The sequence below is a fragment of the Lytechinus variegatus genome, chromosome 1, assembly GCF_018143015.1.
Source record: "Lytechinus variegatus isolate NC3 chromosome 1, Lvar_3.0, whole genome shotgun sequence".
Taxonomy (NCBI): Eukaryota; Metazoa; Echinodermata; class Echinoidea; order Temnopleuroida; family Toxopneustidae; genus Lytechinus; species Lytechinus variegatus.
The window spans coordinates 60,121,974-60,266,152 of record NC_054740.1 but is presented as its reverse complement, the minus strand read 5'-3'; the positions used below and the strand labels follow the sequence as shown (position 1 = coordinate 60,266,152).

The following is a 144,179-nucleotide window of genomic DNA, read 5'->3' as shown; positions in this document are numbered from 1 at the left end:
AAGCGGGCCCCACGGTTGTACTCCACTCGCTTTGCTCGCTCCGTTGCTGAGGATTCTACTCTAAATCTCAAAGGCAGATGTACGGGTGCGTTACAAAGGTATATACATTTCGTAATGAGAGAAAATTGTTCCAGAGTAAAGATCTAATATCGACACTAGCAACGTTGAAGGAAGAGAGAGAGAGAGAAGGGGGGGGGGGGGGAGAGATGGAGGAGGGGGAGAGAGAGGGGGTAGCGGGGTAGAAAAATATTGGATGATTGTTTGAGGTGGAGAGGATAGGGGAGGCTTGGTAAAAGCATGGTAGTTGGTACATGGTTAGAGGATTTGTTTTCTTTCTGGTGAACTATTGAATACAAGATTAGAAACGAATAACGGAGGAATTTAATGGCATTGTTTTGCGAGTAAGGGGGAGGAGACATGAAGTTTACATTCAGAATTACATATCGTCAATGGCAACACGGAATGCCAGACAATACAAACAATAACACGAAGCGATAAAAGCCCGCGAATTGAAATGCAATGAAGTCGTCATAAATCAAATCGAGTTCTGTTATGTTCCTCCTAAATCTCCGATCAAAGTCGATCTTCTTCTCCTTGTTCGACTACAGACCACTGCAAAATCGTGTTACTGACGCATTTGGTGGACTTGGATCGAATGACAAACTGCATTTTGTAAAGCATTATTCCTTTACGTCATATCAGGCTACATAATTTATTTCATACTCTCCTTGTGTTACGAGGAACGGGGAAATAACGTGGTAACCATGGTTGATAACCAATTCTCTTCCAAAGTCTTAGACGATTGAATCTTGAAGATATCATTCTCTTTCTAATGACATCATTACAATGTATGCGACTCTTTTACGTACGTCAACAGAACATTACTTGATTTTCAAAAGACAAACTACTAACATAATGCGAGGTCATGTGAGAGTGATCACTGCTAGGCGCGCCGGAACACTTTCATTTTTTTTTTTTTTTTTTGGGGGGGGGGGGCAAAATCCCGAAGGGGGCACAATATTTTTGACAGCGTGAGATACCGAAGCGATCGAGCGGGAGAGGGGGTTGGACCCCCCGTAAGGACTTTGTGTAAAAATGGAGTATAAAAGTTGCGTTTCTAAGAGAATTCAAAAATAAATTTCTTGAGAACTAAACATAAAATTCACTACGAAGTCTATACTCAGAATTTTTATGAGAACCTATGAATCTACGCGCAAAACGATCGCTTCGGAATGTGGTTTTCGTGTCTGATCAATTAAATTACGTATACGCTTATATTGACTCAAAATACCAGAAATTACATTTTTCATGCAATATCCTTTCAGAAATATTTATTTATGTACATTTACATACACGGACGACGCGAGAGAGCACAATTATCATAAGTTTCAAGGAGTGTATTAAGCAGAAGAAGCGTAACAACAAAAACAAAATACATTCTAATTAATGTCTTTTCAAATTCAAAATGTCATACTATTCTGACGTGGCAGACGTCGATAAGCACTTAAATCCCCATTCTATGCAAATCATTTCTGACCTCAGCATTGGAGACCCTGATTATCCATGCATAGGCAAAACGTTTCATATTTTGTAACTGGAGGAAAAAGAAATATGACCTGCTTAATTATTGCTCTAACAATTTAAAACTTTTCTGAAAATTTAAGTTACTCGATTTATGTGTTTCCTTTGGCATGTTTTGTATGACTGGGAAGCACTTTTGGATGACCCCTTCAAAATCTTCTTTTTTCTTTACATATTTTCAGGGGAAAATGTGACCATAACTAGGAAATGATGAATATCAAATTCCAGGAAATATTCATTTGTAAATAATCATGAATTAACAAACTACGGCAGTTCATAATGTACATTATGTAACATTGTTTAGAAGAAAACAATTACATTCCAATAGCGAATGTGGTTGACGGTACACCATGTGGAGTTTTCAAAAAAGTGGATAGAGGAAGAAGTGAAATTGATAGATGGAGGAAGTGGACAGTTGATAGTCGAGTATTTTTTTGTTCAAATGAGCGTAGTCCTGATAAAGACAGTAAACCAGAAAAGGTTGAAGAGGCTTGATTAGTTGATAGATGAGTACTCCTGCTCTGCACTCCATTCGCCGACTCAAGCTAGCATCTTCTCATTTATCCAATAAGCAACTACTCAAGCCTCTTTAACTTTTTAAACTTTTCGGTTTACAACCATTTTCAGATTCCATATGTTGCTCGAGTAACTATCGTTCACGCTCGTTGGTGATATCGGGTCCGGTCTGAGCGTTTCTGGGCGACCGCGCGTTTGTTAGCCGACACAGCCAGCATGCATTGGTGAACCACTTTCAATTTGCCATTCGGTTTTAGTCTGAAATGTATTCATTAAAAGGTTAAACGTTATCACACTGTAATAAGATGGAAAAAAGGGCTTATCAAAGGTATGTTTCACAGAGGGACATGTTCGTCAAAAGACGCAAGGCTTACTATAATATGTAATTGCCCCGTCAGGGGCGAAATTTTTTTCATTTTTGACAATGGAAATGACAATTCTTAGGCAGAAAAGTACCTTCATCGTTTACTTTTGTCCTTAAATGATATAATTTTACTACTTTTATGGGGGCACATGGGGGGGGGGGCAAAATCTCGTTTTGCCCCCCCCCTGCCCCCCGCTTCCGGCGCCCTTGATCACTGCAGGTATATTGGTGGTGGTGGTACCAACGGACATAAATGGGGGGGGGGCGGCTGGCGCATGAGAGAATTGGACCCCTCCCCCCAATATATATATTTATACATATCACAACCAAAAAATAAAGAATAACAAATAAAGAAATAAAGAAAGAAAGCGAATGAAAAAGAACAGGGAAAGTGGTAATCAGAGACACAAAACACGAAAGTCGTATGATTAAAAGCAATAGGACCTATACCATTTCGTGATCTATACGAATAACGATCGAACCTTAGTCTTTACTGTCTGAAATTAGGTTATTATTTTCCCATTTTCCTCTTTTATCAAGTTTATGGGCGGTTTAAAATGTAAAGGACCCATATTTTTTCGGAGTATTTCTAGAACAGGTATTTTTGGTTAAAAACAATGTTTTGTTCAACATCATACTATTCATCGAAACACCCGAGTCCAATTGATTAAAGCAAATAATGATTAAGCAATGGACCACTGAGTGGCATATAATTATGTTGACCGAATCATAATCGAACCATAGACTATCTGAAATTAGGTCAAATATTTTCCGATTTTTCCCTGTTTAGAGAAAATTTACGGGTCCAATATTTTTTTTTCTCGAATCCCCACTTTCACTTGTAATATTTGATCAGAATTATATACAATGGTCCGTATTCTGAACTCGACGGGTTTAATTAGACTGTGGCCTAACTCCGTTCTAAAATTATGGGAAGCCAAACATGTCAAAATTTGTTCACATATTTTTTTTAATGTTGAGTGTTCTCTTTCTTAATTCTTTAATGTTGAAGACAATTATCTTATTTGTCCTTCCCAGACAGTTAAGAATGATTTGATAGCCAAATGAGATGATACTGCATGCGAACCTCAGTTGTTTAAGGTTTATGTCACAATTTGTTATCCATAGTTAAACCACAACTTTAGACCAGAGTTTAAACAAGTGGAATGCCTCTGGCCGCCTCACCTGCATCACGCGATTCAACATAGCAGCAGTGCTGACTTTGAAAACTACTATAACTCGCACAAGATGTTCAGTGATACTTGGTTACTCTTATTTCCACGTTTTATGAACTAGACCAATACACTTACAGAGATAGGATGGTAATTCAACAAATACCCCCAATGTGGCCAAAATTCATTGACCTCACATGACCTTTGACCTTGATCAAGTGACCTGAAACTTGCACAGGATATTCAGTTATACTTGATTACTCTTATGTCCAATTTTCAAAAGTCAGATCAATAAATTTGCAAAGTTATGATGGTAATTCAAGAGATACCCCCATTATGGCCAAAGTTCATTGACCTTTGACCTTGGCCATGTGACCTCAAATGTGCACAGGATGTTCAGTGATACTTGATTACTCTTATGTCCAAGTTTTATGAACTAGACCAACATACTTTCAAAGTTATGATGGTAATTCAACAAATACCCCCAATTCGGCCAAAGCTTATTGACCCTAAATGTCCTTTGACCTTGATCATGTGACCTGAAACTTGCACAGGATGTTCAGTGATACTTGATTACTATTATGTCCAAGTTTCATAAAGCAGATCCAAAAACTTTTAAAGTTTTGATTGTAATTCAATAGAAACCCCACAAATCGGCCAAAGTTCATTGACCCCAAATGACCTTTGACCTTGGTCATGTGACATGAAACTCTAATAGCATGTTTAGTAATACTTGATTAACCTTATGGCCAAGTTTCATGAACTAGGTCCATATACTTTCTAAGTTATGATGTCATTTCAAAAACTTAACCTCAGGTTAAGATTTGATGTTGACGCCGCCGCCGCCGTCGGAAAAGCGGAGCCTATAGTCTCACTCTGCTATGCAGGTGAGACAATAAAACCGACTTTAGAATATGGGCCAATATGAAAACGGGTTTGGATACATACAATAAAAATAACAAAATTTGCAAAAACAGATAGGGTTGAAAAATGTTGCTGAAAATGATGCTGATATGGGAAAAGAGGATAAAAGGAAAAGGTGTAATAAACCAAAAAAACATGTCACGTTTCCCATGTGATGGATGATTAAGCCGTCACAATACAAAATCAAATAGGTTATGATTGACAATAAATTGTCTAAATATCTTGGGTAAAATAGCGTGTAAAGTTGTATGACCGGTTTGATAAATATCGTTTCGAAGCGTCCGCATCCTTGACCTTCTAATTCCAACCTTAATTTAGCGTGAAAGGACTAATCGGGGAATAATGAACATCGTTTTCTCTCGATATTTTGTTTTTATTTTTCTTGCTTTTTGTTATTTCTCTTTCTTTTAGTAGTATAGGACACTAAATCGAAGTTACTTCAACCATGTACATTATGGGGCCGTGTACGGTTTTGACGGGGGGGGGGGGGGGGTGGCTGACCATGTAAATGAATACATTCAGATGATCACTTCCTTTTTTTACACCTTTATTAAAAAATGTGTGTATGTGGAGTGTGTGTCATGGGGGGGGGGGGCAAAACCTGTTATACACCCAAGACAGAAAGGTATAGGGGGAAAGGCATAGGCCTATACTTTTTTTGTGTAAATGCATTATCTACACATCTTTGATATAAATAGTGGTATACGTCACAAAAAGTATAGGTGCGGATACAAAAGGGTCGCATTTGCTAGGTCTAGTATTGCAATCCTTTGTTAACTTCGAGTTACGTGAAAATATTAATTTGATTCAATGTTCTTATTATTTTGTATGAATAAATGAAACATATTTTCTAATAAAGAAAAAAGGCAAATGGATAATTTAATAATTATCGAAGTTCTAATTACGTGCAAACCATGGAGTGCTTACAGATTTCGATGTCTGTTGCCCCCTAATTTATATAAATGCCCAGAGCCCACCCACCTTTCCTGAAAGAGGGGGATATTAATTTCAAAATGGCCATAATTATGTAGGAGATCGTTTGAAAATGCTGAGTAGTATCTGGGTATATGTTGAGATGTGATTATTATGAAGAGGGTACCTTTCTTTTAATTTTATGAAATAATTATTACCCCCTTAAAATTTGAACCGTTTTAGTTGCACGCCAATTTGAAGTTCATTGTTCCTTCACGTTCAAATATAGGCCTCGAATTCCCGGCGATTTGAACGTCTGATTCATCACTTTACCTTGATTCATTTACACACACAAAAAAAAAAGATAAGAAGTGAATATAGCAAAATGTTATCCAACAGACGACAAACATTTTCGATGAGATATTTCTGGCCTGTAATCGTTCGGTCGGCCCCGATACACCCATAAAGGTCCATAAAACCCACTCGAAACTATAAAACAACATATTTCAGAATATCGCGACCATAACAAACAAGTCAGAATGTGTCCGTATATCATTTTGATGACGATTTTACGAAGAGCAAACACGTACTTTTAAAACCCATGATCCCAAAGTCCTCCGTAATTATGACGTAATTGGGTGATCGCACGTCACCTATTTTGTAAACATCTTTTTTTTATATCTGCCTTTCTCCTAGGTAGCCTATATTTGTTTTCCAACAATCTTCTACAAATATTGTGATGTCTTAACTTGAACAATAAAGTTCTTCGTTTATTTAGGTATGTGGTACCCCCTTGGTACCCAATACCGTCTTAAAAATAAGAACATTTAACGAAATGAAGGGGAGGTAACAGGCAGCCACATCATTCGACTCTTTTTGGTTCCCAATTTCACTCTCGTTGGGGGGGGGGGGGGAGCTGCACCTTGAAGCTCCAATAAAATAGACTGACTGTTACAAATCCGTCAACCAACTACTGATAATGTATGCCTAGAGTGCAAAGTTTCCAAAATATGAGTTCAAAGTAATACTAATATCAATATTAATAATAAAAAATCAAGAAATCTTTGTGTATCATATATCAGTGTGCAGTGAATAATATCAACCAAAGACATTAAACCCATAACGAGTTCGATAAAAAGAATGGAATGTTTAGTCTGGATATATAGATAAGGGATTACTTTAAATATGAGAAAGCAATCTATATACTATGACTGTAAACAGTCCGGGGGCAGTTGCCCCCCCCAAGGAATTTTGATTTTTTTTTTTTTTTGCTATATGAAATTACCAACCCTAACTGCGTGGGTGGATACATGGTAGTCCGCTAGCACAGATTCAAATTGACACTTTAACAAAAGTATGCACAAAATCCTTCAATTTCACTTTACAAAATGTAAAAGCGCAAAATGGCAAGCTCGGTTGCTTCGCTCCCTCGCTTTTGAGTTTTGCTTCCCCCGCATCAAAAAAATTATGTGTATGGCGAAGATCCATACAACTTGTGTAGATTTGTTCGAATATCGATTAGATTCATCATCATCATTATCATCACTCCATAATAATTATGAGATAATGGTACTCAGTTCCTGTATAGGGCATTTCCAAAAGCACTTGGATATTACCATTGCTTCAGCTAGGCAAGTCTTTAATAGCAGCACACAAACATTTCAAGGAATAAACACTTGTCATGTACCTATTTCCTCACCCAGGCTGGGTGCAGCACAGTGCAAAGTGAAATCATTTTGAACCCATGACCCTCTGTTTCAAAGTCTAAGAGCTAATTAACTGGGCAACACAACACTTCAAATATATTTCAAATTTATTTGATTATAACTTGGTCAGGACGGATACAGGTGTTATTAGAACATGGATGATCTCAAGAAGATATGAACGTACCAACCCTAACAGTGTGGGTGGATACATGGTAGTCTGCACGCACAGACTAAAATTGACAAATTATACAGTGTCTAGAGTGAAAGCTAGACTCTAATCCAGGGGTTCTCAAACTACGGCCCGCGGGCCGGATCCGGCCCCCGGAACTTCTCAATCCGGCCCGCGAGACTCTGCTGGTTTTTTTTTTAACCACTTTTAAGTCACAATATGAAACATAGCTCAATATGACTACACTGTACAGCTCAATATGATTACACTGTGTATCCATGTAGCCCTAACCGTAATAAAAATAATGGCAGTCTAATTACTTTGACTTTTAAACGGCTTTTAAACAAAATTTAGTGGAGTCTTTTCTGTCTGTTCGATCTGCTTTCTTGTTAGATGACCAGCGCTATTCTCACCATTTTTGGATCTACATACAGGTGCCGAAGTGCATTTTCCACAATGAACATTTTAAAGAACTAACTCATGCCGAAGTACCTTGACAGGGGCTGCGGAACGGTTTTCACAGTGGGGGCCGGGGGGGGGGGGGGGGCTGGCCATGCAAAAAATCACAATCATATGATCATTTTTACGTTTTTGACGCGGCCCCTGCTTAACCAATGAACATTTGCAGCAGTGCCTTTGTCTGGCAATTACACCTTTTGTGCCAAAGTTCAAGCAAGTTACTGCTGACAGACTGTCATTTTTCCCATAATGAAAGTGACGAGGAGACTGACATCCTTGTTAGTGTCTACAACAGACATGCTCTATCATTCATTCTACTTTGATTACAAAAAATATTGATACTTCAAGACATTATTATCTCCCCCAAACCAGGTATGTATAGGTACAATCTAGATCCCTTTTAACAAAGTATTTAGTTATTGACTCTAGCTGTATTTTGAAATGTTTTCTTATTTTCCTGCGTTCCATATGAAACTGTTATAAATTTGTTGGATTAAATGCTCCCAAAGTAAGGGCCATATTGCACAAGAGAGCATCTAGGACCCCGACCGCAAGGGTCATTGCGCTTCGCGCACATTTTTTCTAAGTATCCACTTCACCCTGGCCCTTTCAGGTTTACTTGGAGTCTCATCTGGTCCTTCAAAGAAAAAGTTTGAGAACCCCTGCTCTAATCTTTCGCTCTGTGTTAAAGAATACACTAATCCTAACCCTATGGCAGAAGTAGCCACAGTATAAGGGCAAATCTAGTCATAATCCTTCATATTTTTTTTATTTATAAATTTTTTTATTCATCGTTTTTTTATTTATTTGTTTTTCGTATTTAATCTATTTATTCTTTTCTCTATTTATCTTTTTTTATCATTATTATTATTATTATTTTTTTTTTTGGGGGGGGTTGGTTTACCATTCCCTATGATTTTTGCGTTCAAGTGTTATAAGTGATAAGGGAGGTCACAAGAAATACAGCCACAACATTTCTGTCTGGCTCTTCAGCATTGACAATAATTACTAAGTCAAGATGTGTAGCTTCATGTTTCCCCTCAATGATGTGAAGTGTCATCCAGTCAATGAATAATGGAAACACTTAAAATGGATGTCATGCAGAATAGATATGGAAGAGGGTTCACAAGGACGAGTGTTACGTATGTTTGTCTATATCAAAATACTTTCGACCAATTAACCTGATTTTCAACGTTAACTGAAGTACATGATAACTCTAGAAAACACCTTATTCATCTTTTACCCACATAAAAGTCACCATTGCACCTTTGGGGACAGTTAAGAAACTAAAAGCAGGTTATAAGATGAGGCTAAGCAGAAAATAATTTTGATGTTGACAAACATAATCCTCTGTCTTCTGGACTCCTGGGCCCGTCTTACAAAGAGTTGCGATTATGGAAAGCCAGCAACGTCTACATCTGAAATGCATGTCTGTTTAGATTTTTTTGTTATATACGAATGAATTTCAATAAAGTAATTGATTTCTTGACAATTTGGTGTGTTGTCCTTTGTTTACAAAGGACATGTTGCAAATTTCCTGTAGAAAAAAACTATGACACTGATGGATTTCCATAGAGTTACGATTGATTGGATCAACCATATATCTTTGTAAGACGGGGCCCTGGCCTTCGTGGAAAGACCTCCTAAAACTTATCTAAAATGAGCCAATGAGAAAAAAAGAAAGCATTTTCTATGGAATGGAAATATTGTGTAGCCTAAAAACCAAGTGGCACCCCTGATTTAATATCCCTCTGAATTACCACATCACATAATAATGTTTCGCATAATTCTGATATGAATTTGATAAACGAAGTTGGATCATCTTGATCATGGACCATTTAAAATCAAATGAATAAATTCTAAAATCAGACACACAATTCAAAACTTGACTTCATCATTCAAATCTAACAATGCAGTTTGCGAACGCTACAAAGGGAAAATAACAATTCAAATTCTTTTGCACGAGCATTTCATGATTTATTCCACACAAAATACAATCACAGCCACCTTGATAAATGTAGAACAACGTATCATGATTGAAAATAAATTGAATATAACAGTGCATCATAGAAATCATGCAGCAATCTAACTCTAATTAAATATATACACAAGTATTTCAGAAAATAATGGCACAATATATTTACGCATCACAAAGAAAAGGAAATCATTAATAGCTATGATTCTGAGCAGCACATGGTCATGGTAGAGTAGGTCTGTAGTGTGAACAAGGTTCATCAATAGTCAATCACATTTATAGATATGTATATCATTCTTCTTGATCATCATCTTTCCTCGTTAGTCATCAAAATTCCATCTTTCTTTTCCATCACCTTCTTAACATTTTTCCAACATACCAGATTCACTCTTCTATCCCTTTGCTTTTTGTTAAAACTCATGATCACACATACTTCAGTGTAGCTAAGTTATTCTATGACCGGCTCTTGCACAGACTTAGGTTCATTATTCAGTATCAAATATTCATATTCTTTGTTTATTCATATACTTCCTTTATTCTTTGCTGTACAATTATAAATCAGACATGTGAGTATCTTTACATAAGATAAATCTGTGAGGTTTAAAAACATACAGCCCAAGGCAGTTCACCACAGGCAAGCAAGAAGTTATGTTTTTTTTTAAAGTCATGTCTGTGTAAGTCAGAACCACGCCTTTTGCCACTCTGTAATGCCAACAAGTTTGTGTGAGGACATGACCCAGTTCAGTATCACATGTTTTTACAGAGCATTAAGTTATGATGTCACAGTACTTTGTTACATCATAGTGATGGTTCAGAACAGGAAACCCCTGCATGAAGCATGCATCACTGGATTAGAGCAGGTTTTTTTAAGCAACCAAATCAATCTGATCAAAACCTGCATAAAGGGAACATCTGGATGAAATTATATTTGCTTTACCTAGTTTTTCAATTAGTTTGCGTCTATCACCAAGATATGTAATTGAAACATTGGCTCGTATAATTGGTAAAAAAAACCCCATTTTTTTTAAAATTCAGTCCAGGGCCACTGCTTAAACCATTTTACAAAGTAAAGAAACTGGTAAATGGATCAATATATGATACAAAGCTTCATCAATCAATATTAACAAATATACCAGGCTATGAAAAAGTGTAATAAGGAGTTATTCATACAAGGGTAGACTGGCAAATAACCGTAAAAATGCTAATAATGCAGTCCAACTGAGAATTAACAATCCCTGTATACTCTTGAAACATACACCTGCTCCTGCTAAGCAGGCAAGACAAAAATGATGTCAGAATCTTGGTATAGCGGAAGAGGTCATGCAATATTCATTTTCCCTCATGGAAAAATATTTTAATTCACATTATAAGTCCAATCCTATTTAAATCATTTGGACAGTCTGAGAATCTTATGACTTAAATTATTTAATTTTTTTTGTGTGTGTGATGCATTGCCGTAATAGCACATGGAATATGCTCTCTCTCTGAAGACTTGTGTGAGTTGTTATGTAAAAGAATAAAGAAATATAGATGACCCCAGATCAGTGGCGGACCGTGACCCAGAGGAGACAAAGCATTGGAGGGGCACAGCATTGTTAACAAACAATACAGTGCCCCTCCAATGCTTTGTCTCCTCCGGGTCACGGTCCGCCACTGCCCCAGATTGTACAATCACATTTCATTGCAACCCTACACATGAAACCACACCATGGATTGGTACAACCCTGCCATGTCAGCAAATTTAATCACCCCCCCAAAAAAACCCAAAAAAAACCCAAAACACACAGAAAAAAAAACAGTTAACAAAAACTTTGAGACAAAAAGAAATATATATCATATTAACATGTAGAGATAATCTGTTCATCTTTATATATAGCTATGTGTGATATCATTGATATTTCAGAATAATTATTTGGCATATTCATGGTCATCAGCCATGCACATATTTTTGCAATACAGTGCAACGTAAGAGAGATGTATTTCCAAGAAAGAATGGTTTCTCTTGATTTAAATTCATTACAGACTACAATGCTGCCAGAAAAATTATCATTTTTCTAATTTTCAGGAGCTACTTTTCACATCTTTCTGCATAAAGCAGTTTCAACAGTTTATTTGGCCCGAATTCACAAAGGTGGTTTTGAAAACCCACGGTTGAGTCCATGGTTTATGCAGATTTCTTACATAAATCACACCTAATTTAGCGCGTATCGGGCGTGTGTATAAAACATGTCCAATGCTGATGCGCGCATTAGTCACAGTGGGCCAAATTGACGCCTGTTACCATGGTTAGATACGCCATTTTATTCATGAGTCCACCGTTTTTATACATGAGTCCACTCTTCAAACAGTGGACTCGTGAATAAAATAGCCTATCTAACCATGGTAACAGGCTTCGATTTGGCGCACTGTGACTAATGCGCGCATCAGCATTGGACACGTTTTATATACGCGCTAAATTAAGCGTAATTCATACAGGAAATCTGTATAAACCATGGACTCAACCGTGGGTTTTCAAAACCACCTTTGTGAATTCGGGCCTTACAGTTTCAACCGCTTCGCGAGGCAACTGATCAATCTAACTCTGATATTGGATAAGCTTTAACATTTCAATGAATGGGCAATTTTCAGTAATGTTTAAAGCATTTCATGGGCAAAATTACCCTGAGCACATACATGTATGTCATTTTCCATGGCAGTAGATAACTTTGAACCCTGTAGAGTTTCCAGCAAATTACTTTATAGTAAGAAAGGACACTACGATATCCCACACAAAATGGTCAATATACCTCCCATTAAAAAAAAAAAAAATCATAAATGGAGATTTTTTTCTAATGAAGGTTAACATCCTATTCATGAAAAGCATCTAAATACTTGAGAATAAAGACCTTCTCTTGTATGCTCACATGATGATATCAATGACCTGGTTAAGTTATAGGTGTGTCTTATCTTTTATACCATTTATATTTACAGTAAATGTATGTGTACTGTATACTAAGGTCAGCATTAAAGTTGATATCACATAGCAACGTAGGGTGCAAAATGGATATAAATTGCTATTTTGTAGGCATTTCATGTACAACAGCTTCTGAAGTAAAGTAAATCAACAAACTTCGCCATTTTTGGGTCGTTTTTTCAAAGGGCTACAATATGGCTAAAAAAACTGCAGGTTGTTCGGTGTGTAATATGATTGACTAAAAACCAACCAAATAAAGTCAAGATAAATATGTGGTATAAGTTAAACTTTATCCAAGAATCAAACTGAATGCTAGTGCTAAACCCAGTTACCTTTAAAACAGGGATGCAGTCGAGGTTGACCTTGAGGCCAAACTTTGCCGACCTTGGCCAGAGTCACCTGTACAAAGTCTATGGGAAAAGGTTTATTTTCAGTGGCCTCATGACTTGGAAGTATCAGCCTCGACCAGGATCCCGTCTTACAAAGAGTTGTGACTGATCAGATCGATTGCAACCATGGAAAACTTGTTACAATCAACATCTTAAATGCATGTTTGTTCAAAATCTTTTCTAGATATGATATACATATTCATACATGCATCGTTTTCTTGAAAATCAGTGCATCTCTCATTGTTTACCAGAGGACATTGTGCAAATTTCCTGTAGGAAAAATTATGACAGAGATGGATTACCATATAATTGAGGTTCATCGTATCGATCACATCTCTTTGTAAGACGGGAACCAGATCCCAGCTTGAAAATTCCACATTAATGAGGTGTCCTGTTTGATGATGATATAAAGCCCTTTGGGACAAAGGCAGAGAAAGGTTGATAAAAGCTTAGGGTAAATCCATTCATTGGACCAGAAAGTATAAACGCATATAATCAACTACACTTGAATGAATATACTGATCCTTACAATATTACAAATCATAATTAACAAATATACTTCATGGCCGGGATACACCCTGTCTTTTTGCATTAGAGTTCCTGAGCTAATTTCAAACAATTATGAAATGCCTTTGAAATTCCTTTAAAGATACAACTACTCTAAGGTACTTGAATTTGAAATCTAATGTGTACATATGAACCATCCTAAAATCTTAATCCTGAGATGTCAACCTTCTTAAAAAGAAAGAAAGAAAAAAGAGAGCCGTGGCAATTTCTGTCTTGAATCAATATACTTTTTCATGTACTTACAATTGTTTCAAAACGTACTTGATAAAAGAAATATTGATGATTAAAAACTCACTAGCCATCCATTCTCATCCAAACCAAATACAACATACAATGTACAACCTGATTGAACATAAAGTGCAGCTATTTCATTGGAAACTAATATCGCCTTTAACTGAATATATATATATATATATATATATACCTCGATCAAATATATTACTGTACGTTTTACTTTATCTTACCTATGAATACCTCAAGACTTATAGTTATTGTTTGATATATTTTGTAATTTTAGAGATATAAGAAATATTCAATTGTATTGAAATTCTAATATGGGTACGTTATGTAGGCCATATATATTTTCCCTATTTTGTTCATGTTTGAGGGCCAACATGGAAATATACATTACATCTAAAAACACATTGCAAACAACAAACTACTCCTACCCCCTAGTTCATTGCCACAATGTCTTTGTGGACATTTACCATCATCCCTCTAAATGATATTGCTGCAGAGTCTCAAAATCATCACCCATGACCACCCATGCAATGTCTTGCAAATCCCCCAAATAATAGCGATGATGATGATCGTTCATTTTTCAACATGCCTGGCCTTGCATCGGTAAACATCTGTCTGGTCCAAAATTCTGGTAGACTGCTTTCACATAATTGTCGATGACCCAAACTTTTGATAGGTCATTGACCGGGGAGTGTGTTTTTGAAGTAAGCTGCATGGGGCCAATCAAAGTTGAATTTATCAAGAACCTGAATTTAAGAGGAAAAATTGAAAAAGAGAGAAAATAAAAGAATTACCGTATACTTACTTAAAACCTCTTTTATCTCTAGGCGCTCTACAATATATACAGCATAATTTATTACCAAGGCTTTAGCAGAGCTGCTCTTATTTGCTCAGCATTTCAAGGAATAAATTCCTGCCCGGTGCCCATTTATGGTAAATGGATACCTGGCAGGAATTTATTCCTGCAAATTTTACCTTGGGTGAATGCAGCACAATATATGGATGAATTGCTTGCTGAAGGAAGTGGATGCTTAGAGTAGAATTTGAACCCACGAGCCACTCATTAAGAGACAGGAATCGAAACAATAATACGCCATGACATCTTTATACAAAGAAATGGTTGATGCAAGTCGAAAAAGCACATTGAGTGATAATATTGAAAAGGCAGTAATGAGCTGAACAAAAACATAATATTTACTATTTTCGATATTTCATTAAAAATATACAAATATGCTATAATCAATGTAATTTGAATATTTGATTCAATTCTATTGCAGCTCTTTGTAAGATGGGTTGCTGGCCTTTCTTTCTAAGAATATGAAAACCACAGAATGTTATATCAGGAAAGCTTAAGCAACATCTTCACTTGAATGTTGTTATTGCTTTGTGAACAAATATTTGGTATTACTCCTATGTGTATGAAAATCAGAAATCAGAAAAAATTGGAACCAGTGGGATTCGAACCTGTCAACTACTGCTTTCCGGGCAGCGACTTAACCACTAGGCTATTCTGGTTCATGTTTAAGTTACGATGAACTAGAATACAAATACCCTCGATCCTCTTCTATCTGACTCATTAATATGCAAATGCCGTCCGCCATAGTAAATAAAGAGGCTTTAATAGGAGGTAATAATAATTTTTTTTCCAAAGGTAATAACAATTTGTGAACAAATTTTCGGCATTACTCCTTATGTGTTATTGCTTATCCTAACAAGACTAAAAGGTTATTTGAGAAAAACTGCTCATTAGCTTGACCCCGAACTGACACCTTTTAGGTGAAAAAGAAAGATTTTGAGCCTGTAACAAATATATTTTTTTCCAAATGTGTTAGCAATCTTGACACATCCTCTAATTATGGCATTTTCCCCCTGATTTATACATCAATGTTCTCTCTCTGTGGAATGTGAAGTAAACACCTCTGATGTTGACATGGGGCTGGCCTGGTAATCATCCTCAATAATGTAACATCCTAATGCCGCCCAAGCCAATAGGATGTCATACATCCACTTGAATAATAAAGAAGTTCATCACCTAACGAGCCCCAGACATAAAACTGATCAATCCGCTGCTTCATGAATAAGAGAGAAATGTCAGAAATGTTAACTACGTAGCCTGGCTAACAGCTTTTCAGGAGTGACGTGTAATGTGTCAAGAATGGTTGCCGATAGATATTGCCCAGACACTGACAATTGATATCCCAAAATGTTCTCTCCACACATAAGATTCTGAGTCACCGAGTTTCTTCTGGGAGACTTTGTGCTCAGAGGGAGAAAGGCTGTACATTAAAAGAGACACACACTGAAAATGAATTCTGGCTTGGTATAGATTGACAGGAAACGGTCTGTAGAAGCGAATTGCTGTATTAAAGGAGATGAAATACTTTAAAACAAAGTTTAAGTTTCTTGAAATATGGTGTAAAAAGTGAGACCCCAAATCTTCCTTCCCGATTTTGGGAAGAATTGGTTGCAGAGCTACAGTGACATCACAGAAGGTAGATTATTCTTCAATAGTCAATATTAAACAAATCTTGGGATATCTTAGTTCAGTTCAGGGGCGGCTCCAGGACTTTCGAGAAGGGAGGGGCATTTTGTACCAGAAAATTTCGGCAACCCCCACAATAAAAGTTCTCCACTACTAAAACATGAAATATTCCACTAATTTTTTTTTTGCCTCTCAAGGGGGGGGGACACAGGCAAGAGACCCCCCTGATCTGCCACTGCTTGAGATTCTTAAGGTGAGGATACCAATGAGCTGATAAAAGGATCGATCATTTTATTAAGATTACATTCATGTGTTACTAAAATGTACAAATTGTGTGTGAGGGCCTCCTGACAGAGATATGTGATATAAAATGGAACTGGAAAAAAGAAACAAGTTGTGACTGAGCCCATGGACATGCATTTTCTTGATTCTGAATTAGATTTTTTTTTATACAAATTGAATGGGATATGATGTACCTTTGCAGAGTGGGGAAAGTTTTAAAATGCTGATTGTCCAATCACCTCCTTTTAAAATAGATACTAGAAAAAAAATGAAATTCAAACATTGAATACCTGTCCAGTTATGCAAAGAAAGTCATGATATCATTATGGTTCATGACCTCACAAAAAAGTAACCATTTGATATGGTTCATGGCACCATGAGTTTGTTTTCCTCAACTGTGGACATCTTTTTATCAATGCATATAACAAGTATTTGATAGCCACAGAAAGGATTTTAGTCTCACCATATTTCAACAATATAATATCTTGGGTAGCTTTCATGAAACTGACAATTGTTACAAGCTACTATAAGCCCTTTCATCTGATTGACTGAGTGCAACTTTCCATGAAATGTACCCCCCACGAATGAAGCTTATTTCTTCATAAAAGACAGATGATAGACCTGCATGTGTACATTACCTATTTATGATATGCTCTCATTGTCTTTATTTCTTCTTTTTCATGGTTTACCTGTATACAAAATTCCACAATCGACAACATAACAATATGATTTGTTCTCCATGAGAAAAAAAAATGACAGATTGGCTGCACAGTGCACACATAAAATTCTGGGAAATACAATTTCACATAATCATAGCTGTCTCATACGCCGTTTGCACAGAAATCAATAAAATCGTTGGGGAACAGTAAAAATTGAGTTGTTGCTAAGCAGAGAGATAATGAAATTATCGTTATTGAATTAGCTTTTCAATCTCCTCCATCTCGGAGCTGAAATCAATTGTTTGATTTAATTCATAATTCATGGCATTGATCCATGTGGGCTGTACTAGATATTGTCTTGAAAATCAATTAGAGAGAAAAAAAATCAAAATCAGTATTTGTTTATTCCCCAAGGATACGAAAAATCTCAAAGCAGAGTATGACAGATTCTGTTTTTTATAAAATGAAATGAATTATGAAAAACCTCCCAAATGACAATATGAAGAGAAGGAACAAGAGGCCAATTATGCTCTTGAAAAGGAAAAAGGTAGATGGGGAGACACATGAAGAAAAAGAAGATATAGAAAAAGATAGGGAGTGAGAGAGAGGGGGGGGGGGAGACAAACTCTCACACATGTATAGAAAAACACAAAGAAAGTGACAGAGGGCATTTGAGGAGAGAGATCCTAGTACTAGCAGAAAGAAAGCTGAATTATATAAAGAAAGGCAATAACAAAGAACAGATAAATAAAGAGTAGAGAGATAAAAGTGAGAATAGACAGAGAACAATGGGGATTGGTAGAAAAAGATGTGTAGTGAGGTATCATGACATCTTGTTAATAAACCATATCTATGTATCCTACATGTGTATAAGAAAATATACTTTCAATGCTTTCTTGTACCCCATTCAATTGATCTACGGTCAACTTCATAAAACATGTTATAATTTAAAGGTCAAGTCCACCTCAGAAAAATGTTGATTTGAATCAATAGAGAAAAATCAGACAAGCACAATGCTGAAGATTTCATCAAAATCGGATGTAAAATAAGAAAGTTATGACATTTCAAAGTTTCGCTTATTTTTAACAAAATAGTTATATGAACGAGCCAGTTACATCCAAATGAGAGAGTCGATGATGTCACTCACTCACTATTTCTTTTGTTTTTTATTGTTTGAATTATACAATATTTCAATTTTTACGAATTTGATGATAAGGACCTCCTTGCCTGAAGCACAAAATGCTAGAACAATGGAATTCCACATGTTCAGGGAGGAATGAAACTTCATTTCACATGACAATGACGAGAAAATAAAAATATTTCATATTTCAAACAATAAAAAACAAAAGAAATACTGAGTGAGTGACATCATCGACTCTCTCATTTTGGATGTAACTGGCTCGTTCATATAACTGTTTTGTTGAAAATAAGCGAAAATTTAAAATGCCGTAACTTTCTTATTTTACATCCGATTTTGATGAAATTTCCAGTGTTGTGCTTGTTGAATTTTTCTCTTTTTATTCCAATCAAGTTTTTGTTGGGGTGGACTTGTCCTTTAAAAAAGTTAATAAACCATATCTATGTATCCTACATGTGTATAAGAAAATATACTTTCAATGCTTTCTTGTACCCCATTCAATTGATCTACGCTACGGTCAACTTCATAAAACATGTTATAATTTAAAAAAGGCATTGTAAAAACAAAATAAAGCTACTGAAAACATTTAATTTGACAGATTGGCTAACAGTAAACGTGTTTTAGATTACCACCAGTTTATTATGCCTTTCTTTGTTACCCACCTCTCACTAGTTCACTCTTGTTCTCTTGTTATTCATCTCTTCCTCACACCCTCTATCACTGTTTTGTTCCAGATCCTGTTTGATGTTGCCTCATCATCTTAATCCCTCTAGGCTTGAGGTCTTTCTTTGGCCTTACTTACACTAACATCCCTTTGTGTCTGTATACTCCTTTTCTTTCATCCCCTTCATTAACCTGATTGGTCATCTCTTCTCACTAATGCCCCTTTTGTCTCCCTGTTTTCAGTGTTGCTGTTGAATGTCTGTGGTCTATATTATGGTTGTTCCACTTTATATGTTTGTCATTTTGCCTCCGAAGAAGATTCTGCTAGGATCAAAAACTTAGGCCCCTTTTGACTCTCTAATAAGTTTTATGAAACGGGACCACCAAGGTGCTTTCATCCTGATTGGAGTTGTGTACACCATTTGATCATACAATGTGCAGTGAACACTTCATTCAGTACATAAATACTTTGGACATCAAATGACCATGGACTGACCAGACAATGAATGCATTTCAAATCAATATAATCAATGTGAAAGAATGATAAAAGATTATGTTCTGCAGATCCATGACCTTGCTTATAAACACTAATCATTAAACCACAATGTGGTTCTCGATGCTGGCTTGAACAATAACTTGAACAATAATGTGACCTTTGACCTCTGCTGTGACCATCATTTATTGATCAAGTATCTAAAGCTCTCCTATAGATTTCATGATTCAGGATAATCATGGACTTTACAACAAAAGGTTGGAGTGTATCTGTAGCAGTGTGATTTGTGCTGGCCACATTTTTTAGTTTTATTCTTCTTCTTATTTTTCATTGGGGTGGGGGGGGGGTCCCCCATATGAAAAAAGTCTAGCAGTGTATAATAACAATAACAACAACAACAACAACTACAATAATGATACTACTACTAATAATAATAATAATATTAATAATAATAATAATAATGACGATAGTAATAATAATAACAATAATATTGAAACAACATAATACACATTTAGTGAACATGTGAATTTCAAATATAAATACAATACAGAATCAAGGGAAAGTAATAAGGGAAATCTCAAACAATTAGAATTAATACTCAATAAACACATATTGTGGGATTATAACCAGACACTAACTGAAATGATGGGAAATCTTCTAGTATATACATGCATGACTGATGCAGGCATAGGAACTGAATTGTCATTTGATCTACTTTATAGACACACTTTGGCCACTGCTTGGTCTCATCTCATATGATCTTATACCAGATGACCAGCTACCCAAAACCAACAATGATAGCCAGAATATTAATTTGGTCTTCAAAAGGTAAAAAAAAAAGAAAATTAGCTTATCTGAAAGAGTAACTCTTTTTTTCATACTGCCAAATTTGAAGTGGTAAGTAATTAAAAGATGAGATACAGCATTAAAAAAAGTGTTTGTTTTCTGGACAGCTTAGTAGTTTCATAGAGATTGCACAGAGGGTATATCTCATGTATCTTCAAACCTTGTTTTCTCCTTATTCATTAACCCTTTCGCTGAATGTCTTCTACACTCAATCTCGTACTACAATTGAGGGTTATTATTTATTGATTTTGACAAGTTATTCAATTTAAAGCTTAAGAAGTGATTATTCAAGCTCAATAAAATAAATGCAATATCAATTTTGAGCAAATTATTTTTGGATTTAGGGCTGCTGGTCACATGTAATATCATTGTTTTTTTATAAGTTTGACAAAGCAGTATCCACCATACTGTATCCAACAAGAAATGTAATCAATGGCTCCAAGTGCTGAAAGACAAATACCGCCCTCTGTAGTCAGTTTTGATCAATACCTCCAGTGATCTTTGCATTATCTGCAATTCTACATGTCTTTGCATACACATAACAAAAAAGGTGAATTCCTCTTTAGTAAAATAATTTGCCATTGAATTTAAGAGTTATATCGTCACTTAAGACCTTCAAATCTAAACTGAAGTCTTATCTTTTTTAAACAGTATTAGTTATTAGCACTTTGACACTCATCCAAACTCTCTCATTCTTTCTTTTTTTACGTGCACCTCGGAATAGAATATTTTAGATAGATAGAGCTATATAAATGCCTATTATGATTATTATAGCATTTGAACGAAACAGCAGAAAAAACTAGATATAAATCTGCATACCTCTTTAAAAGCCTGGTCACATCGCCCAAACTTTGTTGAAGCGTTTTTTTAACAGTAAATTTCAACAACACTCATCACAGCACATAAAATGGGGAAAAAATCGAAAACTTAGAGGCTTCAGCCCCTACTTTTTTCAGTAACTATACAAAAGGTGAAAATGACCATTGAATTGTAATTTTTTGTATGGTAACTCCCTCCCCCTGTCAAAATTGTTTTGTGGCCCCTGCCCAGCACTTTAACACTCACCAGAAGAATTTGACAACAGAATTCCCAAAATGTTTCTTGTGAAATTTGAAAAGTATGAATTTTGCTGTAAATGTATGACTCATGCATGACTTACATGTAAAGGATCAATTGCAGTTTTACACAGGATTTCATCACCAAGTGTGAAATACTTCTACCATCATATTTTGCCAAAATTCTTTTCACCATCTTTCATTTTTCATTCAGGGAACTTTTTTTTATTAAAGACTTTATTGCTTCAAAATCAAATCACAATATACATAAATAATAGCAGCAATATAATAAATCATATCCATTAGTAGAAAATGTGTTACAATTCAGCAAGAACATCTTAAGACTTGTTCAATTGATTCCATTTATGAAGATGATCTCAAAGTTTGCCTTGTTTTACTGCGATTGCTTGCTCTACTTTTTCTAAAAAAATAATTTCATTTTTAGTGAAGACTAACTTTTGTTTGAAGACTAACATTTTATCATTGTATTTTTGTTTATACATAAAGAATTTTGCATAAAATGTAATGGTATTGATAAGACTATTTTTCTTTTGACTCACAGAAATAGGCAAAGAATGTTTAAATTGACTAACCATTTGTTCACTTAATTCCAAAATATTTCAACAACTGGACAACAAAAAAAAGGTGCATAAGATCTTGGTTTTCGTACTGACAAAAGAATTACATGCAGAACGAAAAATCAATGGTTGCAATTCTTCTGTGAATGAACTTAAATTGAAATGAAATAAAAAAAAACATTATTTACAAATATAGAGTAACATGGTTGGTTTCTTTTGTGATAAAAATAAAGATTGTTTCCTGTCTTCAGAAGAATATGCTGGGTTGCATTGAGCAAACATTTTTTACCAGATTGACCATTCAGGGGAACTTACTTATTTGTGGTAGAGTCATACCAAAGACTTATTAATGGGACCTGTTGCCTCCTTGTGAAGGCAATCAACGTTTCAGAAAGAAGGAAATAATATGTTATACAGAGCCTGCAGGGGGAATAGTTCATGATAGCTGAAGTGGCTATGCTGGGGAAACGAGAATTAGTATAGCCAATTTATTTTCACTATCATCAAAAGGTTAAAATATGGAGATTGTTAAAACTTACAAGATTTACATGTATGCAAGAGTGGAGACCTGGAGTTCATAATTTGCTCTTGAAGTCCTCATAGGAGCCTTTCCTACCCTGTCCGTCAGCAAATCTTCCAGCTCCTTTAACCGATTCCTTAGCGATGACACCAACGCCTGAGCGACATTAGAAGAGGAAGCAGAATGGAAGGTGTAGAAAATTATGATAATTATCATTATCATCATCAACAACACCACCATTATTATTATCATCATAAATATTATTATCATCATTACAGTTCACTTTTACATGTTTGGCACCACCTGTGCTTTGGAAGCCAAAAGCGAACTGAATCTCCTCTCAATATAACTGATAGGGAGTTTGCAGGTGGTCCATTTCCATCAGGATTCCTCCTACTAATGCAAGATTACTGCAGTGGGAACCTATTGTGCAAAGGTGGTGTCTACATTACATGGGGCCTCAATTTAACATCCTATCCATGGGACAGATAGCCAATCGATTTTGGTTTGAACTTTAAACAAGGCAATAGTCACATTGTGTCTTGTCTACCCACGACTATATAACATGAAGTTTTCCTCAAGTACATCCCTAACCAAGTTTGATTACACAAGAAAGGATTTCAGGTAAAATTAAAAGGGGACTTCAAACGACCATAACCTAACAATGTTACCTCTAATGGCAGCATTACAGACAGGTCCCTCAATTTCTTCCACAACCCATGTTTAGTTGCAAAAAGTGAGAGGGTTTCATATTAGAGTCTTGCAGGTAAACATTAATGTTTTACCTGAAATGACACTTTGTTAAAAGTGAAACAGAAACCTGTAAGAATGGGGCCTCCAATGACCTTTGACCTCATCATCCATGTTACCGCTTACAGCAACACAACATGATGGCAACACTATTGCATGTATCACCCAAGTTTGGTTGTAATTGGACCAAAAATTGCCAAGTTATGCATCATAAGACATTTGTAACGGACGGACGGACAATGGACTGATGCCATTTGGATCCCTAAATGCCCTTTGACGGACGGACAATGGACTGATGCCATTTGGATCCCTAAATGCCCTTTACAATTGATCGCTGATCAGTTTGCGACAGTTTTTTTCCTGGTGTTGCACAATCGATCACTACGTGCTTTGCGAGCTCTTGTGATCACCGTAGGCCATTGCATGAACCCAGAGGTTGTGACGGGTTGCATCTTATGCGATTGATTCACTAGCATCAGATTGTACAACTAGCCGTGCGATTGTTGCAGGTCTTGATGCGAGAGTTGGCAAGACTATGTAGTCTCATGTAGTTGGCTGGAGGTCGTGCAACACTGTGCGTTGGCGACCTATAAAGACCAGTCTTGTGTACAACTGGGTACTATGATATTTGGACAATGAGACTATTGCTTGATTGATCGCAACATAGCTTCTCCAGGTACCAAATCTGGAGAAATAGTGAAGTTTTAATATACAGTGCGTATCAAAACAAAGTTTACACTTAGAAAAAATCCTGTAAAATTATATATAAGTAATATCCTGACGATTTTTCCACATTTTAGCATTGGTACAGATCCATTTAAACAAATGACGATATAACTGTCGAAAAACATTTCCGCTTGAGTGAGCACAACTTACTTTTGAAAAGTTGGTGAAAATGATTTGCGCAGAACTTTGAAATAGTTATGCGAATAAAAGTCCCTCGTGAAGAACACGTGGAAATTAGTTAGTAAAATTGATTTGAAGATATCTTTTACCTTTTTAAACCCGTTTCCTTGCCCAAATACTTCGAAGAGTGCATTGCGCCCCACCCCACTCCCCCACACACCGAGTCCATCGTGACGATATTTGCTTTACACTGAGCTGTGATTACATGAAATGGCTTAGGCTTGATTTTCATTTTGTTAATCATTGCCAAGCTTGGGAAAAGTGTGGAGAAACAAGTATTAAATGAAAAATGAAATGTAAACCAACTTTAAATGATAAAAACTTAGTGAAAAATGCTGGAGATGTCTGATATAAACTTTTGTTCAGATTCAGTTATGTCCTCAGATCCAGCTGGCACAAAAAGGGTAAAGGTTGTGCTTACTAAGTGTTGAAATTTCAAATTTGGGCGGCAAAATTGTTAAAAAATGCTTGAATGTATCCGTTTTATGTCAATTGGCTAAAAGTGCTTGGGAAATTTATGAGAAATGCTTCGCAGGGTAAGTTTGATTTCGCCCTTTCCCCTTGACACAGCGTGAAAACAAGCATTTCTGCGCAAACAGATTTCTGCGAGCTTTACAAAAATGGACAGTGCTCACTCAAGTGAAACATTCTGTCAAAATTTTTAATTTCATTGGATAGATGAGACCCAAACCCATAATTATATGTGAAAAAATTACCCACATGTTGTATATTTGTTAATTCCCATGGCTTTTTCAAAGTGTAAACTTTTTTTGATACGCACTGTAGTCAGCCGAATGGTGGGTGGCAATTTGGTAAGCAGAGAGGGAAAGAAAGCCTGAGTGTGTATATTTGAAGCATTACTATGACAATTTTCGCATCATCCAGTGGCACCAAAATATGATATGACTTTAAAGTTATGACTTAAAGTTTGTACTAGAAACTTTGGAAGACCACAAGACAATTATTCAGAAAGTACAGGATTTCTAGAATCCCAGCCTCCTAGGCGCCCGTATCTATCAGTCTTTATTTTCCATTGGACATGGTGGTGTGTGAAGTCCCATATCCGGCTCTCCGTTTTACATTGAAATCAAAATTGATTAATGATTATTCATAAGCCTTTCTTAATAACAATTCTTGTTTTAAGATTTATAATTTGTTTGCAAATTAATACTACACAGGGTCGGATTCAACTTTCGCCAATAGGGGGGTCCGAAAATTTACTCATGTTTTTTCCCGATTGGCCGCTAAAAGTTGATTTTTACTTGTTTCTTTGAAGGGGTAGTCCAAACAGTCACTTGTTCGCTTTGTTCTCACAAAACGTCCTTGCTAAGTTGACCATCATACATATATCTTGGCATCGAGTTAGCATCGGACCTATCCTTGTGTGTTTCATAAAGCTGCTCGTAAGTTAAGAGCGACTTTAAGAACGACTGGTGATCCTTTCTAGTGGTAAATGGTGTAATCATTAGCGATGGCTTTGCGAGTAATAAAGGATCACCAGTTGTTCTTAAAGCCCTCTTAACTTACGAATAGCTTTATGAAACGGCCCCCAGGACTATGTACAAAGCTGTAAACCAAATAACCAACAAAGCCAACTGTCAGCTCTGTCTCCCAAGGAGAAATCTGTATGGCTGTGACACACAAACGAAAGCCATAGCTTACACCACACTCCTCTCCTGGAATATTGTCATGCCGTCTGGGATCCTTGCCAACAGAGCAGACAAGTCATGGAGATAGTCCAAAGACATGCTGCAAGATTTGCATGCAAAGAGCACAGTGCTCAGGACTGCTAGCATTACAAGAATGATGAAACGCCTGGGATGGGCAAGCCTTGAAGAAAGAAGATCCAAAAATCCGCCTATTGATCATCTACAAGAAAACTCAAGGTATAATTCCCAGTAACATTACACATCTCTTGAGAATCAACATGGCTCTGAACAAGCCAACAATAAGGCACTCTTCAACGAAGTTTGTTTACCACCATATAAGAGGAAATAAGAGATGCTACCAGCAATCTCTATACCCAAGAACAATCACTCAATGGAATAAACTCCCAGATACTGTAAGGGAGACTACGCCAATTCCCAAATTCAAAGAACTCCTTGAAATAATACAAAGACATCAAGTACACATCTGACTCCATGCCCTGTTGCCAAAAATGTATGGGATAGCCACACCAGGGTTCTGTTTCATAAAGACTTGTTATAGTAACAAATGCACAATTTCTATAACAAATTTACTATCAGCCAATCAGAAAGAAGGATTTCAGTAGCTTTCAATTCAGCCATTCTCAATTACTTTTTATGAAGCGCCACATTTCTTGTTGAGAATCTGTAATGCTCCACTATCCATTACGCAAACCAGCATTGTATCAGCGGAGGGGGCCCAGATGCCCCTGGTGGGGGTCGAGGGGGCAGAGCCCCAGAGGTTTTGGAATATGAGGCCTTTTAAATTGCCCAGAGGGGCTCTAATTAATATCAACAGAAGAAATACAAATGCCAACAAACTACACAATATTAATTTTAAAGGAAAAATGACCAGTGACTTTTTCGCAACATAGCAAACCACTATATAACTGCTTGAAGCAAGTGGCGTAATGAGTAAAAAAAAGGACTAAGCAAAAATATTGAACTTATCAATACAAAAATCTATATTTTGACATAATATTAAGAAAATAATACAATGTTCCACTCTTTCCCTTTCCTTTTCTCCTAATTTTTTCTTGGCCGTGAAACACTTGGGGGGGGGCTCCCAATCTCCATTCCCATCTGTACGCCAGTGGCCGAAGTTACGTTTCCCGATTTTGCAAGGGCTGAAATTTAGGCGTTGCATTGCACTAATGCCCCAAACTGCCCCCTCTCTCTCTCTCTACAACTGAAATGCGGTATCATTCATTCAGTTCGTGTTAAGCAAGAGTGCATGCAGGCAATCACGGCAGGCAATACATCTGAGCATACATGTATTTACCTTACAACTTCGGATTTTAATCGGCTCCGGAAGCAAAGTTTCTGCTTGTTATGTTTATGATCAGGATGTTCTTTGAATAACCAAAACGTATACTCTGGAAATACAAAATTTCTCTCCGTTGAAATAGAAATCCTACAAACGGGATTTTCATATCACCTGTATGGCACATAGGCCTAAGCTTTGTACAGCATAGAATAAATAAAAAGGAGAACACCATCGATCCTCCATAATAAGGGGTTATCGAGTGCTAAATTGGACAAAATTTGAGGAAATCAATTAGCGATTAAGTGTCAAGTAAAGAGTTTTTGCTTTCTCTTTGTATTAAAATGATCACCAAATCCTTATTTCCAGGTTCCTGTTAGATACATTTTTTTTCCTTATTTTTATTTTTTTATACCGGCTCCCAAGCGCCACTCCGCAAGGCTCGGTGCGCCACAAGTGGCGCGTGCGCCACCATTTGAGAATCCCTGTTCTAACCGTTATTGCAAAGTTGTTATTGTAACAAGTTTTATGAAACAGGGCCCAGGCGTTTGTACATCGAACCACCCAGATCCAAGCTTCCTGTTTTCAGCTCCCCCTTTTTTTGATCAGTAATTATGGCACATCTGCATTTTGACACATGCAAAGTAGGGGGGGGGGGGCGGGTGTACATCTTTTTCATCATTTACATTATCTGGTCAATTTGTTCAGGGTAATTCAACAAAGGAAACTTCTTTGCTCTCCACGGAATCTGATACCGCAGAATCTGCATAAGTCTGTGAGATTTTAGGTGTGTTGGTCCATGCCCACTCACAATGACACACACCAACACCCAAAGGGGGCCTACAACAAGGGTATATCAAAAGCTCAATAGCAAAAAAAAAAATGAATGTAATACTTGTAATTGTTAATGAATAAATTGTGATTAATGACCTGAATAATATGAACAACCATCATTTAGGATGGGGTGGAAGGATCAAGTTATGACTATATGCTTTGAAGTAATAAAATGTTATCTAAGATGTACAAGAGCACCTTCGGAACTCAGAAGGATGCGCGATGCTGGGGAAGAGGGCTTGGTTTTACTCATTACACATGAGTAAATAAATTTCACATATATCGATTCGTTATGGCATTGATAATTCGAAAAATGATATGACCTAGTTTTGAGACTGTCGCCGATTTGAATATTGTGGCCCAAAGTCACCTTCTAATTCCGAGCCTGCAGTTCTTGTGATACAAGCCAAGATGGCGATATGCATTAACTTTCCATTCATTGTGTGCATCGTGCACATATGTGCTGGGTAGGGGGTAGGTTTGGTGCAAAAAATTAAATATTATGTTTGTTATTGAATGAAACCATTCCTTTAAGAAATTGTTAGAAACCGATGGGTAGAAAAATGAAAAAGAAGTCTATGATGAAATAGAATAACATGTTCATGTTTGTAAACAGTCAATTAGTAACCATGCTATATACATTGTACCAGTATTTAACTCACCTCTTTCAAACTCGTATTTGATGGCCTCCTCGAAACCCTGACTATCATAAGTATTGCGTAGTGTAGCGTGTCTGTCTCCTAGCATGGCTCTTTGGTCTGGGAATGTAGTCAAGAGCTTGGCAAGTTTCTTGGCTTCAGTTAAAGCTATTTTAAATGAAAATATAACAGATACCACAATATCTCAAAATGGCGCTGAATAAAGAGATGCTCAAAATGATTGACTTGCATTCTCTCATGTATATTGAGAGCAAAGGTGAGAATGGAAATTCAAACAAAGCAAATAGAAGCAAAAATGAAGAAACAATATAAAAGATTTTGGCTCTGATTTTTTAATCAATTATAACAGGAAATGGAGGCACAGTACTGGTCACTTAAATCTTAAAATCACTGACATTAACACAAACTACTCCTGTCTGCAGAGAATACTTCTGTCAACTTCTACTGTATTGTACTGTCTACTGTCTTCTATCTACTTCTGTCTGCACAGAATATGGTCTGTATTGTTTGCCTTTCTCCACTCCCTGGAGAGTATTCAAACAAAAAAATTTCAAGCGAAATTGCAAGGCATGCTACATCTAGGCTTTTGCATCCTACCGGGTACCCAATAAACACCTGGGTGGGGAGTGGCAAAGTGTGGACTGACGCCTTGCCAGAGGACGCTAGGCTTTCATGAAATTACTCCCAGTGTAAATTACCTTGTCCATCTGGTACTACTCTGTTGACAAGTCCCATACCAAGAGCCTCATCAGCATCTACCGGTCGGCCAGTCAAGATCAGGTCCAGGGCTCGTGACAGACCAATTATCTTTGGTAGTCTGACTGTACAGCCATCAATGAGGGGAACGCCTAAAAGAAAACAACAATAATTTGTTAATGAGAAGGATATATTCAAATGACATTGAGGACCCAATTGAGTAAGAGGTGGGTAAGGGAGGGGCAGGGTAACATACCCCTCTTTCTCTCTTGCCTTCTTTAAATTTTTGCTCTTTTTTTTCTGGTCATGTGATCTGATACATACACGTACCAATGGTGGTATGCCATTGTAATTGATATAATAACTGAAAAATATATCCATCATACTGCTTAAAGGGATCGTTTAACTTTGTGAGCAGCTGATTTAACAAATTCTCAAACTGAGACGAAACATGTGTATGAGTGCCTGTATTTTTCCTCAAAAACCCTGAAACAGACCACAATATAGGATGAAAAACTCTAATTTAGATACAAGTAGCAATTTATTAGCTTGATTTTGAGAACCGTCTAGTAGATGGGTTCCAGCTTATGACCAGTTTTCTCCAATTCAAAAAGTCTGTTGGCTATGTTGACTGCCTTTTACTGTGTGTATCTCCTATACACACGTTATTATTAGCTGCACTGTACATTTAGTGTATACCTGGTACACACTGTATGTAGGTCATGCTGTGTTCATCTAGAGTTAATGTGTTGTCATTGAAACCAACTCCCAATTATTTTCAAACTTTGGTTTACATATTCTCCAAGGTTTTAAAATTGATCCTGTAGATATAATACTTTGAAACTTTTGGGATGGTATAATTACACTATAAGCCTAATTTTTAGCCCATTTTCAAGAACCAAAATGAGAATTTTTTAAATCAGAACAAAGTGAAATGATCACTTTAACTGTGCTGCATAAACAGCTACACAATTATGAAATATTCATTATTGATGGGTTCAAATCATAATTAAAAAATCATGTAGGTAATTTCTGATCAATGACACCATCATGAACATAAAAAATTGAGAATTTCACAAAAATATTCATAAGAATTCCTTCCCAATGCCGAATTTGTAAATAATAATTCAAGAGAACTCCGTACCAAATCTTCTATTGAAGACACCCATGATTGAACTCTTCTCCGCTACTCTCAGATCACATATGAGAGCTAACTCCATCCCTCCTGCAACGGCATAGCCGCTCACGGCTCCAATCACGGGTTTACTAAACTGCATGGCAGTAGGGCCCTAGAAAAAAAATTATTTTCATTCACAAATATTTCTTATCCTCCTACTTATCTTCTTAATACATGTACAGAGTAAATATCATAACATAATAAATCAACAAAATATGAAATCGCTACCCAAACTATCTAATTTTTTAAAAGACTTTCACACAGAGTTGCATACATGAAAATACAAAAATCAATAAAAGTTTTGGGTGGATCATATAGTAGAATGCTGCTATCTTGAATTGCATGAAAAGCTCCATTAACTAGTTGCCTAACCCAACCTGATAGTCTGTGTACACAGCCTATTAGAAATTACAAAATTCCATAGTCAAAGGGTTGACAGATAAAATGCCACATATCTGTAAATTGTTTTTAAATCTGGAATGACTGGAGTTTATTAAGAAAGACCAATTTGTTACTTGGCTGAGAGAAAGCGGGTAGGTTGCGCATGCGCTGTGATTTTAATTCCTGTGTACCTGTCGGTAGCTCAAGCGCACACTACCTGAAAAGTTAATGCGCATGAGAGTTCTACCTGACCAACACTGAACAGGGATACATGTTCGTGTAAACCATAATGCCCTCCTGCAAGCTGGTGACAAAATGGATATTCTAATAATTTACCAATAATGCTGTAAATTCAAAAGTCTCTTTACCATAGGACCTGGCTGTAGGGAATCAGCAACTGTTTCCGGGTCTTGTTTCGCTAAATTTTTTAAGTCCCATCCTGCACAGAAATTTCCACCTGAGAGAGAAATGACAATGCTAAGATGACATTACTGTAACATCATAAGAGCAGTTTGGTATTACAGTGTATAAAAAAAAGGTTATCCAATTTCGAGGTTTGATATTAAGAGATTTTAGAATATTATTTCAAATGTAATAAAATATGAAAGAGCAGCTCCTCAGATTCTATCAATACACTTCTTACTCGTACACCAATCATACTGAATTAATTGATGTTGAAGATATCAGGTACAAATTCCATTTTCTTGAAGTTTTGGCAAGCAGAGTTGAGATGAAATTTTTACTGATGCCTCAGCCGCGTGATTTCATCGTCCATGAAGATGGAATAGCCCTTTTGTGGTCTACGACTTTGTTACTGAATGCAACGTTGAAAAGTTTGCTATTCCTCACTGATTGATAAGTTTACATCATCTTCAGGGCAATTCCATAAAAAGGTCAAGTTTTTGGTACATCTGACCCCATTTTTCTCAAGTTTTACTTCACTCCATCAAAGCAATAAAGACTGTCGTAAGAACCAGAAATCAGAGACAGAAAATTTCATGGAGGTCTCACATACATGGGGTTGGACATACATATTTTATGGAATTACCCTTTAACAGAGCTGCCAACCTGAACAGGAACATTTCAGTATCTTGAAAAGATTAAAATCAGTATTTTGGTGAGGAAATCAGTATTTTCAAAGAAATACCATATGATTACACATAAAACTGAAACTTCAGATATCAGTACTATAAAACCATCATTATTTTTCAGTAATACTGAAAATCAGAACTAGTTGGCATCTCTGTTTTAAGATAATTGGCTCGTACTTGATCTGTTGCCAAGTAATGAATATAAATGAACAATTTGTTTTTATTCTTTAAATCGGATTACAAATATAAAAAATACATGTAACCTATATAATCATGCTCATGCCAGTGATCTTAAAAGCCCTGTTCCGGTTTACAGCCATCGACCTTCATCTGCTCAAGAGCAAATTGTAATCACGAAATAGTTTAATATTTTACTACCTTTCCCATATAAGACAGCGACACTTAGTTCAGGGTCCTCCTCGAAGCGACAGAATGCCACCTGAAGCTGTTTGGCCGTCTCTGGGTCGACTGCATTCCTAACGTCAGGTCTATTTATCCCTATCAGACATATCTTATCCTCTCTCTCGACCTCCACCCTCCTCAAAGATCCTATCATGAGTGGAAAAAATTATCATAAACGATTGATTCAGGAGACAAATTCAAAACAACTCTGAAAACTTACTTATTCAATTCAATAAAGTGAACCCAGTATTCTTTAACTTCAATCTGAAGAATGTGTACAGAGAAATCATGACCATAATGATGAATGATAAACTAATGTTGATGATGAAAACAGTACACCGTACAGTAGACTCAGCATGGTCGACCTTCCCAGAGATGCCAAGTTCAAAGACCAGCTACATGTATGCTTGAGATTTTCTGTGAATCTGAGTGAGATCACAGACATTGTGTACAATGTATATGGGGATAGGCTGTGATGGTTGCGTGAGACAGAGATTTGAGGGGATGAACAAGAGTCCAAAATGCTTGAGTCTCACGCATAATGCGTGAGACTTGGTAGCTCTGCCTTCCATAAAAAGTTGAATTCTGTAACTTGAAGCATTATTTGAATAAGTTTATGCAAGATTGTGTTGTTTTCATCGTTTAATAAGTTGTACAACGCCTACTCAGCTTGTTGTACGCGATCAAATGGGAGGCTGAATGTCACACATTCTTACCGTTGCACACAAGACGTACCATCCAAAATGTACCATTGCACGGCTTTAGGAGGTGACGTCACAATGTGATTTCATTGAATAAGGTGACAATGCGCGTACAGCCCGCTGGCTAAATGCGCAATGCTGTCCAAGATCATGTGCGCTTGTGGGCCCGGCTTGTGGGATTTTGCTTTTCGCTTTCAATATTTTTGCTCCCTTTTCATAGATTACTGGAGGGAAAAACTTGTTTTTTCATATTTTCGCTAGATTCCGAGGTGTTGTACAACACAAATAGCGAATATTCTTATTCGTGCAATGGTGCGAGATTTCGCATCGGTGAAAGAAAGAAACGCTCTATTCAACTCGGCTAACGCCTCGTTGAATAGAGTACCTTTCTTTCACCTCATGTGAAATCTCACACCATCGCACTCATGCCTATTCGCTATTGTATATTAGTCAAATTTTGTCTCATCCGTCTTACAGTGGTTTTCAAATTGCTGCTATAAATGCATTCACAGTAGGAAACTTTTTCCGGTACAGTCCCAGGATAAATTTCATGTATACCCAGTTGTTGTGTGTCCGGACAGGTTGTGTGTACGGACGATCAATTTCAGAAAGTCATTTGGAAAAATTTACAAGTGAAGTTTCATCAATTTTTAGTACAAAATGTTAGGAAATATTGTAGAGAACAAAATAGAAGATGATTACATCTATTGAATTCATATTTTTAGTGTAATCCAAAGACAAAAAAGAAGGCTTCAAAATTATAAAGTGTCCGGACACCCGACCCCCCATCCCGGTACATGTACATGTACATGTACCCATTCTCACTGCAGTAGGTGATTTTAATAACCTCCGGAACGAACACATGCAAGCTCATGACCTTGTGGAGTGACTCCAATATTCAAATTCAATTTCAAATTCAATAACGGTTTATTAAAACATGCCTCGCAGCCAAAGGCTGAATAAAAACATGTACAATGTACAATAACAGAATATACTTAAGTACAAACATGAAATGATATACACTGAATAAAATTACAATATGATCTGGGAACGCACTGATCTTAATATACAGATCAGTGCCAGAAACACATCTCTGCTCGCTGGATCTTCAATATTAACTTTTTAAAACTGTTTCCTTTATTCATTTATTATTTATCTATTGGCTTATAGTCAGAATTTTGTCATTATTTGAAGTGAAAAATATTGTAATCTTTTCAAATTTAACATAATGATAAAGAAAGCATTTAGATCTACGTATCTGCATTGTTAAAGGGGAATGAAACCTTTGGAACAAGTAGGCATGTGTCGAAACGGAAAAATCAAAGAATAAGAACAAAGAAAGTTTGAGGTAAATCAGACAAATAGTGAGAAAGTTATGAGCATTTGAATATTGCAATCACTAATGTCATGGAGATCATCCCATTGGCAATGTGACAAGGATGTGTGTTGTCACATGTGAACATCTTTCCCTTTGATGGACTATAAAATACCCTCAAAATGTCTCTTTTTGCTTTTTCTTATTGTGATACAAACTCTTTATCCAGATGTATCCTTCAGAAATCTGTATTACATGCCCTCCTATAGAAATAACACATGATCTACTGATAGATGTGATAATAGAGTGAAATATATACTAAAGCAATGGGGATAGTTGTTCACAAGTGACATCATACATCTTTGTCACATTGTCAATTTGAAGATCTCCATAGCATTAGTGATCGCAATATTCAAATGCTCATAACATTCTCCTTATTTGTCTGATTTTCTCAAACTTTCGTTGATCTGTTTCTTTGTTTTCACACAAGCTATCTTGTTCCAAAAGTTTCATTCTCCTTAAAGTTTGTAGAATAATGTTTTCAAAAAATGTAGAAATTTGCAATATGGAAGAAAATAAATGTTTATTTGAATTGAAAAAACAGAGCTTATTAGCTTTCACTTGGTATAACTTTTTCAAAATCAGTTTACACTTCCAATGGGGTCTTCAACTTCAACAAACTGTTGCCAGCTTTGTTGGAACACCACAATTGTTAGTCAGGGGCCTTAGGCCCAAAATTTGAAGTTTTGGGGACAGAGTTTACAAAAGCACCAAACTTTCCCTATGTCACTATTAGGTCAATAGCTTCATTTTTTCCCACAGAACAAGGTGTTGAAAATTGCATCTTCATGCAAAAATATGCTAATTTATGTAAATTAGCAGTAATTTATGCATGAAACCATATGCCAATAGGAATTAATTAATAAAAGTTAATCAAAAAGATACCAAACTTTAGGAAAGTCTCTATCAGGTCAATAGCTTTAATTTTTCCCACAGAACATGGTGTTGAATATTGCATCTTCATGCAAAAATATGCTAATTTATGTAAATTAGCAGTAATTTATGCATGAAGCCATATGCCAATAGGAATTAATAAAAGTAAATAAAGAGATACCAAACTTTAAGAAAGTCTCTTTTAGGTCAATAGCTTTAAATTTCCTTATCAAACATGATATTGAAAATTGTGTCTTCATGCAAAAATATGTTAATTTATGTAAATTAGCAGTTAATTTATGCATGAATAGTGAAAATTAGTAAAAAGGAATAAAAAGAAACCAAACTTAAAGAAAATCTCAATCAGATAGATAGCTTTAATTTTCCCTATCAAACGTGCTATTGAAAATCCTGTCTTCATGCAAAATATGCTAATTTATGTAAATTAGCAATTATTTTATATGAATAAATTAGTCCCATTCCAATGGGTATTAACAGTGGAAAAGGGGCCAAACTTTTGAAGTACCTCTATCAGCTCAAAAGTTTCAATTTTACCAGCAAAACATGCTATTGAAAATCCTGTTTCAATGCAAAAGTGTGTTATATTATGTATATTAACAATAATTTATGTATGAAGCTGTATTCCAATGACTAAGCAAATACTACATAAAGCATAAAGCCGTATGCCAACCCAAATAGTGGCAAAAATCGAGCCAGAGCAGCCAGAATCAAGCCGAATTTAGCCCGAATCCTCCGATTATCGCCAAATGACGACCTGAATAACGACCCGAATCGAACGATTATGCCCGAATTCGCCAAGTACGCCACCGAATTTCCAGAAAATGCGCTAGATTCTTTTGAAATGGGCTATAATTTACCGATTCGGCAGCTATTCGGATGCCATTTTTCTATTTTCTGGCCAAGTCGTCTCGCTCGTCTATATTCTTCTTTGTATTCGGGTAATGATTCGTATGATATGGAGAGCAAGAGTCAGACCTTTACTCTATGACTGATACGAAGAGGTCGTAATCTTCCCAGAATACCATCAAATGCCTCCCAAAATACAACCGATTTTCATCGGAATACATCCCGAATGTGGCCCAAATGAAATTTGTTGTAGCCACATTCGGGAGTATTTTGGAGGTATTCGGCTGGTTTTAAACATTCTCATAACGAGCCGCATTCCTCCAAAAATGTTTTCTAATCCCTCCTGAATTTTCCTGCATTCGGAAGGGGAGAACAGAGTGCTCCAAAGTACATCCTTATGTGTATTCGGACAGATTTGCAGCTGATTCGGTTCCGGTGTTACCCATGTTTTAAGTAGGCAATCCGTTTCTATAGATGACAAACCAGAATAGGATGCAACTGTGGTAAACAGTCTCTGCAAAACATTCAGATGATAACCAGAGTACAGTCGCAAGAATACATCACGTCAGTCCTGGTTTAAACTAGGTTTCCACCAAAACCAAATTCTCCCGAATAAATTCGGACTGATTCTGCCCGATTATGACCTGATTCAGATGGATAGGGAAGTTCCCCCAAATAGAGAAGAATGGGTCCGGAATATGTTGCGATTCAGGGCAGAATCGCCAAGAATTGACCAAATCAATTTTGGCCATCTCCCAACAAGCAGAATGCCAACACAATAGTGGAAGAATCAACCCAAGCATGTCCAGAACCAGCCGAATGTGACCCGATATCTCTGATTTACAGCCGAACAATGGCCTGAATGTGGACCAGAATCAGAACGAATGCGCCAAGCTCGGACGGTTCGGGACAGTTATGCCCAGAATGATGATACAAATAGGTCCGAATCCGCCCAGAAAATTCAAATGCCTCCCCTAATCCAACCGAATGTCACCCGAATACATCTCAAATGTGGCCCGAATGAAATTTGTTGTGGTCACATTCGGGAATATTCTGGAGGGCATTCGGCTGGTTTTGAACATTTCAAAATGAGCTGAATTTCTCAGCGAATGTTCCCGAATTTTCTCGCATTTACGAAGGCAAAACATAATATTCCTGAAACCACCAGAATACGTGTATATGGATGGATTCGCAGCTGATTCGGTTCCGTTCTAACCCTAGCTTTAAGCAAGGGTTACACCAAAACCAAATTCTCCCGAACAAATTCGGACCAATTCTGCCCAAAATGGCCTGGATTCGGTACTTATTTATCTCCGATTCGGGGAGCTCCCGGAATCGATTCGGAAGGATTCGGGACTATTCTGTTCTCCCTCCCCATCGGGAACATTCATGGAGGGATTCTGCTTGTCTTGAAATGTTTAAAGCCAGCCGAATATCCTCCAAAATGTTCCCGAATGTGGCCAAGACACATTTTATTCAAGCCACATTCGGGATGTATTCGGATGGAATTCGGTTGAATTAATTTTGGGGAGGCATTTGGACAATTATTTTGGGAAGTCAATAGCTCTGATTCGGGACCTATTCCAGACCGATTCGACTCTGATTCAGTCTAAAATTGATTGGGAGAATTTGGTTTTGGTGTTACCTTAGTTTTAGAGATAGAGATCAATTCATAAGCCAATAAAGAAAAATCACTGAAATTATTCAGGTCACCATGAAGGGACGACAGAAAAAGAAGGTGAATCAGGTCTCTTCGCTCAATTCTGATGTGTCCCTGTTCTAAAAAAATGTACATAGGTGTTAGAGGCGAAGACATGGACAGCTTTTTCTGACATGAGAACCATCCATATGCCCTCCTCTTTCTGACAGGGGAAAACTCTACTGGGGAAGAAATCTGACCTCTTGATTTGCTTTGAAAAGAAAGATGAAATACTGGTTTATCTTTTCCATATGATTTGGGTTTTTTCAATTGTGAAAGGGTATGCACAGGATTTATAATTTGCATAAATTTGCATTTTAAACATGATACCCTCCTTTGGTCGCATGGAAAGTCACCATAATGAATGAATTGTGGAACAGTGTCTCATATGCATAGCGTTGTGCTCTTCCCTCAGTTTAAAACCTCAAAATATGATAGTTGATGAGTTTTATACATATTTGCAGAAATTTTGCATAAATTTGCATCGATTAACATTGAAAATTGATTCTTATTCAGGAACTGTACGGAAATCAATCTAGATTTGATGCCCCATCAAAATAAATCCCAAATACCCCCCCCCCAAAAAAAAGAGAAAAGTTTAGGTCTGTACTATACATATACAGTAATTTACGATGAATAGTGTGATTTTGCATACTTTTGCATAAATCAGCACTATGAAATAGGATTCCAGTCATTGATATCGAGGCATCCTATCAATAATTAAAGCTTTTCGTGCCAGTGACTCATGTAGAAAAAAATTGTGATTTTGACAATTCTATATGTCGATATATGATAAAATATATGTTTTTACATCTAATTTGCATAAAATTTGCATAAATTAACCTTAAGAATTGATTCATGCTCACCAATTTTATAAAAATCGACCTGCAGTTGAATATTTAGCAAAAGAAGACCCAAATACACAAAAATTGGGCATTTTGAAATTATTTTTAGTGAGATATGGTGAATTATCAGTTTTTTGCATAAAATTTGCATAAATTAGCATTTTAAAATAGGGTGCCCTTCACCGATTTCGGGGCACCCTATCTAGAATTAATGCTTTTGATACCAGGGACCCACATGCAAAAAATGGCGCTTTTGTAAATCCTGTCCCCAAAATTTTGCTAAGGCCCCTGACTATAGAGGATCCCTAGATCTACATTATGTAATATTATGGCATATCTTTAAGAATCTAGCCCACATAGATCTCCAAGCGTAAACTTTAGAATCCAACTTTTAGACATGCTAGAGAGGGGGTCTATTAATAATTCTAAATAGCATTAGGACATTTAATTTAGGATAAATCCCTCTAGACCAAGCTTTGGTCTCTGTTATGTTGGTTGTTCCGCTGAACTCCATGGCATTGGCTCCACTCACCAATACAGAGTTCTAGCTCGATCTGTACAGGGGCCTCGATGGCCATAAGTTCGGATAAAACAGGGAAGTGAAGTTGCGTGACAGCCGAAGTAAGTCACTGTTTTTTCCCCTTTTAAGTTTATATTTCCCTGTTTTGGTCCATTTCAGGCCAAAACAGAATAATAATCTGCATTTTGGTACAGTTCTTTTTATATATTTTTATGAAATACAGACAAAAATCGATGAGCCCCGACATGGGATTTTGCATTGTAATACCCCTAATGGTGTCTGCATGATAGTGAGCCATCTGTGTACGAGGAGAAATTTAAAAAATAACAATATGTGTAAAAACTCCTCGTCTAAAATCTTTAAAATTTGACTGAACTAGGCCTAGGCTAAAGTTAGTCTGTCTAGGCCTAGATCTATCATCTATGATCTAGATAGACCAAAAGCTTCGGTCTCTGTTTTGTTGGTTGTTCAGCTGAACTTCGTTGGCTTCACTCACCAAATACAGAGACCGAAGTTCTAGCGCGATCTGTACAGGGGACTCAATGGCCATATGTTTATGTACTTAAGATCGGATAAAACGGGGAAGTGAATTTGCGCGACAGCCGAGGTAAGTCACTGTTTTTGTTCCTTTTAACTTCATTTTTCTCCGTTTTTTGGCAATTAATGCCAAGAGGGAATATAAATTTGCACTCTGGTCACTATAATTTTCGAAATTTTTATTCATTAAAGACAAAAATTGAAAAGCCCCAATGGGGGGATTTTGCATTGCAAGTCCCCTAATGGTGGCTGCACGATAGCGAGCCGTCTGTGTACGAGGAGAAAAAAAAAATGTTAAAAAACTCCTCGAAACAGACGGCTGCCAGCTGTCTATGATCTAGAGTACTTCATTGAAATTACTAAAACAAATAGGGCCTAGTTTGGGGCCAAGGCAGTCTCATAAAAACGGCATCATCGTGATATTGGGAACCACCGTTCACTTCATACAGCAGCGCTTTTTATTCTGTCACACGCACGGTTCCCATAATATTTCCACCTCCATTTACTTTGTACACAAGTGCGCGTATACAAATTGATGAGTGGTTCCCAAAACCACGATTTGGCCATAAAAACTGACTGTTGAGCCAAAAATCAAGCATTTATTTAGATTCTGGATCAAGAAAAATTAAGCAAACACATTGTCAAAACATAGTCATTCACCACGCAGTCAACGATCAGTCTCACGAGTTGACTTAGACAGGAATAACCGTCATTTCTGGGGATTTATTCAACAATTTCTGACATTTTACTGTATGGTGAGTGGAGCCAACACAGTACAGCAGAACAACCAAAATACAGAGACTGAAGCTTTTGGTCTAGAGTCGACTCAGCATGCTCACTGAGTAACTTTTAGTTTTAGTCAGTGAGTAAAAAGTTTCCAGCAAAATAGTGAGTCGCCATCTGCCTTGTAGTATACCGTATACCGTAAGGTAGGCCTACATATTCTTACCAGATGAACAATATCTGACACCAACTCTCATGGCTGCATTTGGTAGAAATGAACGAAATCGCTGTAAAAACACCATTTTGTTCTTCAGAATTTCCTCTGGCTCTGCCGTTGACAAGTTGCTGCGCTGGCTGGATCGATTCTAGGCAGCAGGCCGTTGCATGCAGTACGGCGCCCGGCGCGGACCCGAGGCCGGGGAGCGCGTTTCCGTTTTACACCCTGGCGAAGGCATTTTCCGGAAAAGTAGCCAAAAAGCGACTAGTGAAGAGTCTACGTCTACGTTTGTTTACATTATCAGCTGGGCGCGCGATCCAAAGTCGAAGTTATCCGCAGAACATGCCGTACTCGGCAGCTGAGCTTATACTTTCCAGGTTCAATACGAATGTTTGCCTTGATCATTTGCCTTGCCGATTTGCTGATGTCTGTCTTTCTCTCTATCTGTCTACATATCTATCTCTCAAATTCTATCTCTATCTATCTATGTAACTGCAGTATCTATATTTCTAATAATCTTCTCTGTCTCTCTCATTCTTTATGTAACATAATATCTATCTCAAATTCTCTATCTCTCTCTATCTATCCATCCATCTGTCTGTCTTTCTCTATTTCTCTCTCTCTACCTACCTATGTAACTACAGAATCTATCTGTTAATTTGTCGCTCTTCTCTCTCATTCTTGATCTATAGTGACATCTATCTATCTCTCAAATTATCTATCTCTCTATCCATCTCTCTATCCATCTGTCTGTCTTTCTCTATTTCTCTCTATTTTTTAACTAGAGTATCTATCTATCTGTCAATTTGTTAATAATCTTCTCTGTCTCTCTCATTCATTAATTATCTATTTAATCTCTCCCTCTATCTATCCATCTGTCTGTCTTTCTCTTATTCTCTCTCTCTATTTATCTATCTATTTTTTTAACTTATCTATCTGTTAATTTGTTAATATTCTTTGTCTCTCTCCATCTTTATCTATCTAACATCTATCTATCTCTATCTATCCATCTGTCTGTCTTTCTCTATTTCTCTCTATCTATATATCTATCTATGTATCTATCTATCTGTTAATTTGTCTATTTTCTCTGTCTCTCTCATTCTTTATCTTTCTATCTATCTAACATCTGTCTCTCAAATTCTCTATCTCTCTCCTTCTCTAGCACCTGTCTGTCTTTTTTCTCTCTTTCTCTTTGTCCGTCCATATTTCTATCTATAACATCTCTCTCTCTCTCTCTCTCCCTCTATCCTTCTCTCTTTCTTTCTCTCTCTCCCCCTCTCCTTCTATATATCGACCTCTCTGTCTCTCACCCTCTCTCTATTTATCTATCTATCCATCCATCTCTCCCTCTTTCTCTCTCTTTCTATCTATCTATCCACCTCTCTCTCTCCCTCTCTCTCTCTATCTATATCTGTCTATCAGTCTTCTATATCTATCTTTCGGCAGCTTCTAAGTGTATCAATCCATCAAACTTCAATTTGTCTTTCCATTATAAGTATCTGTTTATTTTGATTTTGTCTGTCATTCTATTCATTTAGTTAATAATTTATTTTTAGAAAAAAAAATATAAACAACGCGACTGCAAAAGCATGTTCGGATTTCACTCCTGAATGCCGCTCTCTCTGTACATGAAGTGCCGAGGAACTCTGTGCTCTGATCAGTAACTGTGCAAATTGCATGCGGTGGTGGACCATAGGCTCGCCTGTGTCAGTGGTCGCAAGCTGCATGCAACCAGCGACGTGTGTAGACTCTTCACTAGTCGCTTTTTGGCTACTTTTCCGGAAAATGCCTTCGCCAGGGTGTAAAACGGAAACGCGCGGCCGGGGATGGGGGTAGGCGGATCGAGAGACAGCCGCAGTGTACGGTATGTTTTCCTTTTTGTTTTGCAATATTACAGTCACCATTGTTATTTTGTCGTCAGCTAGTCAAGCAAAAAAGTAAAAAAAAAATGGAATGTATAGTCAAGGTTGGAGGTAGTGCTATCACCGAAAAATTGGAGCTAGAGACGATCAACTTTGACAACCTCGTTAAAACAGCAGAGCTTTTGAGTAAGCTAAAGGGAAAGTTCATTCTTGTACATGGAGCAGGGTAGGTCGACGGGGTACGGTACGGTAATGTAACTCCATCCATGCGGGCGAGGCCGGCCGGGGCCTGGCTAACGTTAGGCATATGCACTTGACGTGCTTAGTGTTAGTAGCTACGGAAGATTCTATCTTCTATTGGTGGAAAGTTAAAGTGTGTCTCTGAACCGTCACAAAACAAGTCTATTTTTTATTTAGAAAAAAGAATTAAAAGAATTCAATTTGCTTAACTAATAGGCAAGTTATGATGAATAGTTGTTGGACTAATGGAATCATATGGAATACAGTGAGGGTATGAAAAAAAATCAAGCATTTGAGAAAATAAGACAAACTTTGATTGCCAACCATATTTCACCACACAAGGAGTCCTAAAAACAGAGAACAAGGTTATATATCATAACCTTGTTCTTTGAATGAGTGCGCATATGGGCAGCACCACACAAATGCAATATGCATAAATCATTGTTTGCTTTTGTTAGATCTACTTGCTGCATAAACATGGGCTGCAGAACACGAACAAAAGTGCACATGTCTGCAGCCGCCCAAACAACATACGGGTTGATGTTCTGAGGGGATACACTTGTGCAGAGCAGACAGAAAATTAACCTAGGTTAGCCTCAGTCCCCCTACCCCCAGGGACGTCTTTGTGTTCGGGCTTCCGCGGTAACATTACGTCAAACCCCCGTTTGGAGAAAGACCGCAGTTCAGACTGCAAACTGCGGTATTAGACCCCAAATCGTGTTTGAGATCATGGGGCTGTTTCATAAAGCTGTTCGTAAGTTAAGAGCGACTTTAAAAACGACTGGTGATCATCGCCAATGGTGTGTACCATTTACCGCAAGACAGGATCACCAGTCGCTCTTAACTTACGAACAGCTTTATGAAACACCCGCCTGATCAACCCCGCTTGGCCAGGTAATCCCCGCTGTCTCCACAGGCCAGATTATGAGCGTTGGGCCAGGGACGAAATGATAAACAACAGCTGTGCTATTACGTAAGACTTCTCTGCCTGTAGTAGGACCTTCGGAATGAAATTATTCTATTTGATATTTAATCACGTTTTCAAAGGCATATTGTATTCAGAAATTCAATGTTAGTCCATTTTTAATTTCGAACGAAGAAAATCGACCTCGAAATAAGGAAAGTAAGTGAATAAAAAATGGCGGCATGCTTTGCCGGGGACCGCGCTCGGGCTATTATGTTATCTTCGGACCGAGGTCAAGAAACAGGTGTTTTGATACTTACTTGGGGCAGTAATTGATTGAGAAAAACCATGGAGTAGGTCCATGGAAAAACTGGGGTATACGTGTTCTCAAACGGAGATTTACGTCATGACCCCTCCCCCACTTTCAAAACCGTTCCATGCAGCCCTGATATAAGCCATGTTTTTGGCATAATTTATCAATCTTTATTTCTAAAAATTGGCAAAACTCATTAATTTTCTATTCATTTCCAAGACTTAAAAAATATTGAATGTGTATTAGTCACTATTAATGATAAGAGAATTAACTGAAAAGTTTCCAATTTGGGAAACACAGTTTTCATATCAAATGAATTTGTTTCAAAATAATTCAGAGGAATAAGAGATGAATTTCGAAATTTAACAGCTAGAATTCTTTAAAAGTGACAATTTTTTGGTTCTTAATGTACAAGTTTAGTTTTCTGCAATCAGATCAAATTTGAATAGTGAGGGTAATTAGTGTGGCGTTACATAAGTTATCCTCTCATTTCACTTAAGTTTTACTCATGTACTTTTCTACAACCGATAAAATGGTTAGTTTGAAAGTAAGACTGATGACAAGTGAGAAGTTGAGAACTAGTCTAGAATAAATAAATCTATTTTTATTTTTCCTTGCAGATCCTTTGGTCATTTCCAAGCTAGTGAATACGGTGTCAGTAAAGGATACACTTCTCTCTCATCAGATGAACAGCTAAGAGTTAAAGAAGGTTTCTGTAGAGCGAGGCTCTCTGTCACAAAGGTATCCTTTTTGAAAACCAGGGAATGTGGGGGAAGAGTGTAACAGTACCCTCTGAATTTTTGTTTCCTTTCCTTTATTCTAGAATTTTGTTTCAGTGAAAGGTCAAGGAAGAATTGAAGGAACATTTATATTAATGGATGTGATTCCAGAGGTGACAGAATGTCAGGTTCATACAATGAAAGTGGAGGGGCACCTATTGTTTGGCAGACAAAAGGTGCCCCTACACTTTCTTTGTCCGAGACTGATGTTCCGCCACCTCTGTGTGATTCATAAGTATTTTTTTTTGTTCTTAGATCTTAGATACAGGTATCTTAATATGTGTAAAATCATTTGTCATTTAATAGTTTTATAATTATTTCATTGGTGTAATTATAAATGTTGATGTTGGTCACTAGAAATAAAAGAATATGTTAAAACAAAAAAGTGAGGAAATGAGAAGAAAAGAAAAAAAAAGTATGGCAAATGACAAACTAATTTCAAACTTTCAAATGATTTATCAATACTTCTCCTGGAAGTGAAACAGGATATAGGTTTTACAAACTTCACTTTTCTTATGAAAGTATAACCCGTCTTCCAACTTAATTTATAATTCATTTGTTAATAGCTTTTTCATTGAGGACATTCCTCCTTCAACTAAATTGGTCCACTCCCTTTTTTTTTGGATGATAAGTTATTGTATGGTCAAGAGGTTTACCAACAGCTGCATGCAGTCTTGACCAACCATTTAAAAACTGTAAGATTCAGGAACCCAGTTAGAGCGGACAATTATATTACAGATTCTCGTAATATGACAATTTTATTGTCAATATTTTTATGCATAATCCAACTTGCATAATCATTATTTTTGACATTTTTTATCCTTTGTGTAGTTGAATCATATGATAGTGAATGCTCTGGTAGAAAAAGGAGTGCCTGCAGTTGGATTCTCTGTAAGTACGAACTAATAGATATACACAGCTCCTCAAATTGGCAAAACTTGTTATTTTCTATTCATTTCCAGATTTTTAAAAATATTGAATGTGTATTAGTCAAATTTAATAAGAGAATTAAATGAAAAGTTTCCAATTTGTTTCCAATTTAGGAAACACATTTTTCATATCAAATGAATTTGTTCCAAAAAAAATATTGTAGAGTGATGAAAAGATGAATTTTCATAAGATTTTTTCTTTTAACAGTTAATACTTTAAGTCTGTTCCAAATTTCCAATTGAGTGATATTCAAATTTTACTAAAGCAAAGGAAAGGGTAGCAGTATACACTAACATTTTATATTCTATATAAATGAAAACACATTTTCAGATCAACCTATTTAATCCAAAAGCCATGAAGAGATGATTTTTATGGGGAAAAAAATTGGGAGCAACGGCAAAAACTAATGATCTCCCAAACGTGCAATTATAAACCCAAGAGATGTTCAAAATTTACTTTAAAAAATGGAAGCAAATATACCAAAATTGTATTTGTTCATATTCTTTACTTGATTAATTTATCTTTCAGCCATGTGGGAGATGGAGGATGAAAGGAAGAGGTCAAGTGAGGTCAAGTGACTGTGAGAAGGTCAATGAACTATTAGAGGCTGGTTTCCTACCTGTGTTACATGGGGACTGTGTGTTAGATGAAGATCTGGGATGTACTATTCTCAGTGGTGATACAATTATCCAAGTTAGTATATTAATAATGATGATGATAGTGATGATAATGGTGACGACGATTGATGATGATTATGATGATGATGGCGGTGATGATGGGGACCTGCTTGTGATCCCAGGCAATTCAGATTTATAAGGCATTTCACTCAAACATGACAAGTTCTGTCAATTGAATTGTTTTCCTATATTCTTATTTTGTTAGGTATTATGTGAATTCTTCAAGCCAAAGAGAGTGGTCTTCCTATCAGATGTAGAGGGCGTATTCACCAAGCCTCCGACCGACCCTGAAGCTAAGCTCCTTCCCAGAATCCATGTTAGAGAAGATGGGAGTTTAGCAACCAGCATAACGACCCGACAGCTAGACCATGATGTCACGGGGGCATCAAGGCGAAGATAGCATCGGCGTGCAGCATCGTCACGCAGAGTGGTGGCGTTATACCAGTGTTTGTTTGTAAGCTTGGAGAACATTCTGCAGAGCTTGCCTGCTTGCAAGGTGACAGGAGCGATGCTTTTACAGGGACTATCATTGAAGCTGCAGATAACGTTCCAGTTTTATGATAAACAAAGAAAATATCATTTTGGACTTTTCCCTCAATCTGTTTTTAGACTGTGCCCCATATATATATGCATGCTAAAGCATATACGGTGGTCTCCAGTGGGTTAGATATACTGTACATGCAGTATTCTACAATCACTCCCTTTTTAGATCTTTTGTAACCACCGAGATGGGCATGATCATTTGTGTTGGGCTTTGGCAACAGATCAAATGATAGTCAATTGGTTTTAGTGGACAATGTAATAGAAGATTTACCACTTGTAAATTAACCTACAAATTGTGTCACTTGGGATATGCACATGATGCTGGGGTTCATATTAGAAAAGATTATCACAGATTGGTATACCAGACAGGCATACATAACATCCTGTTTAAAAAAAAAAATGGATAATCAAGTACATATCCAATCATAACAAAAAAGAAAGATCATTTGAAAATCTTCTCTACATCTCATTTTGAAGTGCTCATCTTGATTCTCTCTAAATGGGTTTCTCATACTACTATTTCCTTTGTAATTGCTTAGTTTAAAGCACACCACTTATTCTCTTTGCACACATCTATCAAAATCGATCTATTCATACGGACAAGAATACAACTACAACCATTTAGGTTCACAGATATTGATCTATTTTATTAATCTCTATACAAATGTACATGTGTATATATATACATATTTACAAAAACTGAACGTAATCTTTATTTTCAAATGAAATTGTTTTTCTATTAGCAATCTTGAAATAAACAATAAGACTATTCAAACAAAGTTTAAGTTTACTCTGTTCACCCTGTGCATTGCTAACAACAGTCCTATCAAGATAATCAAGGGCCCGTAACACAAAGCTTAGCAATGATCGTAGAACATTTTTCCACGATTGATTGCATAGACTACAACGTACAATCAATCATGAAAATCATACGTACGATTAATTGCTAACCTACGGGACCCAGGAGTTTTGGCACCACGATGCAGAACAAATCCAAGAACATAGTAAATGTATTGAAATTACAGGTCAAAAACAAGCTTGGAGGTCTTTGTCGAAAATTGCTGAATCGGAACGGCAGTTTCATCCTATGTTTTGGAGCTGATGAGAAATGACAAATATGCCGTTTGTCCAGATTCCAGGATGAAACTGCCTTTCTTTACAAAAACTATTATTGTCATGAAGGTCATTTGACAATATGTTCTCTATGTTTGAAAGCGTTCTGCGTCGATGTTGCGGTTACGAATACTCCCTAATGATATGGATGTCTGAAGCACTTGAAATCATGACAGTATGTTTCAATTAAAGGCCTATTGTTAATCTGGTATTCCTGTGTAAGATATCTCAACACAAGTCTGTTCAATGTTGAGTTGCTGCTTTCGGATACCTGACCAATATGGTTTTCGAGAATGGCATGCTGATCTGGCTAAAGTTGCTTCAACAGATATCTCTCATTAGTCTTCATATTCAGACTTAGTGTGAGGATAAGGAATGAAACTTAATGTGCACATACAGCTAAACTTGCATAAGTCAGGCTTCCATAAGTTGTATATTTGCCCAAGCTGAAGCAATTTATGGCCTGTTGCAGAAAGAGTTGCAATTAATCGCAACTCTAAAAAGCATGCGCAACTTGATTTTCAACCAATCAACAGCGCGCATTTGGGACTTGCAATTGATTTTTGGCTTGCATTTAAATGCAAGTCTTTCTGCAACGGGTCCCAGATCATGCACAACATAAATTATACTGTATACCTCTTCTCATTTGAATAAAGTAAAACACACTTTTTGGTCCAAAGAGTTGCTTAGGCAGTGTCACCTGTATATCAATTCCTAAGAGTGCTTGAGGTGTATGACTGGTGTGTCTAAACAAAAAGTCCTCCAAGGTATGTTATTTTCAAAAATTATTAAGACAGATTTGACGTTGGCACCATCATAACATCTCTTGCTCTCTGCAATCCTGATCATGTCTCCTCAGTGTCTCTGATCTTGGTCTCCAGATTTGTGTTTGGGTTTTGCACCAGACAGAGATAGAGCCAGAGCCTCCACTGTAAACACAAAAGACACAAATAATATCCTTTCAGCATTATTAAGTTAAGCTTATGTTTATATCAAAATCCAATTTAATGGGGTGCCTGTTGCCAAAACATTCATGGAGTACAGGTTTTTTTTTATTTTTGTGAGTCCTATGTCATGTTGTTTTGGGCTAGGGTCGAAACCCCTCTTGCTCCATTTCCATTTGTGAGTGTTATGTGCCTTAAGTTCACACGATATGGATTCTTACTTTTATTCAGCACAAGTTGGCAGATATTCCAGAACAACAACAAACACACATAAATTTATGTGTATGTGTGGATACTTCTGACTTGCAAATGACAAAGGAATAAAGCAGAATCAAATTCTTTCAGAATTACTTACAATGAGGAAAGGTGCCTCTTCTAATGATGTTTGCAAGTAAGGTAGAGAGAAACTCATTGCAATTGAAGAACTCTTCTTCAGCCTTGGCCACGTTCTCAATGCTAAATGAAAATAACAAAGATTTAGATTTTACCATAAGACATGCAGAAGTGCCAATGAGTGGCTCTTGTTTAATGCATGGGTAAAATATTGCAAAAATAAATTCATCTATCTAAAATAATCATAAATGGTTTAGTAAATGCAGTAGAAATAAAATTGTAGATTTTATAAAAAGGAGCATAGCTCTCAAACGAGAGAGAGCTCTGCTCCTTTTGAAATCTATGATTTTATTTCTACGGCATTTACTAATAAATTCATGATTATTTTATTCCATATGTCAAAGCAGACTCTTTCTTTCTTTCTTTCCTTCCATCCATCCATTCTTACCTGAAAGTATGTACCCCTGCATCCCAGCGTCTTTGGAAGGTGACAGCAAGGTTGAGGACCTTGGAGACGGCTTCTCTGACGAAGCTAACCTTGTGGTGAAGCAGACACCTCTCTGATATCTTGGCCAGGTAGGACTTGTGAGCAGCTAGGATCTGGTCCAGGTCCAAGGCTTGGTCCAGAGCAGCAGAGAACTCCAGACCAGTGCTGTAGAGGATCTGATCAAAAAGAAGAGGCCACACAAGAAGATTGAGAACTTATCTCAGGGTTCCCAGCTTTTCAAGCAAACAAAATTCCCTGATTTTTCCCTGATGAAGTTTGAAAATTCACTGATAATTATTTAAACCCATTCCCAATTTCGCATGTTTCTAAATTGTTGCAGTGAATTACATGTATTTTTAGTATAAAAACACATTTTAGTATAAAAAACACAATGTTAAACTAATTAGCTACACTAAAAAACCACCATAACCAGTCACTCAATGGATGTTGTTTTGATAAGCAACAAAATATAACAGAGTTTGACTGACTACCATGCTTTTGACTTTTGGGCCGATCAAAATTCCCTGATTTAAGGCATTTTCCCCTGATTTGAGTTATTTTTAAATCAAATTCCCTAATTTTTCCTTGACTGGAAAAAGTAAAATAATTATCCCTGATTTAACTGATGGGCTAGGAACCCTGTATCTTTATACATGTATGACATAATCGTACCTTGTGATACGTCATCCTGGTCATTTTCAAAACTGGGTAATGCTCTGATCAGGACCAAGAGCAATAATTGCAAAATAATGTAATAACATTAAAAGCTGATAAATTAAAGCAAAAAAATAAAAAATTTAGAAATTTTGCAGACCAATTATCCTTCCTTGGTTCTATATATTTCATCAAAGGCTTCAAATTTGTTAATATGTGAACATTTTAATGTAAATAGAGAATTTGTTTAGATCTAGGTCAAACCAGTTTAATTTTGTCATCAATCACATATGATACCTGAAGCAGATTGAAACAACAAATGGTTCTCCAGTTATCACAAGAATATGACTTTAAAAATCTTATCCAATCTTTGTCACTCCTACATGTGTATACATAAACTAAGTTTGAAGGTTAATCCTCAAACCATTCCTCACTCATCAGCAAAGTTTGTACCATCCCTAAAGGGACCACACACCTTACTATTGGTCTACAACCCGATTTTCAGAAGAGAATGTAGTAGACTTTGATGCTACTAATGAAACCTGGAATATCTTACAGTGTAATGATCTAAATCATCGTATGAATACCTATGTTCAAATCTGTGACTAAGCAATCATCTTTCTTAAAATTAAAGGCGAATTTAATATCTAGTCGTAATGATGTCATAGCAGTCGCACGATTGGCTACGATTTGAAACTAATTTGGCCTTTACTCCAAAATAAAGGCTTGCAATCTTTCAAAATGGTTATATTAGTATTTTTTCAATTTATTTTAACCTCAAATAAAATGCTATGTTCCATTCACATTTTCAGAAAATGAGCAAAATGCGATTTGTTCCAAAATCAGATCGCGAACAGTCGTAAGGTGTGCGGTGGCCTTAACCCTTTCAATGGGACCAGTATTTTGACGGACGTTCATGGCTAAATCCTTACCCTAGTCATGAGATAGTTATGCACAGCATTGACAAAGTGCATGAGTCGGAAGCGCAGGATGAAAAGACGATGGATAAGAGGTAGCTTCTCCTTAAGAGCCTCATCTGCTTGACCTCTATCCAGTCTCCCAAGGTCGCTGTCTTCAGTCAAGTGTCCAATGTTCACTGAAATCAGTAGATCTGACCAAGAAAGAATGTTCCAAAAACATAAAAGAGGGAATACCAGGTGGGTGTTTCATAAAGCTGTTCGTAAGATACAAATGATTTTACGCATGACTGGTGATCCTTTTTTATGCTATGTGATATCCCTATATGATTGAGTTATGACCTGAGAACATGTTCCAGTCGTGCGTAAAGTCGTTCGTAACTTTACGAGCAGCTTTATGAAACACCCACCTGTTTCTTCTTTTGATCATGCAGTTGCAAATTTGATGCGCAACTTGCAAAATTCTCCTTCAGCTTACCACAATCATGCGCTTCCCCATTATTGAATGAATGGCAATTAGACCGAATGGGTTTTTAGTCCTTGTGGTATGAGACTATATGAGAAGTATAACTAACTGCTTTAATATACACTAAGTAGAATGTTATTGTGCTGTTTTTCTTCTTCTCATGAACAGCTCCATTTCACGGTAATCATTTTGTTGAGAGCCTGTGATAGGCCCTTGGTCTTTGCTAGGTCCATCACACTCTCAATTGCTATGATAATTCTTATGTATAACTATTGAATAAAATTGACTCTGCAAAAGTACATGTAGAACTTGCAGAAGTCAAATAATGGCCAAATTTGAAGCATTAAATCAGACAGAATATGCAAAACATATGGTAATAACATCTTTCAAGTCAAATTTTGCCCAGGACAAACATATGTACACTGAATGTGGTCCCATGAGTATACCCTGTACTTCTTTTTTTTATAATGTTTTGTAAATATCATTTGTATTTTTTTATTGAGGATATAAAAATAATTACCTGGAAACCTTAGTTGTTGAAGGCAATACTGAGCTCTCTTTACTTGGAGTAGGAACCTAAATACTTGATTGTAGATATCTAATGCATGGTGATGAATAACTATATCCACTGGCCATGGGACCTGTCAAAGAATAAAACCAGTACTGACTTATCATACATGTAAATGCTTATAAAACACATGAAAAAAAAAACATGTTACATTAATCAGGCCAATACAATATTTTTCCTTTATTAAACTTTACAACACCAATTTTTTTTTACAATACAAAAGAAGAATCACTCTTTCAGATAGGCTAATGTTAATTTTTTTTTTTTTTACATTTTTGAAGACTTAATTGTTATGTTGGATATCTACAGAGAACCTTCCCAGGCAACTCATTGTTGGTATTGGGAGGGTAGTTGGCATTTACCTTATAATGCAAGGTGAGAGAGTCTAGTGCATGAATTGGTTGAGTAGCCATCTTCCCTGTCAGTCTCTCTGGCTCTACACTCACGATTATCCTAGTCAGAATTAGGAGACAAAGTACAAATCAAATGAGAAAACAAGAAACTGTACTGATATTCTTCCTTGTAGCACAAGGTATATTCCATACCTTCCTCAAGAATATCATATTGTAATGATTGTCTGGGCCCATTTCATTAAGGACTTACAATTGTTCATGGCAACTACCATGGTAACAGGGCTCAGCAGCCAATCACAATCAAGGTTTCCATGGTAGTTACCATGATGGCAAAGTTATAATAGTTGTAAGTCTTCAAACAGGTCCCTGGTTAGATCTTTTCCAAGATTAAAAAACATGAAATTCTTACTTGGTTCTCAAAATATGCAGCTGAAAAATTTGCCTATGTTATGGCCAAATCCTACACATATTGCTCATTTATGATAAATTTCAATTTTAAATACATACTGCAGCTAATATCAATATGATTCATACAATGAGTGCATATGATTCAATGGGAAATTGCTGCTTGGTCTACACCCACTGTCTTCTTGTGGTTTGGTCTCATCTCAATTGCTCTAATCCCAGTTCATTTTCAACTAAGTCCTTTACTAACCATGTTTGTCTAATTTAGTACTTTACAAACATACCTAGCAGCTTCTTCTGGGTATCTAACACTCAGCGTTTCTTGTAAATGATAGTTGAGGTTGAGTGTATCCTGCCATGACTCATGTCGACGTATCTTATCAAACAGCTCAGAGTAGAAATCATACATCACATCACCGGCCTCAAGGAGAAAGAAACGCTGTTCAACAAGGATTTTATAAGAAAAAGAAACAAAAGCTGTTTGATGACAACAATACACCAATTCACAATTGCATTCTGTGCATGAACGGTAAAAGGTCATTCAAGATAAACCATCGCGGTGGGTTTCAAATTCACTGACATAAACATTAATAATTTGATAATTCATAATCCCTTCTAAATTATTTCTATCATCACATCAACTGAAAGAGTTACAAAGTGTTAAAGTACTCGAGAGGAGCTAAAATAATAGTCAATATACCAAAAGCAGACAAATTTCAAAGTCACTTGAAAGAGCAACCGTCATGTAATTGATATTTTTAGATAATTATTGACTGAAAATTTCAATGAAAACATTTTATGAACCATGGAGTATATTGGCAAAAGACGGAAACATGGACATGTAAAGGTTCCATAACCTTTCTAAATTTTCTATTTTCTAACCCTTCTCCCCAGTACCTCATTTCACTAATAAAAAGTTATACCCCTTCAAGATCCTTACATTCCTCCTCTTCCAGTTCTCTCGTTACCCACAAAGTTTCCAACACCAGGGGAGAAAGATCATTTGTTCACTCATCCTTCAAGTAATAGAATAGCCCCCCTGAAAACATTTAACAGTGCTTGACCTCTGAAACTCTCAAACAATACCTTAAAAATTTCTCTTCAATTCTTCTTAATTTCCTTTATAATTTCCTAAAAAGTGCCTTGAGCACTCTACAGAGTGGATTTGGCACGATATAAGTCTAATTATTATTATTATTATGACAACAATTGCTCCTACCGAAAACGCACACATCAAGCCAAACCTAAACCAAAACTTCAAACTTAACTTAACTCTCGATCCTATTCCTCACTTCATTCCGAACCCAAAATCCTATCACACTCAGAACCTTCTAGACTGGATATAAGGAAACACTTTAGCTAAAGGGTTGTCAATCAATGCAAAAAAATCCCACAGTCCATAGTTGAGTCACCAACACTCCTGCATTTTATGATACAATTATCAAAATTGGGTTTTTTAAAAGGGCTCTAACAGCCTCCTTAATCTTGCCACACTCATCTGTACAACCACGTCGTGAAGACAGTGAGATGTGGCCATCAAGGTAACTACACATTGTATCTTAGGAGAAATTAGCGGAGGAGTAGCTGTCGGATGAGCGAATGTCTTGCTACATGAAGTGACTGTGGTCTTGGTGACAAGACAATTGCTCCGGGCTTTATTTCGTCTAAGATACAGGGTTAGGGTTGCGATAGGGTTTCATGTTGGGTTCAAGGTTAGTTTTAGGATAGGGTGTAGTATTAAATCCATGGTTGAATTAGGTCATTCCACTGGTGTGTGTAATTCACAGCAGTGCAATTGTCGCCAGAGCAAATGACATGGAACCGTGGTCTATCATGACAATGACAAATACTTACTCTAAGAGAGAGCAGATGATCTTGGAGGTTGAAGTCAGTTTTGAAGACAGTCGCTAACTGACAACACACTGATTGACATCGACTAACGATGCCTGGGTAGAGGTCTCGGTATAATACCAACTCCAGAGGTTTCGACAAACTAGGAAAAACAAATATCAGTGTGAATAATGAATAATGTAATAACAATTACAACAACAATGATAACATTAATATCAATAATGATTTAATAATTGAACCTTCCAGAAAAAAGTGAACATAGCAAAAAAGGTATCCACACAAATGGTAATCCTTATGGATAAATGCGTACACTCATAGGGAAAATCATATAGTATTGTATCATTTTGATTTCTGTACTTACCGTATTGAAAACTTGTTGTATTAGATGGTTGAATTGAATATAAGAGCTATAATTATTGCAGCTTGTGAAATTTCAAACATGATAAGGAATTAGTACGGAAGATGTTGATCATCGTGGTAGCTGAATCTGAGTAAAGAATTAATCTGTTGTCTCACGATGCGGCAAACTGAAATTGCGACGTTTCGACTGCTCCTGCTAGTCTTCGTCAGGCAATGAAGTGGACACTCGCTGCGCGCGCCTTTTATACCGTAGGCTACGGGCCGTCGGTGCCGGAACCGCCGTGGTGTGATTGGTCGGCGCAACCGACCAATCAGAAGCCGCGGACGGTGCGATCGCCGTGGGGCTTGCGGACGTCGGGGAAAACCCGTCGGCTGCAGTCGGCGTAGAAAGCGGGCGATTTGCGGACGTCGAGGAGTGAACCGCGGTAGCTGTGCAAAAACTAATGCGGTTGGATGCGGACGTCGGAGGGCGGTCGACCGGTGAGCTACGGGCGGTCGTAGGGGGCGCATGTCGGCGAATGGTCGGAAGCCATTCTTCAGGGATGTCAATGCCGTTATCCCTGTTCACATTATTAGGATGAAGACGAATTTGGATAGCCTCTTTAACACGCCGTGTGTACCAGTGCTTATCCCGCGCTATACAGCTTACCTCGTCCCAATTGGGAGGGTGATCTGCATTCCAAGCATGCTCTGCAACTGCCGAACTATCTATGAGTCGGACCGCCTGTAGCTCACCGGTTGACCGCCCTCCGACGTCCGCATCCAACCCCATTAGTTTTTGCACAGCTACCGCGGTTCACTCCTCGACGTCCGCAAATTGCCCGCTTTCTACGCCGACTGCAGCCGACGGGTTTTCCCCGACGTCCGCAAGCCCCACGGCGATCGCACCGTCCGCGGCTTCTGATTGGTCGGTTGCGCCGACCAATCACACCACGGCGGTTCCGGCACCGACGGCCCGTAGCCTACGGTATAAAAGGCGCCTGACGAAGACTAGCAGGAGCAGTTGAAACGTCGCAATTTCAGTTTGCCGCATCGTGAGACAACAGATTAATTCTTTACTCATGATAAGGAATTATATAGAAAGTATTTTCTAGTTCTCTAATACAGAAGAGTAAAGCGAAAACTACTTTTTAGGACTTCTCATTGAAATGATGAAAATATTCTCAACCTGTAACACACAAAGAGTTAATTGGCTAAGCCCAAAAGATGCAGTTGTACAGATATTTTCAGTGATTTGTCAGTCACCAAATTATAATTTACTCCAAATAAAAGCTCATGAGGTTTCACAAGAGGTCAAGAGATATTCATTTGATAGATTTATATACTGCCGTTTCAAGAGGATACAAACTTTGTATGAGGCATACAGTGGATAACAGTTATACTTATATTGGCATGTTTTTAAATGCTTCTTGAAGAGGTCAAGTGTGGTAACGTTTTGTAGAGTTGGATGGAGTTTGTTCCAAAGACATGGATATTGAAAAGAATTGAAGCCAGCCTGTTTTCTGGATTTGGGAATGGCACAGAAAGGAGTAGATGTAGAATGAAGAGAGTATGTGGTTCACTGTTGCTGAAAGAGTGAAGAAAGTAAGAACTGAGGTTGACAGAGATTGTAAGTATGAACAAATATCTTGTAAGGAACGGGATGAAAAATGAAGTTCATCGTATACATAATGCTGATCACTGGTCAAGATACACCACCAGGTACTCACTTTGGGTTCCTCTCTATCCCTTCTTCAACTTGTCTCTGACCACGTCCCGCATTATCAGGATTGGAAGCAGCATGGCTGATTCCATGGGCTATCAGGGGATCGTTGAAGCCCCGGAGTGATAGTTGCCTCTGAACCATCTCAGCAACGTCACTTGAGGATGAGCGAGGTGACTTCGTCCGAATGTTATCAAAGGTTGGGCAAGGTGTCTTGGTGGTGTCTGGCTTCCCTGTCTGGGTATCCTTGAGCATCCCATGGAGTATTGCAGGCCTGGATAACTGGAATAGCTCTGTAAAGCAAATAATAACAACCACTGTCAAGGACTGGCACATGCTATATAAACACAGACATGGTAGTTTGAAACAAATTGTGCTTTCCAAGTACTTGTTGCATAAGTCCGATGGACTTGCATGGTAAACAGCTTATTGTTTGCAAGCAAATAAGCCTTCAACAAATTCCATACAATTCAATTTCTCATGATTCAGGAGTTTTCTGTTTATATAATTTTACACCTCCTGAGCTGAAGAAGAACATTTGATCTCATCTCATAACCCAACAGACAACCCTTCTGTCTGTATCTTATAGGTTTCAAGACCTAAACAATCACCAACCGTGACTTCAAGTTTTGTTTGGATACTCTTTGTCAGGCGAATCCTTTCTCTTTAATGGAGTGACCCCTTGATCGGATCTGAAAGTGTTGGGGTTTTCTGTGATGATCTTACCTCCTACGACATCCTGTCTGGCTCTTGTCAGCTTGCCTGTCGCCTCAAGGATCTCCATAGACTTCCCTGCTAACAGAATGTGTGACAGGACAGGCTGAAGGAACTCGGGCACTGCGTTTGGCACGCTCTTCTTGACTGATGATTTCCGCTCTCTCTTGGTCTTTGCTGGCACGGAAAGAAGAGCACCATCTGTGTCGTCCCTCGGTAAGGTTTGTAAGCTGAATGCCTTCTTCCAGTAGCTTTCTGATTTAATGTGTATCTCCGGGTTTCTACAAGTAATAGATTTAGTTTGAATGTTCCAGGAAACAATTTCATAAAGAGACACTAAAGCAATAGTACATATTGGTAAAACAAAATAAACGTTTAAACAGTTTGTAGGGAATGATACTGTCTTGAATGAAACATTTGATGCCAAAATTTTGAGATATCAACAGTATCAAATATTATCAATAACTTTTGAATAATGCAGGTCCCCAAAGCCATCCCGTTTTCCTTTTACCGTTGACCGCCCAGCATTCTGGGGAAAAAACCTAAGGAACCTAAAATGAAGAACTACATAAGAAATTCAGCCTCACCAAAGACTAAGAATTATTAACAAAGTTTTAAGCCAGGATTATAACATTTCGGGCCAATAAATTCAAGCAAGAAAATTGAGGAATCCTGCTTTGTACTATTATTTTCATAACTCAACTTGGTTGACCATGGTTTGGAAATAACAGTATCATGTGAGAAATTTGATATACAGATCTAGATCAGGAAATAAAGGCCTAATTGGTTGATAATTCATAATCTTTTGTGACACTGAATTTTTCATGAATTTTTAAAATTTACTGGTGCACAGGTGGACCGCCGTTTCAACTAAAGCCTACCCTAAACGGTAAAGTGCATTCTAGAAGGATGTGGCTCACCTGCGAATGGCAAACTCTTGAGCAGGGTCAGATAAGATCCCATGCTGTAACCATTTAGTGATGAAGCTGATGTAAGGCCCCGCTGTTACCGTCCATAGATGCCACAGAAGATCAAGCTAGGAGAGTAAGCGCAGTAAACACCATTTTGCAAGTGTTATTGAGAGTACCTTGAAGCCCTCAATGATACATTCCCTACAACAGTATACAAATATTGACTGCTCTTAAGGGCAATACTAAAACTATACTATTGTCCCTTACTAATCTACGGGCCTACCTTTTTCACCTGAGACTGAAGGTCAAGGGAAAATAGTACACTATTACAGTCTCAATTTCATTGAATGAGAGTTTATTACTATACCCGAATAAAAGGGCAGTCAATATTTGTTTTATAACCCTATTATTTTTTGAGCAGGGCAATAGTAAAAGTTATTGCTCTGCTCAAATCATGCCAAACTACCACATATATTTGAATAATTACAGGCATATCAGGAAAGGAATTGTTGTATTACAAAGATACATACTTATTGTTGGATAGTTTAAGCAATCTATGAATGAATTATTATTATTTTAGATATTGGCATGACAACAATCATGAAATATAACTTTATACACGCATTCATTTTTCATCTTTTATTAACCTCTTTCTTGTCCTGGAAAGCAAGGCAAAATTGTTCTTTGATGGCCATATGAAGAACATGAAGCAACGTATGGACCCTGTGGGCTGAAAGATCCTCAGAGGGACCTTCTATGCCTTGTTTGTACATGGTGTGTGCCAGGTGAAGTCTTTGACCCCATGTGGACATCAGCCAGTCTTTGAACATACACAGTGTATAGGTCTCATCTAGAAAAGAGCAGAGACAACGTGTAAGGTGCAAGCGATGACAGAATCAATGACGAGACTGGTTAAGCTGAAAAAAATTTAAAGGATATCATGCTTGTAGTATAGAACTTTTATCCGAAACATCCAGCTCTATCCAACTGAAGAGTCTTTGACCTGTATTCAGAACTACGGTTAACTTAAAAAAAAAGTTTAACCATGGACCTATTACGGATGGACATTCAACGAATCCCCTCCTTTGGGCCAAAGACCGTCACTGCTAATCCTTTTATAAACAGAGCGCTGGCAGCTGACGCCCATCAAGCCGGTCGTAAAACACGCTATCACTGATGGACAGCGGAAATCAATTGTGCGCTGCTCCTACCCATTGCGATGTTGTTCGTTCACTTTATCAAAAGCAACGCACAGCAGCGAACGTTAGCGCTATGAAAATGATTGCAGAAACAAGAAAACAGGCGTGCATAAACGTATTTTTTACGTACATCGCAAATTACCGCACATAAAATGCATTGACATCACCTTGCAGATCAGTATATTTACGGCAAAGATGCAGTTGAAATTTGACGGAGAAATGTGCGGAAAAACGTTAAAAATGCATCTATTTCGGACAGTATTGATGTCGATAGTAGCGCTTACCTTCGGTCAGAAGTTGATTTTCATTTGGGCGTAAAATTCCACAGGATTGATGAAATTTAACAGGATTTTTTTTGATGGTCAGACGACAATCGCACATTATAGACAACCTAAAATCATGTACTGAAAAACCGGATATGAATTGCGCATTGCATTCTAGGTAATGTAGGGACTTTCCCTTTTGGCAATCGGGGCTAAAACATGACCGTCTTTGGTCGAAAGAGGGCCAGTGATCAATCGGTGACGATCATTGGCCGAAAGGAGCTTGTGTAAACAATCGCCCCGGGCGGTGGTCGTAAAAACCGCATAAAGAGAAAGTTAAGGGTTAGACAGCGATTTTGACAGCTGGAAACAGGTGGTGGTCATAAAATGCTCTCGTTGAATGTCCATCCGTAATAGGTCCATGGTTTGACTATGAAGAAACAGATGTTGCTCAAATCTACAACATTGCAGGCTAAACTTATCAGCTTATTATACACTAATATTAAAAAATGTCTGGGAGTGATAACTGAAACAGTTTTCTCCACACAATCTACGATGTCATTGGCTTTTCATGATCAAGATTGAATTCAATCAAATGCACACTTCATGAGACAAGAGGCAAGTGGATGCCATTTAAAGCCCTTTTTCTGAATTTCCATCATACCTTGAGCAACAACCTTTTTCTCCTCCTCTATGAGTGAGTTTCTGAAATCCTGGAGAACCGTTGCGAGACCGTCAGCGAATGCTTCATAGGTCTGGCAGTTGTAGTGCTTTTCCACTGCAGAATCCTGGACCTTGGCTTCTCTGAGGATATCAGGAAGTGAGTGAGTTCTGCCTGAATCTTCTGGCTTGGTGTCTGTCACCGACGAAGGACTTGGGTCGGCCTGGTGATCTTCATTGGCTTTTTCCATGAAAGGGGATAAGGAGTTGGTCAAAATCTTAAGAAAAAAATACTTAATATTCCAGTGACAGTACAGTTTTGTAGAATATTTATTCCAACTGACAACAGTGGTATACTGAGAGTTAATTAAATCAGCTCACTCTTTATACATATGTGCAAATAATGCCTCAATTGATCGAAATATCAGATTATTCATCACAAAACATAAAGAAAAAATATTACATTGAGGGAACTTTGGAACAATCTTAACAATGATTGAGTAAATGTGTCAAGTGTTCACAGCTTTGAGACTGGACTGGACAAGTGTCGGAGATGTGGGCTGGGACTAAAACCCAGGTACCGGGTCCCGCCCGGAAGCCTCAACTACCCGGATAGTAAATCAATACCCGATACCCGAAAATTGCTTACCAGTATAACGTACATGTATTTGATTTGTATTGGGTAGTGTAAGACATTGTAACTCATCACAAAAGTACACAAGTCTCATTTTGAATCTCACCAATTACCCTCGAAATATCCATAAATATGCAAGCTTTTCAAGTAATGATGATGTGACTTAGATCGTTCAATCGTCGCCATGTTTCTTTTGCAGCGCAGTGACGTCATCTAGCCACTGCGACGCAGGCCAATTTATGAATGAAAATATTGTAAGCATGCGCAGTGCATGCAAGCCCCTGTCCCCTGTCCCACGCAGTATTCAAACGAAACAAGTCTGCAATACCCTGTCACCGCGTACCAAAATCGACCCAGAATTTCACTTTCCTATATTTCATATGAATTATGAAAGGTATTCTCAGAGGATCTGTTTTCTCACCGATACCGCACAGGTCAGCAAATTTTTATTACTTCTTGCTTTTTCCGTCAAAATCGTTCGAAGAAGAGTCGATATTACATCCTGTTCCTGAGTTTGTAGAATCTATCGCTACATGAACAAAGTCAATTGATTTCCGGGTTTCGGGAGCGTACGAAGCGCCAGCCAATCACGTTCTTATTACCATTTTCAGTTCATCATAAACCAAAAATGGTAACACGATCGTGATTGGCTGGCACACTCTACTATACACTCCGAAGCCCGGATATCAATTGACTTTGTTCATGTAGCGATAGATTCTACAAACTCACGAACAGGATATAATATCGACGCTACTTCGTAAGATTTTGACGGAAAAACAAGAAGTAATGAAAATTTGCTTACCTGTGCGGTATTGGTGAGAAAACAGATCCTCTGAGAATACCTTTCATAATTCATATGAAATACAGGAAAGTGGAATTCTAGGTCGATTTTGGAACGGGGTGACAGGGTAATGCGGACTTGTTTCGATCGATGGAATGCTGCGTGGGGCACGGGAGGCTTGCAATGCGCATGCTTACTATAATTTTCATTCATAAATTGGCTTGCGTAGCAGTGACTGGATGACGTCACCTATGGCAGAGCTGCCAAGTTGTATTTTGCATTTTCAGTATTCTTATCCCCCAAAATCAGTATTTTGACCAAAAAATCTGTATTTTTACCATGAGATAAATATGCATGCATAATGGCAAAGTTCGATCACTTCTTACATTATTTTGCGCCCCACACCGTCGCACACGAGACCGAAAGCTTCAGTCTAGATTTTTGTTGTTCCGCTGAACTGCGTTGGCTGACTCACCAATACATAGACTGAAGAATTTGGAGGCCCGTACGTACAGACAACGTATTAGCAGTAACGTTAGATCTAACATTCGACGGAAACCTGGTTTTTTCGATCGTTTTTTTGCACATAAAATCATAAAATATCACATTATGAAAAAGAAATTGCATCCATATTTACGGAAAAATGTATGAAATTCAGAAATATCGTACCTTAGACCGCAGTTACGGCTAATTCGTTTCAAATTATGATCGAAACATCGTCATCTTCGATCCTTCCGTCGGTCAACGTAAGTTGCCATCTTGGATGACGTCATCATCCTTACAGACGTATTTACCAGTCGCAAAATATCGCGATTTGAGCCGCTGCTTTGCGCTTGTAAACTACGTGCGTGCGCTTGGAACTTGTCACCCGCAATGATTCGCCAGGATATCGAAAATTCTAATCGGAAAGCCTTGATGAAAGCATAACTCATTGAACGTAGAGGGCAGCAACACACGGAATACCTTTTCTTCTCTAATTTGTTTTTTCCCGTATTTTATCATGAAAAAGCGTACTGCCGTATTTTAAATTGATTTCCGTATGAAATACGGAAAAATCGTACTACTTGGCAGCTCTGCTATGGGGTTTTTCCACCAGTCATATTCATGCGACATGATTTTCGGGTACCCGCCCGAAAATAAGCACGGGTACCCGAAAACAAAAATACCCAAAAGTCCCAGCGCTATCGGCGATGAGAACCTTTGAAATACAAGTTCAATGCTAACCTACCAAGACAAGATCCAGCCAACCTGAAGAGAAGGAGCAGATTTTGGATCTGAATATAGAAGCCAGCTCTCCTAGGCATCCATAACTATAAGCTTTATCTAAAGAAAAAGTTGCCAAACATTTTACATTAAAATAAATTTTTCTATGAGGGGAATTGAAAAATCTATCGTTGCAACTATCTATTACCTTTTGGTGACTCTAGTTCCTTCTCTGAGGAGATTGATGGGTGGCAAGGTTTTTGAGGTGTACAGTAGCTCATTGGATTGGACTGCACTCTGTCAATGAATGACTGCAACTGGAGGATCTTTGAGCCTAGTTCAGCCAGCTGTCTGGTTATACCATGTAATGAAGTCTGTAATGAGAGTTGGGGGGATATATACAGATAGAGAGATAGGTCGTCAGGCTTGGTTTCCGTAAACAGGCAATAAAAATTAGCTTAATCAAAATTTTGCTTATCAAAATTTGAAAGGTGTATAGTTACATAAAGATTCAAGAGTTCTTTGATGTGACTTTTTTTCCTGGACTGCTAAGAATTTTCACGAAGATTGCACTGTGTGTGCATCTCAAGCTTGACTGAATCCTGAACTTCAATCGTGTTTCCTTCTTATTCTTTGAATCTCTCGATAAATTTCTTCTACATTAAATAAATGAAGTACTTTGAGTGGGGTAGTGTTGATACATTTAAACAAGTTATACATCATTTTGAAGCTTCAGATGTGTCATTTCATTATGTATGGCAATAGCCCAAAGACAACTTACAAAGTCCCATCGAGAGTCGAGGAGTGATCTTCCAAAGTATGAAACACAGTCATTGTGTAATAAATGAATGATGCAGTATTTGGTCAATGAATATACAGTAGACTCTGTATTAGTCATCCTTCTATATGTCAAATAATCACTGAACTCAAAGCATTATTTCAGACCAGATTATGCAATATAATATCTTCTAAGTCAAATTTTGCCAAAACCAAACAGACATCTGTTGTCCAAAGAGATTTGACTTAGGGAGAACCTCCTACACTACAGGGAAAAAGAAACTTGGCATGATTTTGCGGGATGCACATTTTCCTGTTAGGCACTTTTTGATCAAAACACGATGCAATCTCGAAGCAATCACGATGCAATCCCGTTATTTTTAGGCCACTTCAAAATGGATAACGGGATTTTCAACCCGCAAGATCGATATTTCAACACGCTATCAACCCGATAGAAAATCCTTAATTCCCGATAGACAGCGGGCCACTGCTAGCGCGCGCATCAAACGCGTCCCCCGATAGAAATCCATGTGCGCAGCTCTTGACCGAGTGACCCAGTTATAGTTATAGTTACGTCTTTGGCTTAAAGGACGAGTAGATTCTCTTTCCAATGTTTTTATTTACGGTGCTAGCTCCATGATTTATTTTCCAGTGTTTGTTACCAATGACTTCTTCCGTTTAAAGGACGATTAGATAATCCTTTTTTATCTTTCATTTTTATCTTTTCTGTAATTTTATAAAACTTTAATCAGGTACGTATTTCATTCAAACAACGAGTATTGTCATCATTTTCTGTTCATTACGTGTTTTTTTTAATTTCATCATGTCTTTTATAAAAGATTCGCTTTCCATCATTTACTGTTCATTGTTGTTGTTTTTAATCAGTAATAATTCGTTCATTTAAAGAACGAGTAGATTTGCTAACGATCATTTTGTGTTCATCAATTCTGTTTTTTTTTATTTCATCATCACGCTTTCCGCCATTTCCTGTTCATAAATTCTGTATTTCTTATTTTATCAGTTAGTCGTTCATTTAAAGAACGAGTAGATTTGCTTACCATCGTTTTTCTGTTCATTCTTTTTTCCCATTTAATCGGTCACGACTTTCATTCAAGAACGAGTATAATTCAGTTTTGAGTTTTATTATGGAGTTATGAAATAGAGATTGTAACAGAATTAATCGTAGTTATAGAAATTTGAAAAAAAAAAACACAACCTTGAGATACGAAATCCATATTAAGAATGGAACGGAGATGACTATATTTGCTAACCATCATTTTTTTTGTTCATCAATTCTTTGTTGTTATTTTCATCACTTATGACTTTTAATCAAAGAAGATTTACTTTCCATAATTCCATTATTTTCTGTTCATTAATTTTTTTTTATTATTTTATCAGTTACGTCTGCATACGTCGTTCATCTAAAGGACAAGTGAGATTCGTCTCCCATAATTTTCTGTTCGTCAGTTATGTGTATTTTTTTTAATTTCATCACTTACGTCTTTTATTCGAGGAAGATTTGCTTTCCATCATTTTCTGTTCAATGTTTTTTTTTAATCCGTAATACGTCGTTCATTTAAAGGACGAGAAGATTTGCTAACCATCATTTTCTGTTCATCAATTCTGTTTTTTTTTATTTCATCACTTACGTCTTTTGTTAAAAGATTCGCTTTCCGCCATTTTCTGTTCATAAATTCTGTATTTCTTATTTTATCAGTTACGTCGTTCATTTAAAGAGCGAGTAGATTTGCTTGCCGTCATTTTTCTGTTCATTCTCTTTTTTTTTTCATTTAATCGGTTACAACGTTCATTTAAAGGACGAGTATTATTCAGTTTTGAGTTTTATTTATGGAGTTATGAAAAAGAGATTTAGAATCAAGTTATTGTAACGGAATTAAACATATAGTTATACTTAAATAAAAAACAACCTTTGAGATACGAAATCCATATTAAGAATGGAACAGAGATGACTATCTTTGCTAACCATCATGTTTTTGTTAATCAATTCTGTGTTATTTTCATCACTTACGACTTTTAATCAAAGAAGATTCACTTTCCATAATTCCATTATTTTCTGTTCATTAATTCTGTATTTTTTTATTTTATCAGTTACGTCTGTAATACGTCGTTCATCTAAAGGACAAGTGAGATTCGTCTCCCATAATTTTCTGTTCGTCAATTATGTGTTTTTTTTTATTTCATCACTTTTACGTCTTTTATTCGAGGAAGATTTGCTTTCCATCATTGTTCGTTGTTTTTTTAATCCGTAATACGTCGTTCATTTACAGGACGAGAAGATTTGCTCACAATCATTTTCTGTTCATCAATTCTGTTTTTTTTTATTTCATCACTTACGTCTTTTGTTAAAAGATCCGCTTTCCGCCATTTTCTGTTCATAAATTCTGTATTTCTTATTTTATCAGTTACGTCGTTCATTTAAAGAGCGAGTAGATTTGCTTGCCATCATTTTTCTGTTCATGCTTTTTTTTCATTTAATCGGTTACGACGTTCATTCAAAGGACGAGTATTATTCAGTTTTGAGTTTTTATCTATGGAGTTATGAATTAGAGATTTAGAATCAAGTTATTGTAACGGAATTAATCATATAGTTATAGAATAACTTAAATAAAAAACACAACCTTTGAGATACGAAATCTATTAAGAATTGAACAGAGATGACTATATTGGCTAACCATCATTTTTTGTTTATCAATTCTGCATGTGTTTATTTTCATCACTAACGACTTTTAATCAAAGAAGATTCACTCTCAATCATTTTTCTGTTCAATTCTGTATTTTTATTTTATCAGTTACATCGTTCATTGCAAGAACAAATTTATTCCCTTTCCATCATTTTTTTAGTCCCCAAAATTATGTTTTTTAATTGTTTCATCAATTACGTCTTTTATTCATAGAAACGCTTTCCATCATTTTTCTGTTCAACAATTCTGTATTTTTATTTTATCAGTTACATCGTTCATTCCAAGAACCAATAGATCCCCTTTCCATCATTTTTCTCTTCATCAATTGTTTTTTCATCAGTTACGTCAAAGAACGAATAGATTCGCTTTCCATCATTTTTCTGTTCGTCAGCAACTCTTTTTTATATTTAATCAGTTACTTTGTTTATCTGAAGGAGGGATGGATTCGCATTTTCTGTTCATCAATTCTGTTTTTTAATCACTTGTATCCATGGTTCATTCAAAGAACGAGTAGTTTTATTTTCCATCATTTTTCTATTCATCAAGACAGACATTGTACCTTAATTCCTAAGAGGATTTGAATAGTAAATGGAAATGTTCAAAACAAATTGTCAAAGCCTTCATTTTCTGAAAATAATAAATTGTTTAAAATAACGTGATAAGTAATTTTCCTATATTTCCAAATTTTCACAACATAATGAAGCACACTATCAGTAGATTTTATTTTCAAGAGACCAAACATTTTTATGGAAAGAGGGGTGCGATTTTCCAAAGCTGGTGTCATATATCCCCTGTCATATCGTAAAAAAATTGTAATAGGCCTATCTGTATTTTGGTGTATTTTTCGGGGGTGGAAGTCTGATTGATTTTAAAAATATTTATGTATTTGATATGATGAGTGTTAAGTCATATCCATTGGCATTGCGGCATAGACCCCAACCGCCCTTCAAAGCATTATCATATTTTGTGCGAATAAATCTTTCATCCACCCAACTAATGTATAGTGAGTGGAATATAATGTGTACAACTTGTTATAAAGTTTTGTATATTTTTCTAACAACTGCGGATCGAATGCTGAGAGAGAAGAATATTGGGGATAATGGGAAATAAAATGCAGAATCGTGTGCAGGACACGGAGAAGATGACAAAAAGGACAACTCCATATTCCGTATCCGTCCGACCGGGACATTCATGAAATTTTCTGTCCCTGATTTCTTTTACTTTTGACAGTCTGTGCACTGCAAAAACTGCGGTGTTAATTCAACACCAGTCTGGAATCTGTATGACCACACTAGAGAGGTGTTAAAAAAACATCGGTTTGGTTTTGGACTAATTCCAAATATGCGTTTATACAACACCAATTATTATTAATAAATCATCGATTTGAATTAAAGCCGGTGTTGTTTCAACACTTCTTTCGTGTGGTCATATATTCCAGACTGTTGTTCAATAAACACCGCAGTTTTTGCAGTGTGGTCAGTTTATGAAAATGAAGTAAAACTTGAGAAAAAAAGGGAATCGGACATACAAAAAGGTTGATAATTTTTTGGAATTGTCCAAAAGGAAGGGAAATAAGAAAGGACCAGGTTCAGGACATGGCTAAGAAGTCGAAGAAAATAATTATAAGGAAAATAAAAAAGGAATAAACTACAAAAGAGGAGGAAGAGAAGAGGAAGAAAATATTTCGCTCTGTGCAATCAAAATGAACGTCTCTTTTATTGCCGTAAACATGGTAAATGCGTTTGTTTCCGAACAATTTTGTTTTGGTGCCTTCTTCAAGATCTCAAGTCGTAACGAAACTCATTTGAAAAAAAAATATTTTAGAAAAGGCAAGTACAACTCGTATCTTTCAAATGTTCGGGATGATTTCACGTCGTATAACATATTTTTGTGATATTTTTACCTCACAACTCATTACGAATACGAACCTTCAACAATTCTTAGATTTTTATTTCTTATACCTCTTTACCATGCCGTGTGCTCCAAGATCCAATCGAATCTCGTATTATTTCGAAAGTGAAGTATCCGATTTTACGTTATAAATCATATCGATATGATATGATTTATACTTCAATACATTTTACGAATCCATATGTTGAAAACCAACAATATTTCTAGATTATTCATACTTTTTATCAAGCCAGGGCGCTCCAATATCCAAGCGAAACTCGTATCTTTCAAAAGCTAATAATGATTTTTTAACTCGAAATTCTTTACGAATATGTTAAGAACCTTCAACAATTTTACATTATCATTTTCATATAATTTGATCTGGCTAAGGTGCTCCAATATCCAAGCGAAACTCGTAGCTTTCGAAAGCTAAGAAAAATTATTTTACGTCATAGATTACATGGATATGATTACTTCCTTAAAACTTTTTACGAATAATTATGTCAAGAACCTTCAACAAAATTAATAGATTATCAATCATTTTCATACGCTTTAATCAGACCAAGGAGTTCCAATATCCAACCGCAACTCGTATCTTTCAAATGCTGAGTATGATAATTTCATGTCATAAATCATAGCTGACATGATTACGTCATAACTCTTACGAATAAAGAACCATCAACAATTTCTAGATTATATTTTGTACCTTTTTATCAGGGTCTGTGCTCCAAGATCGAAGCGAAACTCATATATTTCGGAAGTAAATTTGAGTGATTTTACGTCATGAATCATATCGATATGATTATATTTTAACCTCAAAACTCTTTACGAATTTGTTAAGAACTTACAATTATTTTTAGATCATCATTAATTTCAAGTCGTAAATGGGTGATTTCAAGTTCGGTGTTGACCTTTTTGGTGTTGGTGTATGGTCAATTTGTACACGATTATGACGCCAAACATAAAATGAAGATGGTCCCGAAAAGTCAATCACTAGTTGTTGAGATGACAAAAATGTGATCTGAATCAGTTATGCAAACTTGAATAAGTTTTAGAGTTAGGGGAAGCAATCAAAATTTCAACACCATCAGGGCCGACACCGGACTTGAAATATCTCAATCAGATGATTTCCATTTCATAACTCTTTACAAATATGTTAAGGAACTTCAACCATTTTATAGATTATCATTTTATACCCGTTTGTGTCACGCCGGGATGTCTCTATTATTCCGAAAATGCGTCTTTAATATTTCTTATCGGAGAACATAAATTCTGTTCAAAATGTAAATGGACATCTGAAATTGTGAAAGCCTCAAGACAATCTTAAAACATGTCCCGCCTTATAATCATGAATAAGAAGGGTTTCCTCTTTACAAAAAAAACACATTCGGATATTCAATGAATGATCTGTGAACGAAACACGCAATATTCATGTCAGAGTAAAAATGAATTAGCAATGAAAGTCGTCAGTACAGTTACATTTCCACTTCAATCCTTTTTGTTCAGTTTCGCGCAAGGGTGATCATTCCCTTTAAAATCATTTCCTGTTGTTGTCTCGCCTTTTAAAAGGTGCGCGCGCATGTCCTGAAACTAGCTTGCGCATACATCTATCGCGCAAAAACGCGCGTCAAACCAACGGGTTCTCGGTGGAAGCATGGAAATCACGTTAGAAGCGGGGATGAAAATCACGACCGCGCACGATAAAATCACGACCGAGCACGCTAGAATTTGCGTCTCACTTTTGAGTTTCCCGCTACAAATCCGTTCAAATCCCGTTAGACCATCCCGCACATTTGCTAGCGTGTTTCACGATCCCGAATGCCAAGTTTCTTTTTCCCTGTAGTGTACACTCCAGTATGGTGTGTTCGCTCAGTTGGTAGAGTGTCACCCTCACAACGCGTAAGTTTGCGCTAGACCAAAAGACGTGAGAAGATGGGACTTATTGCTACCTTGTTTGGCATTCAACGATGTAAGGGTTAGAGCGACATTGATCTGCCGAAATGAATTTTCAGAGTATTTCTATTTTGAACAATAATAATATGGATTTCATTTTCAATTAGATTGAATAATAATACTGAAATGATGAAAATGAAATGATGCAGGAAAAAGAACACTTTGCTGAGCTATATTGCACTTACCGGAGTGAGATGTGCTACTTGAACATCGTCCCTTGCTACGTGACAATCATCTCTCCTCTGATAAAGGAACGATCTACCAGCTCCTAAAAGCATCCTGTATAAACACACATTAAAATTTGAAATTGATATAGCACTTACAGAACCGGATAAACCCATACACAGAATCAAATCCGTTGAATTAAAACTGCCAAAATATTCACTTCTCTCACAAAGCTGTGTCTTGTACTTGGTGAGGTATTCCCATTGCAAGAGCTTCAAAATATCTCTGCAACAAGAAAAACTGTTTGGGACAATGCAATCTGGTTAAGAACTCTCTTGCAAGTTGCAACCTTTCACTATGATTTTGAAACCTTCATCTGAAATATAAATGCCAGTTGTAATGGTTGGTAATGATCAGAAAATGAGTTCAAACGAAATCAAAAGTGAAATTAATTTGAAATTAATATGTATAACTTAAAAATATGTGCCAAATGATTCTGCTAGAAAATTTGCAGTTGCTAAGAAATGGCAAAAACATTCCAGCCAGGGAGCTGTTTCATAAAAACTTATAACAAATTCAAAATTTCTGTAAAAATTTACCATCAGCCAATCAGATGAAAGGATTTCAGCAGCTTTGAACTGTTAATGCTAATATTTTTTATCATAACAAGTTTTATGAAATTGGCCCCTGATGTCGGTTATTTTTCCAATAATAAATAGTACAGGTAATAATAATAATGATGATTATGATAATAATGATTATAATAACAACAATAACATCGCACTGTCCCACATGTGTTTATGTGTTGATGGTCTTCAGTGTGATCATTTCCAGCATAGTCTTCATAATTTCACAGGGTTAGATTTATAAATGTAAATATCAAACCAGAACTATACCTATTATGGGGATAACTTACCTTGGTTTTAAAAGACTTTCTCATGAAATTAATTTTGGCTGACTCTACTTTTATCAAGTTATAACTTACCATATAGTTTCTCTAATGATCTGTGTTTCTGTCATGGTAGTTCTTGGAATGTCAGAAATAAATGGTTCACTAGAAACCTCCCTTTCACACCTGGGAAGGAGAACAAAAGTACATAACAAAACAGACTGACCAAGTCAATAATGTGCAAATAATCAGAAAAGTTGTAAGAAAATGTTCTCTCTCCCCCTGAAATGGGAATAATAGACAACCAAACCACACCTGAATAATTGACACGCTTGTACATATCTATATGTGTAGCTCATTTAAATACAGAAAATCATGTCAATACAGAAAGATAATACTGATAATAAAGAAAAACAAGATGGAATCTCGGCTTAATACATTTATAACATTTTCCAATAATGGCCTCTGACCTTTCGACCCCAAAATCTAATAATATCACCATCTTTCAAATAAGCAACCATGAACCAGTTTGAACTTGATCGCTTAAACAGTTCGTTAGTTATAATTAGAACAATATATTTCAATGTATTTCATAACCTCAGTGATCTTTGACCTCCTGACCCCAAAATATTATGAGAGCATCATCCTACCTATAAATATAAAAAGGCACAAAGAGTGTCCAGTGAATTTCTATGAATGTGCAATTTGACAAATGTAAGAGTTAATTGGATGAGCCCCGAAGATCTGTACAGATATTTTCACTGCTTGCAACATAGTCTGGTGTCAGCACATCAAAATCTACTCCCAATATCATAGCTCATTACAGACGGAACGTAAGGGGGCTCTTACATAGAGGTGGATTGAATTAAGCTAGAGCGCTGACTCATAGCAAATCTTGCGCCGACACTGGAGATCGTCCGCCATTGCCAAACCGGGCAACTGTGAGCGTATCCGAGCAGCTGCGTCACACACACACACACCAACTGCAGTCGGTACATTTGAATGGGAAGATAATCGTGATCTAAAAAAGTATCGAAATGCCAGAATCTTGTGCGGCTGTAGTTTGCAATGACCGGAGAGTATTAAGGGAAACGAATTATTCTTTCATATGTAATTCATACTGCGTTTTAAAGCCGCAAAACTATGAAAATTACAAAAAAATACTCCTATTTTGGGTAGATCTCCCTAGAAAAGGCCGCACTGTATAATTATAATGAGTAGGATGGGGTTGGGTGTCCTGACACTTAAAAATTTGAGGCATCCTCTTTTGTCTTTGGTTTGAACAAAAAATATGAATTGAAAAATTGAAGTCATCATCAGTGCTAGTCTGAATTGCCAACCAAGATTTCTATCTGAAGTCATAGAACATTTGGAAGAGACAAAATACAAAAACCATCTCAAGAAGCACTGCACTCTCCTGTTTGATGTAATGGCCCTCAAGAAGAATACTGTAAAGATCCCCAATACTATGCACGTTTCATTGATTGTGGAAAGTTCCTCTCAACATCTGAGGATAGTCTTGCCAGAGAAGCACCCGTCTTCACAGTAATGAAAAAAGTAAATTTCATATTTGATGCATGTCATCTTGTCAAACTGGTTATAAATTGTCTAGCTACAATGGGAACAATAGTTCATAATGGAGAAGAAATGAAATGGTCGTATATTGAGAAAATGAAGAAGGTGCAGCTGAAGGACAATCCGAACTTTGCCAACAAACTTGAATCTAAACACATTCAGTGGGAGCAACATAAGATCAACGTGAAAATCGCGGTGCATGCACCGAGTTCGTCGGTTGCTGATGCGATTGACTTTTTGACGGATGGTTTGAAACATAAAGACTTCGCTGGAAGTGAGAAGACAACAGATTTCATGAAGAGTTGGCAAACTATTTGACTTCCTGAATTCAAAGAGTCCAAAGGCAAAAGGCTACAAACAAACAACCAATGCCATTGTCAAACTTTTCTTACAGAGAGAAGTGGCTTCTAGAGACAAGAAATACCTGGGTGAGTTGCAGGACGCTCAAGGCCAACCTGCGGTTAAAGGTTGCAGAAAAACTGCATGGCTCAGCTTCATGGCCACGATCAATTCAGCACAGCAGGTCTGTGAGGATCTTCTGACAGGGACCCAACCGTTTCGCCAAGTATGCACATTCAAGATGTTACAAGATCATCTTCAAATGTACAGTCGGATTCGTCGTAGAGGAGTGTGGAGTAACAACCCTAGTTGCCTCCAATATAAATGGGCACTACGAACAATCCTGATAAAGAACAAAGTAACACCTGCAAGTAATGCTAATGCTCTTCACATCGACAAACCTATGGAAACCTTATTCACAGAGAAACGTTCACCAGCAGTGTCTCACAACAATAAAGACACGCAAGCATTTGCTAAGTTGATTAGCGAGCCAACATAATTCCATGTCCATGTTTTACATAACCTTTCAGGGTACTCTAGTAGATACATTGTTCAAGAATGTAAATGTACCAAATGTTGCATGGCTTTGCATAAAGATGCTCCCAATGCTGTTGACACCAGTAAAGGTTTGCTCACCAAGAGAAGGGATCTACGTGGTCTTATCAAACCATGAGAAGATATTTTCAGAATTGTGAAAATGACAGATATGATTTTAAGGTGGGTATACATGCAGTTTTCTACCATGTGGAAAATCTGGAAGGAATATTTTCATCTGCATTTTTCCTGTTGCGGGTGCCAAAATCTGATTTTTTTTTCCTTAGGGGCTAGTCCTAACTAAATTTTCATTCTTAGAACCAAGATAAGGTATTTCATGTGGCCTGAATATAAAAAAAGAGTCCAATTTAACAACAACAGTATGCTATTTGACATTATTTTACCAACAAAGATAATGGATTTGATCGAGCAAGAACATGGTACATGGAGTAGTTGGAACAGCCCTGTGTGACCTGACAGTTTGTCATTTTCCCCAACAGTTGTCAGTCCAATAGACCTGCGCTTGCGTAACAGACAATTCATTACTTTCCAACATCTATAATTACACCGACAAACAGGTTTAAAACCTTGTCTATTCCGTACTTTGCTCTGTTTTTCTGCTTTCTTTTGTTTTCCTCTTTCTCTTTGTCCTTTTATTTATTTCTTTTCCTCCTTCTTTTTCCTTTTATTTATTTTTTTTCTTTCTCTTCTTTCCCTTTTTTCTTTACTCTTTCTCCCTTCTTTTTTTTCCTTTTGCCCCTTTTCTTCTTTTTTCGACGATGGCAGCGCTGATTTGCCGACGATATCCAAATTGGGGGGGGGGGGGTATTGCACCACACCCCCCTTTAGCAACGGCCCTGTACATACTTGTGGCGTTTGTGGACTATATTGTGGATTATCCGTGACGAAAACTCACGATACTTCCGTAAACCGAAGCATGACATGTCTTTGGATGATTGACACTTTTACCTGGATTATTTACACCCTGGTAAGTCCAACATTTTACCTTTGACTGATATTGTCTTGAAATATATGATTTATTCACAAATTGATTGGTGAATTGATAGAAGAGTATGATTTTTTAGTGCTCATCACATTCGGCAACTCAAATTGTAATTGGCCCGGTGCCCTGTCCATCCTCTCCATTTATTAAAAACAGCGAGGACACCGTACATCTGGGCATTTCGCAGTAAAGTTGCCAGGTTTGGGAATGGCAGTCAGTTTACATGGTAGGCACAGTGCAGCTCCATGCATGCTATTATGATTCAGTGTTCTAGCTTTACTTTAATCCACCTCTATGGGCACTTACCACTGCCTGGTCATGTGATGTGTCACATGATCACTATGGAGTGTAGAGTCTTGCTCCCCCTGCCAGTACTGTATCACCACACTGTCACTAAGCTCTGCCCAACCTGTTCCATAAAGTTTGCTGCTTCCAGGGACTCTTGAAGGAGTGAGGTGATAAGGCTCGACCTGAAGGGCCCCCTCTCTTGTCAGACTTTGATCAGCAACAGAGACTTCTTCTTCATCTGACCACTCCTTTAAAAAAAGAAAGGTGTTCCTGAAATATATTTGTATTAATATGTACTGCTACTATCTATTACTACTCCTACTCCTCCTCCTCCTCCTACTACTCCTACTCCTACTCCTACTCCTACTCCTACTCCTACTCCTACTCCTACTCCTACTACTACTACTACTACTACTACTACTACTACTACTACTACTACTACTACTACTACTACTACTACTACTACTACTACTACTACTACTACTACTACTACTACTACTACTACTACTACTACTACTACTACTACTACTACTACTACTACTACTACTACTACTACTACTACTACTACTACTACTACTACTACTACTACTACTACTACTACTACTACTACTACTACTACTACTACTACTACTACTACTACTACTACTACTACTACTACTACTACTACTACTACTACTACTACTACTACTACTACTACTACTACTACTACTACTACTACTCCTCCTCCTAACATAACTACTACTACTACTACTACCACCACCACCACCACCACCAAAACTACTACTACTACTACTACTACTACTACTACTACTACTACTACTACTACTACTACTACTACTACTACTACTACTACTACTACTACTACTACTACTACTACAACTACAACTACTACTACTACTACTACTACTACCACTACTACTACTACTACCACCACCACCACCACCAAAACTACTACTACTACTACTACTACTACTCCTAACCCTACTACTACTACTACTACTACTACTACCACCACCACCACCACCACCAAAACTACTACTACTAACTCTACTACTACTACTACTACTACTACTACTACTACTACTACTACTACTACTACTACTACTACTACTACAACTACAACTACTTCTACTACTCCTAACCCTACTACTACTACTACCACCACCACCACCACCAAAACTACTACTACTAACTCTACTACTACTACTACTACTACTACTACTACTACTACTACTACCACCACCACAACCACCACCAAAACTACTACTACTACTACTACTACTACTACTACTACTACTACTCCTAACGCTACTACTACTACTACTACTACCACCACCACCACCATCACCAAAACTACTACTACTAACTCTACTACTACTACTACTACTACTACTCCTCCTAATCCTACTACTACTACTACTACCACCACCACCACCAAAACTACTACTACTAACTCTACTACTACTACTACTACTACTACTCCTACCCTACTACTACTACTACTACTACTACCACCACCACCACCACCACCACCAAAACTACCACTACTAACTCTACTACGACTACTACTACTACTACTACTACTGATACTACTACTACTACTTCTACTTCTACCACTACTACTACCACTACTACTACCACTACTACTACCACTACTACTTCCACTACTACTACTACTACTACTACTACTACTACTTCTACTACTACTCCTACGACTACTACGACTACGACTACTACTACAACTACAACTACTACTTCTAAACAACTTTACCTCTTCAGAAGAATCTTGGAATGATTTTAAAGGTTCAAGACCTTCCAGTAGGTAACCAGTCCAGTCAAATTTGGGTTCAGCAGCTAGAGAGAAATTGCAAAGACACGTACTGATGAAAACAGTCACTGTCAATAAAAAAATGCAACCCCAAATCAAGGTTTCCATTAACAAGTGGAATGACACTGGCAGTCTCGCCTGCATTATGCAATTCGATGTAGAAGCAGTGTTGACTTTGTGACATTGAATATTCAAAATTTTCCCTTCTGCCTTTGAATATACAATGCAATAGATCAGAATCCTTCACAATAACTCATAAAACGAATGAAAAAGCAAAATGATTCAGGTCTGATAAGAAAAATAAGTATGTGCATACAGCTGATTTACATGTACTTATCCTACATGTATGCACATTCAAATTTACGAACTATTCCAAAATAAAATGTAAAAATTTCCAAATTAAACAAGATTCTGTAATAATGGACACATGTCAATAGATAACACATGATTATTGAAGTGATTTGGTCAGCGTGAATTGAAAACTTTTGTTTCATCTTCATATCTTACAGAGCTACTCAAGCATTTTGGACTCTTGACCATCCCCTCAAATCTCTGTCTCACGCAACTATCACAGCCTATCCCCATATACATTGTACACAATGTCTGTGATCTCACTCAGATTCACAGAAAATCTCACGCATAGCTGGTCTTTGAACTTGGCATCTCTGATCTTACCTGCCTCATGCTTTGTTTCTCTCTCGTGAAATGCAGCATTGATTGGAGAGTTTGATAAATTGAGCAAAAGTGACAGCACTGCATAGTGACCCTCAGTCTATGAAAAAAATAAGTGAAAAATTTATAGAAATATAGAAATGACATACAGTCCAATCTCTCTTATCCGGACACGTTGAGACCAGCACCAATTCGGATAATGGATTTATCCGGATCTGGGAGACCCAATATTAAATACATGTAGCTGTCAAGGCCTAGCGCTACCTAGTGAGACATGTGTTGTTTTTTCCTGGAAAAAAAAGAGAACGTGAAAAAATGGTTGTGCTACGCCCTGATTTACTGGAAGAATTATCCTATCTAAGTTCTATTGGTGATTTTGGTAAGACATTTTCATAAAAAATAATGTGGTTGTAGACTATATTGGAGAATGTATGTAATCAAAATGAGTTTGCGGTGGAATTTTAGTAGTTTTGGTCAATAAGTGCAGATGTAAATGAATCAAAAGATATAATAGCATCGCCGATCATTTACAGAATGGATAAACATGTAACTACAACACTTCAATGACTTTAAGCACTGAATCAAACAACCACATAAGAGGATCAATTCAATTTCAGTTTATTAAAGGTCAAGTCCACCTCAGAAAAATGTTGATTTGAATCAATAGGGAAAAATCAGACGAGCACAACGCTGAAAATTTCATCAAAATCGGATGTAAAATAAGTAAGTTATGACATTTCAAAGTTTCGCTTATTTTTAACAAAACGGTTATACATGTATGAACGAGCCAGTTACATCCAAAATAGAGAGTCGATGATGTCACTCACTCACTATTTCTTTTGTTTTTTATTGTTTGAATTATACAATATTTCAATTTTTACGAATTTGATGATTAGGACCTCCTTGCCTGAAGCACAAAATGTTAAAATAATGGAATTCCACGTGTTCAGGGAGAAATGAAACTTCATTTCACATGACAATGACGAGAAAATAAAAATATTTCATATTTCATATAATAAAATACAAAAGAAATAGTGAGTGAGTGATGTCATCAGTTCTCTCATTTGCATACCGACCGAGATGTGCATATAACTGTCTTGTGAAATGAAGCGAAACTTTAAAATGTCATAACTTTCTTATTTTACATCCGATTTTGATGAAATTTTCAGTGTTATGCTTGTTGAATTTTTCTCTTTTTATCCAAATCAAGTTTTTGTTGGGGTGGACTTGTCCTTTAAATACAAAACATAATTCATGTATAAAATGCTGCAGTCAGAACACCATGAATGCACTGTTTACACAAAATATGATTTACATCTAGAGAGATTGCATGTAACATTATTACAAGTTGTTTGGTAGAGACATTAATGCAGATTTAATATAATAAAAACAAGCTTGACATTTCAATCATAATAGTCCGTATTCAAGAGTCTCCATATTGAGTGTACAGTTTTTTTTTCAAAATATATTTCAGGAGTTTGCTTTGCATTATTAAACAGGGATTTATAATTCAGTTATCGCAGCAGTCATAAGTGTATTTTATTACCTTGGAGTGTTTACTTTTCTCTGAGAGGGGAGATTCTAGGAATGCCTTCACCGACCTATCTAGTGCAGTAGCTTTCTCCACCAGGGAATGGATCAACAATTTCTCTCTGATTCTAGGAAGAGGGAGGTAGAACAGAAATGAAAATGATAAATGGAGTATGAAATTCTGGGCCATGTTGCATACAAGTTACTATTATGGTAACTTTGCCATCTGCTACCATGGTAATGCTGATCAACAGCCAATCAGAATCAAGGATTCCATGCAAGTTACCATAATACCATTGGATGGCAAAGTCACCATAAAAGTAACTTTTGTGCAACGTGGTCCAGGGGGATGTTTCACAAATCTTAAGTGTGATATTACAACTTACAAGTTCATTGACTAATTTGCAGTAGTGTGTATCCTGTGAGCATGAAATGACATTATGCGGTGATACATTATAACCGTTAAATTGCCAACTCGTCCACTCAAATTCATCTAAGACCATTTCATCTCATAACCAGTTCGTGCACTTTTCTTTTATTTTCATTCATTTCGCCTAATTAACACTTAGTCTAATTAGACCGAATGGTATATGGACTAAATGGCTATTGGACCAACTGGTTATTAGACGAAATGGCAGTTAGACCATGTGGATATTGGACGAATTGATGGTAGACCAAATATAGTACTGTAGACGAGTTGGCAACTGGACGAATTGGCATTGGACCAAATGAAAACAAACCATTATACATGTAACCTGCATGCAATTGTTAATTGTGATTTTTCATTACACAAAATACTTTGAGAAACACCCCCCCCCCCCACATTGGCCCAGCCTCAATAGTTTGTTATCTTTCTGAATGCAGTACATAGGCCTTTAGTAGGGGTTTGTACTTCTAATTATCTCCCCCTGACCTTTTAGCTTAAAGGACAATGGGAAAAATCTGAAAATGTATGTTCAGTATGAAACAAATGGAGAGGTGTCTGCAAAATCACTCATTCTGACTTGTACTTTTTCCAATTTATGGATCCCCATAGAAAGTAAAACTAGACTTTTCAATTTCAAACTTCCACAACTCACTTATTTTATAACTGATTTCGATAAAAACTACTCATCTTCTCAATTTACTCATTCTTCCGAGATCGACAGAGATGCCAAGTTCAAAGACCAGCTTTGCGTGAGATTTTCTGTAAATCTGAGTGAGATCACAGACATTGTGTACAATGTATATGGGGATAGGCTGTGATAGTTGCGTGAGACAGAGATTTGAGGGAATGAACAAGATTCCAAAATGCTTGAGTCTCACGCATAATGCGTGAGACTTGGTAGCTCTGGATCGAGTCATTTCTTGGATTTCGGTAAAATAATTGACTTGGAGTCAATTGGTTCTTTCCTGACTGAAAAGACGAAAAAGTAAAAAAGCAAATGTTGACTGATCATTACATTGATATACTTACCCACTCAATGTTCTGGTGATTTTGTGACTGTCAGGATCCAGATAGCGATGGAATCTGAAGTTGGACTGCACAAACTGAAAGGTCCGTCTAAAATTCTCTGAACCCTCCTGTAACAGAGAGAAAATTAATCAGGGCTCCACACTAACCCATTTCTTCTACTGGTCCAACCTATTCATGTCGGACCAGTAGATACCCAGTTTTTCAAATTTTTATTGGTCCGAACCTAAAATCTACTGGTCCCCCAAAATAAAGAAAACATTAAAAAAAGGTGCAAGTTTATTTGTCTCCATGAAATGAAGGAATGAAGGACAAAAGAAAGCAAGACAGAAACGAAGAAGGAAAGAAAGAAAGGAAGGATAAGGAAGGAAGGAAGGAAGGAAGGAAAAGAAAGAAAGAATAAGAGAAAGGAATGAAGGAAGGAAAGGGAGGAAAAGAAAGAATAAAAAAGGAAGGAAAAAAAGAAAGAACTAAAGAAGAAAATGAAGGAAGGAATAAGAAGGAACAAAAATAAGAAAGAAAGAAAGGAAAACAGAAATGAAGGCAAGAAATGAAGCAAGCAATACAGAAAGAAAAAACAAATCCGGAAAGTAGTAAAGGAAAGAAAGAAGAAGCAATAAAAAAAGAAAGAGTTAAAGGAGAGATGGAAAGGACAAAAGAAAGAAAGATGAAGGAAGGATTGAAAGAAGGAAGAAATAAAGGAAAGGTAAAATGATAGAAGGAAAGAAATAAAGGAAGGAAGGGAAAGAAGGAAAGACGCAAGCAATATAAAAAAAAGAAAAGGTAAAAGAATGGATGAAAGGAAGAAAAAAAGAAAGACTGAGAGACAAAGAAAAGAAGAAATATAAAAAAGGTAAATCAATGATTGGTGGAAGGAAGAAAGAAAAAAAGAAAGTAATGAAGAATGAAGAAAAGAAAAGGGTAAAAGGAAGGAAAGGAAGAAGAGAAGAGATGAATATAGGATGGATGGACTCAAGAATTTAAGAAAGAAAGGAAGGAAGATAGAAAGAAGAAAAGAAGGAAAGAAAGAAAGGAAGGAAGGAAGGAAGGAAAGAAAGAGAAAAAAAAGAAATAGAGAAAAATATTTTTTAAAAGGATAGAAAGAATGAAAGAACGAATTAAAGAAAAAAAAGGAAAATAAAAAAGAAAGACAGTAACAAAAAAATTAGGGAAGAAACAAAGAAAGATTGAAAAGAAAGAAGGAAAGATAGGAAGAAAACAGAGGAAGAAAGCTAAAACTATCATCATGAATAATTTATCAATTTCTTTTTGGCTCAATTAAAATAGCTACAAAATGAAGTCAGAAACCAAGTGTATCAACACACACATAAATGCATATGTGGGGCTAACTTGTATTCAGACGATATCACCCGAAACCCGATCTGTTTGAACCAAACAGAAGTGAAAATTTATCCTTTTACTGCTTACAAATGACAGAGTTACTCCAATTTTTAGGAAATATGGACATTATAAGAGCCTTTCATGAGTATGAACCGCGAATTTTGACAGTTCTGTGAGAGATTTCTGCCAGAGTTTAGCCAAGCTTCGTTCGTGCAGCCAGTAAAGAGTTTACCACGCGAGTTGTGTGGCTGGCTAGCTACATATGTACACTGTACTGTATCTGCTCTAGTAGCAATTACGTGTGTTTCATTCTGTGTGTGAATGACAGGAATGGTTTGCAGTGAATTTGACCATTTCTGGAAGTTATTGGCCCAACAATGGTTTCTATTACTGGTCATGTCGGACCCTTAAAATCTTGCTATTTTTGGAAAAATTACTGGCCCGACAATGATATTTTTTACTGGTCATGTCGGACCAGTAAATCTTCCTATTTCTGAAAATCTACCGGCCCGACAGCGATTTTTACCGGTCCGGGACCGTCGGACCGCCGCTAGTGTCGAGCCCTGAATTAATGTAGCAATGAAGATTACATGAAGCTGTGGTGAGCTATGAATGCACTCCATATAAAGGTGCGCTATTGCTATTTGGAAAGGCATCAAATCCTTATTACCAAGTCCCGCAGAGAGAACCTTATCCCTCAGTGCTGTCGCTAAGCAAAAGACAATGAAATCAAGATGGAGACCCTACTGAATTCTTATTTAAAATGAAAATCAATATCACAGAAATGTCAGAAATGAAGTTGCATCCCATCTACTAGACCAAAAGCTTCAGTTTCTGTATTTTGGTTGTTCCGCTGGACTGCGTTGGCTCACTCACCAATACATAGACTGAAGAGCTTGGAGGCATGTACATACAGACAACGTATTAGCAGTAACGTTAGATCTAACATTCGGCGGAAACCTGATTTTCCAATCGTTTTTTTGTACATAAGATGTCACATTATGAAAAAAAATCACATCCATATTTACGAAAAAATGTTTAAAAATTCTGAAATATTGTACCTTAGACCGCAGTTACCGCTAATTCCTTTCAAATGATGATTGAAACATCCGTCATCTTCAATCCTTTCGTTGGTCAACGTAAGTTGCCATCTTGGATGACGTCATCATCCTTACAGACGTATTTGCCAGTCGCTATATATCGCGATTTGTGCCTTTGCTTTGCGCTTGTAGATGTGCGTGTGTTTGGAACTTGTCGCTCGCATTGATTGGCCAAGATATCAAAAATTTAATCGGAAAGCCTCGATAAAAGCACAACTCGTTGACGGCTGCCATATTTTCCTCTCCGGCAGAAAAAAAAAGGAATAACCTGGGGAATAACTCAACGGTAACGTATATTTTCGATATTTTATAGAACTTACATAGTATCAATAGAAAGATTAGAGTCTAACGAAAATAGAGGGCCTCCGTTCATGATAATATAAAGTCATTTAGAATCTAAAAGAAATTAAAATCTGGACAAAACCTGTCCTCCGAATTGTCGACCCAGACTACACATGTAGGCTTGCACTAACACACTACCGGCGGTGAATGGGGATTAGTAAAATGTCAGAAATCGCGTGATTTGCGTGCTGTCGCCAAGCGGAAGACAAAGAAATCAAGATGGCGACGTAAACACGGCCGTAAGCTCTTCCCATCTTTTCATAACAAATTTCTTGTTTTTTTAATGAATTCTTCTTTAAAAATGAAATCAATATCGCAGAAATGTTGGAAATTAAGTTGAACCCCATGTACATGTTTTAGGGCTAGGCCACTCATGGTTTCAAATCGTCTCGTGTGTGAAGGATTCATATGCACCTGGTGCACGCGAATCTTTCACACCATTTTTACTAAAATAACTATGACTTTACATCATAGCTATGAATTATAATATTTCTAAAACACTTACCGAACCATATGGATCGTTTGTTGAATTCTCTTTGTTGTTTGTTTTAATAAAATAAGAGCATTTTTCGTGATCTTCACGTAGATGCCTCTTGATCAGCGTTGATATCAACTTTTGCCTAAAGAGGGCGCGCGATATTATTCACCAAGCCGGTAGGCACTTAAGAACCAAGTTTGAAAGGATACTCGTAAAATTATGTCACTCTCGCCGATGAATATTCATTAGATCATGGTCGTGCGTGTTCAATACACACCGAGTGCATGCATGCAGAGAGTTTGTATTGAACACGCACGACCAGGATCTAATGAATATTCATCGCGAGAGTGACATAATTTTACGAGTGTCCTTTCAAACTTGGTTCTTAAGTGCCTACCGTACCTTTGTTTACGGTGTTGCAAGCTAGCTGCATTCTAGGCGATCAGCATTATTTTCTTGCTCGTTCAATCCACTTTCATCATCATCTTGTCAAAAGATGGCGTACTTTACCAATAAGTATATACATGAGATGCAACCTGTTGATTTTTGGTACAATTTCCTATTACGCGCTGACGACTTGAATTGAGAATGTTCGATACGAAAAATTGCTTTTCGATTGTTGTTTGCGTACTTTCCACCGCAATATTAAGGACGGATCGAACGGAGTATCCTGGTTGAGACTTGGAGGTAAGCGATAAAAACAGTTTTATAAATAATTTCCAATTCATTTTTTTTTAAAACTAAAAGTAAAACTATTAAAAAGAAATCATTAGTGGAGAAATACTGAAACGTTTGGCGTTTTTTATTCCCTCACATTCGTGTGATGAATGAAAACGTCAAAGTCCACTATGAAACCACATGCGTTGTGCGAGGTTAGTATTACTAACCTCGCATGTTGTGTGAGTGGGGCTAGGCTAGATCTTTTAGAGGGAAAGTAGAAATTTCGGGGGCGAAAGTTTCAGGTTTTGTACCCGTACGTCAGCTGTACGTGGGTGAATATATCTTGGGATCCAAGGCGTCAGTGGGGAGTAACCCTATGTAGAGTAGGCCCCCCTAGATGACTTAGTTTTACTCCCCAGACGCCTCCAGAGTCCAGGCTACCATCTACAACATGATTTTAGGGCTAGATCTCGATCTTTTAGAAGGAATTAAAGTACCGTACTAAGTAGAAATCTCGGGGGCGAAAGTTTCAGGTTTTGTGGCCGTACGTGCATGACTATGCCTTAGCGTCCCAGGCTCATGGGGAGTAAGCCTACGTAGAGTAAATAACGTTACTCCCAAGAAGAAGCCTCCAGGCTAGCCGCGGCAGCTTTGAAAGTTATGTCTACGGTACTAGGAGGTTGCTCCAGCCGGAACCGTCCCGGTAGCGGTGGGGAAGACAGCCGTCGGGTCGTGCAGCCAGAAAGAAAGGACGCTAACAAACCATGCAAAGCCCAGCTTTATTGCATATATTGGACATCTTTCGACATAAATATGTGACAGAAAGATCGGTACCTGAAATTGTGTCAGTTTCTTCACTAGTTTCCTTGTTTCCTGCTCCATGATTAAAACAAGCTCGACAACTTCAACTTATCAACTCCCGCAGATTTGATACAGGCGCCATTTCCGATCGTGAAGTGACGTCATTCCTCGATCTGTGGGCGGGGGAATTCCCTGACTGTCTTCGGGTTTTGATACAGGGGAACTTGGTGAAGAATTTCAACTTCATGCCCGCTTCCAGAACTGTTCACGTCACTTAAATTTACTTTCAATTTTTTATTGTATGAAATATACATGGAGTTTTCTCCTTTCGATTAAAAAAAAAGAAATTTCCACGCGTTGACATGACATTATTCTAATTTGGCGGCCAATCTTCACCTGTCCATTATGTTGCTCTGCATGGGGTTAAACTTTCCCTTCAAAGAAAACTTACACTCTTATATAGACACGACATATAATGAGGCGAATTGCTGCATAACGCAGAATCACCAAACAACCGAGAAAATGAAAAGAAAGGAAAAGATAGAAAAGTTTGAAAGAAAAGAGAGAAGTGATAGAAAGAAGTAGAATCGGGGAAGAGAGAGGAAAAGAAAAGGCCGGGAAAATAATTCAGAGGAGTAAAATAAATTGAGGGGGTGGGGAGATAAAACAAAAGGGAGAAATTGGGAAAAGAAGTAGAAACAGGAGAGAGAAAGCCAGAATAAAATGAAAATGAAATAGAAGAAAAAAAAACGAATAATGAAAAAAGAGAAAAGATGATTAAACATGTTAAAGAGAGATTAATTTATATGAATTAATAAATAAAAAAAATCTTGTGAGGAGACAATGTAAAAAAGGAGAAGGAAGATAATATGAAGTGGAGTAAATGGAGAGAAAGGGGCTAATTTTCCGAGGAACCTAAAAGTATGTCGTTTTTGGCTTGATTGCAACCTATACCCTCACTCTCTTGTCAAGATCATTGATACCGTCCCCGAATGGGCGGTGGGCAGAGGACTATCCTTTAATGGGGGGGGGGGGGGCATCTATTGTTACGTCCCCGGCACAAACACAAAAGGTATTCCTCTGCTTCGCCGCCCATCATGCTCCTCCATCCTCTTCTCTACCATCCTTTAATTGGCCAGCTCCTGCATCTTAATTCGAGTTAATTTTATTGCTCATCACCGACATGTGTGTTTTGCTCACTTTAAATCCTACTTTGGCACATACACAAACACAGGAATTATCATATAAGCCTATACTGTACAAAGGATAACAATTTGTATTTTTAAAGTATATTTTGACATGATGGGAGCCAAGTCATACAGCTGTAGGTGTATGCGTATCCGGGGGCATTAAAAATAAAGGTGATATATAGTTCTATAGGCCTATGCGGCCTACCTGTTTTTGTTTGTTTTATTTCCTGTATCTTTTATTCTTTCCTCCATCTTTATTCACTCCTTTTTATATATCTTGCACCATGATATAAACCACCATGATATAAGGAGGGGGGGGGGGGGGGGGAGTTACCACAATAATTCCTTGTGGAGCGATGAATACTGATACTGCATCGACACCATTTTTGCCATTGTTTATAATACAATAGCTATTCTCAGCATCTCATGTCAGCATCCAGGATCCAGAAATTTCCAAAAGGGGGCAATTTCATACAGGAAAAATTTGACAAGCAACAAAAAAAAATGGTTTGCACTTCAAAATAGAGGTCGTTTTCTTCCAGGATAAATTTAACAAGCAAAAAAAATTCACCTAAATATATTTGTTGTGCCTTTCAAGGGGGGGGGGGGAGGGGGGTGGACTGAATGTGCCCCAACCTGGATCCACCACTGATCACACCACCAATTATCATCATTGCCACCACCATCATCACGTTCTTCATCATCATAATCATCAACGCCACCACCATCATCACCATCACCATCATCATCACCATCATCATCGCCATCATCATCATCATCATCATCACCATCATCATCATCATCATCATCATCCTCACCATCATCGTCATCATCATCATCATCACCATCATTATCATCACCATCATCATCATCATCATCATCATCATCATCATCACCATCATTATCATCACCATCATCATTATCATCATCATCACCACCACCACCACCACAATCATCATCATCACCACCACCACCACCACAATCATCATCATCATCATCATCATCAATCATCATCATCAATCATCATCATCCCCATCATCATCATCATCATCATCATCACCACCACCATCATCATCATCCCTCATCATCACCATCATCACCATCACCACCATTATCATCACCATCTTTATCATCATAGATCATCATCACCATCATTATCATCACCATCGTCATTATCATCATCATCACCATCAACACCACCGCCATCATCATCACCTTCATCATCATGAATCATCATCATCAACACCACCACCCTCATCATCATCATCATCACCACCACCACAATCATCATATATCACTTTCTTCATTATCATACTTTTTTTCTACGGATGCTTCTGAATGTAGATTAATCCCTCTGCATTTATAGTTCTAGGTTCTTCGGCATGCCTTCCAACCGCTCTATCGCATGCACACACTTTTTTAACAAGTACTAGAATGCATACAGCATTACCATTCATTTAATTGCAGGATAAAAGAACACATCAATTAAATGCCTTGCTCACGAGCTTAGGTGCCACGGCCAGGGATCGAATCCCAGACTTTCTATTTATAGTGGGACGCATCAGACCACTTGGCCACGGCACCTCCACACACACGCACACACACATCACCCTCATACACCCACCCACACACAAAGATAAATCATTTAAGAGTTGATCAATTATCAATACAACTTTATTTACACATATATTGCATATACTTTCATCACCAATGTACACAGGCTTCACATAAATGAGCAAAACTTTTTCACAAAAAAACTAATAATCAGGAAAATGGCAAGAGTTTGTAACTTACCTTTTAAAAATAAGAGGGTCGTGAATGTTCAGAGAAATAAGTTTTCCGTCAAATCACACCTAAGGGTAAAAATTCTTAAAGTTTTGTTACCCATTAATCTTTATAGGCCTAGGCCTATCTTTATCATGAGATATCTACACATTTTCTGCTTTCCAGAAAGATTACATATCTATAATTACACAACTGTATATAAGGAGTATTCTTTATTCATACAAGTTGAGACATTTATTAAACTGAAAATAAATGTTTGAAATGGTTATCTAATTAAAACACTAAGTTTACATTTCATGAAGCTATAGAGTGATCATAAAACCACCTAAATTATACAAGCGAATCTGATTCACACAACAAACACAAATAAATAGATGCATTTTAAAGCAAATAGCTATTTCATTGAAGCCAATATTTTAGCTTTATACCAGTAATACATTTAAAGAGCAAATAAAAATATGAAATTCACAATTGTTAGTCACTTTGATATTCTTATCAGTTTTACTGAATTTGGAAAATATTGTTTGTACATATAGACAATTATACACTGTACAAAATACACAGGGTTATATCATATGTTTACAAGTATTTAAATGATATATAAATACATATTTTCAAAGTCAAATCAGTTTAAATCTAAACACATCCTCCTATTTAGGAATTATGAAACACTGATAACAATACAGAGAGGATATTTATCACTTGGTGCAAAAATAGATAAAGACAAGAACAAGACATATATTATATGTGGCCAAGCATGAAGTGTCGTCCAGTGTAATCACTTATTCATAACAGTCTGAATATAAGAGGACAATCTTTTTTTAATTCATGCAGATTTGTAATTTTCACCTTTTTATTGTGACATCTACATAATCACATTGATTGACTACCAAATAAGATTTAGATTGTTCTTCAAGTATATACACATATATTGTTAGTATTTATTTTATACTATTTCAGAATGAATTATTTGTTTGTATTTGATTGATTTGTGGAAAATAAATAAAACTAAAAATAAAGATGAAAAATGTTGAATACTTCATCGTAAACTTCACTATCACATACTGATCAAAATTGCACTCTTTGTCAACTTTTTCTCATTGAGATTAGAATTCAAAAAGTAATTCCTTTTGGTGTATTTCAAACTTACTAGCCACAGGGGTCCGTAGTAAAAATGTCCCTGCCATTCGAACGTAACATACCTCAAATTAAGTATCAGAATCACTTGTTTGTAGTACAAAGTAAACCATCTGGTTGCAGTGAGTACAAATGATGAGAAGGTCTAAACATAGCTCTATGGTCTAAACGTCTTTCAATGCAATAAATGATCAACTGTCTTGTAGTTGGTGATGATGATCCACAGCATGCATATATTGCGCCATATTTATATTAAAAACATTCATAGGCGCAACAAGATGATTCTTGTTCTGCTGCCATAATGCTGGTCGATGACAGTGGATGACTATTTCAATTTTCTAATCCAGTATTAGGCATGTAACTATCCTTCACCTCTCTAAGATTTGTATTTTTGTGTAAATAAGCCTTAAGTTCAACGTGCTGCAGTACCATGACTATATTTTGTTATCAAAGTGCTAGGGTACAATATGATTATGAAATCCTACAAAGCGAGAATTAAAGTAAGGATCTTTATGAATCATGATGAAAACATGTGAATTTTGCTTCAAACATGCCATTACATAAGTATTCATGAGGGCATTGATCACAGTTCTTTCTGCAAGTCAACATCACAGATATCTGGCAGATCGAGGTTAACATGACGGAAATCCATGCAGCCGGACCAATAGATATGAAGGCTTGCAAGTTTCAACATCATAATCCACATCCTGGTCATTTAATCAACAGTTTTGCCAAGTCTCCCTCTCCATAGCACACACTGAGGATGTGTTTCTTCAGCGTGTCAATTTCCTTCCATTCAGGTATTTATAAGTCTATTCTAATCGTGGAACTCACTGATGTGATCACTATTGGAGATCATCCTAACTTCATCAGTTGACGATGACGCCATTTTGCGAGTATATGATCCAGCTGATAGTGGCGCTGTTCGTAGCGGATTTCTTCCATGTTCATCGCTCTCGCCCGGGGAGCGGCTGGTCAGTGAGTAATTGGTCATCGTGCTTGGTCGGCCAGTCAGTGGGAGCATGCCGGTAATCCGACTGTAGTGCGGTTTTATTGATTTTCGGACATCATCCTGCCGCGCACAGAAAAGTATGAAGACCATGAGACCTGAGGATTGGAGACAAATATAAATAATACTCATGATTCTATTCTATTTCCAATTACAAGCTATAATTTGCTGTTTTAAAAGTCGGTTAGTGAGCAAGCCTGAGAAAGATATTTTGGCAAGGTCTCAAGTTGTATTCAGGATCAATCTACATTGATCAGGGATGATCAAAGCTCTGACTCCTTACTTAATCTATGGTCATGTTTAAAATATTTTTAGCAGGTAACCAGAACAATGCCAATGAAGATTGACTAACAACAATTGCGACTTTACCAAAAAAGACCAACCAGGCCAAAATATGTTTGAATCAGCAATGGAACAACCTAGCATTTTTGATGGTTGACGATGCTTTAGCTCCCTGCTCATGCATTTTGGTTCAAAATAACTAGAGCGATGTTGATCATTAAAGACCAAGGGCAATCATGGAAGATTGTCCTTGACTACCAGTTTTTAATTGCCTTTCTGAACAGCTGGGTGTTTCATAAAGAAGTTTGTACAGTTAAGCACAACTCCATACACAACTAAACAATCTTATTCCAGGTTCTTAGGTGCTCATTCATGCATATGGATACATCATTCCGCCCAAGAAAGGGTCACCGGTCAATGCATTAATACATTTGTAACTTATAAACTGCTTTATGGTACACATATCAGGTCGAAAACATCTTCAGGATTTGGGAATATATAGCATTAGAGATTTTAGGAGTATTCTGTCATATTGCTCATGGTCAAATTCTCATCCAGGATGCAGATAAAATTCTGAATTCTTCTCATAAAGATAAACCTAGATAAAGGATAAAATTTAATCTTGAAATAAATCATTTTTAACAATTTTTTTTTTTTTTTTTGGGGGGGGCGACCTGATTGTTTACCTTGTAATGAGTTTGTGACACAGAAGATAAGCTGGAAAACATATGTAGCATCTTCTATTGCCAAGAACCCAAACACCCAGGTTAGCCCGAGTAGCACCGATATTGAGAAAGCGTTCAGCAATCTGGTGCGGAGTTGACGATAACGGGCCGTTTTATCCTCTTTCTCCAACGGAACATTGCCACCAAGGTTGGCAGTCCATAACCGTCGAATGACAACAAAGAACATGATGAAGTTGAAAGATATGGTGAGCCCAACAGGAAGAAGGAGCCCCAGGTAGAAACTCAGTCCAGGGGTTAGGAAACAACTGTGAAATATGATAAGACAACACATAAATAACTTGTAAGAATGCAAATACATCTAAGTTGACCGACACTCAGAGTTTCTGCCTGTATGATGCGATTCATTATAGCAGCAGTGCTGACTTCGAAAGCAGCTGAGATAGATGAATTTTCAAAAATAAACACCATTCACTTGATAATAAAATACTAAGCTCATTGAACTCAAATGACTTTAACCATGATCATGTGACCTGAAACCCATGCAAACCTATCATTTACACGTGATTACTATTATGTCCAAGTTTCATGAAATTGATCCATTCATTTTCAAAGTTGTGATTATATTTCCAACTTTAACCTCAATAAGTTAAGGTATCATTGTTGACAATGCTACTGTTGCTGTCACTGCCATCTGAAAAGCGGTGCCTATGTCTCGCTTTTCCATGCGAGAAAGTCACTTTTTAAAAATCACAAGCCGGAAATCATGAATTTTAATCTATTTTATCAGAACGAACTCCAAATTATCAACATGAAAAACTTTCAGAATCCTTGTAAAAGGTGCTTTCTAATACTGATATGAAACTACTTTTGTGCGGAATATCTAAGTTTGAAGAGAACAACCTAAAATTTGCTATTTTTTTTTACAAATCTCTATCATGAAAAAATATTAAATATGATGACAATGAATTTAAGAGTAACTAAAAAAATATTCATGATTTCAATGTTCAATATACATGAAAAAAACCCTGCCAATTTTTAATTTGTTTATATATCTCAAAATTATTCCATTAAAAGTTATAGCATGGTAAGAGAAGAAAATAAAAATTATGAGATGGAAAACGAAAAGGTATATCAAAAGCAAACTAGGCAAAAGCAATTTTGTGTCTCACCCACTAATGAAAATCACCAGAAATATTGTGATTTGCGAGGGCACGCAACAGAATTGTATCAAAACTTCATTGTGAAATGACTGGGAAGGAATAACACTTGACAGAAGAGCCTTGCATGTAAACTTTAATGTTGACCTGAAAATGACCTTTGACCTTACCATGTGACCTTTAACTGCAGCATAACATGCATGCCCCCCAAGTCCATCTACCATCCAAGTTTGGTTGAAAAGTGATTTATGGTTGTGGAGTTTGGTGTCATAAGAGAGTCTTGCATGTAAACTTTAACGTTGACCTGAAAGTGACCTTTGACCTTACCAAGTGACCTCTGACTGCAGCATAACATGCAAGTCCCCAAAGTCCATCTACCATCCAAGTTTGGTTGAAAAGTGACTTACGGTTGTGGATTTTGGTGTCATAAGAAAGTATTGCATGTAAACTTTAACGTTGACCTGAAAATGACCTTTGACCTTACCATGTGACCTCTGACTGCAGCATAACATGCAGGTCCCCAAAGACCATCTACCATCCAAGTTTGGTTGAAAAGCGACTTACGGTTATGTGTCTTTAGATTTGTGACGGACAACATTTGGATCCCTAAGTCTCGCCTTCACCTCTGTTGGCGAGACAAAAACAAAATGATGTAGTAATTCCATTTAAGAAAGCCCAAGAAATCCATGATGCAACTTTTTTGAGAGGGAAATGGATTTAAAGAGAAACTTCACTCTGTCTTTCTGAGAATCCCTCACAAACTAATCAATATTCACCCCAAAATATGTGATCTATGACTCTATCTCCAAGAAAGGTAAAAGTTCAATGAGTACATCAAGCTTTTGCACTTTTTGAGTAGATGAATATGAAAAGTAGACTCATATACTTACTATGATTTATGAAGATAGTCTTCCATTCGAAGCCCAAGGGTAACCCCAACTGCAACCAATGGACCACCTAAAAAAAGATAAAATAAAAGATGAATATATATGTTCTATTCTTAATAATGCATATTTTCTTACATAAATTGTACAAGACTATAAAGTCAAAGCTCGAACGAACAAAGTGAACTGAAGAAATACTATAGTAAAATTGAATTATGATTCCATTATTTGTCATCAATCAACTATATATATATATATTTGTCTAGGTTTTAAATACTAACCCCAAGCTATCACACAAGCCTTGGTAAGGAAACATGGGCCTTCTTCGTCGAATACACGTACGATCATCACGTACATGTTGAGTGCCTCTACGCCCATCCACAACACGGTTGCTAGCATGAAGTAGTGGAGAAGTGCCCCCACGGTCACGCAGGCGATGTCAATGTCGGCTGCGAAGTCGATACCAAAGAGGAAAACAAGGTAGAGACAGAGCATAGACACGCAGAAATGGATAAGGATTCGACGAGGTCGGCTATTTCGTAGACGTCTGCAAAGGGGAATAAATTAACAATAAATCAAGGATTAAACACTTAATGAAAATTACCATAATAGAACTTCACTGAATCAAGTTTTGTATAAAGTTATGCATCATTTGACCAGATACTTGAATAAAAGGAAGATCTAAATATATCACCTTCAAATTTCATGACGTCTTAGCACTCAAAACATAGAATTCAGGCATGTATCATTCAAGCAAGTTGAAGGGGAATTCAAAAGTAAGCAGAAGCATTTAATTCATATAGGTGCATACCACATGTTTTCCCCACTAGCGTAGATGGGGAGATCACAAAATTTTGCCCCGTCTGAAGAAGATTTCAGGTATGTCACAGGTTCCCACATGATTTTGTGTTTACTTTCTCCTTACAAATATATAAAAAAAACTTGTCTAATTATTCTACTTGATGATGGGATTAAAAAATGACAATTGAATTGAATAAATTGAATAAATTGAATTGAATTGAACAATCATATTTTATGCATTAGTTTTTACCCACCCTGTAATATGTAGGTCATTTTCCTAATTCCCTATAACTACTGAAATATTTTCATTTCCATGTTTATAGTATACAATTATTGTTTCATTTATTTTTCTATTTATAAAATTTCAATTGTTGATAAAAATACTTTTTGATAGAGTTAAAATATTTGTCACATAATAACAAAATACAAACTTACTTGAAAACTAGGAAAACTATGATAGTCAGTACAAGTGATGCGATTGATACTGCACACCCGATCTTACTGAGGAGATCTAGAGCGAAGTAAAACTGATCCTTTTTAACTTCATGCTGGCCAGATATATCCTAAAATAAGAAAAAAATATTTGAAAATATTTTGTAGTTAACAGAAAAAAGTAAAGAGAAAAGTATGTTTTGTTTAAGTTTAGCTCCAAATTTATTCTCAATGAATTGCAATCACACATTTTTCTTTCTCTTGTGATGCGATGCAATAAATAAATTGCATGCCTAAGCCATATTCTGTAAAAATTAGAGTAACAGCGAATGCTTCAAACATATGGTATACTTAAATTTGAAATCATTTAGAAGACATGATGTTTGCTTTAACTAGACTTGCATTTTGAACAATGTTCATGCATGTTTAAGATGGCAAGTAAATTGGGAAAGGTCCTAAACTCTGGTGCCAAATTGAAAAATAAACAAAATATCACATGTAAATATAAATCATGATTAAGACAAGAACAAGAAAATATGATTTTTACGAGGTGAGTTGCCATAATCCAAAACATCATGATTTGATTTTAAACAAAACAAGATTAAAATATCATCTTATATTAGCATGCGAGCTAAAAAATTGCTAAAAACATTGTTCCAATGTTGAACTGGCCTCATTGTAATTGTTCTCCACTTTCTTTCATTTACTTTAAACATTTACCTCAGAAATGCGCTATCTCGTCCATCCCAATTACCTTCAAATTAAGGATTATTTCTTTGTAATTTGTAATGAAATTCTACACAACATTACATTATTGAAATGTTTTTGGTCTCACATATGTTATAAGATTAAATATCATTTGAGAACCACATGAGGGTCAAGTTGAAGAATAATTTCAGCCATATTTACCACCAAAACAGCAAAGTTGGTTAAATGATTACACGAACAGGTAACAAAATCTCCTCTGACGTCAGTCAGATTGCATCCTGCGTCTGACCAATCACCAACACCGTTTCTTAAATCGAAATCCCAGTAGACGCACCGTGATTGGTTCAAAGTATTGTTTCCTCCAACGGACTAAAAAAATCAATATGAACAATTATTTGAATAGTGTGGTCAAAGTTAAATATAAAAAAATATATGAAAATAATTCATTTGAATATTGTTCAAAACAATTGATCTGCCAACTTAGTTACTAGTATTTTGCCTAGCCGTCTAAATAAGTGACCATTCAGTAGTTTTATATTTCCATTGTAGAAAGCCATTTTTGTCTGGTCTGAATTCAAAGAAACAAATGGTAATTATAACTGATCAATGAAACAAATCATTATCAATATTAGCCATCATAAGCAGGATTCCAACCTGTGCCTTTGTGACAGTGCAGCATAGAGCTTTGATCTGTGCCTGGGACCACTTGACTATGAGCAATAGATAGCAGAATGTTGTGAACATTAAGTGTTCATTCACAGTGAGAATATTTCTGCCAAGAATTATTATGGCAGCAGTGGGATATCCATGCAATCAAAATGATGCCTTAGACCGCTTGGGCACGTAACCTTCACACATAAAATGTTCTAAAGGCTACCTTCGCCCTATAGAGTACCGAAGTGATGATGCCAGTTGCCATGGTGTCCTGGCTCTAAACAAATGAACCCGCCAAATGAAAGGGTGTGAAAATGGCTGGTATCGGAATTTGATTGCTTGCAGCCTATTTTTTCAGAAGAGCCAAAGTCATACAAATGTGTACAGACGATCGTCAGCTGCGACTCTGTTTAGAACCAGCCTGCCACGACACCATAGCAACTGACATCACACTTCGGTACTCTAAGGAATCTATGCATCGCTTTATATTTTTTTTTATATCCTCTGTAGGATTCTTGCCTCTGATTGCTATATTAAAAGTGGTATATATTGCTAATAATAGCCAAAATATATTAAGTTAACATGACATCATTAATGAAATCGCTAATAATTCTTCTCAGTACCGGTATTTCAGTGAGCGGAATATGATAAACTAATATTTTAAGTTGGACAATTCCTTTAGATATTATAATGACTTCCTGTGAAAAGCATCAGTTTATAAAGGCAGTATGAAAATACATGGTTCTTTAATATTTTTTGTGAATGCAAGTATCAATTCACTTACATCACGTGCATTGAATGTGATAATCACTGGTTCAGTAAGGCCCTGTACATCCATATTTTCAATTGCTGCTGATATGACGCTGCCACTCGTCTGCGATCCATTGACCGATCTAAAGAGTGAGTCTCCGTTGAAAGTTATGAACCGAACCTTGGTCCCTATTATACAACGAACGGTGCAATAAGGAAAACAATTAGCAAAATGTAGTGAATGATTATTGACAGGTTTGACTTCACCTTGAACATGGTGAATCATAATTGCTGTCACTTACCACTATTCTATCAAGAATCATGATCATCAAATCTACCATTTTAGCAAGATTTCATATTGCATTATCAAATGAGAAAACAAGTAAGGGATCATTGACTTTCTCATTTGCACATCACACATATCATGCCTGTAACTGTTTCATGAAATTAAGTGAAACTTTAAGAACTTGTTTTAGCATTTGTTTTTGTAAGAATTTTCAGTGATATGTTTTTAAAACTTTGTTGTTATTTCAAATGCACTACACACCTATGCTCTGAATACCTTCACCACTTGGCCCCGCTTGCTTGAAGATGGAAGAAGGCAGCCGAATAGAAGCCATTGAATCCGCTTCACCTCCACCGTCAAACTCGATCCCATTCCCCATGGCAACATTATCAAATGTTGCCGCCTGGACGATCATATTCTCTGCCGACAGCATGAACTCATCACGATCTTGCAGGGTTAGAGACACTTGTTTTTCGACTGAAGTCACCACGCTGGAGGAAGATGCGGCCAGCTCTGGACTACTGGACTCAGAGTCTTTGAGAGAACTGATCAGGCTACCCACTGCATTGACCACGTTTGTGGTAACCTGTGAGAATTAGATGATAATTATGTGACATTACAAACAACTTCTCCATAAAAACAAGAACATTTTATTAAATGGTTGAAAAGAATAGCAAAGGTCAAAATGTATAGATGGTGAGAGGGGAGGTGCACAAATTTGAATCTCAATAACCTTGGAAGACCATACACATCCCTAATAAATTTCAGTAATACTTACTAGTATCCTACTATACTAGAGATAAAAAAAGAATAAAAAGTTGTGATTTTATACGTTTCTATGTACAGGTGTGTGTGTGTGTATGAGGGTGCACAAGGTGGCCTGAAGAGAACTCTGAGGGAACTAGGATGGGTAGTGGGAGGGATTGGGTTACATCGTTTCTTGTTCTTTCCTGATCGAAATAACACAGGGTGTCCACAGTTACTGTGGACTATGTGAAGATGTGATCCACAATGTTTGATACTGTGTACACAGTCTGTGACACTGTGTACTTTCCAGCAGGGTGTACATACTCCATCCTCACCCTATATCAATGTGGACACCTCAACAGTATGAGTATTCAGAGTGTGTTCATATTGTGGACTTTGTTTGTAATGTAATTCACACTGTTAAATAACGTCAGATCAAACAGAGTGAAGACAATCCACACTGTGGCCATCTCAAAGTGTGGGTGTTTATAGTGTGTTCACATTGTGGACTTAAATAAAAGTGAAATTCACACTGTTAAAATGCTCAAATCTAACAGTGTGAAGACTATTCCACACGGCATGTGTCCACCACAGCAGTGTGAGTGTTCAAAGTGGATTATTATACGCAGTGGACTAGGTGAAATAGTGATTCACACTGTTAAAATTCTCAAATCTAACAGCATGAAGACTATTTCACACTGCATGAGTCCACCACAGCAGTGTCGAGTGTTCCCAGTGTGTTATTCTACACAATGGACTAGGTGAGAATGTGATTCACATTGTTCAAATGCTCAAATCAAACAGTGTGAAGACTATTTCACACTGCATGTGTCCACCACAGCAGTGTTCACAGTGTGATATTATACACAGTGGACTAGTGAAAATGTGATTCAGCCTGTTATCTTACTGCGTGAGGACTATTCCACATTGCATGTGTCCACCATAGCTGTGTGAGTGTTCACAGTGTGTTACATACACAGTGGACTAGGTGAAAATGTGATTCACACCGCTAAATGCTCAAATCAAACAGCATGAAGACTATTCCACACTGCATATGTGTCCACCACAGCAGTGTCAAGTGTTCAGTGCGTTATTTTACAGTAGTATACTAATGTGAGAATGTCATTCACACTGTTAAAATGCTCAAATCTAACAGTGCGAAGACTATTCCACACTGCATTTGTCCACCAGAGCAGCATAAGTGTTCACAGTGGATTATTATGCGCAGTGAACTAGGTGAATTAAAATGCTCAAATCTAACAGCGTGAAGACTATTCCACATGGCAGGTGTCCACCACAGCAGTGTGAGTGTTCACAGTGTGTTATTTTACACAGTGGACTAGGTGAAAATGAGATCCACACTGTTAAAATTCTCAAATCTAACAGCATGAAGACTATTCCACACTGCATGTGTCCACCACAGCAGTGTCGAGTGTTCAGTGCGTTATTTTACAGTGCACTAATGTGAAAATATGATTCACGCTGTTAAAGAGCTCAAATCTAACATTGTGAAAGCTATTCCACTCTGCATGTCTCCACCACAGCAGTGTCGAGTGTTCCCAGTGTGTTATTCTACACAATGGACTAGGTGAGAATGTCATTCACACTGTTAAAATGCTCAAATCTAACAGTGCGAAGACTATTCCACACTGCATTTGTCCACCACAGCAGTGTAAGTGTTCACAGTGGATTATTATGCACAGTGAACTAGGTGAATTAAAATGCTCAAATCTAACAGTGTGAAGACTATTCCACACGGCATGTGTCCACCACAGCAGTGTGAGTGTTCACAGTGTGTTATTTTACACAGTGGACTAGGTGAAAATGAGATCCACAACACTGTTAAAATTCTAAAATCTAACAGCATGAAGACTATTCCACACTGCATGTGTCCACCACAGCAGTGATGAGTGTTCAGTGCGTTATTTTACAGTGCATTAATGTGAAAATATGATTCACGCTGTTAAAGAGCTCAAATCTGACATTGTGAAAGCTATTCCACTCTGCATGTCTCCACCACAGCAGTGTCGAGTGTTCCCAGTGTGTTATTCTACACAATGGACTAGGTGAAAATGTCATTCACACTGTTAAAATGCTCAAATCTAACAGTGCGAAGACTATTCCACACTGCATTTGTCCACCACAGCAGTGTAAGTGTTCACAGTGGATTATTATGCGCAGTGAACTAGGTGAATTAAAATGCTCAAATCTAACAGCGTGAAGACTATTCCACATGGCATGTGTCCACCACAGCAGTGTGAGTGTTCACAGTGTGCTATTTTACACAGTGGACTAGGTGAAAATGAGATCCACACTGTTAAAATTATCAAATCTAACAGCATGAAGACTATTCCACACTGCATGTGTCCACCACAGCAGTGTCGAGTGTTCAGTGCGTTATTTTACAGTGCACTAATGTGAAAATATGATTCACGCTGTTAAAGAGCTCAAATCTGACATTGTGAAAGCTATTCCACTCTGCATGTCTCCACCACAGCAGTGTCGAGTGTTCCCAGTGTGTTATTCTACACAATGGACTAGGTGAGAATGTGATTCACACTGTTAAAATGCTCAAATCTAACAGTGTGAAGACTATTCCACATGGCATGTGTCCACCACAGCAGTGTGAGTGTTCACAGTGGATTATTATGCGCAGTGAACTAGGTGAATTAAAATGCTCAAATCTAACAGCGTGAAGACTATTCCACATGGCATGTGTCCACCACAGCAGTGTGAGTGTTCACAGTGTGCTATTTTACACAGTGGACTAGGTGAAAATGAGATCCACACTGTTAAAATTATCAAATCTAACAGCATGAAGACTATTCCACACTGCATGTGTCCACCACAGCAGTGTCGAGTGTTCAGTGCGTTATTTTACAGTGCACTAATGTGAAAATATGATTCACGCTGTTAAAGAGCTCAAATCTGACATTGTGAAAGCTATTCCACTCTGCATGTCTCCACCACAGCAGTGTCGAGTGTTCCCAGTGTGTTATTCTACACAATGGACTAGGTGAGAATGTGATTCACACTGTTAAAATGCTCAAATCTAACAGTGTGAAGACTATTCCACATGGCATGTGTCCACCACAGCAGTGTGAGTGTTCAAAGTGTGTTATTATACACAGTGGACTAGGTGAAAATGTGATTCACACTGTTAAAATGCTCAAATCTAACAGTGTGAAGACTGTTCCACACTGCAGCCACCTCAGCAGTGTGTTCACATAGTGGACCCTATTAAAATGTAAGTCATTAAAAGGATTAAATCAAACAGTGTGAAGATATACCACACTGTGCTTGGCCACCTGCATGAGCAGTGTGAGCATTCACAGTGAGAATTATATGAAAATGTGAATTACACTGATAAATGCTCAAATCTAACAATATGAAGAGAATTTCATAAAATGGATACCTCGACACTATAAATGTTAACAGTGGTCACATTGTGGACTATGCTGGAATTGTAATCCACACTGTTAAAATGCTGAAATCTAACAGTGTGTTGACAGTTCCACACTGTGACCACCTTAGTAGTGTGAATATTCACAGTGTGTTCATATTGTGAACTTTGTCAATTTTGTAATTCACACCGTTAAAATACTCAAATCTAACAGTGTGGAGACAATCCACACTATGGCCACCCCAGCAATGTGAGTGCTCAGTGTGTTCACACAGTGGACTATGTGAAAAAGGGATCCCCACTGTTAAAATGATCAAATCAAACAGTGCCAAGACAATTTAACACTGTGGAAGGTGTGAGTGCTCACATTGTGTTCACATTGTGGACTTTGTTAAAAATGTAATTTCCACTGTTTTTTGTTTGTTTCATTTTTTTACATTCAACAGTGTAAAGTTAATTTCACATTGTGTTTCACACTATGTGATACTAGAAATACACTTACTCCACCCAGTCTATCCATACTTTACCTCAGGTGATGGAGAAGCCACAGCGACGATGTTCTCCAGCGTCTTGGAAATAGCACCAACCATTTCGTCATCAGCAGTGCTGATGTTACCGATGACTTCCTCCAAGACGGCACTGACCAATGCTACGTTAGCCTCATCGACTACGATCTTGTGAAATAAATAACAATATTGAAATTATCAAGAATTCAATGAGATTAGCTGATGCCACAAGGATTTATCCTACAGTTTAAGTATATTTAATAATAATAATAATAATAATAATAATAATATAGGATTTGTAAAGCGCACGTGTCCACCTTGCTCAAGGCGCTCTTATATTACATCTTAATTAGCAAAGTTTTCACAAATGAGATAATAGGTAACTTTTTCATTATGCAGGTATTGATTTTCATTGTTCTTCACTGACAAGATTGTTATTGATTATTATAAAAAAGAAGTCCATCTGCAAATGACAGGTATTTTACTTCTAGAAAATAATGAATTGTTATCACCTTTATAAGGTAACTATTAAGATGTTTTGATGGCTTACGGAACTGAGACTCTGATACATTTACCGAACCAAAGTTGATAGACTGTATTTTAACTAGATTTTCTTGATGGTATTTTATTGATGATTATTATAGTGTACTTTTTTTGGAAGCTTTACCTTTGCAAGGTCTGTCGGTTGTATCTCAGCTGTGCGTTCTCCACACTCTTGTACACTCACTTCTCCCCAATAGGCATCCTTTCTACGGTTACCATGGCAAGTTCTTTCTGCTACAGGTTGGCCAGCTGAAAATGAAAATATATTAGTTATCCAGTCTGGTGTTGTGATATCATCATATGTACCCTTATTTTTTTTTGCTGTCATTCATCTGACCAATGAATTCAATTTCAAGAGGTAAAAGGCCGGGATAGTGTGCAAATGAAAAGGGTAGTTCCAAGGAGCATGTCTCATCAACATTTATGTTTGAAAGTTATTGTGTATGACAACTTTCCTTTTATTTGCAGGGAGTGTTTCATCAACATTTATGTTTGAAAAGTTGTCCGATTTGACAATTTTCCTTGATTTTGATTGGCCGAAGCACTTCAGATCGTTTTGAATTAAACAATTAGATTTATTTCGCATCTTGTCTTGTCTAATCTTGTCAGTCAATTCCAAACCTTTTCTTGAATGATTTTTGCATTGAGTATGGCATTTAACAAACCTCTAAGAGTGTTGAATGGACACACAACATCTGATGGAACTATGGTATTCTCGGTGGCTTCACTCCATATTAGCGGACCATAAAATGACTCAGTTCTTTCCCAAGGACATGTCCCTGTAGGTGGCAAAAAGAAAAATATATTTCAATACACAATGGTTAATGGTCAACAGAGCCCTGTAAATATACATAAACACAAATATATTTGCCGAATATGTTGAATATAACTCATGGGTTTCTCAACTATTTATGACTCCAGAGCAAAAACTGTGGTTTTATGACTGCAACAGTATTAAATGTTTAGTGTTATTTCATTAGCTATGGATGTTATTACAACACCTTTGGTTGTACTTATACACTCTATGGCATCATTTTCAATCTCTAGGGTGTAATTTTAATACTTCATGGAGTGGTCCTCTATTGACATCAACAACTGTCAAATTTAACACCAAAGTTTTTACATTGATGGCTTTTAAGACCTGGAGTAACTGCATCGCAGTATCAATCCATTTTATTTTGTGATAACTAATAGTAGTAAGACCTATTTTTATATTTGAGCCACAACATAAGTCTATCTCATTATCTCTTTTTTCTTATTTAGTACAATGGTCTGAAAAAATACGCCTTCCGATATGCCAGTTATGTTTACAGATAAATCCATCCCCAACCACTACCGAAAACACTGTGACTTACTTCTGCGCAGACTTGAACACGGTACTTCAACAGCCTGGTGAGGTTGTGTAGGACTCAGATCGATGCATGTTATTGGATGCATACTAAGCCCGGCATTGTACAGGTAACCTAAGCGTTCCCCAACTCCGTAAACGATAACAGTGAATAATGTCTCCTCTGCTGAAACACTTTCAAATACATGACTACCGCCCTCTACGGTTGCCCAACGATTGCAGATCTGTCGGTTGTCACTTGTTACGTAATCGTACTCGATGATCCATGGGACCTAATTCATTGAGTTGATAAGAAAGCAAAAACCACAGGCAAAAAAAATTACCAGTTGTTTATGATATTGGCTGTAATGTAAAATGATAAAGAAGATGAGAAAAACCAAACTGGAAACATGCATGGAGGGGGGGGGGGGGAGAAAGGGATACGATATTTGATTTGATTTATTTATTTCCGTTTCACAGTAATATGATAAACATAACAAAACAAGTTCAAAAATACTACAAAATATAATATGTATATATAAATAATCATAGATTTAAGGAACACAATTCAGTAAATAAATTTATCTCAAATGACATTTGTATTTAAAAGTAAAACGGAGGGACTTGCCGAAAAAAGCAAAGCTTGTACAAGAGGCAAGCCCCTATCTTAGTTACATTACAGAACTGCAACAAATAAATATTGGGTCGTAATAATAATTTTGTTTAAAAATAAATACAATTTTTGTGCGCTTGAAGAAACGTAACTGATGGATCATGTGAGGAAATATTTACGTTATACAATATAATATTCATATGCATGTAACCATATCAGAAAAACACACAAAATAACCACACTGTGAAACACAGTGTGATAATAATTGGAACATGTTTTCACATCGTAGTAGAGTATGTATGCCAACAGTGTGAACAATTACACCGTCACAGTGATAACCAGAGTGGAAAACAATTTTAATCCCACTGTGTTCAAATAGACATTTCGCTATGATAAAGTGGGGCTCTCTTTACTTCAGTCACTATGTGTTATTAATATGATTTGATATCATTTGAGTCACTATAGTATGTTTTAGTGAATTGTACCAATGTGTGCCACAGTTGAAAACAAGTTTTAAGTTATTACAGTGGAATGACTGTGGACACAGTGTGACCAAAATGTGAAACATGGTGTTGACAAACTGAGCATTTTTTCTGGCATGAATGACTGAACTGTGACACAAATATCAACCCATATTGATTGCTCTTTGTTTATATATTATCATATTCATCATTAGAATAAAATTTGGATGTGACAATACTAATTATCTATAAAAAACACAAAGGCAATTTACCCATTTTCTAAAAATATGGAAGAGATTTTTATGCCAAAAGAACATCATACTGTGTTGAAAAAATCCACAGAGTGGAAATCTTGTTCACAGTGTGGAACTCTATGAACACACTGTGCTGAACGAAGGCCATGCAGAGGCTCTCTTCGTCAGAGAATGGTTCATATCTTCAATATGTGGGCAATATGTGAACACACTGTGCCGGCACTGTGCCCACATTATGTTCACAGCGAGGACACACTGCATTCAACCTGTGGTCACACTGTATTCATACAGTTGACTGTGTGTTGACTATATGAACACATTGTATTGACTGTGTGTTCTTTCCAGCATGGAGGCCTTAGTATAGGGAATTCCATGAATCAGTTTCTTGAAGTTAATCATTTTGTCTATTGTCAGATTTTGACGACACTTGGTTTATCCAAGAATGGAGGTAGCGCCATGGTTATTAGCAGTACACTGAGTGTGACTTGATAATTTACCTGAAAGGATGCACAAGTGCTGTCTTTGAATTTGGCTAACACTTTTTGTCACAGAATATGGGAAATAAAAATGTACAAGTCTTGTATATGCATCAATCAGATTCATCCTAATTTCTGCTGAATGAGTTCTGGTCAATCAACTTGAATGAAGCCACATCCACAATGAAAAAGTCTACCTGGTGTAAGCTAGTGTTTGGGTTTCTCAATGACAAGTGACAGTTCTACCACGTCTTAAGAGTTTCATGCATATGAATTCTGTCTTTAATTTCAATGAAAAACTTCTGGGATGTTCAGACTTTTAAGACCAGTACGCCCTTGGGCATTGCCAACATGAAGGGAAGAATCCTTCGTGCTAATCTGGACATTCCAGATTCTAGAATTATGGAATGTGTTTAGATATCACTTACCTCAGTATATTTGTAGTTGCCAAACTCTATGTTCTGAGATATATTGCATTCGGATATCACACCGACATATACAGTAGATATCCCTGCTGCGGGGAGGTCCAATACAGGAAATTCCACATGTGACACATACTGCTCCCAAGGGGTGACTAAGAGCATCGCTGGATCACCCTGCTTTAGGTCTGTGGTCGTCCCTTTTGAGTATTGCATCACCATCACCGGGTTGGATGCTGATACCGAAGTCATGATCTGACTGGTAACTCCCCCTAGATAATGCTCTCCCATGTTCAGAACTATTTCGTGAGACCCAAGAGATATTCTTGTATTGTCCCTCCCCGCAACGATTTGGTATTGGTATCCGGACAGCCGATTGACGAACGGGCTCAGCAGAAATGAGTATCCCCAGCGGTCAAAGGAAATTAGCTGTTCAGCAATTTGGTCGCAACGGCCATTGTTATTTGGCACGAATGAACAAAGACCCCCACTGGTCACCGTAATCGATGTATTAGCGGTTATCCTTGTTCCGATGATATCGTCACGCAGGGGTTCAAGTTGGAATGTTTCATATGGCTTCAAGACATACACAAGTACACTTCCAGGAGAATACCATTGGCCATCAAATCCAACACTACCAGTTAGTGTTATAGAAACCTCTGTGGGTTCGTCAAATGCTGACATCAAAACAACGCCCCCACTTGGTTGAGTTACAGTTGCGATAAAGTATTCCTTTCCCATATGCTTGGTGGGTATCACAGCGAACATCGCCATGGTGTAAGCTTTGTAATTGTAAGCTGATACCGAGACATCATAGTCAGATCTCACTACAACTGTAGTGTTCGTTATCCTTGCTTCACCAGTTGTGCCGGCAAGGTCGGGAGAGAGCACAAGGTCATACGGTGCAGATCCAGGTTCCAGGGAAAAGTTGAAACCCACATTCCTCAAGGGCACTGTGACCGTAACGGAAGTGATGTTGGCTGAAGCGGCCATTACCATTATGCCAACAGTAGGTCGATTCAGATCAGCAATGTAATTTGGTGGTATTGCAAACACAAATTCTCTGCCGTGGTTGTCTGCTGCAAATGGTGCTACACGTGAAACTGTGAAAGAGTAATGAGAAAGAAAACAATTGTTAGTATGCTTTGTCATTTATCAAATACTTGCATGTACACACTATTCATCATTTTAGCATAATATGTATAAGAAAGCTTACATGATTATCAGGGTTGGCCAGGCTCAATTACTGATTTCAATTACAATTACGTAATTGAAGAAATGTTCAACTACGATTACTTTTCAATTGAATTACATTATTTCAAATCACCAATTACTTTTGTTAGTGACAATTACAACCCGAGAAAAGCGACTGGTCTGGGCCCGATGGTGTTAGTGGGCGTGTCCTATGGATGTGCGCATCTGAACTCGCTGCTCCGTACTCTATGTTCCCTCAAAGGTCAATAAAACGAGCATATCGTATCAAAATGCTGGAAAGCATCGGTAATAACACCAGTGCATGAAAATAATCATCCTAAGTCCTAATGTTATGATTGAATATGCTTAGAAAGAATCATCTTGGAAACAGTATTTGTGTCAACCCGTCACAAAATTGATTTAAACCAATTTGCATACCATTCTAAGAGGTATACGTCATGGGTGTAGTACGTTTCTCTCATCTGGGTCCCGTAACACAAAGGTTAGGGATTGATCGTACGCTTGATTTTTACGATGGATTGTACATTGTAGTCAATGGAATCAATCGTATAAAAATGTGCTACGATCATTGCTAAGCGTTGTGTTACGGGCTCCTGTTCTTCATAATTTATATAATGACTATGTTGCCAATATTCTATCGGTTCATGTTTTGAAATATGCCGATGATACTGTCATATCGTGGGTTTGATAGAAGAAAGTGAGATAGAATATAGGGAGAGTATTGCTTCTTTTGGAAGATGGTGCACTGAAAACCATCTAGTTTTGAATTCTAAGAAAACTTCAGAAATAATATTTGACGGCGTCGGGAACAAGAAATCTCGTGATCCTGCAGAATTGCCTGTCCACATCAATGGTCTTCACATTGAAGTTGTCCACCGTTATAGGTATCTTGGCACCATTTTTGACGCCGCAAAAACTTAATTGGTCTGAGCAAACTAAAGCTACCACACTCAAGTGCAACATGCACTTTCATGTAAATGAGAGAATTTTATATTTGTTTTATTCATCAGTTATTCAGAGCATCATCACCCATGGCTGTCGCTGGTATCACATTGGTTGGCAGAAGGAGGGTAAGGTTAGAGTCGTGAAACGGGCTAGTAGGATAACGAAATGTGTTGTAGACTTGGGTAGTATATGAGAAGGAAAGTTAGTTGACAAGGCCCAAGTAATTGTCGTTGATCACTCCCATCCATTAAACAAAAAAAAAGTACAAACTACTTCACAGTGGAAGAAGATGGGAATCAGTTAAGGCAAGAACGAGCCGTTACGGAAACTCTTATTCCTTTTACTCAATTTGCATGTGCCTGTGTGCTTTTGTGAAGTTGGATACATGCCATAAATGTGTTGGTTTTCATTATCCCCTTCCTCACTATTTCTTCTCTAGGCTCTCCTCTCCTGTCTCCACTAGCATCTTTCGATATACCTCCTAGCTCTGCCGTTGTTTCCCCTTTATTATATTCCTTAAAGTGACCGCGTACCTTACGATTGGTCTGCGACCCGATTTCAGAATAAAATGCAATAGAATTTGATGCTAATTATATTGAAACTTGGAATATTTTACCGTGCAATGTTCTAAATCATCGTACGAATACCTATTTTCAGATCTGTGTCTATGCTATCATCCTTCTTAGAATAAAAGCGAATTTGATATCTAGTCGTAATGACGTCATATTCTGCTCGCTTACATGTTGTATACGTGTGTATTCTTATGTATCTTAATTTGCACTGTATATACGTTTCACTGTTGCTCTATGTCTTACAAGCTGTGCTTTTTCATAGATAACCTCAGTCCTGCATTTTAATGCATGTCAATTCATTGCTACTTCATTGATGCACTGCAAAAATTCCAGGGTTGATTTAACACCAACGCGGAATCTAGTCCACACCAGAGCAGTATTGAAACAACACCAGTTTGGAATCAAACCGATGTGTTTTAATACTAATTGGTGTTGTATAAAAACCTTTCTGGTGTTAGACCAAAACAAAACTGGTGTTGTTTAACACTTCTTTGGTGTGGACATATATAGATTCCGGGTTGGTGTTAAATCAACACCGGAGTTTTTGCAGTGTGGCATGTATAATGATTTGGAGAATTGACAATAAACTTGAATTCGACTTATGAACCATTAAATAGAGAACAAGTCACCCAATCGCAGAATTGCTCTTATCCATCATTCTTGCCATCCATGTCTCCTTATAAACACAAATGGAAAGAGTACTGATAGAAGTAGTATGAGTAATAATAAATAATGATAATTAATAATAATGGTGATAATAATAGCAACAGCAACTACAATAATTACAATAATACTTTCATCGTTAACGTGGTAATGGCCAAAGTTGAGTTTCGATTATATATATTAATTATGCTTCAAGTAATAAAAATGAAAAGAAATTAAATGAAAAATTATCTCAATATACTCTTATAATCAATTTATGTATAAGAATGAATATGGATTAAGTGCGCATCATTATTTTGTTTTTGTTTCTCCTTGATCTATGTACATTTTCTTTATCTGTTGTAATTTCTGTTTGCATGTAAACCAAATGCAAACAAAAATGCATTTTCATTAAGTTGGACAATGAAATAACCATATGTAAATATATAAATATATATAAATATGTAAATAATCACAACAAACAATAATAAAAAAGAAATAGTGAGTGATAGACATCATCGACTGAGTCACCCTGACCTAGTTGTGCATGTCACTGTTTTGTGATAAATAAGCGAAATAAGCGAAATTTTAAAGGACAAGTCCACCCCAACAAAAAGTTGATTTGAATAAAAGGAGAAAAAGCCAACAAGCATAACACTAAAACTTTCATCAAAATCGGATGTAAACATGGTAAAATAAGAAAGTAATAATACCTTAAAGTTTTGCTTATTTTTCACAAAACAGCGATGTGCACAACTCAAATGAGAAAGGAGACGATGTCCTCACCATTTTTATTTTTTATTGTTTGAATTATACAATATTTCATTTTTAATAGATTTGACAATAAGGACCAACTTGACTGAATCATATAGTATAAAACAATGCTCATTTCACATGTTCAGGGGGAATTAATCGTTGTTTCACTTGACAATGAGGAGAAATTGAATATTCCCTATTTCATATGATAAAATACAAATAAATAGTGAGTGGATAACGTCGTCAGTCTCCTCATTTGTATACTCTCCAGGATGTGCATGTAACTGTTTCGTGAAATTAAGCAAAAATTTAAAATGTCATAACTTTCTTATTTTACATCCGATTTTGATGAAATTTTCAATGTTATGCTTGGTGTATTTTTCTTTTCTTACTCAAATCAACTTTCTGTTGGGGTGGGATTGTCTTTTAAAATGTCATATTTTTCTTATTTTAAATCCGATTTTGATGACATTTCAGCATTATGTTAGTTTGATTTTCCTCTATTTATTCAAGTCAGCATTTTCCTGGGTGTACTTGACTTTTAAGGGGGCATTAAAACAAACTTCTGTGAACTTTGAGGTACAGTGTCTATCTGTATTATTTAGATCAGATCTCCTTGATCATGTTGATAATCTCGATCATGGGAATAAATTTAGACATATATTTAAGTGATTATTGCAATGCTGATAATAATCGTGATGATTATGATGATGATGATAGTGAAAATGCTCATGAAAAACACGAAGTACGAAATGAAATATGAGGCACCTAATACACATTGAATATTCCTCAAAAAAATTCAAACGATTTTCGATATTGGCTCACTCAAAAAATTTGCACAATGAGGCGCCCTAAATTTCATTGCAGGTACTTTTTTCTTGACAGTTTATTGTTGATGTAGGATTAGGTATAGGATTTAGGATGGTCTGATAGTTTTAATTGCAAATCTCATAGAAGCGAAAGGGGGCGTAATAAGGTTCGATGGGTATTGAGGTATAGTGTCTTTCTACAATTCACGTCGTGTATATAATACGGTTGCTGGGAATCTACCATTAAAATGATTATAACAAAACAGCTGATAGTTAAGTGGTAATTGAGCTGAATATTTATTTTGTCTGATTTTTCTTTCTCTACTGTATTGACGCCAAATGGCGACACTGCCTTTTTCTCGTGTTGCGGAATTATTCTTATTCCTCAATATCCCTTTCCTTCCCCCAAAATCCCATTCGATTAATACAGTGTTTGTTCGCCCTGGCCCACCCCCATCCCCGTAGCTATATGCCCCAGGAGAGGGAGAGAGAGAGAGAGAGAGGGGGGGGTTGTACTGTATGAGGTATAATATATAGGTTATTTATTTATTTCAACATTTGAAAAGGGATATAGTTAAAGGAGAATGAAACCTTTGGAACAAGATAGCTTGTGTGAAAACAAAAAAAATAAAAGAAACAGATTAACGAAAGTTTGAGAAAATATAGACAAATAATGAGAAAGTTATAAGCATTTGAATATTGCCATCACTAATGCTATATGGAGATCCTCAAATTAGCGATGCGACAGAGATGTGTGATGTCACTTGTGAACAACTCCCCCATTACTTTAGTATATATTTCACTTTATTGCCTTTTTTATCACATCTAACAGTAGATCATGTGTTCTTTCGATATGAGGGCTTGTAATACAAATTTTTAAAGAATACATCATGGATAAAGAGTTTGTATCACCATAAGAAAAAACAGAAAGAGACATTTTGAGGGTATTTTATAGTCCATCACAGGGAAAGTTGTTCACATGTGACATCACATATCCTTGTCGCATTGCCAATAGGAAGATCTCCATAGCAATAGTGATTGCAATATTAAAAAGCTCATAACTTTCTCATTATTTGTCTGATTTTTCTCAAACTTTATTTGTTCTTATTCTTTGATTTTTCTGTTTCAACACAAGCCTACTTGTTCCAAAGGTTTCATTCCCCTTTAAAAACGAGGTGAGCTGATAATAATAATGTGAACACTTGTAATGCGCCGGTATCAATCATTAAAAAAATGTAAATTGTAAGTAATCAAGATATAACTGATAAAATCTTCTGTATGCCTATATCGCACATTAAAGGACAATCCCCCCCCCAACAAAAACTGATTTGAATAAAAAGAGAAAAATTCAACAAACATAACACTGAAAATTTCATCAAATCGGATGTAAAATAAGTTATGGCATTTTAAATTTTCACTTCATTTGACAAAATAGTGATATGCACATCTCGGTTGGTATGCAAATGAGGAACTGATGACCTCACTCGCTATTTCTTTTGTATTTTATTATATGAAATATTTGTATTTTCTCGTCATTGTCATGTGAAATGAAGTTTCATTCCTCCCTGAACACGTGGAATTCCGCTATTTTAACATTTTTGCTTCAGGCAAGGAGGTCCTAATCATCAAATTCGTAAAAATTGAAATATTGAATACTAGTAATTCAAACAATAAATAACAAAAGAAACAGTAAGTGAGTGACATCATCGACTCTCTCATTTGGATGTAACTGGCTCGTTCATATAACTATTTTTTTGAAAATAAGCGAAACTTTGAAATGTCATAACTTTCTTATTTTACATCCGATTTTGATGTAATTGTCAGCATTGTGCTTGTCTGATTTTTCTCTATTGATTCAAATCACCGTTTTTCTGAGGTGGACTTGACCTTTAAAAAATATCATTCCAATGTATAATGCTAAATCCCATATTTACAGAATCATTTAACTATATTCAATCTTTTCATTCCTCTTTCCCAAGAAAAGAATAATGTGAAAAAGATCACACTGCATGTGCACATAAGGACGCTTTGAACATGATATGATAAAATACGATTTTCTGAATATATAAGTAGGCCTATAAATTCATGCATCGACATAAGATCATGCTGGGATTCATGATGGAAAGTGAAAATGCTCGAGCCATTATTTAAAACTTTGGTGAAAACTGAAAGGAAAATACGATACAATACAAAAACGGAGAGATCTAACGTAACGCTTGATGATTTGCAACTCGTAAACAACCCTGCTCCGAAGAAGTTAAAAAGAACTGCGAGTATAGGCGGGACGGAGTGACATCATATCCGCCCAACGACGACAGCACTTTCCTTAGTGCGATCACTGCGATGAAAAGAAAGTATAAGAAACACACTGAACAAATGTCAGAAGCACCACTAAGAATAGACCAGTTCGTAGTTACTTCATGGACAATTTTGGTCAAATGACCTTTCATTTCTTTCATTATGATAGGCAAATTTCAAAGCAAGATGTTACGTAAGCTTGCCTTACATAGCAGGATGAAGAAATTGAATAGACCAGGTGACTAGAGTAGCACACCAATGAACATTTTATGAAGGCATTTGTTGCAATCCTACTTTGAATGCATATCATAGCATGTTGCACAATGTACTTGGCAAACTGTGAATACCAGTCGTTCTTGGGCGCATCGTTGTTTTTTTGTGGATGTAAATGAAAACCACAATTCAAAAGAATCTCATTAGATTTTGAACCACCATTTCACTTTAGTACAAATGACCTTCCTCTGATCATGCGTAGAATCTTTTGATCATGCGCAGAAATGAACTACGAACTGGCTTATTTCTGAAAGATTCGTAAACTTCCAGGGACCTGTTACATGAAAGCATAGAGCTATTCCATGATGAAAGGGTCTTTCGTAGAATCGCTCTACGGAAGGACGAGATATCGCTCAACCGTTTCACAAAGTCAATTTTGGCGATACGTATAGAATGGTCCTTGGAAAAACAAATTATGTATGATAAAGACAACATGTGTTTATAAGTTCAGCAAAAAAAAATGATAAAAACTATCGAAAGATGTTAACACACTAAATCATTTATTTATTTTCCTTTTATTTTTTTTGTTGCTTTCTTGTGAACGTTGGAGAGATAGGCCCTATTAAAAAAAATTAAACATTTTAAACGAATAGGAATATACAGCGAGTATAAAACTATGATAAAAATACTGTAGGCCTATTTGAAAAAAAATAGTAATGTCTGTTATAAACTTTACTAACAAAATTGTGTGCTAGCTGTAATATATATATCCTCAACTTGAACTATCATTTTTTTCCTATTATGATGCAGATTATTTCCGCTGCGTCTGTTTGCTCATTCTCATTTTCCTGACGTATATGTACAGGCTTTCCATCTAAAGGTAGTGGAATAATTATTATGAGCAAAAAAAAAATACTCCATATTCAAACAATCGATTCAATCAGTTATTCAAGATAAAAGTAACGGCTTTATCCTGACCCCCCCCCCACTTTTTTTTAAATTTTGGTTGATTTGTAATAAAGAGCCTTGCTTGTTTTGGGGTTAACATAAGTCGGGAGCAGGTGTGAGATTACTTTTAATCATTGAAAGTTGTTGGATGGGTGATAAGATGATGAATGAAAAAAAAAGCGGTAACAAAATTACTAATTAAATACCTGACAACTAAAATGAATATACATTCGCTCTTTTGCACGCGGCCTTTCATATTTTCCTTTCTATTCTCATAGAGTCAGTCACGTTGCTTTTGGTAACTCCATTCAAACCCTATCTTTACCTGAACAAATAACATGTAGATTCATACTGAGATTATAGTCCAGGATAGGTCCCATAGAAACTTGACCAAACCTTGTTTTTTTTTACATATACAATATTTTTATGGTTTCTTGTCAATTCGAGGGTGCTGATTCAGAATCTGGATGATGCCAATCGTGTAATCTTGAGCATTTTCCGCAAATTGGCAAAATCCAATATGGCCGCCAAAATATGCAAATTACCCATGAAAATACTAAAATTGTCCGCACATTGGCTATGAAATGCATGAAATCGAATGGCAGGAGTGAAATACTCTCTGAAAAAATTTTTTTTTGACAAAATATTTATTTTCCTGATTTTCTTTGTAAGCAAGCAACCCTCGATATTCAAAATATTGAAATACAATGAGAATACAATAAAATTAGATAAACAAACTATAAAATAAATAGCAATAGACATATAACAATAAATTGATATGAAATCTTGAGAATTAACGAACATGAAAGAAATAATGAGAATCACTGAAAATAATTTCAATCTTATCGTGCTTTTTAACTGATTTTTGAATGAAATACAATTCGAAGTACCTTTTACATTACTGTTTAGAGAATTCAAATTTTTGATCCCTGAAATCTAATTGATCTAAGAAAACAGAATTTGTAAATTTTGGAAGACGAAAGTCACCATTTTTCTTGCATTAATTTTGTAATAATCGGCATTCAAACGAAAACTGTCATAAAAAGTATCTGGTAACATAAATAAAGATGTGCCTTGGGAAAGAATATCTGCAAATTCTAGCAATTTCAAGGATTTAAACCATGGAGATGTATGTGCCCTGAACGTGGCGTTGCAGCATAAACGAATAACCCTTTTTTTTAAGTATGAAAAAGGGGTTTAAAAATTATCAAATTTTCTTTCCCATACAAGATTACAATAAAATAAGTTCGGATATACAAGTGTATAATACAAAGAAAGCATGGAAGGATATGATTAAAAATTTCAGTTTACATATAACACCAACATTGCATCGAATCTTCTTCGAAGTTATTTCAATATGCTTTTCCCATGAAAATTTGTTATCAATAGTTATACATATGGTCGATATATTTACTGTCCAATTTCAAATTTACATCTTCGATAAAAGATGTGCCTTGGGAAAGAATATCTGCAAATTCTAGCAATTTCAAGGATTTAAACCATGGAGATGTATGTGCCCTGAACGTGGCGTTGCAGCATAAACGAATAACCCTTTTTTTTTAGTATGAAAAAGGGGTTTAAAAATTATCAAATGTTCTTTCCCATACAAGATTACAATAAAATAAGTTCGGATATACAAGTGTATAATACAAAGAAAGCATGGAAGGATATGATTAAAAATTTCACAGTTTACATATAACACCAACATTGCATTGAATCTTCTTCGAAATTATTTCAATATGCTTTTCCCATGAAAATTTGTTATCAATAGTTATACATATGGTCGATATATTTACTGTCCAATTTCAAATTTACATCTTCGATAAAAGTATTATTTTTCTGCCAAAATTAAAAATCATAATGTTGGTTTTCGTTTCATTAATCTTAATTTATTTGCATAAAACCTATTAACAATCTTGTGCAGTTCAACATTTGTTTTAGAAATCAAGTCTTACAATATTTTACCTGCGCACTCGATTTGAGCAATATACTGCATGTCCATACAACAATTAGTTAAAAATGTATCCAAGTCTGGGTAGTTTTCAACCAATACTGTGCAGTGTTCACTCAGAGCGCACATAATTGGTTTTAAAACTACCTATAATTAAGTTTTAACCAATTATTGTGTGGACAGTGTGTTGCCCAACATGTTTAAGAGTGTGAATAGAATATGTTCGTATCGTCAGCATATATAATGTAATTTCTTTGAAGATTCAACAATGTCGTTTACAAACAACAGAAACAACAAACCATGCTAACGGTCCAGGATATTACTTTGAGGCAAAGAAGGGGAATACCTCTAATTCTATGAAAAAAAATTAAAAATATAAGATTTTAGTGATCGAGACAATCGAATGATTTGCTATGGTCAACGTAGACCCTCAAAGTTATCTATTTCTTTTCGTTCAATTTCTACAGAAGTTTAGAAGCAAAACACATACCTGACTTTGCAGAATAAAATTTTCGAAATTCAAATTGCTCAGAAAAATAATTGAATGTTTATTGAGGAAAGTAAATAATCGATTGTGCATCAATCCTGGAAAAGGTCGACAGCAACGATATTGGACGATGGTTTGATAAATCGTTTTTGTCACCCTCTTTGAATGGGGGTATAACTTTTGAAACACTCATTGGATTCGGAAATGGTTCAGATTGAAAAGATAAATCAAACACATGGGTTAAAGGTTCAACTATTAATTATTTTCTTTACAAGATATGGTGACATATCTCATCACCCCCACATGAATGGTTATTCTTTAAAGAGCAAGATAACTTCAAAATTTCGTTTCTGTCTGCAGGTGAAAGAAGAAATGAATGAGTTACACTTTTTTAATAATCACGAAAACATCCAATGGACCTCGGATTATCAAAACAACCAGCATAAAAAAAGAGTTAAAAAGCATTTGCAATTGATTTCTGTTCAGTGAGCTTCACGCCATCTTTACGGATGAACATGATGAATGAAGCTTCGATATTTTTTTTAAATTGAGCAGGCCGTTCGTAACTTTCCAAGTTTCCTTTAAGTCATGACAATTTGAGTTGAGTTTTGCAGCAAAATAGTTTTTAGAGACACGTATAATATAAATAAGTTTGTTTGTATAAGATTTGATTTTTTTAAGTTATGGGTTTTCAGTTTCAAATACAGCTTATGTAAGCGTTCCTTCCTACAAATGGATTTAAGAATGCCTTTTGTAATCCAGGGTTTTTTGAGTGCTCTAATTTTATCTTTACGGGATGATATCCTTGAATGCTTGGAAATAATCTCTTTCAAACCCTCAATAGAAGTATCGTAAGTTACGTTGAGATTGGATATGGTTCACAGAGGACCAATTGTTAGATGCTAAATCTTCACACAATGACTTAAAGTCTATTTTGTGTTTAACCTGAGTTTGTTATTCAAATGGGTGTGGTACTGTGGTGGAAAAGAGTTCGTTGAAAATTCGAAAATGGGGGAAATGGTCAGATAGGTCTGAAAACAAAATACCAGGTAGGACCAGCTTATCCAGGGGCCTGTTGCATGACGAGATGAGCGATACGGAGGAACGTTTTTCCGAGATATAGAAGATTGCCGACAAATCAGCGCTTTCCGTTTCACGAAGGCATTTCTGTCTTCCAAGTCCGCGACATTGTTTGATATCGATAATATCCATGATATCGGCAAAGTATTAAGTTCTCATCATCACCTGAACGTTTTATTACAGAATGACGAATTTTCATATGTCAAGAAATGGCGATCAAATAATTGTCGGCACGCAGAAAACGCCTTGCTGCTGTACGGTTCTGCTACTTTTATGTAGCGCAGTTTTCATTGGCCGGTCAGTTGCAAGGGCTCGAGATTAAAAAATGCCCGGATGTTCACCCCGGCCTATTGGCGACTTTTAAAGGGATGTGTGTGTATTTGAGTTTTGTCAGACGTGTATCAATCAGATATGATTATAAACGTCTGGGACCGACCTTTAATGTCACCATCCGAATGACGTGACCAGGGCTCGAACCTCTGCATCAATTTGTAACTTCCCCACATAGCTTGGATTACAGGCGCACGCCATAACGCCCGGTTTAAAGGGATGGTCGAGGCTGGTGATATTTATATCTCATTCAAATGAGTAAAACTCATAGAGCAAAATGCTCAAAAGTTGATCAAAATCAGACAATAGATAACAAAGTTATTGAATTTAAAAGATTTACATTACAAAACTTATGCTATACTGGAAGATTATAATTAATTTGGCATGGCAAATACTGCCTCAAAACAAATAATTCTATATAAAGATTCTGTGAATAATTAAGATATTTTTTTCTTGTAAATAGTCACTAAAATGATCGAAATTTTCTGCAACAGTAATAAGTAGAATTAGTGCTTAAATTGATATACAATATTGAGATTTAGTTAAAATTATCATTTAAAATATGATAATGACATTACTTGGGGCTAACCTCGATTAGCATCTTGCTATTTTGTTAGCTCCAATTACCAAATGTTTTGTTTATAATTATGTGCTGTACTATTCTATGTAATTGTACCTGACAGTGATATTTGGTAATAAATTATTCCGGTGAAGCAGTTTTAGGCATGTCTTCATGAATATTCATTATGTGGCTTAATGATGTCAAATCCCCACTTCTTATATATTTTATCATATGAAATTAGGTTTTATCAAAAATTTTCTACCAAGAACTTAAGCAATGGGATTGACAACCGATTAAGTGAATTTGTTATTTATTGCCGCAACTTATTTTTCTTATCATAATGGAGAAAAAAGTGAAACAATTATGAATTTCATGCAATAAAATAAGAAAAGGGAAAGTGGGGATATGACATCATCAGCCCACCTCATGAATATTCATGACGATGTGCACATAACCGTTTTCACAAAATATTGATAAACTTTAAAATTCAATAACTTCGTTATTTGTTATCCGATTTTGATAAAATGTTCAGCATTTTCTTTGTGAATTTTACTCTATTCATTTAGACATAGATATTTTAGCCCGGACCACCCCTTTAAATCAGCCACTTGTACGAATGCATTCCACTTTTCAGATCAGTGATGCATTCAAAGGAGAAAGAGAAAAATGCCGTTTTTTCCAGTGAGGCGATGAATGCGCCGAGGCGTACGATGCGTCTTAATTTGTGATCTTTATTACAATACTTGTTTGCTTCTTCTTCATCTCTGAGCATCATTTCAACCTCGAACCAGCAAACGCACAGGTGGTGTAACCCATCCTCTCTCTCTCTTTTCGGTAAGTCTTGTGAGAATTTTCTACAATATCCTTAGCTCTGTTCGGGGATGTTATTTTACTCACATCGCACGCATAGGGCAAGTTGATTGTCAACGCAAGTCAGTGGTTATTCCTTGGTTGCAATGTTTAACACTTTATCAGCGATGGTTATCGTAGAAGTTATCGATCAGTTATGTATTTTTGAAAATAGATTGTATACGTATATCTTGTAAGAGATGTATTATTATAAGTTAATGATCGATATGCCTGTCTTATTAGAGCTAGATCTTTCACGTATTTTTTCGGGTTTTTTTTCTCCCCGGCACGTCCTGTGGGGACACAGCCGTTCGATGCGAACAAGAATATGCCACGCCTTCTCAATGGCATAGTAGTGTGCACGCTTCTACGCGCTCAACCATTCGAAGTTTTGCTGCTACTGCCAAAGTCTGGACTGCATTTTGGGATCTTTTTTAAAATGAAATTTGATGAATTTTCAATCGCAAACCTGAATAAGTGTGATATTTGTTCAATCTATGTGGGAAGATACCAAATTACGGAAATGTATAGATGTAAATGTCACTTCCGGATTGTAGAATAGGGTGTGGCACTTGTGTGGCTATGTTCTGTAGCTTTATCACTTAGTGTACTTGTAGAAACATTGAAGATGTAACGTTTTACGATTTATCTACGACTGTGTATATATAATTTTATATTTTTTGAACGAATCATTTCTAAAACTTATTGAATTTTAAATAATTTGTGTTGCATCCAAGTTTATGTAACCTTCAGTTGGTCTGATCGCACTTCACTTCTGTCTTGTATTTTTGTATCCGACGCTATATATTATGCACCATGTATTATGCATGAAAATAATTATATATATATGTAAATCACCAGGTATTGTAACGATTAAAGGTATTGTTTAACTTTGTGAGCAGCCGATTTAAAAAATTCTCAAACCAAGATGAAACATGTGTACAAGTGCATGTATTAGAACTAATATACCCTGATAACAACCATTATTGAGAATGAAAAGCTAAAACTACAAGGCAAACCCCGATTTTGTAAATAGGCGTCTTATAGACGCCGAAATAGTACACATAAGTGTATGGGATGAAATTGAGATGGCGTTTCCGGTCACTTTATATTTCAATTTTTGAAGCACTAAATAATTATTTTCGAATGCAATTTTTTCTGGGCTTCATTTTTGTAACATATCACAGACACAGGTGACAAGTGTGACCTTCTAGATCAGATTTTTAAAAAGTCAAACCAATGTTAACCAATCACTTTAATAGTTTTTAAGATCTTTGGCCCTAGGTTTGTGTTAGACATTGTCTTTAAGTCATTCCCATGTTCATTCAATGTAGGCTTACATAACATCAAAAGCTTTTCTAAATATAAATTCCTTCAGGTTTATACTTTGCTAATTAAGTTGGAGGCAGAGGCAACAACAAAACGCACCCATCTTTTCAAGCAGTTACAAATCTACATGACAAAACCGATTTCCCTGGATGCCTTCATAATCCTGGGCAGTAGGAAGCTAGGTTGGAAGGCGGATCCCCGCATTATTTGCAATGATCATAAGAGGTTTGTCATGGAGGACATTCAACGGTGCCCAGCCAGATAGGGGCGTGGCATGAATATCATTCAAACACGCATGCTCAGTGTAATAGCGCTCGCTCATGCGCGAGCAACCCGTTTGCTGTGCGTAGGCGGGCGCTGGTCACTGATCTGAAAATTAACAAATGAAGTGGAAAGCAGGGGAAAGAAAGAAGGGAGCGATAAATCTACACTTAATAAAGATAGTACAACGGGTTCAAAAATTAAGGCTTCTATTTAAAAAAAAAAAGAATCATAACTAGGTAGCGATTCGGAAACATGGTTAACTTAATAAATCCAAGTCCGGTTCCTAAAGGCCCTGTGACTGAATTCGAAATCCTCGCACCCACTCGCCTTTTTTTGCCAATAGTCTTTTTTTCCCAGTCGGTGGGTATATGATATAATTAGAAATAAAGGGCCTTGTTTTAAAGGCTAGGCACCGTTGGGTACAGTGCGTGTTCTGAGCACGTGGGTCCCTGGGATTGGCGTCTAGTTGGTTACAATCGCTGCTCCAATAAATTGGGAAATTTACTCTAAATGTCCATTTAAGTAATGAATGATAGTACATGATTTTGCCATTCTATTAGGATTTAGATTATATTTTTTAAGTTAACCTTTCATATTTCTTTCTTTCAGTGAAATAAAGAAAACAGAAACAATATGTGTGACGACGATGTTGCCGCTCTTGTCATCGACAACGGATCCGGTATGGTGAAGGCCGGATTCGCCGGAGACGATGCCCCAAGGGCTGTATTTCCATCCATCGTCGGCAGGCCCCGTCACCAGGGTGTCATGGTCGGTATGGGACAGAAGGACAGCTACGTCGGAGACGAGGCCCAGAGCAAGAGAGGTATCCTCACCCTGAAGTACCCCATCGAGCACGGTATCGTCACCAACTGGGACGATATGGAGAAGATCTGGCATCACACCTTCTACAATGAGCTCCGTGTTGCCCCAGAAGAGCATCCCGTCCTCCTAACCGAGGCTCCCCTCAACCCCAAGGCTAACAGGGAAAAGATGACACAGGTAAGAATAAGATATTTTCTTACACTATACTATAGTCTTATTCAATTTAAGGCAAAATTGCGGAATAATGCAACACTTATGACAAATTGATTGGTACTAGCGTGTGTCGTTAATCGGTTTTTATTAAAGGTCTTGAGAACAAAGCAAACATCGAGGTAATGAATAATAATAATATCAATAATAATTGGCATTTATATAGCGCTTTATCAATCTACGACTGTTCAAAGCGCTTCGCAATTATTATTACCCGGTCACTGGATTCCAAGCAGCCCGTTAGGCGCAAACTTGCTAAACTAACCACAATGACGGTTGTTTCCTACCGGTAAAAAATAAATATTGATAACTCTATAATGAAAACAATCGATTTAATGGGAATATTCCAATTCTTTTGTTCTTTTGCAGATCATGTTCGAGACCTTCAACTCACCCGCCATGTACGTCGCCATCCAGGCCGTGCTTTCACTCTACGCCTCTGGTCGTACCACTGGTATCGTTTTCGACTCTGGTGACGGTGTTTCCCACACCGTTCCCATCTACGAGGGTTACGCCCTTCCCCATGCCATCATCCGTCTGGACTTGGCTGGACGTGATCTCACCGACTACCTGATGAAGGTCCTCACCGAGCGTGGCTACTCTTTCACCACCACTGGTAAGATAGGAACTAATTTGTCTTTATTTCGCCTAAAAATTACATTAATAGGAAATTTTATTGCGAGAAGATAAGTTTTGGAGTAAAAAGGAAAGAAAAAACAAAGTTGTATTCGTTCAAAACTCAATAAAAAAATTGAATGATTGGGCAAAGCTTAATGTGAAGACCATTATGTGCATTTAGTTTCAAAATAGTATTAACAAAATATTGCAGAAATAATGTTGCAAACAGATTCTTGGTTGCATTTTTAAAGTAAATATATATTTTTTCCATTATAGCTGAGCGTGAAATCGTTCGTGACATCAAGGAGAAGCTATGCTACGTCGCCCTCGACTTCGAGCAGGAGATGCAGACTGCTTCCTCATCCTCCTCCCTCGAGAAGAGCTACGAGCTTCCCGACGGACAGGTGATCACCATCGGCAACGAGCGATTCCGTTGCCCAGAGACTCTCTTCCAGCCATCCTTCATTGGAATGGAATCTGCTGGCATCCACGAGACCTGCTACAACAGCATCATGAAGTGCGATGTTGACATCCGTAAGGATCTGTACGCCAACACTGTCCTGTCTGGAGGCTCCACCATGTTCCCAGGAATCGCCGACAGGATGCAGAAGGAGATCAGCGCCCTTGCCCCGCCAACCATGAAGATCAAGATCATCGCTCCTCCTGAGAGGAAATACTCTGTATGGATCGGAGGCTCCATCCTTGCTTCTCTCTCAACCTTCCAACAGATGTGGATCAGCAAGCAGGAATATGATGAGTCTGGCCCATCCATCGTCCACAGGAAGTGCTTCTAAACAACTCATATTTTTGTTTTACTTCTGTTGAGCACATGGGTTAAGTGGGTCACCTTTATTAAATGGGAAAATTCTGGAACAGTTAGGTAGATCGGGGATTCTCTAGCTATCAATCCCCGATGATAGTCCCATTATGCTTATTAATTGTTCAAACACTCGACATATGTAGGTTTCTTTGCTCATATTGGTGACCAATTTACCAATTTGTTAAAGAAAATAAAAGCAAATATGTCCTGAACCTGCTTTAACTTGGGCAAAAGTAAAGAGAGAGAACTGTTGTGAGAAAAGTTTGACATTATCTTCTGGATCCGAGGTTGGAAATGATGCTATAAAATCTACATCCAAACTTATTCTAACTTAATAACAAATAGTTCCCTTTAGCTGTTTAGTTCACTATTCTTGTTCAACTAAAATTTTTTTGAGCCAATCCGTGATACAACGGAATAAAATTCTTGCAAAACCACGATTTTGTATCTTTATATATATTTATAAGTAAAAACTTATGATTGCATTATAATCTTAAAAAAGAATAATCTATGATACATAATGATAAAAATACGCGTTCAACTTGGATTATGCATATATCCGTTTGATATGGACACTGAATATATTTTGTAACTATAAAAAATACGAAAAAGAAACAACTGCAATTCTCAACATGGGGATGCAGTTTAAAAAAACAGTACTTTGTATACATTATTACTGATTCAGTACTCGTGTTTCTCGTGTTTTGTTTTATTATTTTAGTTCAGTGATGCGATGTGTGTAGGGGATTGTTTAGCTCATGCCAGATTCTTTCAATGTGTGTGCGTTTACTCTGAATGACGAGGACTTGGAAACTTGGAGATGGGCTGTCGATAAGTTACCAGTTCAGATTTAGAATAAAGTCTCAAATATTAAATTTAGATTTTGTTCAAGTTTATCAAAATGAATTCAAATTCATATCTCTTAGAATTAGATTCAAATCTAAATCTAGACTGTTCAGTATTATACAAGCAATCTGGGATTAAGCGTGCACCTCTGGGGCCCGTTGCATAAAACTTTTTACCTGAGAAACCCAGGTTGTTTTTACCAGAGTATTTGCCCTGTGTTAAAGTCAATGGCAGAAATCAGACTAACCTTAGTTTTCTGTTTTTACCAGAGTTTTCTCAGGTAAAAAGTTTTATGCAACAGGCCCCTGGTGTGTTTGGTATATGTGACTGTGCGTAATGTGAACTTAAGTTGGTCTGGAAGTTTTGTCAATTTGATGGTGATGCATGTCTTTCGATGGTGGTAGATTTTTTCATGGTGGGCACTGATAATGACTGAGTATGAAATATGGTGATGGGCACTGATTGATTGAGCACGATACTAATTGAGATTTTCATACTTTTTTCTTTAAGAACATTAGTATTTTTTTTTAAAGAAAATTAGTCATACTCTTATCGTATAGATCCTATATCATATTCTTTAACAAAAATATAGATTTTAACGATTACAAACGTATTCTTTTACCACAACAGTAATTATATTCCATTTTGAAAATTGTCGAGTTTATTTTCATGTTCATTTGAGGAAAGATGAAGTGTGTTGCTGTTGACGGTGATCAATGATGTTGATGGTGACGGACGGTGACTAGTGAAGACAAGTTGTGATGGATAATTATAATAGTGCTCTGCACTGGTGACAATGAAGAGAAGATTAGATGGTCTGTCTATGGGCGTTTTCACACGTGAATCTTGAATCATCATTGTATTGATTGCAATTCGTCTTTAGAATCATCGGACCTTTCACACGCTCACTCGAAAATAGTGACTTGAATTCGAATTCCCCAGCGAAGGCGGTATGTGTCCTTGGTGATGAAGGTAGACCACATGGTGCGGGGACGGGGTGGCAGTAGACGAATTGGCAATTTATTGCTGAGAGTAGGCCAATATGCAAGGGGACTTGATTTATGCCACATTAACTTTTAACCAATCGGGGAAAAGATAAATGATAAAAAATTAATATTCACCTTCTCGATCGTATCTGGAAAACGATCAATCTGAAGATCAAGAGCAGTACACTGCAAAAACTCCGGTTTTGATTTAACACCAGCCTGGAATCTATATCTGTCCACACCAGAGAAGTGTTAAACAACACCGGTTTTGGTATTAGTCTAACACCAGATAGGTGTTTATACAGCACCAGTGCGATCTTATAGTTTTAAAACAGCATCGGTTCCAAACTGGTGTTTCAAAACTTCTCTGGTGTGGACATATATAGATTCCAAGCTGGTGTTAAATAAACAACGGAGTTTTTGCAGTGGACTGATGAAGAGAATTGGGAACAAATTTTGCAATATTCCATTTAATAATAATTGCACTTTTGACTGTGCGCATCAAGACAATGATTGGCCTATACTCCCGTTTTGGTGATTCATAACATTGAAAAACTTGCATGTTGACGGTTGTTAAGTCGAGAGTAGAGAGAAATAAACTGAAAAAGTTTGACAGAATTACAGCAGGTGTTTGCAACCTTTTGACTCATTTAACAACCCCTATAAACAAGAAAGGGGGAAAATAAGGACAACCTTGCTGCCGAATTAGATCATGGTGAGTTGCAATATGTTACGTAATCATGAGAAGATGAATTTGAACAGGTATTAACATGAGGGTCAACTTTAATGAGAAGTCTGTCTATGTCACTGAATGCGCCAAAAGTGTTTAATTTTCCTTCATGCAGTCCCTTTTCAAACTTTAAAAATCATGGTTGTGATGGCGAAAAAGGAGAAGAGCGGTAGGCCTACGACAAGAGAAGGCTTAATTGTGACAGGTGCATTCTTTTCATACTTTCCGTAAGCATTAATAAAAAAATAATATAACTCAATGAAAACCGAAGTATCATGAGATGTCAGACATTTAATAATCGAAAGCTTTTTATTTATTATAATTCAATTTTAATGATTTCGGATTTTGTCACAAAACTCACGTATCTCTGAATTGAAGAAATTCTAGATTGTAAATAAAAATGGGCCTTGTTGGAAGACCTGGTGTGGCGCCCTCTCTAAATCTCTAATTAATAATCCCCGCCCGAAAGAAACACAGTGTATTAATATAGCCAGCTGTAAAAACAGTGTGGGCAAAGTGTGATGAGTGTCACAACTCCCTGGTATCACAGAGTAGTTGCCACACAATGAAACGGTTCAAACATTTTACTTCTTCACTATGTCAAAATAGCAACTCTGTATTTACTTAGTCAACAAAAAGAAAGAAACTAGTAACGCTGTGAAATTCATTTGTCACAGTATGTTCATATTGTGCCCACGCAGTAAAGATAATATCCACTTTGTTTAGAAAAACACTGTGTGCAGGGGCGTCGCTGGGACTTTCGGGGGGGGGGGGGGTGTTGAGGCCCTGTTCCTTAATCACATTTTCTTTCGTCATGTAAAGGCAGTTCCAGCTTTAATCAAAGGGGGCGGGGGTGATACACGTTTTCCCGTCGCGGCCGCTCAATCAGATTTTTTAGGGGTTAGTCCTATAAATATTCATTCTCAGAAAAATACAGTATTTCATGTGGCCTGGATATTAAAGAAATACTATGGCGAGCGCGACCTTAAAATTGAAGATTTTGATCATGAACTAGATGCGTATCTAACTTGAGAATCCATGCGAGCGCGAAGAGCAAACTCAAATGATATGTTAAAGAGAGTTCGCAGTGATTCATTGATATAATATATCTCGTTAATACAAAATTGTGAGCGCAAGGGCGAGCAGAAAAAAATAAATTTCGATCTGAAAACTCGATTGAAATCACGATGAGGATGGATGGATTAACACAACAATTGCTGCGAACACCAATCGCGAGATGAACATTTGTATATTTCGTCTTGAAAAATCAATTGTAACCATCAAGTGGATGGATGTATTGACCAGACAACTGATGCAAGCGCGAAGCACGAGCTAAAAAATCTTAAAACAAGACATTTTAGACACTGTATATGGATCATATGCGTAAATGACTAAACAATTCATGCAAGCTCGAGTTGAAACTTTTAATTCACTGTTCTGGACATCATTTCGCAGTGACTCAAGAATAGAATACATTTCTCACTTATCAAATAGAGCCTGCGAGTGAGTAGCGCGAGCTGGAAAAAGTGAGACATTTGACCTGAAACTTGACATGTTAAGGACTATTTTTTACAAAGAGCATGGTTCCTGTGCATGCGGAAACGTCAAAATCGCCTTCCTTTTCATCAACGTTTCAGTCCAAATCGATATTCAAAACAGCTTATAGGATTTTTCCATATTCGCCCAGAATTTTTTACATGATTTTTTTATTAAAAAAAACTGAGATTCTCCTAAAATACTGTCAAAAGAAAACAGAACCCTCTCATTTTGAATCAACCACCCCCGCATCATGTCGGCTGATCGACGCACAAACTAAAAAGAATCGATATTTGTTTTAAACAAGACAGATCAATGATAACTATATCTAGGCAAATTGTTATTTATTTCAATATTTTACAAGGTCATGTCACATTTCATTCGTGGTGTTGCTGAATTGGAATTCATGTAATTTGGCGGGTCACATGCATCACCCTCCTTTGATCTCACATGCAATAGTTTATTAAAAGCACGAGTCGTTTATTTGATCGTTTTAAGACTCAGTCGACATGTTCTGCCAACCGCGTCTTCAATAAATACCGAGACGTCAAAAAGATTTGTACAAATACACACACACACACGCCTCGCCATCAATCAATGTAACATACCGGGCAATATTGACTGTTCGCTGATACCTTAATAATACTCCCTGCTTGGGATATTGGCGGAGATGGAGATTTTTATTTTGGATGAAGGATCCAGCGAAAAGTAAAATGATCCATCGTGTTCGTTTCGGGTACACTTTCCACATCAAACCGTTAAGACATGGATTGATAATCGGTTCGCAAGCGCCATCTGATGACGTCAGTTGAAGTCGAGGCGAGTGATGAAGAATAAATATTATTACCGACATGAAATCTTTGATTCTAAGATTTCTAAAGCTTGAAAGTACGGTAGTGGTGTAACTTTTGGCCAAGCAGGAAACTTTATACTTGAGATAGAATCTATCGTGACCATTTAATTTCTATATTAAAACTTAATACATTCACGAGAAACTAAAGATCAAGTATGGGATAATGTCGATTTACCATTGGACAGAAATCCTTATATTATAAAACGCCTTTAAATAAGTCTATAAAAAAAAATCGAGATTGTGGACTATTGATAACAGCGAGCAGAAAACCTTGCTTATTTACTGATCGGAGTATTCTCGAGAGTGACTCCATCTGTTGGCTTAACGTGTAAACCATATTCGTTAGAAGGATATAGAGACAAATGATTAAATAGAGAGATAAAGATAGAGAGGGAGAGGGGAGAAAAGGGGAGAGAAGGAGGAGAGGGAGGGGGGGGGGGCGTCAATCAGTTAAAAGGAAATCGACATCGACATTTCGATAGCTGGATATTAAGGTCACCAAGCCGATGTCACGGTTCATTCAAAGTGACCAAATAAACAGATAGCTCAACAGAGATAGACATCCATAATCTCTCACACTACAAGAGAATACGATGTGCGAGGTCCGGGTATAGGCGGGTTTCCACATTCTACAACACAGAAAATCAATTGAAAATGCCCGTTAAATGACAATGAACAGCTGAGAGGTCTTTGTCGAAAATTGGTGAACCAACCGGGACAGCTGATGGTCGCACGATCCTGGGCTGACGAAAAGTTGCAAATAAGTCGTTTGTCCAGGGTCAAGAACGAAAGTACTGTTTTAATTCACCGATCTTCGACAAAGACTGCTTTGTTGTTATATGAAGGGCTTTTGACAATAGATTTTCTACGTTGTTGAATTCGTCCCCGTTGCGACTAACAAAGCTACCTTTCATCAGCTAACGTGGGAAGCTTTCTTGTCATCGTAGGCCTGATCATATGTTTCGGAAAGAATCCCCGTGAAATCTTACGGCCAATTATCCCCATCTGCGATTAAAAGAAGTCGATAATGATGATATTCCTTTCCAGAATTCTTTTAAAAAAGGATGATTTTCAAATACACGTAAAGCAAACACACACATGAGCGCGCATCCTCACACCTCACACACTCGCACCCCACACGCACACAATCATCCCGACACCTGCACACGTACGTTTAGACATAATAATTTAGCCATCTTCGATTGCTCGTAAAATGAATGCTCGGTAATAAAGTCTCTCTCATTATGGAAGTTTAATAGGTAAAAATAAATTGCCCGACATTTCAGCTGAATATATCCCCCGATTGTCATCCAAAGTTCATATATTAGGGAATTCCAAGAATGACAAAAGGATAATCATACCCAAACGAAATTCAATCCATGCCGTGCATGGATGTGTGTGCGTGAGTGTGTGTGTGTGAAAAGGGGTGAAGGGTCTTCCTCAAACAATCCATGATAAAGAAAACCAAGTTATAATTGTCTTCATCCAATGCATTTCTTTTTCTTAACGGTCTTTCCTCTTGGACTGATAGCACACTTCGTAAAATCAAACCTTATTTTGGTAACGATAATCTCAATTTGGAGACCTAGCTTGATTAAAATCAGTATCTCTCTAGTTAGGAAAATAAATCACTGGAAAGCTATACATGAATATTCCAATCTTACTGAAGTGATACAGAGAAGCTGGAGCTCTGAAAAATATATCCATTCGAGACATTACATGCACTTGTCTAGACGAAGTAATGGATTATTAAATTAGACGGAAATGAGAAGGTAATTATGCCTGACTATGGTATGTTCCGGGAAGCAATTAATCATATTATGACCATTTCTCCGTGTTTACACATACAATATAATTGGTCATTCAGATTGTATTCTAATTGAAATCTCTGCATTCTTCGCCAATGATAAGAATCTGGCACCCAATAGAATTTGGGAGAATGCCCTCTATTGTTCATTATTATGTAGTTTTTTATATGAAAAATTGACTTGGGGATTTTTTTAGGTTTCTTTTCACGTATAATCGATTGTAAATTGTTCATTCATGGAAAGTCAACAATGTACATGTACTTATTTTGGGGACAGGGTGGTTTCTTCCATACACTTTTCGAGATAGCATTTTATAATGTAATATCATAGATGCTGGGACTCACGACTGGAAATAATATGATTAAAACAAATTCACTTTCATACTATAATAGTCTATTACTACTTAATAATTGTATAATGGTTAAAGGATATGGCAAGTGGGCGTCACGAATTCTGGCTACAAAAAAACCTTCACAAGAATATAGATATATTATTTTTAAATCAAAGAAACAGAAGGTGCCTGTGCCTGACAAAGGTTGAAGCCATTACTCTTAAAATTATATATTTTTTAAAAAGTTGATCATTTAGAAGGTAAAACAAAGGTTGTGGAGGGGGGGTACAGGCCCCCCAGGTCAGTCCGTGTACCGATTCACTTGCGACTTGGGCCCCTGGGCACATATCAGACAGGAAAGATATCGACGATAACATTGCATCCCACAACATTATCAGATTACATTCCCTGATCAGAATGTTATCATCTCTGCAATTATTACTAGATCCATGTATAATAAATACACTTCATATAACATCATGCAACAATACACCCATTTGATAAGATTGTAAAACATTGGAAGATTTAACAGAATTAAGTTACGGTGCTGTTTAGCAAACATTGCACATTATTCTCATAGTCATGCGCGTGAAACTGAAGAACGTCGTTCCTGCCAATAAGTTCCGGCATTTGTTCCTTATCATATTTGTATTATTCACAAAGCTATGGTAAGAGGAAAATAAAACATTCTTAACCTCGTGGAGAAAATGATTGGTATCTTTGATGTCATGTGTCTGGGACATACTCATATTTTTTTATGGGAGCGGGCCGACCGGGTGAGTGGTCCCTCCCGAGTACATTTATTTTAGGTGTTAAAGACGGAAGCTTTTGTGATGCTTTAGACTTGGTCTTCTACCGGGTCCTCTGGTAGATTTTACACCATATACTTAATCTTCCTGTTTATATCAATCGTAAGTCTAAAGATGATGGTGTTCTGCGCACTTTCAAACAGATTTTTGTGTTGCGTATATATACGACGAGTGTGAGAGAGAAACCACGACCCCCACCCCTTCGGGGCCAAAGGGTTTTCGGGGGGTCTCGCCACCACTGTGGTTGACAAATCAATAATTCTGTCAAAAACTGTCAAAAACTAGACTGTAAATATTATATGACATTGATTGTAAGATTGCTTTTAGCTCTTTGTGTTACAGACTATAAATGAAGTGAAACATAAAACACGTCATTGACCGCTCTACATAGGGTTACAGTTCTTGAGTGACTTTGAGAAGGAAAGTGGGCCATCGCTCCTAGACTTGACTGATACGGATGGGACATGAAACAGATAAAAGAGGGGGTGAGGAAGGCTATATCCATTTGGCATTGAAGGGAAGTTAGATACCCTCTCATCTCCTAAATACGCGTTTCCAAAAAGGCACTGATCGAATAAAATCGAAAACAGTTCATCCGAATATTCTAATTAGATATTGCAGAGATGGTTTGCACGTAAACTGTCACGCAGGTCGATTGTCATCTCTCCAAAAGATCAGAAAACTTGATAAACATGTGTCCCCAGAGTCGCCCCATGGAAAGTTTCAGTGCTTCATGTCGATAGGGGTCAGTTCTGTACAATATCGACATTCGAATAAAATGACGTCATTAAAGGGATAATCCGGGCTGAGGATGTTTATATCTAAATAAATAGAGTCAAATTCACAGAGCAAAATGCTCAAAATTTTGTCAAATCGGATAACAAATAAACGAATTTACTGAATTTTCAAGATTTGCATTATTCCGGCGGAACAGTTCTCGGCATGTCTTCATGAATATTCATTAGATGGGCTGAAGATGTCACATCCCCACTTTCCCGTTTCTTTTGTTATTACATGAAATCATAATTGTTTCATCTTTTCATTAATGTGTAAAACAATGATTTGTCTCCATTATGATGAAATAAGTTGCAGCAATAAGTAACCAATGCACTTAATCAGTTGTCAATCCAATTGCTTTAGTTCTTGGTGGAAAATTTTTGAATAAACCTAATTTCAAATAATAACATACAAAAGAACAAGTGGGGATATGACATCATCAGCCCACCTAATGAATATTCATAAAGACATGCCTATAACTGCTTCACCGGAATAATGCAAATCTTTAAAATTCAATGACTTTGTTATTTGTTATCCGATTTTGATGAAATTTTCAACATGTTGCTCTTTGAATTTTACTCTATTTATTAAGATATAAATATCTCCAGCCTGGAACATCCCTCTACATACAGAGTTGATCCAGGTACAACTTTGGGTCAAGTGGGCGAACGTGCCAGTTGAGCCCCCCCCCCCCCCTCCCGATTAATCTACTCCTCCCTGATTCTAATACTCATAATTAAACATGACGTGCATTAAACTGAGATCATTCTACCAGATATGATTCAAGACCTAAATTGCATTTTTATCTACCTGCAAAGTTCTCGTCAATGATTCCATTTTATCAATCATAATCATTTAAAATCTTCACTTGCGTCAGGACAAGATGGAAGGAAGGCTATTTTCACGGGGTGACGTACTCCAAGGGGATCTCGCACACGCGCTTCCAAAAAAAATATCCATTCCGGTAGCCTAATGAAATTTTGATGAAAATTTTCACTTAAAGCACAGTATCTGTTCTCATCTTTTATTATCTTTTGTTTTGGGGGTTTGATAATCTGGGTGTCTTGTTTGATTGAGTGATCGCTATGACTGGAGGTGACTTGAAGTTCATGAAAGGATCAGTCAAATTATGTGAACCTGTCAACCTTTTTCGTTCAGTGTGACTTAGTCACGCGCGGCCTTGGCAAATATTCTCTTAAAAATAGGATAAAGGATTATAATTTTTTTTCCGGCTTTTATACATTGGTGTACAGATGGGGATATAACCCCCGCCCCCAAAAAATCACAACCAAAAAAAAAAACGAAAATAAAAGAAACCAAAAAAGGGTGAAATATAATATTATTCTCTGAATATCATGTAATATATTTGGGAAAAAATGTATTTGAAAGGTTAAATTTCTCCTCGCTCGCAGCCTTTAAGAAATTTTGCCCCATAAGCCATGTATGGCCCCCCAAATCGTTGGCCCATTACGCCACTTACATGTATGCAAAGAGAGATAGAGATATGACATATTGGTAGGTTGAGATCATGGGGGAGGGGTGGGGGACGTTCACCCCTCGTGTTTCAAATTGTGTACAGCAGCTTATGTGAGGAATGGGTCGTCTCCCCACCCCCGGGACCAAAATCCAACGAAATCGCAGCCCATGGTTGACATCATAGAACATGATAATTATGATATCCTAGAGATATATAGGGTCATTTTATAAATACAATTTATCATAACCCCAAGAGTTTAAGTATGCATAGAAGGAAATATCACAAAAAAAGTATTTAAAAAGGGGCATAATACATTTCATGGAAACGAAATCATTTGCACATCACAATCTCCTCAGTCAAAATTTCATTCTTCTCTAACAGATTCCGCTCAGCTTCTTCTCGGTGTCTTTAAAAAATTTTTTTTTTTATAATCAGGATCACGATAAAAATAAATAGAAATAAAAGACCTTAACACTCTTATAACAATACACGTATATTATTCCGGAAATTCGCAAGTGACAAATTACCGATTTGCTGTAATTGTATTCTATAATGTTTCTTAATCACATGCATGCAATGCGATGCAATTTCAGTTTAAGAAACAGTGACAAAGGTATGCGACTCGAACTATTCAACAACAATTGTTGCGATTTATTTGGAGTGCAACGTCATTCCATTTCTCTTTCTCAATTATTGGAATGCAGCTAAAAGGTCATTCTAAGTCTATTTTCTGATATGCTATCCCTAGCGATGGGCAATGAACTGAAAAGAACCGTTTTATGAGTTATCATACTTCTGATATCACATCTCGGAGATATGCGAGATGGGAAGATAAAAGCGCGCGTGTCGAATATAATTCTTGGGAGGTATAGATCCGCGGGGTCACAGTATTCTGTTTCACGCTCATTCGGAAGCAATGGTGATGTCATGAATATGACTGCATTTCTCCCATCCAGGGTAGCTCTGGATTGTTTTTTTTTCAGTTTGTCCCAGCATTACTCAGAAGTTTGATGACGTCATCAATATGACTGCGATTCTCATACCCAGGGTATATTGCCGAGGGTTTCTCTGATCGAAATTTCCTCGGTGTCGGTTGAAACCATTAGCAGTTTTTAGAAATTACCTCTCTAGAATGTTGGCAAATTTACCGTAATATTCTTCCGTGAGCTAGGTTGTTTTTGTCTGTAATAATTTCTAAATCTGATCACCGGGGGGGGGGGGGGCGTTTCATGAAAGGACGTTTTATCCGACAAGTCAAACAGAACTTTATCCCACAGTTACCATAGGAACAGTGCCTCTCAGCCAATCAAAATCATGGAAAGATGTCAGATCTGACAACTTGTCGGATGAAAATATTGATGAAACGCTCCCCTGATGACGACTGATTTCTTTCAAAACAAATTCGGCTTCCAGTTGGATATGTTCCAAGCTCAATGACGGTGACGACGACGGATGATGCCCTCTCCCGAAATCTCGATTTTTCTTTTTATATAAGATTATGAAGCTTCAATATTCCAGTAATAAAATGAGGGTTCCTTGTTATTTTGAAAATCATCCATAAATACACAAAGGGTTGCGGAAGATTCGAATCAAACTCAAATTGTCATTGATCTAGAATTCATATCGCCTAAGATTGACAGCAATTTGAGTTTGATATGAATTTATTGTTACTATATGTGAAATGGGGCGGCCCTGGTTTTTGTTGCCTTCGATGGCGGTGTCTGAGGTGATTGAGCTGAACCCCCTCACCCACCAAAAAAAAATGAGAGGCTCACCCCGAATCGCAGGCTATCTCTATAAAAAATAATCTCTGAGTCTGAGCTATCGTATTTAGGTTATTCTACTGCATGCGATTAGAAGATAATCCTATTACGAATTAGTTGTTCTTTTAAACTCTGTAAACAGTGTAACAAATTACTTAAAGCTATGGATATTCAAGCGAGCGAAACGAACTTTAGTATGTGGAGCTGCACGTACATGTAGACAATTGCGAGAATAATTCGTGGTTTATAAATATCACCAATACTAAGGGAATACTTGTATCTCTAGAAATATATCACTAAAAACTAAGTAAACGGTATAATTAAGAAATTGCAGTATGAAATATTTTCTCGCACTATAAACTTAAAAACATAACTTTCATTCACTAAAGGCGGCGATGAGAATGAAAAGGATTGTTATGAAAATGGGTGTTTTTAATATCAGCAAAAACTTTTTAATTAAAACTTGCACTTAGCAGATACTTATTGCTGATACAAAAACTATCACTAACTTTATAGTTGGAAATATAAAGACCACACCCCATTCATGTTTGTATATGTGTCACAGGGTGAATATATCCCCATCTCCTATCAATTTTATTATAAATACACATCATTAATGTAATTTAACACCACTTTAAGACCGATTCCTTTTCGGAAATCACTCTCCCCAAACTTTTCCTCTCCCTTCTATGCTATTTGAGCATTCACAAATCGTATCATACATTTTTTTTTTGCCCCATACATATTTTCTTCCGTTTCTTATATTTTTTCCTTTTAAATAAAAATGTATCTGGGTCAACCCTGGTTCAACGCACTATGTGCTGCCTGATGATGATGATAATAATAATAGCATTTACCAGAGCGTAAGGTGAAGTCCATCAATACTGGAGGCGCGGAAACAATCAAGTTATGATGTCTATATTTAGGAGTAGACAGGGCATATTGTCCAGTATGGGTGTAAGGTCTAATATCCAATGAAATACAGGCGTGGAGCCAGGAAAGGTGGGGGGGGGGGACAATGTGGTTCAAGCCCCCTAATTATTTTTTTTTTATTTTACTGAAGTTTATTAATTTTTATGTTAACGCGAAACTGCTCTTTGCTTCTATTTTTTTCTTTTAAATTAGTTTATTCATTTGTTAACTATCATTATCAGTTATTTTATGTTTGTTTATTATCATTATTATTAATTTTTTTGGGGGGATGCCCCCTCAGGTCAATCCGCGATTCATGCCTTCATTCTTGCAATAAAGAGTGCCAACAATTAAAAAAAGAATTAACCAAACTGACAAAACAAAAACCTCGAACATGTCAGACAATGTTCAGTATTTTATGTTTAGCATCCCCTACATATACATTTCATTAAAAAAATGACGGAAACATTTACTTAACAAAAGAAGGGTCTATTTGTTTGTTGGGTGGAAAATGAAAAACATATATTGTTCGATCGCTATATCATAAAACTTGTAGGACAAACTGAATTTGCGTGCGTCAAAGTGAAAACTGATACAACCAGTATTGTTAAACAATATCAAGTAACGTCCTTGCCTACTATAGTATATCATAAGCAACATATTATAGTGGGAATTTAAAAAAATAATAAATAGATGCGCTTTGTCTTAAAAAGATTAAAAATCAATCTAATCGCCTGTTTTAAGGGAACAAACAAAAATTAGATTAAGAATTATTAATCAATCATATTGATTTTTCATTCTACAAGATTTAGTTTTAAATCTAATTTCAGTGAGTTAAAAGTGTGGCGATCTAAAATTTCATACTGTCAATTGTAGAACTAGGATTTCTTAGGGGGGGGGTTGTTAAAAATATTAACAAAAAGTATTATCTCTCTAAAGTTGAATTTTTGTTCTCTGTCTCTCTTTCTCAAAAAAGAAGAAAAAAGATGATGAACACATTTTGTATATCATTCTCTCTCTCTTTCTAAAATATAAAACGCGAAATAGACAAGACTACTCATATTGTAAGTAACATAAATTTAGACCTACATGTATGTATTACAACACATTTCTATTCAAATTCCAATACATGTTTATTTCTTTCAATGTCTAATATTTTTCAAGTTTTTATGTCTGAAATATTAAACTGCCATCGGAGGGCAAATATCCATTGTTTTTATATGACTCAAGAATATGAATCTGAATCATTTCACTTCTTTTGGAATTCATCCAAGCATTGTTTCTGTATATGATGTTCATATCTATCAGATCTGAACTTCTTTAACACGTGGAATCACTATGTTCTGAGTGTTTGGGTACCTCAACTGAGGTACGATTCGCGTAAATTCGATTTCATCGGGGGGGGGGGGGGGGCGCTCATAAAATGACCTGTCGGATGTTTTCTTCAACAAAGTCTGTTTCGTCCGTCAGTTATACGTCCAATTGGGAGCAGTAAATGCAGTAAATTTCAATGCTATTTCATTGAAATAAAAAGGTGAATTAAAAAAAATTAGAACAAGATGAATTCAACGATTTCCTTCCATGTCACATGTTTGGACATCGGGTCCATTCTTACACAAAATGCAATAAGGGGGAGAGTCATTTTGGTATGACTGTAACTGTTAAAACTGACACCACTTGGTGTTAATAAAGGACCACACCCTGAGGTGTTAAATTTATACCTAAGAGATGGAACATAACACCAAAGAATGTAAATGTAACAACCAAATGTGTTGCAATAACACCTATAGGTGGTAAACACTGTAAATTTAACACCGGTGTAAAATAACTGGTGTGTTCCTCTATGTACATCGCTTAACACCACAGTTTTTTTTTTGCTGTGTATCATGGTTGTGAATGAGTACGTTATCATTAGATTAAAAATGTTACAACAAATAATAATAAATGGGATTTCTATAAGGCATCAAATCCATTGGAGTCTATTAAACAAGATTACACTGCACTGTAAAAACTGAAGTGCTACTTAAGCACTTAAAGTGCTTGTATAGTGACTGCACTTCGAGTGCTGATTTTCTAATTCAAATTTGAACTAGAAAATTAGCACTGGTAGTGCAGTCACTATACAAGCACTGGAAGTGCTAAATTAGCACTTCAGTTTTTACAGTGTACTCAGAATGTTGCATCATGGGATAGGAACCTGATAAGATTTTTATAGTGGAGGGATTGAGGTGTTGCTATATACAAACCCGCTGATTTATATTTGCTCTTTATGTCAAACAGGCATACTAGCAGTTATGCTATCGGATGAAGAATAAGACGTGGCATTAAACAATAAAAAAGTCATCCCGAATATCATAATTTGCCTGATGGCATTCAAAATAATTCCATCCATTATGTGCTATCCTGGAAAAGACTTATTTTCCATTATATGTTTTCTATCCGTCTATATAGGGTTGTGTGAAACATCGTTACATGGCTGGGTGGTGCTAGAATGAATCACATACATGCACGTAATACTGGCATAGAGCAATGGATCAAATGGAATGAATGATGGCCCAATCAATGTTACCCAGGAGTGAATACCAGGACTTCTTAAACCACCAGTGGCGGATCCCGAACAAGGGATGGTGCAAACTGTCCCCTCCCTTTTTACTGAGCATAATAGCAATTTGATTAATGCATTTTCATACCGCATCCCAATATATAATACCCTTTTCGTATAGCGAGCGAAGCTGTTTCCACCCTCAACATGCTAAATCCGCCACTTTAAGGGGTCCACACTCCACAGTTCATGTACTGTGTAGACCTACCCTTTAACCTTTCGCGATTCATTGCACATAATCCCGGCCCAAAGCGCAATTTTAAGGTGATGAACCTATTGTAAGAGTGATATTGTCCCGGGTGAAGCGGTATGAGCAGCCCTTTCATAAATGTACAAAACAGTCAGCTCTAATATGTCTAAGAAGAGAAGACAGATTGAACAGATATTTTCATTCTTTTCCATCATCCCAAAACTTTATTGCACGATATCATTGGCATTCATGCTGTATTCAGTTTCTTCTGCAGTGCAATCTCACAAAAATTTGTAAGGAATAATTACGCCGGAAAAGAAAAAAAAAGCAACATATTCACATCAGCAGTGCTCATGATTTTCATTGTATAATCTCAATCATTGCATATTTTGACATCCAAGGATAAATCATCAATCAGCCACCCCAATCTATGTATCATGGCGTAATGCCTTATGAACGTGTTAAGTGGTAAAAGATGGTGTAGGATTTTTTTTAAATAGGCGTGAGCGAGCAAAGCAAGCAAGCAAAATAGATTTTTTAAAAATTGAAAATCTAATTTTGCGAGTTTTTTTTAAAGTCCCCTCCCAGGTTGTTAAAGTACCCTTTTTGGAGGATGGGGACGGTGCCTCGTTTCGAAAGCCCCCAGTGGAGTATGCCATAATTATAATAATAATAATAATAAAAACAACGCAGCAACCAGGAAGATGTAATTGGATGCCGAGAGGCAGAGAAAGAGAACGGGTAGGAAGATGTGAGAGGTGCTGGGGAGAGGGGGGGCTCAGTGCACTTAGGGTGTCTCTCTAATCCAATATTCTCTTAAAATAAGGGTGGTTCTTTACTTAAGTACATAAAAGGATTACTCAACTTGCAAAAGGTCATTCTAAACAGACGTTTAGGAAGAAAAAGAGGAAGAAAATATATCGAAGAAGGAATTGGATTTATCTTTCACTGAAAGATGGGTTTTTTCAACAATGTAAGTTAGAACAGGGAGCAGGAATCAGAGTAGAAGCTAGGGTGTAATGACTTTGCATTTTGGCCGATCTTCCTACAGAAACGAGAAATAGATTAAACAAGAGCATTTATGATAAAATCGCCTTTTTTGCACATGAGAGCATCATTTCAGAAGATACGAAAAACATATATAGGAAAAACCTTTTTAGATTATCTCTGCAAAAACACATTACAACTTATTTGAAAACGGTAAAGTTCCATTCTGAATTTGAACAAAATGACAGGCGATGCATTTAATGGTCGTATGCAGAATTTTCTTTCGGGGGGGGGGGGGAGGGGCACATTTTCTGTAGAAACTCGAAAGGAGGAATCGAAGCGACCGAGTCTGTCACTTTGACACTTCATAAAGTGATATGGAAGGGTGGAGGAATTCTTGCACAATTTTGTTGAAAAATAAAATGCAAGTGTTCAACCCAAACAAGCTCTGTTTAGCCATAGTGCATTTCCAATTGAGGTAGGAGGACCATTCCAGAGTTTAGGCACAACAATAAAATGACAAAGTAAAGGCAAGCCTTTAGGTTGGGTGATTTCGTTTATAGGAGCTCACCAAGATACGTGAGGGGGGGGCATATATTCTCCAGGATGGTAACATCGAAAAGAACCTTCTTTACCTCTCTCTATTTCATTCTCCCGAGGATCGTGTCATCATCTCCTTACTTATCATAATGCTCATCATCACCATTCTTCATTGTTTCCATGGTAACGGTACCTTATATTTCATATTCAAATGATGCTTAAATGACTTTTCATCATGCTGGCATGAAGCAACCAGAGCTTGCCAAAAAAATGATTGTTATCATCTGCTTGCTAGAAAAAGGTTATCAACATAATGTTAAGGACCTTTTGCCGGGTAAGGAACAGACGGTACTGTAATATTGAAAAATTCTGCTCGTCGCATTCTTGTCTACATTCGAACATCTTGTAAGGTCTTCATCCTGTATTCGGGGTGAATCCGAAGCGACAGTTCGAAAGCTGGTTTGTGATTTAGACGTGAAAAATTCAATCTATCAGCGGCATCCTAATCATCCTGTCTCTTCCCGGTATCAGTCACATATAGGGATCGCATCTCCCTGGTTCTCCGGCATCGACCTGAAGTTCGACTAGGTGGCGATGATGGTGAAAATGGGGGAAGAGGACTGTAGTGAGGAGGAGGAATGTCATGAAAATGATGTTGATAATGATGACGGTGCTGATGATAGTGTTGATGGTGATGATAATGATGATGATGTTGATAGCGATAGTGATGACGGTGATGATGATAACGATGATGGTGATGTTCTCCGACACCGACCTATACTTCGACTAGAGAGCATTGTGGTGATGATGGTTAAGATGATAACGATGAAGATGCTGACGGTGATGATAACGATGATGGTGATTTGCGACATCAACCTACAGTTCGACTAGAGAGCATGGTGGTGATGATGGTGAAGATGAGAGGAAGGACTATTGTGAGGAGGAATGTTATGAGAATGATGATGATTACGATGATGACGACGACGATGATGATAATAATGGAGATAACGATGATTATAATGATTGAGGTGCTGCTGAAGATGATAATGATGGTGGTGGTGATGATGATGATTGAGGTGCTGCTGCTTATGATGAAAATGGTGATGATGACAATAATGATGATGATGATAATGGCGATGATACTGTTAATGATAGTGATGATGAAAACGACGACAAAGATGATAATGGTGATGAGATGGTGGTGATGGTGATTGAAATATTGATGATGTTATATTGACGACGATGGTGCTGCTGCAGTTGGCTGTGGTGATAAAAGTGATGACGCTGTTGCTGCTGCAATTGATGGCAATGATGATAATGATGTTAATAATGTTGCCACTGATGCTGTCGCAATCGTCAATGGTTGTTGGTGATGCTCTTTGATGATGGTGATAACAATAAAAATGATGATAATGATGATGAAACCCGTTCATCGTAGATGAAGACGCCGAATTTGAATATTACATCTTAGCTAAACATCACTGAAATACTTAATAAGAAAATCACCATTTACACATTATACAATATCATACATAAAGATACGGAAAACATGTATCGGAAACATAAATATACTTTGAAGATGGAACGCATTCAACGTAGATGTATATAGATTTGGAATATGGTCTTATTATATATCAATACTAAGAGCATTATATGAGAAAAAATATTGGACACAAATTGCCAGTTAAAAAAAAGTTTAAAAGCCCCTATCGAACTACGTCTCAAATAAGTCTCTGAAAAGACGCGATTATAAAGTCGTGCCTATAGAAGCTTGTTGTCGCCTTATCTTTATAATTCTCACACGTTCCCGTTTTCTATAACCATGTCTATTTGGTCTAGATTTTGATATTAATCTATGATTATCCAATTAGCTTCCCGGAGAGATTGGATTAGGTATGTAGAGCTGCTGAGGTAATTACGCGTAGTTATCGAATTATCATTTATTACATATGGAATTACCATTAAGATGACATATTAATGAAAAAAAATCATTAAGCATAAGCTCAGAGGAGTGGCTATTAACATGCTTCAGACTTTAGGATTTCTCTCTTGCTTGAAAATGTGATTTTGCTATTATTTTCCCTTTGGAAAACGTATAATTTTTTACTTCACATAATGAAAATTAACGTTTATTTTTTTATGAATACTGTATAAGTGAATACACAATAAACATGATTGAATCCCTTTATTGTCATGCTAGGCGCCATTAACACCATAACTCAAAAACACAGGAAAGAGCGAATCAATGGGGGGCAGGGAGGGGGGGGGGGCATGTTCCCTGATTTGGGCTTAAAATTGTACACACTTAATCATGGGGTGAATGATACCACATAATGCATACATCACCCCTTTGAAAAAACCCTAGTCATTCCTATAAGCTTCTGACCATTTTTTTTAGTGTTTATCTTTGTTTTTGTCCCTTTTGGGCGACAATCCATACCAGTCCAATCCACTGTGTGTTTGTTATAGAGCCCATCCCATTTTTTTTTGCTTCTCTAAAAAAAAGGGTAAATAACTGACAACGTATCAGTATCCTCGTAGAAATTAACTGAAATTTGAGAATGAATTACCTATCAATGAGTAGGCCTATATTTTTGCCCATATACATCTGTTTATGATAAACTCTCCTCCCTTTTCAGTAACATATTCGAGAAACGAATTGATCCGTTTAAATAATACTGAATCTCAGGCAAATACACGATCCAAAAGGGAATACTTATCAAACTCAAGTTTATATGTTATCAAATATATAATTATATAAAACAGGACATGGGGTGTCACCTTGACGAACAATATATAAAATCATAGGAAAACATTAATCTTCAATGCATAAAAGTAGGTCTGTTTTTGTATAAACTATTTTAATCCATT

At 36.9% G+C, this 144,179-nt stretch overlaps 5 protein-coding genes across 8 annotated transcripts; 2 read left to right on the top strand and 3 right to left on the bottom strand.

The window, feature by feature from the left end:
• Positions 1 to 13,837: 13,837 nt before the first annotated feature.
• Positions 13,838 to 41,044, bottom strand: LOC121418606 (probable enoyl-CoA hydratase echA8). Of its 2 annotated transcripts, none has more exons than XM_041612579.1 (8): positions 40,855 to 41,044; positions 32,465 to 32,635; positions 31,364 to 31,452; positions 30,582 to 30,726; positions 29,440 to 29,589; positions 28,745 to 28,888; positions 22,663 to 22,799; positions 13,838 to 14,673 (listed from the first exon to the last, which is right to left on the bottom strand). In XM_041612579.1, the coding sequence occupies exons 1-7, from the start codon at positions 40,928 to 40,930 to the stop codon at positions 22,699 to 22,701; spliced, it is 876 nt and encodes a 291-aa protein (XP_041468513.1). In that variant the 5' UTR covers positions 40,931 to 41,044; the 3' UTR covers positions 13,838 to 14,673; positions 22,663 to 22,698. The 2 variants fall into 2 exon arrangements, with proteins under 2 accessions (XP_041468513.1, XP_041468522.1); XM_041612588.1 differs by lacking the exon at positions 13,838 to 14,673 and adding an exon at positions 16,897 to 17,380.
• A 1,712-nt stretch (positions 41,045 to 42,756) lies between these two features.
• On the top strand, positions 42,757 to 47,033 carry LOC121418599 (isopentenyl phosphate kinase-like). Its single transcript, XM_041612564.1, has 5 exons — positions 42,757 to 42,933; positions 44,785 to 44,905; positions 45,775 to 45,834; positions 46,402 to 46,566; positions 46,756 to 47,033. Exons 1-5 carry the CDS (start codon positions 42,794 to 42,796, stop codon positions 46,948 to 46,950), a joined length of 681 nt encoding a protein of 226 aa, XP_041468498.1. The 5' UTR covers positions 42,757 to 42,793; the 3' UTR covers positions 46,951 to 47,033.
• Positions 47,034 to 48,265: 1,232 nt separating this feature from the next.
• LOC121418584 (gamma-tubulin complex component 5-like) lies at positions 48,266 to 86,102 on the bottom strand. 3 transcript variants are annotated; one of them, XM_041612533.1, is made up of 22 exons: positions 85,965 to 86,101; positions 81,213 to 81,319; positions 79,773 to 79,884; positions 78,230 to 78,326; positions 77,498 to 77,580; positions 75,745 to 75,974; positions 72,084 to 72,173; positions 71,119 to 71,212; positions 63,820 to 63,985; positions 60,998 to 61,240; positions 59,519 to 59,721; positions 58,881 to 58,996; positions 57,973 to 58,241; positions 57,254 to 57,539; positions 55,188 to 55,326; positions 53,618 to 53,772; positions 52,938 to 53,028; positions 52,528 to 52,648; positions 51,557 to 51,735; positions 49,932 to 50,146; positions 49,506 to 49,606; positions 48,266 to 49,135 (listed from the first exon to the last, which is right to left on the bottom strand). In XM_041612533.1, the coding sequence occupies exons 1-22, from the start codon at positions 86,010 to 86,012 to the stop codon at positions 49,062 to 49,064; spliced, it is 3,219 nt and encodes a 1,072-aa protein (XP_041468467.1). In that variant the 5' UTR covers positions 86,013 to 86,101; the 3' UTR covers positions 48,266 to 49,061. The 3 variants fall into 3 exon arrangements, with proteins under 3 accessions (XP_041468467.1, XP_041468475.1, XP_041468484.1); XM_041612541.1 differs by having other exon boundaries at positions 60,998 to 61,234; XM_041612550.1 differs by lacking the exon at positions 49,506 to 49,606 and having other exon boundaries at positions 85,965 to 86,102.
• Positions 86,103 to 90,482: 4,380 nt separating this feature from the next.
• On the bottom strand, positions 90,483 to 107,593 carry LOC121431285 (adhesion G-protein coupled receptor G6-like). The gene is made up of 13 exons (XM_041628797.1): positions 106,451 to 107,593; positions 104,247 to 104,511; positions 103,557 to 103,670; positions 103,016 to 103,140; positions 102,370 to 102,516; positions 97,954 to 98,278; positions 97,441 to 97,595; positions 96,204 to 96,371; positions 95,298 to 95,425; positions 94,343 to 94,608; positions 94,068 to 94,134; positions 92,021 to 92,325; positions 90,483 to 91,150 (listed from the first exon to the last, which is right to left on the bottom strand). Exons 1-13 carry the CDS (start codon positions 107,591 to 107,593, stop codon positions 90,861 to 90,863), a joined length of 3,498 nt encoding a protein of 1,165 aa, XP_041484731.1. The 3' UTR covers positions 90,483 to 90,860.
• Positions 107,594 to 119,962: 12,369 nt separating this feature from the next.
• Positions 119,963 to 124,834, top strand: LOC121418579 (actin, cytoskeletal 1A-like). Its single transcript, XM_041612520.1, has 4 exons — positions 119,963 to 120,083; positions 122,301 to 122,690; positions 123,093 to 123,339; positions 123,618 to 124,834. Exons 2-4 carry the CDS (start codon positions 122,325 to 122,327, stop codon positions 124,133 to 124,135), a joined length of 1,131 nt encoding a protein of 376 aa, XP_041468454.1. The 5' UTR covers positions 119,963 to 120,083; positions 122,301 to 122,324; the 3' UTR covers positions 124,136 to 124,834.
• Positions 124,835 to 144,179: the final 19,345 nt, after the last annotated feature.

Bases quoted from the DNA above. Each gene is read 5' to 3' on its own strand.
- LOC121418606 (XM_041612579.1), bottom strand. From the start codon at position 40,930: ATGGTGTTTTTACAGCGATTTCGTTCATTTCTACCAAATGCAGCCATG. The intron at 31,453-32,464 runs GTAGTAAAATAT...TTTCTCTCTCAG, and splicing joins CGCTGTCTTATATGGGAAAG to GTGGAAATTTCTGTGCAGGA. The intron at 29,590-30,581 runs GTACGGAGTTCT...GTTTTCTTTTAG, and splicing joins TGTCTTCAATAGAAGATTTG to GCGTTCCCCTCATTGATGGC.
- LOC121418599 (XM_041612564.1), top strand. From the start codon at position 42,794: ATGGAATGTATAGTCAAGGTTGGAGGTAGTGCTATCACCGAAAAATTG. The intron at 42,934-44,784 runs GTAGGTCGACGG...TTTTCCTTGCAG, and splicing joins ATTCTTGTACATGGAGCAGG to ATCCTTTGGTCATTTCCAAG. The intron at 46,567-46,755 runs GTTAGTATATTA...TTATTTTGTTAG, and splicing joins GTGGTGATACAATTATCCAA to GTATTATGTGAATTCTTCAA.
- LOC121418584 (XM_041612533.1), bottom strand. From the start codon at position 86,012: ATGGAGCAGGAAACAAGGAAACTAGTGAAGAAACTGACACAATTTCAG. The intron at 53,029-53,617 runs GTATGTTTGTAA...AATTCTGACTAG, and splicing joins TACCCAGAAGAAGCTGCTAG to GATAATCGTGAGTGTAGAGC. The intron at 50,147-51,556 runs GTAAGGATTTAG...CTTTTTGATCAG, and splicing joins ATAACTATCTCATGACTAGG to ATCCTCTACAGCACTGGTCT.
- LOC121431285 (XM_041628797.1), bottom strand. From the start codon at position 107,593: ATGACAAAGCATACTAACAATTGTTTTCTTTCTCATTACTCTTTCACA. The intron at 102,517-103,015 runs GTAAAGCTTCCA...TTATTTCACAAG, and splicing joins AACCGACAGACCTTGCAAAG to ATCGTAGTCGATGAGGCTAA. The intron at 97,596-97,953 runs GTGTGTAGTGCA...GTTGTATAATAG, and splicing joins TGAAGGTATTCAGAGCATAG to GGACCAAGGTTCGGTTCATA.
- LOC121418579 (XM_041612520.1), top strand. From the start codon at position 122,325: ATGTGTGACGACGATGTTGCCGCTCTTGTCATCGACAACGGATCCGGT. The intron at 122,691-123,092 runs GTAAGAATAAGA...GTTCTTTTGCAG, and splicing joins ACAGGGAAAAGATGACACAG to ATCATGTTCGAGACCTTCAA. The intron at 123,340-123,617 runs GTAAGATAGGAA...TTTCCATTATAG, and splicing joins CTACTCTTTCACCACCACTG to CTGAGCGTGAAATCGTTCGT.